Source organism: Nannobrachium achirus (assembly GCF_963921795.1).
Source record: "Nannobrachium achirus genome assembly, chromosome: 24".
Classification (NCBI taxonomy): domain Eukaryota; kingdom Metazoa; phylum Chordata; class Actinopteri; order Myctophiformes; family Myctophidae; genus Nannobrachium; species Nannobrachium achirus.
Genome location: NC_137831.1, coordinates 12,482,773 through 12,626,951, shown reverse-complemented (window position 1 = coordinate 12,626,951; position 144,179 = coordinate 12,482,773). Strand labels below are relative to the sequence as shown.

At 42.0% G+C, this 144,179-nt stretch overlaps 1 protein-coding gene across 1 annotated transcript; it reads right to left on the bottom strand.

Moving 5' to 3' along the window:
- Positions 1 to 49,637: 49,637 nt before the first annotated feature.
- Positions 49,638 to 123,316, bottom strand: LOC308280091 (oxysterol-binding protein-related protein 9-like; the record flags this gene model as incomplete). Its single annotated transcript, XM_080720353.1, has 3 exons — positions 49,638 to 51,159; positions 115,809 to 115,827; positions 123,217 to 123,316. 3 exons carry the CDS (start codon positions 123,314 to 123,316, stop codon positions 49,638 to 49,640), a joined length of 1,641 nt encoding a protein of 546 aa, XP_080576479.1.
- Positions 123,317 to 144,179: the final 20,863 nt, after the last annotated feature.

The window sequence follows — 144,179 nt, the reverse complement described above, 5'->3', positions numbered from 1 at the left end:
TACTGTATAACACGATCTTGAAAACTGTCTGAATTGTGCCATGGAATTGGCTGTGAACCTTCATGTTCTCCACGGGATGACCCCTACTGAATTTGGAAACCCAAGGATCTAGTGCCATCCTTGGGCCCGAATCAAATTGAGGGAATTTTCCATGACATTTGTTGAGCAGATTCATTAATGCTCCCTGAAGGATGAACCTTTAACCATTTGGTTAAATCCACAAACAGCACCCTCAGGCCAAGAGGTAGATATAGATCTACTACAGCAAGGGTCTTCAACGTTTTCAGGCCAAGGACCCCTTAGTTGAGAGAGAGATGAAGCAGGGACCCCCACTACATATCGTACAGTTGCAGATTAAAAATGTACATGGATTATTTCTTATACAATTTAGATTTGACAGCACTATCATCTGTGTAGGCTGGATTAATGTGTATTTTCATATATTTAACCACTTGAACTGTCACTAGTCTGCTCTTCTTTTCCCTCTACACCAAACCTCTTCTGCGAGGCGTTGTGAGCTTGTAGATCAGCTATTTTTGGCTAATGTTCCACTACGAATAGGGATGCTAGGGTTCAAGTGATCAAACATGATCACACAAAGACTTGGAGGACGCCCTGTAGTAACTCTGAGGACCCCCTAGTGGTCCCGGACCCCCTGTTGAAGACCTCTGTACTACAGCCATAATATAAATGTTTTTAAAATGGGCATGGTACGGGTAAATGCCGCAATTATGTGTTGCAATGTGCAGTACAATGTATTCAACGTCATTTTAAGCATTAGCTGTTGTTTACATACTGTGCGCACATACACACCACCATAGTCAGGTTGGGTGTAACTCGGCTGATAGTGGGCCTTTTAGACTCTTAGTTTTGCATCACGGTGTGATAGGATTTGATATAGCTTTTAAACGCTCCCCACCATAAGAAATGATTATCTTTATGTCAGCACCCTGGCAAACGTGCAGTATTGACATAACTGCACAGATGGTCGAATTAATGAAGGCATAAATTCAGCATCATTATTTAATTTGCACTCGTTAGCGCTGCGGCCAAGAAAGGAGAAGGTCAAACTCATTTCAACGAGGAGACAACATCCAAACAAAGGAGTTTGTGTGCCTTGTGGGCAGATCGGGCATTTTATTGCTCATTTAATGTGGGACTACATGTCACAGCTCTCTCTGTGTCTCTTTTCTCACACACACCGTGTACTCTGAGGGGGGCGTCGACGAGAGGGAGTGATCGATCGCTCAAAGCGAGAGCAGGAGACTTTTCATGCACCTTTCATCTCCGCACCGATCAAACTACAGCTTCATGATAGTAGTATAATAGGCATAGTTTTTTTTTCTATAAATAGCCCTTCTAAAAATAGCCCTTCTATAAATAGCCCATAGGCATAGTTTTGGTCTAAAAATAGCCTTTCTAAAAATAGACCATAGGCATAGTTTTGTTCTAAAAATAGCCCTTCTAAAAATAGCCCTTCTAAAAATAGCCCATAGGCATAGTTTTGGTCTAAAAATATCCCTTCTAAAAATAGCCCATAGGCATAGTTTTGTTCTAAAAATAGCCCTTCTATTAATATAGGATTATTAATAGTATTTCTAAAAATAATATTTGACATCTGTTAGTGTGTGTGTGTGTGTGGGGGTTAGATGGGGTGGGTGGTTGTGATTGACAGGTGACAGCTGGGGTTAGAGAGGGAGGGGGTGGTGTTGTGTGTGTGTAAGTGGTCCGTGGAAAGGTGTCAATTCTCACAGTTAAAGGTGTTACCAGGGACCCCTTCAACCTTTACAGAGATTCCATATTGTTTTCGTTGTTTGACAGCCCAATCATCAGTGTATTTTGGATTCATGTCAATGTGTGTTTTTCAGATATTTAACCACCATCAAGTCTTAATAAACTACTTAGGCTGCTATTTTGTCACCCCTACACCAAACCTTTTTGCAGAAAACAACCAATTTACAAGCTCACAACGTCTCGCAGCGCGACACATTATGTGCATGTAGATCTGCTATTTTTTTGGGACTATACAGTTCTCAGAATATGAACACTAGGGTTTCAGGCCTGGAACACATTTTGCTGTTTGGGAGGGGCTTACAGTACATGTACAGTATGTAGCAACATATTTGTTTTGTAGGCTAATTTCTGATTTAGCCCTATTCTATAGGTTAGGCCTAAATGGGTTAAACTTCAAGGACTCCTAGTTGGAAGAGATGTAGTAAGGACCACCACTACCTTTTCAGAAATTCCATATAGTTTCATTGTTTGACAGTCAGATGACAGATTGACAGATATTTAACCACTTGAGCCATCAAGTCTTAATAAACTACTTAGTTTGCTATTTTGTTCCCCTACACCATACCTCTTTGCCAAAATAACCAATTTACAAGCTCACATACATTATGTGCATGTAGATCTGCTATTTTTGGGACTATGCAGTTCTCAGAATATGTACACTAGGGTTTTTTAAACTCCAAGGACTCCTAGTTGAGAGAGATGTAGCAGGGACCCCTCATCCTTTTTTTTTTCTGAATTATGAGTGAGAAATACAATGAAAAGAATGCAAGCAACGATGTACCTACAGCGCTGGTATACGCAGTGCACATGTAGTAAGCATATGCAGACAGTGTATGCTTTATCGTCATAACATCTTGTGGATGAATCTACTAGTGAACCCTAATCTGGTAGTTATAGGTGGTACTGTATTAGGCAAAACATCATAAAGGGTAGAACTGGTACTGAACGTAAAAAACTCTGACATGAAATTCATGATCAATCCCTAACATTATACAGTGGTTATTACTAACAACACTCATAAGTTGAGTTATCACACTCTTACATACAATTCTTTTTCCCTAATTATATATTTCAATAGATGACACATCCTGAAATGGTACCTAAGTTACACAAAAAGTCACAATATTACTAACAATGTTACTAACAATGTGTTCAATAGACTAGTGTCAATAAACGAATAGTTTCAACCCTTAATCCTAAAACATCAGCACTCCAACATATTACAGCACAACAAAAGCTAAAACACATGCAACATGCAAAACATGAAACCAAAAAGTCACAATATTACTAACAATGTTACTAACAATGTGTTCAATAGACTAGTGTCAATGAACTAATAGTTTCAACCCTTAATCCTAAAACATCCAATAAGACAGCAGGTATATGGCTATATTATATTCAGTCTGAATAGTAGTTTGACTAATTGAATGAAAACATTTTGCATAGGAAAGAGTACACTGGTAACAGGGCCATAACAATTATAGATTTGCAAACTGTGTAAGGTCTATGACATTAAGAGGAAGATATCCATATTTTAGGATTGCATGCATCATATTGTATTGAAAATGTATAGATGTATTTATTTTTTTGAGTACAGGCTTATAGATGGGCTCTTTTGAGTCCCAAGGCAACCAGCTTGTAGATGTGTTGTTTTGATGGTAATAGCTTACAGATCTACTATTTTTTACTGGGGTGGTGATGTAAGAGTATTATTTCCATAAGAGGTTGCATAATCTACTGGTAATATTGTATGTTTTATCATTTGGCTCGGTAGGGCTATGTATGTTGAATTCAAGGCATTAGTTGCGTTGTCAGTAGTGCTATTCCATCTGTAAGATAATACATGTAATTCTCATTAACATTACAAAATGAGAGAGGAACCAAAGTTATAGATCTGCTATTTTCACTAGTTTGACTAGCTCAACTACTTATAGTTTTATTGCTGAGGTCCAATCTGGCTTTCAATATGTTAAATGATTCAAAAGATCTATCTAACCACATCTTGATCACAAAGTGTAACTTAGTAATACAGTAAAACTTAGTTGGGTTTGTCTGCCAAACCATTTGGTCCCCAGTCATGTTGGATCATTCATTAGGTGTTTTCACTGTATGTAGTGATATGGAACAGAACTGATAATGCACATGAAATTGTACTAATATTACAAAAATGATACAGTGTCAGCTTGTAGATCTAATATTTTGACTGTGATATATTCTCAGCATAAATATGATTGTATGATTGGTATAATCCCTAATCAAATTATAACACAAGCACTAAAGCCATCATAATGTTAAAATTGGTAAATGTTCATCCAGTTACTGTTTTATTCATACAGTCAATTCCCTTTAGGTCTATTAATTCTTACCAGGCTACTGACTATCTCCACATTCAGTATTGGTAAACGAGTTTTTTTTTTCTATTATTTTTATCTGATATTAACCCCAACTATGGTCTCTGCTACAACTATATCGACCCATCCCTTAAACATGTTACAATTATATCAACAAAGCGATGACCGATTAAAAATAACCTCATTTTAGTGTTTTAACCACTTGAACCATATTGGCAAAAATGACCGATCTACAAAGCTTTTAGCTATAATGCGACAGACCTGTTACAGGGTGGGGTCTGTGAGAAAATTAGTTTACTCTTTTTGCGTGAACAAATCTCAAAACAGCCTAAATATGGGGGTCTCACTGTGTATAACCTTATGATATGCATGGAACTAACCATGGTCAGTCAATTTACATTGTTTTCACTAAAACATCCCATTACATGAACATGTTAACATTTTTAAAGTTTGTGACATTAGTCCAATACACAGAAAACATTTATTTGTTTATTCGTATATTATCTATAGATGGGTTAAAATACTAGGTATTCCTAAAATTATACTAAATATTGCGTGAAATCTAAAGATTTAACTTGAATGACAGGCGGATAAAAGATTAGTTCCCATACCAAGAGTTGAACCGGGGGCTGCCGGGGTGAAAACCAGGAAATACTAATCGTTAGACCGTATGGGATGCAAATCGTACAAACTGTATAAGTGTACAGGCCAGACTACACAACACAACTATACAACATCAACATGCCTGCATAATATCAAATCAACTACTGTATATTCAGTACAAATATACATCACCAACAGAAATCAGCACCATACTCACTACACATTGCTAGCAGATCCACACAAAAACATAAAAAACACAACTTGTCCATTAACGTAGACACAAAATACACAATATGTTCTAATAATAAAGTGTTCAATAGACTAAATTGCGCAATGCACTATGGGACGTTGGAAAGCCGTGGATATAAAAAAGGAGAATGAGAAGTTTACTTCAGTCTCTTTTTCAAAAATGGATAATACCCATCAATTGGGGCTAGAAAAACAGGATTATGGCGAAGTAGCGACCAATGTATTGTATACCTTCGCTAAAGATGTAGAAGAATCCTTAGGCTTTAACGAGAAAGATGGAAAGCCCACAATCTTTCCCGGAATAATTTTTAAAGATGGAGAATATGTACCCACAGGCATAGATCCCTATTTTGATGGATTTATGCCAGGTCGAATTAAATGGATGAATGATACTAATGGAGGGAAAAATATCCCACCAGATGATCATTCAATGTACGCATCTGAAGCAGCTCTATGCGGCCTTCCACCACAACACGTGTCCAGCAGCAATTCAAACAATGATAGTGCTTTCAATTTTAAATCATCGCAGTTTGCGTGGTTAGGGGAACCGGCTAACATGGAGCACACAGGGGTAGCGGATAATCACCGCTGCGGAGCCTGCCACCTTCTGCTTTCAAAGTTTCTGCCAGGCGATAAACTTTTAAATCAGCATGCATTCTACAGCAGAGGAGAATGTCCGTATCTCAAAGCAAACTATACACCCGACCGGCTAAAGATTGCAATTGGTCAGGAGAGATTCCGTAGAGGATTTATTGCGCATCCAAACATAATCACAGCCCCCGATGCATGGAAACTACCCGAAATGAAATTAACAAACAGGATATATGTGACACTGGCTACACAGGAATGGTGTTACTTGTGCGGACGTTCAGCTGGTAATCATGTGCAAAACTGTTACCAAAAAATGACAGAACTCATACATAGCCTTAACAACGGGCTTCTCGAATTCAAATTATAGTTAAAGTTCTTACAACCGTGATTATACGGTGACATTGTGAATATGTATACATTGGAACCCTTGTGTATTTTAGCTTTTCTGTGTGAGCACTTGCTATGCAAGTGCAAGTGATGGTCCTCATACCTTTAATCATAATGAAAATAATGTTTTATTTGCTGAAAGCTATGTGTAATTAGTTGATGATTGAGTATAATCCTGACTAATAATGTAGAATTGGTTTGAATAGTATGAAAAGAGATCTTACAGCACATGGATGGTTCTACAGCCATGTGTACAGACTGCGTTCATAGCTACACAACCATGTCTTGATTGTACTTATTGTACTATTGTGTAAAGCTAATATTAGTATTAGTTCACCTATGAAAAGAAGAAAAATAAATAAATAAAACACTATATCAATATTATGAGTTTTCTTTCTTCCAAATGTACTTATGATCAGCTTAAAATGGGTATATTGCATATGCATATATGCATATTTGTTAAAATATTTACCACTAAACATTACTAGACATCACTGTGTAGTACAGTGGTAAACACAATTATACACAGGTATTATTTAATAACTGAGCATGAACATGAACACCATAGCTATTGAAAATGGTTCAAAATACATGTATATCATTTTGGCTTACATGTCAACAGGTCAAAGCTAATACAGTAAAACCAACAACCAACAAGTATATCAGTATATATTTTATTAGTAAACAGGAACAAGTATTTACAAGGCTATAATGATATACAATACAACTGACTGAATTCACACACAAAACATCACTATGGAGTACAAAGTGATAATAATTATTCAGTTCCAGCCTACGTCACTGGGGGTGTGGTCCTACAGAATGTATAAATGGTGACAACCATGACTGAGCATGTATAAAGCTCTCCAATTCTCTGATCCCTTTTCTTTTAAATTTCAAAGAAAACTAATTCTTACAAGTAAAATGGACTCTCATCGTTTGATTTACCAGGATAAGGATGATCTGATATGGGATTTGTCTAATGAACGTAAAATGCGATGCCATTTTTCGCCACCCACCCTTTTTCCATTTGTTGATCTGTATACATTGGAAGATGGGGAAACATTATGTTCAGATTTGCATCATGTGAGGGTTTATGCAACTGAATTTAAGAGGTTTGAGACTGCTATCAAGGATTTCACCGAGTATTTGCAATGGGGGAGATGGGTCAAAGATGACTACATCAAGCCCTCGGATATGGTGAAAGTAGATGAATCGATGCCTTCTCGTTTATCGGACGGAGAAGCCTTCCTTATCGATTGTTCACGATCATATTTATGGTTGTTGGTGAGATTCAAGTCAATGGGACCAACTTTTGAAAGACCAAAGACTGTAATGGACAAAGAAATGTATTTTCCAATCCGTTTAGCCTTTCATGCTGGTGATTTGTGGCTTCTGCAGGACGTGCTGAAATTAATCAATGGGTTTTTCAGAAAAGCAAAAGAGACTCGCAAGATGATGTTACTGGATGATCGCCTGAACGGTGTAAATCGTGTAGTATCAGGATTGTCTACAAACTACCTCTCTACAAAGAAACCCAAGCGTATATCCCTGAATAAACCACAACACTTACCGGAATATGACCATAAGCTCGGTTGGATTGATTCCATAAAATCATCTGAAAATTCCATAAAATCACCTGTGTTGGCTCAAGAACTAGAAACCGATGGAACAAAGTAATATGTCACACCAATATGTTGTGTTGATGTCATAATTATGTGATAATTATATTATCACATAATACGTGTTTATGTGTAACGTGTGTAAAGATCTATCACGTTTTCTTGTCAAAAATAAAAATATCAATATTCTATATATTCTACCATCCTACAGTACACACTATAGCCAATCGTTAGATGGCTCCCCTTACTTCTCCAGCATATCTAATAGGATAGTGTTCAGTACATCATTTCATCAAAACATGGTAACCTATTTGGCAATAACTTTATGGTTATGGTCCTATACAAATCTAGACATTTTGTAATTAACCCATATTGTAATTCTGAAGGTCACTAATATTGTACAATAGGTGCTAAATCAAAATAGTATGTCTATTAAAACAAATATTTATATGTTTTTTCAGATCTGCACATGGACTATTGTGGTAACCCTAGTGTTGAGAATGATGACAAGGGGGTCAGATAATATGTAGATGAGTTGAATTGAAGATATTACAGTGATACACAATTTTACTTTTTATTGATGCCTTACAATTTTCAAAATACGTATATGAATATGGAGAATGAATCTATGAGGAATATAATTATGAGGATGGTTAATCTCTAAATGCTTCTAAGTGCCAGGTCTGCTTACTGACCTGTGATTTTCCTATGCAAATGTCTAATAAAGTATCCCTATTCAATCAATCTATGGCTAAGCTAATATTAGTATTAGTTTATTGTTCATATAGGGAGTTTTGAATCAACATGCTGGGTAACAAGAAACGATAATAAAGACAAATCTCGTAATAAACCAACTTTGTTTGTCAATAGTGTTTTTATTTTTCAAAAATGCATGGGGTATAGGCAGTTTGGTAAAAATACATTTGGTAAAATATTCACACACTAAACATTACTATGTGGTACAGTGGTAACACAACTATACACATGGATCATTAAATACCGGTAATTGAACATGAAAATGAACACCTTAGCTATTGCAAATGTTGTAAAATATGTGTATATCATTTTTGGTTACATTAGAAGTGAGCTAAATTGACCCATCTAGTGAAACAAAAAGTAATTTCAAAAAACTATTACAGTAAAACCAACAACCAACAAGTATATTAGTATATTTTATGTAGACAAGTAAACATGAACAAGTATTTACAAGGATATAATGATATACAACTGACTGAATTCACACACAAAACATCACTATGGGTAACAAAGTGATAATAATAATTTACACAGAGTTCATTAAATAATTGAACATGATCACCATAGGTGATTCACCATATGTCTTCTTTTTTCTTCTCAGTAAAATATACATTATTGAGAGCTATAGTCCAGTACATGTTTCTACAGCTGATGAGTTACTCCAAAATGTAACAAGATTGTTCAGTAGTATCTTTGAGTTTCCACCCAACACATGATAAAAATGAACTGTCTCTTTGATCTTTTGTGGAATATCATCCACATCCATCAGATCGTGTATAAAGGCTTCACACATTCCTTGCACTCGGGATGGTATGACATCAAATCCCTGAGTTTCCAGCACACGCATGATCCCCGAAATAAATCGATCAGTCCACAGTCTTTCTATTAATTCATTAAAATGACTGTATACATAATATCTTGGTAATGGATACAGACATTGATGGTTTGTTTGACTGTGATGATCTATTTGACATCCCTCGCAGTTTTCTTTCATTTGGTCAATTATTACCACATCCAATAGCTTTGAGACACATACTTTTATAGTATCCAAAAGCATTATATTCCCCAGACAACGGTGCTGGTTTCGAGTTGAAAATGAATTAAATGGATATGGTGCGATGGAAGAAAGTGTAGGGTAATTCACAGGTGAAGACGGTGGTGAGAAGTGGGGTGCAGAATAGCCCACAGGTGATGGAGGAGGAGAAGTACCAGGGACTGGATAGTATTCTTCATCATCTGTGTCACTGCCAGACATGAAATCCGCCCTGGAATCATATTTTATAGCTTCCTCTGGAAGAGTAGTGGTAGAGTTGGGCTTGTCAACAAAATCTTCCATGGTTACTGGTGAAAAGCACCGTACGCAAAACACCCTTATATTGTGTAAGCAAGGCAATAGGGCGTGGTTGGTAGAGAGGGTGGAGCACCCTATAATTAGATAGCTAATTTGGTCAACCCATATTAACCCAGCATTAATGTGATCAAATGTAAATTTTGGAAAAATAAAAAATATACTAATATACTTGTTGGTTGTTGGTTTTACTGTAATAGTTTTTTGAAATTACTTTTTGTTTCACTAGATGGGTCAATTTAGCTCACTTCTAATGTAACCAAAAATGATATACACATATTTTACAACATTTGCAATAGCTAAGGTGTTCATTTTCATGTTCAATTACCGGTATTTAATGATCCATGTGTATAGTTGTGTTACCACTGTACCACATAGTAATGTTTAGTGTGTGAATATTTTACCAAATGTATTTTTACCAAACTGCCTATACCCCATGCATTTTTGAAAAATAAAAACACTATTGACAAACAAAGTTGGTTTATTACGAGATTTGTCTTTATTATCGTTTCTTGTTACCCAGCATGTTGATTCAAAACTCCCTATATGAACAATAAACTAATACTAATATTAGCTTAGCCATAGATTGATTGAATAGGGATACTTTATTAGACATTTGCATAGGAAAATCACAGGTCAGTAAGCAGACCTGGCACTTAGAAGCATTTAGAGATTAACCATCCTCATAATTATATTCCTCATAGATTCATTCTCCATATTCATATACGTATTTTGAAAATTGTAAGGCATCAATAAAAAGTAAAATTGTGTATCACTGTAATATCTTCAATTCAACTCATCTACATATTATCTGACCCCCTTGTCATCATTCTCAACACTAGGGTTACCACAATAGTCCATGTGCAGATCTGAAAAAACATATAAATATTTGTTTTAATAGACATACTATTTTGATTTAGCACCTATTGTACAATATTAGTGACCTTCAGAATTACAATATGGGTTAATTACAAAATGTCTAGATTTGTATAGGACCATAACCATAAAGTTATTGCCAAATAGGTTACCATGTTTTGATGAAATGATGTACTGAACACTATCCTATTAGATATGCTGGAGAAGTAAGGGGAGCCATCTAACGATTGGCTATAGTGTGTACTGTAGGATGGTAGAATATATAGAATATTGATATTTTTATTTTTGACAAGAAAACGTGATAGATCTTTACACACGTTACACATAAACACGTATTATGTGATAATATAATTATCACATAATTATGACATCAACACAACATATTGGTGTGACATATTACTTTGTTCCATCGGTTTCTAGTTCTTGAGCCAACACAGGTGATTTTATGGAATTTTCAGATGATTTTATGGAATCAATCCAACCGAGCTTATGGTCATATTCCGGTAAGTGTTGTGGTTTATTCAGGGATATACGCTTGGGTTTCTTTGTAGAGAGGTAGTTTGTAGACAATCCTGATACTACACGATTTACACCGTTCAGGCGATCATCCAGTAACATCATCTTGCGAGTCTCTTTTGCTTTTCTGAAAAACCCATTGATTAATTTCAGCACGTCCTGCAGAAGCCACAAATCACCAGCATGAAAGGCTAAACGGATTGGAAAATACATTTCTTTGTCCATTACAGTCTTTGGTCTTTCAAAAGTTGGTCCCATTGACTTGAATCTCACCAACAACCATAAATATGATCGTGAACAATCGATAAGGAAGGCTTCTCCGTCCGATAAACGAGAAGGCATCGATTCATCTACTTTCACCATATCCGAGGGCTTGATGTAGTCATCTTTGACCCATCTCCCCCATTGCAAATACTCGGTGAAATCCTTGATAGCAGTCTCAAACCTCTTAAATTCAGTTGCATAAACCCTCACATGATGCAAATCTGAACATAATGTTTCCCCATCTTCCAATGTATACAGATCAACAAATGGAAAAAGGGTGGGTGGCGAAAAATGGCATCGCATTTTACGTTCATTAGACAAATCCCATATCAGATCATCCTTATCCTGGTAAATCAAACGATGAGAGTCCATTTTACTTGTAAGAATTAGTTTTCTTTGAAATTTAAAAGAAAAGGGATCAGAGAATTGGAGAGCTTTATACATGCTCAGTCATGGTTGTCACCATTTATACATTCTGTAGGACCACACCCCCAGTGACGTAGGCTGGAACTGAATAATTATTATCACTTTGTACTCCATAGTGATGTTTTGTGTGTGAATTCAGTCAGTTGTATTGTATATCATTATAGCCTTGTAAATACTTGTTCCTGTTTACTAATAAAATATATACTGATATACTTGTTGGTTGTTGGTTTTACTGTATTAGCTTTGACCTGTTGACATGTAAGCCAAAATGATATACATGTATTTTGAACCATTTTCAATAGCTATGGTGTTCATGTTCATGCTCAGTTATTAAATAATACCTGTGTATAATTGTGTTTACCACTGTACTACACAGTGATGTCTAGTAATGTTTAGTGGTAAATATTTTAACAAATATGCATATATGCATATGCAATATACCCATTTTAAGCTGATCATAAGTACATTTGGAAGAAAGAAAACTCATAATATTGATATAGTGTTTTATTTATTTATTTTTCTTCTTTTCATAGGTGAACTAATACTAATATTAGCTTTACACAATAGTACAATAAGTACAATCAAGACATGGTTGTGTAGCTATGAACGCAGTCTGTACACATGGCTGTAGAACCATCCATGTGCTGTAAGATCTCTTTTCATACTATTCAAACCAATTCTACATTATTAGTCAGGATTATACTCAATCATCAACTAATTACACATAGCTTTCAGCAAATAAAACATTATTTTCATTATGATTAAAGGTATGAGGACCATCACTTGCACTTGCATAGCAAGTGCTCACACAGAAAAGCTAAAATACACAAGGGTTCCAATGTATACATATTCACAATGTCACCGTATAATCACGGTTGTAAGAACTTTAACTATAATTTGAATTCGAGAAGCCCGTTGTTAAGGCTATGTATGAGTTCTGTCATTTTTTGGTAACAGTTTTGCACATGATTACCAGCTGAACGTCCGCACAAGTAACACCATTCCTGTGTAGCCAGTGTCACATATATCCTGTTTGTTAATTTCATTTCGGGTAGTTTCCATGCATCGGGGGCTGTGATTATGTTTGGATGCGCAATAAATCCTCTACGGAATCTCTCCTGACCAATTGCAATCTTTAGCCGGTCGGGTGTATAGTTTGCTTTGAGATACGGACATTCTCCTCTGCTGTAGAATGCATGCTGATTTAAAAGTTTATCGCCTGGCAGAAACTTTGAAAGCAGAAGGTGGCAGGCTCCGCAGCGGTGATTATCCGCTACCCCTGTGTGCTCCATGTTAGCCGGTTCCCCTAACCACGCAAACTGCGATGATTTAAAATTGAAAGCACTATCATTGTTTGAATTGCTGCTGGACACGTGTTGTGGTGGAAGGCCGCATAGAGCTGCTTCAGATGCGTACATTGAATGATCATCTGGTGGGATATTTTTCCCTCCATTAGTATCATTCATCCATTTAATTCGACCTGGCATAAATCCATCAAAATAGGGATCTATGCCTGTGGGTACATATTCTCCATCTTTAAAAATTATTCCGGGAAAGATTGTGGGCTTTCCATCTTTCTCGTTAAAGCCTAAGGATTCTTCTACATCTTTAGCGAAGGTATACAATACATTGGTCGCTACTTCGCCATAATCCTGTTTTTCTAGCCCCAATTGATGGGTATTATCCATTTTTGAAAAAGAGACTGAAGTAAACTTCTCATTCTCCTTTTTTATATCCACGGCTTTCCAACGTCCCATAGTGCATTGCGCAATTTAGTCTATTGAACACTTTATTATTAGAACATATTGTGTATTTTGTGTCTACGTTAATGGACAAGTTGTGTTTTTTATGTTTTTGTGTGGATCTGCTAGCAATGTGTAGTGAGTATGGTGCTGATTTCTGTTGGTGATGTATATTTGTACTGAATATACAGTAGTTGATTTGATATTATGCAGGCATGTTGATGTTGTATAGTTGTGTTGTGTAGTCTGGCCTGTACACTTATACAGTTTGTACGATTTGCATCCCATACGGTCTAACGATTAGTATTTCCTGGTTTTCACCCCGGCAGCCCCCGGTTCAACTCTTGGTATGGGAACTAATCTTTTATCCGCCTGTCATTCAAGTTAAATCTTTAGATTTCACGCAATATTTAGTATAATTTTAGGAATACCTAGTATTTTAACCCATCTATAGATAATATACGAATAAACAAATAAATGTTTTCTGTGTATTGGACTAATGTCACAAACTTTAAAAATGTTAACATGTTCATGTAATGGGATGTTTTAGTGAAAACAATGTAAATTGACTGACCATGGTTAGTTCCATGCATATCATAAGGTTATACACAGTGAGACCCCCATATTTAGGCTGTTTTGAGATTTGTTCACGCAAAAAGAGTAAACTAATTTTCTCACAGACCCCACCCTGTAACAGGTCTGTCGCATTATAGCTAAAAGCTTTGTAGATCGGTCATTTTTGCCAATATGGTTCAAGTGGTTAAAACACTAAAATGAGGTTATTTTTAATCGGTCATCGCTTTGTTGATATAATTGTAACATGTTTAAGGGATGGGTCGATATAGTTGTAGCAGAGACCATAGTTGGGGTTAATATCAGATAAAAATAATAGAAAAAAAAACTCGTTTACCAATACTGAATGTGGAGATAGTCAGTAGCCTGGTAAGAATTAATAGACCTAAAGGGAATTGACTGTATGAATAAAACAGTAACTGGATGAACATTTACCAATTTTAACATTATGATGGCTTTAGTGCTTGTGTTATAATTTGATTAGGGATTATACCAATCATACAATCATATTTATGCTGAGAATATATCACAGTCAAAATATTAGATCTACAAGCTGACACTGTATCATTTTTGTAATATTAGTACAATTTCATGTGCATTATCAGTTCTGTTCCATATCACTACATACAGTGAAAACACCTAATGAATGATCCAACATGACTGGGGACCAAATGGTTTGGCAGACAAACCCAACTAAGTTTTACTGTATTACTAAGTTACACTTTGTGATCAAGATGTGGTTAGATAGATCTTTTGAATCATTTAACATATTGAAAGCCAGATTGGACCTCAGCAATAAAACTATAAGTAGTTGAGCAAGTCAAACTAGTGAAAATAGCAGATCTATAACTTTGGTTCCTCTCTCATTTTGTAATGTTAATGAGAATTACATGTATTATCTTACAGATGGAATAGCACTACTGACAACGCAACTAATGCCTTGAATTCAACATACATAGCCCTACCGAGCCAAATGATAAAACATACAATATTACCAGTAGATTATGCAACCTCTTATGGAAATAATACTCTTACATCACCACCCCAGTAAAAAATAGTAGATCTGTAAGCTATTACCATCAAAACAACACATCTACAAGCTGGTTGCCTTGGGACTCAAAAGAGCCCATCTATAAGCCTGTACTCAAAAAAATAAATACATCTATACATTTTCAATACAATATGATGCATGCAATCCTAAAATATGGATATCTTCCTCTTAATGTCATAGACCTTACACAGTTTGCAAATCTATAATTGTTATGGCCCTGTTACCAGTGTACTCTTTCCTATGCAAAATGTTTTCATTCAATTAGTCAAACTACTATTCAGACTGAATATAATATAGCCATATACCTGCTGTCTTATTGGATGTTTTAGGATTAAGGGTTGAAACTATTAGTTCATTGACACTAGTCTATTGAACACATTGTTAGTAACATTGTTAGTAATATTGTGACTTTTTGGTTTCATGTTTTGCATGTTGCATGTGTTTTAGCTTTTGTTGTGCTGTAATATGTTGGAGTGCTGATGTTTTAGGATTAAGGGTTGAAACTATTCGTTTATTGACACTAGTCTATTGAACACATTGTTAGTAACATTGTTAGTAATATTGTGACTTTTTGTGTAACTTAGGTACCATTTCAGGATGTGTCATCTATTGAAATATATAATTAGGGAAAAAGAATTGTATGTAAGAGTGTGATAACTCAACTTATGAGTGTTGTTAGTAATAACCACTGTATAATGTTAGGGATTGATCATGAATTTCATGTCAGAGTTTTTTACGTTCAGTACCAGTTCTACCCTTTATGATGTTTTGCCTAATACAGTACCACCTATAACTACCAGATTAGGGTTCACTAGTAGATTCATCCACAAGATGTTATGACGATAAAGCATACACTGTCTGCATATGCTTACTACATGTGCACTGCGTATACCAGCGCTGTAGGTACATCGTTGCTTGCATTCTTTTCATTGTATTTCTCACTCATAATTCAGAAAAAAAAAAGGATGAGGGGTCCCTGCTACATCTCTCTCAACTAGGAGTCCTTGGAGTTTAAAAAACCCTAGTGTACATATTCTGAGAACTGCATAGTCCCAAAAATAGCAGATCTACATGCACATAATGTATGTGAGCTTGTAAATTGGTTATTTTGGCAAAGAGGTATGGTGTAGGGGAACAAAATAGCAAACTAAGTAGTTTATTAAGACTTGATGGCTCAAGTGGTTAAATATCTGTCAATCTGTCATCTGACTGTCAAACAATGAAACTATATGGAATTTCTGAAAAGGTAGTGGTGGTCCTTACTACATCTCTTCCAACTAGGAGTCCTTGAAGTTTAACCCATTTAGGCCTAACCTATAGAATAGGGCTAAATCAGAAATTAGCCTACAAAACAAATATGTTGCTACATACTGTACATGTACTGTAAGCCCCTCCCAAACAGCAAAATGTGTTCCAGGCCTGAAACCCTAGTGTTCATATTCTGAGAACTGTATAGTCCCAAAAAAATAGCAGATCTACATGCACATAATGTGTCGCGCTGCGAGACGTTGTGAGCTTGTAAATTGGTTGTTTTCTGCAAAAAGGTTTGGTGTAGGGGTGACAAAATAGCAGCCTAAGTAGTTTATTAAGACTTGATGGTGGTTAAATATCTGAAAAACACACATTGACATGAATCCAAAATACACTGATGATTGGGCTGTCAAACAACGAAAACAATATGGAATCTCTGTAAAGGTTGAAGGGGTCCCTGGTAACACCTTTAACTGTGAGAATTGACACCTTTCCACGGACCACTTACACACACACAACACCACCCCCTCCCTCTCTAACCCCAGCTGTCACCTGTCAATCACAACCACCCACCCCATCTAACCCCCACACACACACACACACTAACAGATGTCAAATATTATTTTTAGAAATACTATTAATAATCCTATATTAATAGAAGGGCTATTTTTAGAACAAAACTATGCCTATGGGCTATTTTTAGAAGGGATATTTTTAGACCAAAACTATGCCTATGGGCTATTTTTAGAAGGGCTATTTTTAGAAGGGCTATTTTTAGAACAAAACTATGCCTATGGTCTATTTTTAGAAAGGCTATTTTTAGACCAAAACTATGCCTATGGGCTATTTATAGAAGGGCTATTTTTAGAAGGGCTATTTATAGAAAAAAAAACTGTGCCTGGGCTATTTTTAGAACAAAACTATGCCTGGGCTATTTTTAGAAAAAAAAAACTGTGCCTATTATACTACTCATGATCATTTGACACATTAAGCATTAAGCCTATAATTATTGAATTATTGAATTAACTATTGAAAAATAGCAGATATACAAGCTCACAGCGCGGCACCGAGTGCCGCGCTGCGAGCTTGTAGATCTGCTATTTTTTTTTTAATCGTGAAAATTTGTGCACATTTTTCAATAAAGCAAACTTTTGTAACTCAAATCTCTGCTTCTGGGGGCCCCTGGAACAACATATTTTGAGATGGGGTCTGCAGCCAAATAAATGTAATTTTGGGGGTCCTTGACATGAAAAACTTTGAGAACCACAGATTTAAAGGAAGGATTTAAATCAAGTCGGGTCAAAGATATTAAAAGACTTGCTCACAGCCTCGCTGTGAGCTTGTATATCTGCAATTTTTCAATAGTTAAAGCATAAAATAATGGTTAAAGTCGTTAAAATCTAGCCTGACTCAGGCGCGTTCCAGGTCTTTGGGAGTTAAGTGGCTCTCGGTGGCTTTCAACCCTGATGAAACCCACTTATTCACCGTGGGCGTATTATTCGCGCCCGCGCCTAGTTGCAACGATAAAAATCTGTGTTTTCGCTGAGTGCTCTCTCTCTCTCTCTTTCTTATTCTGTTTCATTTCATTTTCGTCCCTCATGCTGTCCGCCTTTATTCTTCATCACAAAAGACCTTGTCAGTGGAATTGTGTTGCTAGGGAACAGCTTGTGTCCAAGTTTGGGTCTTGTTCTAGCTATTGATATTCACAAACACTGCAACAAGAAATAAACTCAGGTCCCATTTCCAATATTTATGTTGTCAAAGTGTGAAACGATCTATTGTTTTATCACCAAACACAACAGCCGCTAAGTGGTGGCCTATTGAATAGGATCGCTAATGGATGCCCTTTTACTTTTAGTTATTTTGCAGGTGATTTTAATTGGCAGTCATGGTTAGTTTGACTCTGTAGCTATCTTCCCGACTGAACATTGGAGAAGGGAAGCTACCAGGGACGTGCTGGCTATTATGAAAAGTGGGACAACTCCCAAACGGCCGGTTCATTCCCGGCCGGTCCAGGCCGGCCATTAGGAAAAAAAAAAAATTAAATGTCAGCCTTCGTTCCATTTTGGGGGCTGGGCAGCCAACAAAGTAAATCATCACTGTCGGGCAGAAACCTCGCATCTCCAAGTTTCAAATTTGTAATTTTTTTCGCAAAGCAAAGCCCTGCTTCATCATACAAGGCCGTCGTACAAAAGTAATGAAAACAGCAGATCGCGGTGCGAGCCTGCGAGGCGTTGTGTGCTTGTAGATCGGCTGTTTTCACCAGTTTGAATCATTTTTAAAATGATAAATACAAAACAAACGGTTTCCACCCGACAACAACGAAATATAACTCATGTAATTGGCCCACTGGCTTGTCACTTGTCATGATCTGAAATGGCAAATCTTTGAGTAGCAGCAGCTAGCGCTATAGAGAGAGATCTCTCTCTATAGCACGCAATGAGGGCCTCTCCAACTCTTTTTCCCGGGCTGAATCAGGGGCCCAGCATGTCCCTGGAAGCTACAGTATTGATTGTTCCTCTCGGGCTTGTTATTCCGAAGCCCTCATGAATGGGGATGCCACGGTGTGGCGAGAGGAGAGGCAGTCCATCATTTTGGTTCTGAAGGATGGATGGGTTGATGGGGGGTCCGAGTGGACAGGTGGAGGGAGAGACAGGCAGACAGACAGAAAAACACAGCTGCACCACACAGCAAGACACGGACGCGGTTGGTGTTTCGACTTGGGAATAGGCCATGCTATCAGGTGATGATATTTACAGTAGATGATGGTATTTACTCTTGAAATGTAATAGACCCAGACCAGATCATAACACCAGAGGCAGCTCCACTAATCATGTTCAAACTAGATTTAAAGTTATACCATGTAACTTTTTTTATAAAACAAATCTTAAATGGTCCTAACTGTTAAATCGCTAAAGTTTTAGAACCCCCACTCCGTTATTTTCAGCTTCAAAAGCCTTCTCTTTATATGTTTTCTATGAGCCGTGAGGGGGGGAGAATTTCCTCGGCAAAATGACGTCATCATACTACCGGCCAATCACAGCGAGGGTTATACACTGCCGGCCAATCACAGCGCATCTTGGAGCGGGGTCGCTAGGGCGGCCATATTTGTAGTCTCCCATGTGTCTGTATACTCGGTTGCACAGGGAGCCATGGGTGAAGGAGTGTATCTCCGGAATGGCTGAACGCATAGCAACCAGGGACCCCTCAAAAGATAGATCTCGGCGAGGTGGAGGCAGACGCGGGGGTGTGAGAACCGAAAAACGGCCGAAAGACGCGGACGCGACCGAGGTTTGCTATAGAGCTACTGACCACAAGTTGAGCAACTTACACAGTATAGCTTTAATACTATAAAGGGCTCCAATTCGTTCTCCAGCTATACCACCAACATGTGGAACGCCCTTCCACAAGCCTTGAAGGAGTGCAAATCCCTAGCCTCCTTCAAAATTGATATGAAAAGTCACCTTCAGGCGGCTGCTACTCGAGACTTGTAAATAGACTAAGCCCCAATGTTTCCACCTCCCCCCCCCCCTTTCTCCCCTTTTTCTGCTTTTGTAATTGATGTTATCCTATGTAAAGTACTATGTTCTATCCGTCTGTCTTTCAATGTTATATGAGATACATAAAGTGGTTCCTGTGTAAATAAGCCGTAAAGCTTACTAGGATCTCCTTTTAGTTGACCTTGTACCAGTGATTTGTGCTGTCATGAAACTGTACTTTTTTTCTATTGCAAACTGCTAATAAACTCTTCAATCAATGAATCAATCAACCAGTAATGGCATGGTTTCACGTGGTTCATCCCGGACTGCATGTGGTCAGTCGATGCATGGCAGACATCTGTGATATACTGAGAGACAGCCACTGATGGCCGTGTCCGCGTCCATGGGGCTCTTGCTGCCGACTCCATAATTGGGCAAGCACGATTCGACTGCCATTCACTTCCTTATAGACAGCTTGGCTCTGAGAGAGTCTAGCCGATGACGGATGTCAAATTTGGACGAGCCGAGCCCCATTGTTTTCCATTGTATAAAAAAAGTAAAAGGTAAATATTTCAAGTATAGATTATGTGAACAAAAACCCTTTGCCTATAGTGACAGTTTTGGTTTGGTCCAGCGGTTTGTAAGATTATCTCCGGAGAGGCTCATCCCCCCCCCCCCCCCCCCCCTGTTCCATGGGAGGAAGAAAAAGAGATGAAATAACTAACAAAGGGACATTAAAAGCATGGCACAAATCCCTGACATGAGAATAAAAACATCAGCAGCCCTGTCCAGTTGTTTGCAGGATGCTGTCCCACGGTTCTCTCATAGTTTCCCCTCTGTTTGTTCTTTGTTTGTTGGTTCATTAGAGAAGGAAGGTGGTGCCAAATGTCCTTCATTAACAATGTCACTACATTTCACTTTCTGGGTATTCATCCAGCACTGCAGCTTTTTTTTACTTATTTCGTTGTCGTAGCACTTCTTGCCAATACCCATCACTATATTTTATTTGTTTGGAGGTTAGTTTTCTTCTTCACACCCTTTCAGTTTGGCTTTACTTTTCCGTTCTGTCGACTCCTCTATTGCTGCCTCGTCCACTTCGGCTGATGAAATAACCACCGGTGGTGGAAAAAAGTACTCAAATATTTTACCAAAGTCCCAAATTCAATATGTACTTGAGTAAAAGTACTAAAGTATTGTCATCAATACTTAAAGCACCAAAAGTTAAAAAGTACAAAATGTTAGCAAAATAGCAGATCTGCAAGCTCACAATGTGTAGCGATGCGACGTGTTGTGAGCTTGTAGATCGGCAAATAGCCTAGGTATAAAATATGGCTAAAGTGGTTAATGTATGTTTTATAATATTATAATTTAGATCTGCAAAGTAACCTGTAACTAAAGTTTTCAAATAAATGTGGTGGAGTAAAAGTACAATATTTGAATCCGAGATTATTGGAAATTGGAAATAAAGTAAAGTAAAAATATCTCAAAATTGTAACACATATTGCAATAACAAGGGCTATGAGCTTTTTCCGTCACTGCAAGGTAAGGAATCCGATGGGCCGCACAGAACCACACCAGACGGTGCCAAACTAAACTGAGCCATAAAAACTCCAAACAAATAGTAGACAACGGTCAGATGTTGCACAGAGGCTGTGGGAGTGCGGACAGCATCATCAAACCTCTACAACATCTCAAACTTGTGCTTCCTCTCTCCCTTGTGGATTCAAGGCAAGCCGAGCTGGTTTCCACAGCATATAAACAGAAAACAAACGAGAGGCGTTAGACAGAGAGAAAAAGGAGAGCAGACACAGAAGAGAAATGAGAGTTTAAAGACCTAGTGAAATGAAAAATGTGTTCAGAGCTTATCCGTGGTAATCACATGGGCATTCCTTATATAAAATAAAATAAAATAAACCATTTTTGTGTATTTGTATATCAAAAGTCCATAAAAGGCTAAATCTGAATTATTTCATGCTGCATGATGACAGACGGGGCTTCTTGAATATAAATGAACCGTTGATTTCATTGACCCGTTTGATTCCCATTGCTGCGCATTCCTCCAAACACAGCTGTTTTTAATTATAGAGCTACTCCGTTTTCAATGTCATTCAGGATGACGTCCAGACTGTGTATTAGTCATTGTAAACGTAATCAGCACACTAAAATATGTATCTTAAAACATTAAGGTTAGAATAATAAGCAAGGCCGCCTACCTCTGCCTGCCGTCTGCAGGCTAATGAAGCTATACAAAACAAAACATTACGCATCACGTAACCATCCCATCCCCTGAAGGGCTGGTCCCTACTGATTCGTTCAGAAAATCAAAGGGTTCCGTTTCAGACTGATAGTCTGATACTTCAAAATAAACTGCCCCAAAAAAGCCATTTCAACTCGACTTTAACTCATTGCATGCCAGGCCCGATAGTCCCGAGATTATTTTAATGTCTTTCCCTGCCAGGCCCGATAGTCCCGAGAATTTCCGCCATTTTGAAAAAAAAAATGTGGACCCCAAAAAATGTAGTAGGCATGGTAGAAATTGCGAAAATGCATGTTTAACCCCCATAGCAACCCCATCTATCAAACATGGCAGCCATCTTTGTTTACATTTTAGGAAAACATAATGGCTTGTATCTCATGAATGCCTGAACGGATTTCCATTCAGATTTTTTTGTTTGAAAGCTGTAAGCAATGTGGACACACGTGGTGCATTATCTAGGCATGGGTGTGCATGATCCGTGCACTATGAATTACATGGAAGTCTATGGAGACCAGAGGCACCATAGAGTACGAAGGTATTGTTAAATGGCGGGGAATGTGTTAAAGGAGGACTTCACCACTTTTCAACCTATATCTTAATGTTCATGATAAAATATCAAAAAAATAATTCTACTCTGTCTGGGTCTCATAGGAGAGCTGTGGGTGGGTCAAATCCTTCCACCGGTGACATCATCAACAGGAAATGCAAGCTAATAGAAACTGCAGGCTTTCTATTCCTGAAAAGTTGCAATGTTCAAGTGGAAGCCATTGTTCTCGTGATAATAAAAATCAAAATATTTTCTTTCAAAAATATTGTTTAAAAAAAATCTGTCAAACGATGATGTCACCGGTGGAAGGATTTGACAGCTCTCCTAAGAGACCCAGACTGAGTAGAAAAAAATTGTGCTATTTTATTATGAACATTAGTGAGGACCTATTATATGAAGACAGTTTGAAAAGTGGTGAAGTCCTCCTTGTGAAAAAATATAGAAAGTGCGTGAGAGAGAGTGACAAATAAACGAAACGTAGTGGAAGAATCTGGAGACAGATGAATCTGGAGACAGAAGAATCTGGAGACAGAAGAATCTGGAGACAGAAGGAATCTGGAGACGGAAGAATCTGGAGACAGAAGAAATCTGGAGACAGAAGAATCTGGAGACAGAAGAATCTGGAGACGGAAGAATCTGGAGACAGAAGAATCTGGAGACAGAAGAATCTGGAGACAGATGACAGAGAGTCAAAAGGGGAGAGAGAGGATGACAGAGAGTCAAAAGGGGAGAGAGAGGGAACAAACTGTAAGCTCTCACTCCGGGGACTGTTTAGTATCTGAGGCGTCTGGGTGTCTTTGAGCGGCAGCCCTGCGAGGAACTGTGCCAACGGCAGTGATCCCCTCTTAAAATGATGGGGAGAGTCTTTCTCTCTCCTAGGGATGGGACGATGTGAACATTTCATATCACGATTATTGTGACAAAAGAAATCGCGATTTGCGATATTATCGCGATAATCAAAATCCATTATCCTGTGGCGGAACATTTGCCAAAAATAGCCGATCTACATGCTCACTACATGTCGCAACGCGGCGCGTTGTGAGCTTGTAGATCGGCTATTTTTTGGCAAAGACATTTGATAGGGAGTGAAAAAAAGACTGTATCAAGTACGTATATTATAAGTACTTTTTAACCAATTAGCCAGTAGCTATGCCCCTCCCCTAAAAGCTTTTGTCCAATGCTAGCTTAGCAACCGGCAGCTTGCCAAGGCTGTTGCCAAGGCAAACCTTGGCAAGCAGGAAGTTATTCTAAGCTAGCATTGGACAAAAGCTTTTTGGGAGGGGCATAGCTACTGGCTAATTATAGAGGGTTTAAGTGGTACCGGATATGCAGCTCTGCAAATAAAAGGTGAATTGATCCCAGTGCAAGATGGAGAGTGTTTTTTATCACGATAAACGATAATATCGCTTATCGTCCCATCCCTTCTCTCTCCCTCTCTCTCCCTCCCATCCTCCCCTGGCCTCGTGCTTGTGAACTTTTGGTGTAAATGTTCCTTAAAAGCCTTCTGGGAGTCTTGCAGAGAGAAAAGTTGTCTCTCGCAGTGCCATTTAGCTTGGATCAACTAAAACGGTGCCTCAGCAGCGAGGTGTGGGAAGAGGGGTGAGATGGGAGGTGGGGAGGGGTGGCGTGCTAGGAAGAACATGAAGTATTTAAATCACTGTACAAGAAATGCATGCCAGGCCAACTGGGTACGTGCCAAGTCCAGCGAGCTGATGCTATCAGTGTCTGTTTATGATTGCGGGCATTGTGAAGTTGAATAATATTGCACAATTGCACGAGCTAAAGGTCAGAGGAGGGAGGCGGATGTGCTGGAGTCACGACATTATGGCGTCCGGCGTTAGCTTTCGGCGGTAAATTGCATGCTGGGGATTTAATCTATGAGTCTAATGTGATGGCTCCTGTTGTTTTTAGTTTGTTCTCGTTGTCTGTGAAGTAGACTGCTTAAAGGACCATTTCACCTCTGGGACATATGATGCATTTTGCATCATGATGCATTGTAGCATGCTACAAAGCATGCTTTGTAGCACCATATGATGCATTGTAGCATGCTATAAAGCATGATGCTTTGTAGCATGCTGAAATACTAAAATATCTAAAAACACAGATTGAACACAAAAAATAACTCAGGATTGTGTTGATCGTGTCCTAAACGACAATAAAATAAGATCTGGTTCTCCCAGAGGTGAATTGGTCCTTTAATAATAATGAAAATGAAAATATCCATAAAATAAAAACCCATTATTCTTGCTGAAAGGTTTATGAATACAATACAAAACTGCTTGTGTTTTGCACAACAGTTTGGGGAGATGGGGATAAGTCTCTTTCTCCCTTCCAATTCCTACTTTATATCTCAAATCCTTTTGTTGTGTTTTCTCACAATGGTGAATTACAGTATAATCTCGGAACACGAGATCTCCGTGCTAAAATGAACGCTCAGGACTTTGCTGTGTATCTCTGTGCCATACGCCCTGACTTGTCATGTATTATAATTTGTATTATGAGCTATTGTTAAACCTGGTGCTTTGGAACCCATCAGCTTTTGTGCTCGCTGCCTCTACAGCATTTGGGTAACAATGTATTAGATGGATTTACCAGGTTCTTTCTTCCATTTCTTAAAAGTAGCGGTTTTGAAAGGTTTCCGCCCCAACAGGGATGAATATTGCATAAACCAACACTTGATGGATTCTTTGTCGCATTCAAAGCACTGTGCTTTCATCTGGTCTAACGTTTGTTAGACATTATAAGCTCTGCAATGTCCTATAGCTCAATTATGATACGTGTTCTGTACATCCTCATGGCAATCCTATTGATTGATTGATTGATTGATTGATTGATTGATTGATTGATTGTTTGATTTAATATTGTATTAGACAAAATGTAGAACAGTACAAGTACTAGGAATGGGACGCTATGAACATTTCATATCACGATTATTGTGACAAAAGAAATCGCGTTTTACGATATTATCGCAATAATCAAAGTCCATTATTCTGGGGCGGAACATTTTTCCAAAAAATAGCAGATCTACAAGCTCACAACGCGTCGCAACGCAACGCGTTGTGAGCTTGTACGTATAATGTACGTATATTGGTACCTTTTACCAATTATAGAGGGTTTAAATGGTACCGGATATGCAGCTCGGCAAATAAAAGCTGAATTGATCCCAGTGCATGATGGAGGACGATATCACAATATATTAAATCTCCACAATATGATTATCCTGAGTGTTTTATATCACGATAATACTGCTTATCGTCCCATCCCTAACAAGTACAGTCAAACAAGAAATGTAGTAGAGCACAAATACAGTCAAAACACTCTGCCTAAAAGGAGCACTCCAAAAAAGCCCTTGTGGTCTTGTTTCCATTGGAGGTCGTTCAATTCATCAGCATATACCGATACAACATATATAGCCTGCATTGATCTTTGCTATTTAGAGTCTGCACCCGCGCCAATGCACTTTTATGAACCTCATTATTGCCTATGAAATGCATCCAGCTTGGAAGTATGACAATACAGTGACTGTTGCTTTCTTTAGATCTTACTGTATTTGAAGAGGTGGGTGTTAGGCATGTGCTATTTGTGTCTTTGCACTCACGCTAACGAACACACTCGTGAGGTGGAGTGACAAGTAAAAACAACAAACATTTGTGTTCATTTAAAAGATGAAAAACGCAACCAGTGAGTGTGTCGCGAGCACCTAGCCCTTCTATCATAAAAGGAAGTACATATATAGATTTGTTTTGGCGTGGTAGTTACTATAAATGACACTGCAGCTTTTGTTTTCTTTCATGCATAAAAATAAATGGATTCAACCTTTTCACAGCAGCATCAAACATTCTCAGGTGCAGTGCATGGGGAAATCAAGCAGAGGAGCACCCATGGGAAGATAGATAAGTAAATTTAACTGCAGTCGAGGCGGTGTTGACTTTGACAGCAAATTTTGATTTTGTTTTTGCCATACTTTTTTGAATAACATTTCATTGAGTTTTAGTCATATTTTAGTCGTCTGAAATCTTTTAGTTTTAGTCTATAGGTTATTTTTTGTTTGGTTTTCTATTTAGTTTTCATTATTCTCATAGTTTTAGTTGACGAAATCAACAGTATGGTGAGCCCATACCAAGGGGTGTCACACCAAATTCTGGGCCCTGGGTATAAGGATTCACTGCGGGCCCCCCATATGTTCTTATGCATTATTTTGTGCTTTAACTATTGAAAAATAGCAGATATACAAGCTCACAGCGTGGCACCGAGCGCAACTATTTTTTAATTTTTTAAATATGTTTCTATGTCAGTGGTGCTCAAACCTTTTCCTGTCAAGGACCCCCAAAATGATATATATTTGGCCACGGACGCCCATCTCAAGATATTTAGTTCCAGGTACCCCCCAGAAGAAAAATTTGAGTTACAAATGTTCTCCACCTTCGGCCCTAGTATCTCAGTTCCACTTTGCCCCCCTCTTGGGACGCCCCATACCGAACATTTAAACATCGCTGTCGGGTGGAAACTTGTGTGTCCAAAACCTTTACTTTTCAGGAATCGGAACAAAACATTTCTGAAATAGTGTCAATCCGACTGGCTCCATGCCAGGCAAGGTGTTCCCTCGCGTCATCTGCGACATGTGCAGCGAGTTTGAGGTTATTATGAGTTAGACGGTTTAGTCGGGGCGTTAGGGAGGTAACATGGCCATTTCGCGCTATATTAGTCTAAAAGCGCCACATTTTGCACAGATGTAGCTCAGGGCTTGCTCTAATGATTTAGCTAGGGCGCCCGAGTCGGCGAGCTTCAGGGTCGCCACAGCGGCCAAATCAAGTTGGGCTCCCATCAACTTTCTATACAGGAGGAAAATACCCAGAAAAACCTTTTTTTTTCTGGGTAGGATGCGAGGGGTCTAACTAGAGGTTTGTCATGATGCTGAATCCATTGCAAGCATTTGTTTTGCACAAAAAACATTCCTTAGGCTATAAATGGCCCCAGAAAACGATGGTTTAGTGATGAAAATTGATGAGTCATCACTTTTCACCGTTTTGTGGGCGTTTTCTTGGGCCATTTATAGCCCAAGGAATGTTTTTTTGTGCAAAACAAATGCTTGCAATGGATTCAGCATCATGACAAACCCCTAGTTAGACCCCTCACATCCTACTTAAAGCAGATTTCTTTTCTGGGTATTTTCCTCCTGTATAGAAAGTTGATGGGAGCCCAACTTGATTTGGCCGCTATCCGACTCGGGTGCCCTAGCTAAATCATTAGAGCATGCCCTGGGCTACATCTGTGTAAAATGTGGCGCTTTTAGACTAATATAGCGTGAAATATCCCTAACGCCCCCGACTAGTTCTTGATATACAGGGACTACAGATGCACGTACAGATGGATAGTGCGAAATTGTGCACATTTATAGCAGGATTCACCTACAGTATATGTACAAAAGTTGATGTTACTAAGAGATGTACAGAAGATAACACATTTTCAGAAGCATGGGATTTTTCCGCCTCCACACTCACAAGTTTCACTTCCACGAGTTTCACTTTTGTTTATGGCCCGAAGGTGCTTCTGTTTAATCGTGTCACGCACATCGTGGACGCACAGAACCTTGCTATAGACAGCTTGGCCTTCGGCCACGCCATAAAAATGTTTTTATTTTTAGAAAGACCTTTATTGAGTAGCTATACTGCACCATACCACGCTAAACACCCCCAACAGTCAGCCTACTGGTCTTCATCAGAGCAGGGGAAAAAGATAAAGTGGATATCAAACGGCACAGGTCGATTTTATTGTTTCGTTATACCGTAGGTGCTGCTGGCCACAAAGTGAAGGCTTGTGTCTGTGTTTGCTTTGTGTTCCCCCCTCAAAGAGCATGTTATACTCTATTCATTAAATCTGCTGCATTGGTATCACGACTAGACATAACAGAAAGCGCACTGATTTGCCCAAGGATTACTTACCATTGCAAGCTTTCATGCTCAGTTGCACCTCTGATGTGTTTGGGCTTTACTCAACCTTTTGTATGTTTTTTTTTTTTTTTCAATGAACCTTCAGAGCAATAACCCTGCAAGGCACAGCGTTGCTTTTTGGCCAAAAAAATAAATCATTTTTTTAAAAATGTTAGAATTAGTTTTCCTGTTCTTTTTTCACATTAACATCACCATTAAATCCTATTGTTTAGTATTACAATGCCATTGGCCACGATATTTGCATATAAATACCCCCCACAGAGGCTGACATTCACACCTCCCAGAGAAGTTGAAATTCCAGCGTCTGGACGAACAACATCTCACTTTTTAACAGAAGCTATTCCTCACTAAAACATAAGTAAAATGCCTGTAATATTTTTTTTCGTGATCATTAGTTTGTCTAGAACACATGCATATGTTAATATTGTGAAAAATATCCCCAAAATGCAAATTAGAGCATGATTTATGATTTATGGCTATAAAACCTTACCTTACTTAATTTTTTAACATTACATTTTCCTGTGATTAGGACTCCTACAACACCATCAGATTTTTTTATTTTTTGGCCAGTAGAAATTAATTCGGGTCTTGCAGGGATAAATATGAACATAAAATAGAGGTGGCGGCTGTGGCTTGCCACTGTGTACGCCATTTACGTTATTATGATCAAAAGGCCGTATTGTGATTACTTATGGAACGGCTTTGCTCGTATGATTTATTACAGACGGGGAAAAAACAAAGTTCATGTTGGAAAAGTAATTTCATTTTTCATTATATGAGCCATTGCAGAAGCATACCAAAAAGTCCCACTCTTTAGAGGGATGCACCACACTTTTAGACTCGCCAGTCTTTCATGTGTGAGAACCAAACAGTGAGTGACCCACTCACTGTTTGGGTCTCGACTAGAATAAAAATCCCATTTTCTTCTCCTACATTTAAAGAAAAAAGAAAATCCTATAAGCAGTATTTACATATATATATATATATATATATATGTATATATATATATATATGTATATATATATGTTACAGTATGTTTGGGTAACTCAGGACGGTAAGAGTAAGAGCGCTTGTTTTGTCGTTCACCACACACTAATCACCACCAGATGGCGACGACAGCCCATAGACAGCCATTCACTAGTGCAGGCGCTGACGTCACTCGTTTGCGACTCTCTTTCTTTATTTACTAGCCTAGCTGGGCGGTGTTTAGCCATTAGCTTAGCCATTAGCTTAGCCATTAGCTTACTATGAGCGTTTATCGTGGGCTTGCCCAGGCCTTACGGCCAGGGCATAAATATAACGATTGCATTCACCGCGGCCACTCGCGCCTGCGGCTCTCGGGGGCGAAGAGCAGGACCAAGGTCCGCTGGCCTTCGCGCCGCTTGCAATGTCGTGGACAATCGAGCGGCTCCGCCTGGAGGACGTTGTTGTGGGCGACCGCTTGTTCCGCCCCGTGCTGCACGGCGAGTGCTCCGTTTCTCGACCGTACTGTTTCTCTAACAAACCGTGACATATATATATATATATATAAGCAGTTTTTCTTTTCATAATAAAAAAGAGAAAATTACTCTTTAAAACCAATAAACAAACAATCTAAGAAAGTCCATAAATAAATCATAAAAATTAGTTAGAATTAGTGAGAATAGACAATCTGCAATTTCACAACGCTGCTCGAAGTGGCACGTTGTGCACTTGTAGATCTGCTATTTTCACTAGTTTAGTAGTTTGGGTCCCAGGCAAATGTCTAATCTCTCCTTTGGGTCTCGACCTGAAAGGTTTGGAAACCACCTGTGTAATTGCACATGGAGGACGCACAAGCAGCCATTTATCTGGTGTTAAGTGGACTGACTGTGTGACATTGTGTTGCAGTGTTGGGCCGGACACTTCTTATTGTTGTGGAGCCACGCGCAAGGTGATAACCTGGTGATCTCACATTGGATTATTCATTTAAAGGCGTTCTAGGCTTGGCTCCTGTCAACACTATTAGGTCTATAATATAAGTGATTCCCAACCTGGCCATGCGGATACTGAAAGTTGCCCTCAAATAATTGTCATAATGTAACATGAATATAACATTTTTTGAAGTGAGCGGTGCTATGACGTCAGGATATATGATCAGTGCTGTGACATCAGCACTGTGTACCTACCTATGTCTATATTGGTACCCAGCATCGACCAGGTTATTGTGGGGGTAGAATAGACACAAAGTATGTTGAAGACCGTCTATAACATCATCAGCCCATCTATGATGTCAGCCATCTACAGTATGATGTCAACACGGACATCAGTATTGTGAGCTGCTATTTGCTATTTATTAGTTAATTTAATTAAGCGTCAAGCCTGCGAAGCTTGACCAATGTGACCCACGGTGTACAACTACAGAGCCCCGCTCTCTCAATGCCACTCCAGGGCTCCGTATGCCAGTGGTTCGCAACCTTTTCAGGCCGCAGCGCCCAAAATAATCCGATTTTGACTGGGGAATCCCACCCTGACGAGCACTAAGAGTTGAGGCATTACATTTTGTGTAACAAGGTTCTATTCACAATTTCTGCCCCTAATATTTGACAATTTGGCCAATGTTTAATTTGTCATTATATTTTTCATTTGTCAAGTATTAAAAAAATGTCACTGTAGAAATGTGCAGATACCGTCTATACACTTACACTTTATGGTTTGGGACCCCCCAAAATCATTTGGGGACCCTCTTGGGGGTCCCGACCCACAGGTTGAGAACCACTGCCATATACAACAAACATTGATCGATTTGTGCCAAGATGTAGACAGTGGGGAAGGCACTGGAAATGGGACTTGAAACGGCTGAATGACATTTCTATTTGGGCCCTTGTTCTTGCAGGGGCAAGATTGTACATGATTATGTGCTGTGCTGTTGTTGCACTGGGGTCTGCAAAGATAGTAAGTACAAGACTGTCTGACAGGCATAACCTTTGTCTCCCAGCAACAGGCCGGAGAATCCACCTGAGAGCACACAATTTAATCGTTACAACTATACATAGCTAGCCGAGTAAAACCTTTGTCACCATCATAATCATGCTGCTTATGAATAAAATGTGTGTGGCTTGTGATAGTCGCTGGTATCAGTGGTGTAAAGTAACTAAGTGGATTTACTTTAGTACTGTACTTACTTTTATTTCCAGTTTTCAGTACTTTTACTTCACATCTCGTATCCAAATATTGTACTTTTACTCCACTATTTGAAAAGTGAGCAGATATAAATGATTATATTATAAAACATACATTAATAATCCACTTTAAGCCTATTTTATAGCTAGGCTATTGAAAATAGACAATCTACAACGCTGCACGTTGTGAACTTGTAGGTCCGCTATTTTCGAACATTTTGCACTTTTATCTTTGGCACTTTAAGTTTTTTTTTTTTTCTCTTGTCCCATGCTGTCCTTTCCAAGTAGCCTACTCTTAAATCTTTCTCAGAAACAAGACCTGAAAATCAGGTCGGAGACGGAGAGTAAAGTGAACATTTGTAACTAAAATCTTTGCTTCTGGGGGGTCCCTGATACATACTATTTTGAGATGGGGGTTGGTGGCCAAATACATATCATTTTAGGGGTCCTTGACATGAAAACGTTTGAGAACCACTGATCATAGAAACATGCGTATTTCAAAAACCTTAGAAGGATTTATAAGACATTTATAGAATCGGGTCAAAAGATGTGCATGCATTTTTCATAAAAAATGGCAGATCTACAAGCTCGCAAGTGCCATGCTGTGAGCTTGCATATCTGCTATTTTTGAATAGCTGAAGCATAAAATAATGTTTCAAATGTAACATGTTTTAATGTGCAGAATGAATGTATGTAGAACAGAACAGATAAGGCACTAGGATAAATCAAGCCTGGCTGTTAGTCTTGTCTGGAGTAGGCTAGCTGCACAGAATAAATCTCCATGGTAAGTTGTGTGCAACTTGCTTTCATGTAACCGAATCACAATTCTGAAAACTAACTTAAAGGTTTTGTGAACCTTCTATCTGTAGACATGCAGCCTACTCATTCTCAAGAACTACAAGAGTTCCTCAAAAGAGCATCATAAAACAGCCATTAACCACCCACCCGGCCCTTTTCTACAAACTCTCCCACGTGCATTACTATTCATCCACTTCTGCATAATGTTTGCCTATCCTGCTATGCCCAGATTCAGAACATTATGCTATTCACACACGCACACACACACACACACACACACACACACACACACACACACACACACACACACACACACACACACACACACACACACGGTTGCATGTGCCGAAAGGCAGGAATACATGGGCTCTGTCTCTAGATTTGTGAGCCACTAAACAACCAATTACCACTTAGTTGTAATGACAACATTTCCTACGCTGCTAAACCAAGTATTTGAGGTAGGATATCTGAGTTATTAGTATGAAAACGTCCAGCTCATGTCTGTCCGTCCGTCACGCTAATACACAACTTTTCTTTACCTCGTTACCCTCGTTACTTATCGACTTCAGTTCCTCCCTCCCATTCCATCCATGAAGGCAGGTCACAAACAGTTGTAAGTAACACATTTGGTGTTACGCTAACTCACATGGGTCTGTGGCGCGTCACTGATTGGCTGTGGTTTTCACAGGCTTTAACACGCTGTTTAACCAACCGCTGCTCGGTCGCTTCCCGGCTTTAGGGTGTCTTACTTGTTAGGTTTTAACACAGGTAGCAGTGCCATGTGAATCAGAATTGGTAAAACAACGGCATATTAGTCTCTCAAAAGTTATATAATGTAAGTGATATGAAGATTTCTGAGGTCAATTTATGAATCAGGCCAAATCTGTGGTGGGCCTTTTCGATATCAGCAGATTCAGGTCTACACATCGTACCTCATGCAATGCTATGCAACGCTGTTATGCTTCAGTCACTTTTATTGGCCGAGTACTGTGTATTCATGTCAGTACTGCCCAGGCTCAGTGGCATGGAGTAGAGGTCAGCACCATGGAGAGCACTGGCCAGACTAGAGAACTGGCCAGACTAGAGAATCCATTCCAGAACCATGGACAGCACCACCTCTGAGTCCCAGTGAAAACTAAATAAGAAAAAGAGGTTGCACATCATGTCAACATTGGGGTTTCTCAGAGGAGTGCTAGACCTAAATTCCAAAAAGGTAGCACATCCAAAACTTTAAATCAGTGGAGGACAAAGTACTCACATTTCCACTTTTTTATTGGCACACACCAAGCCCCCAGAACGGCTTGTAAATATTGAAGCAGCCTCCCTACTGGCCAAAGCTGGAACAGCAGGGTGGGGGAACTATACATGCACGAGCATAAGAGCGCTGTGGATGTGCCAATTTCCCCCACAATGCACCTGGATTCACCCACAATGCACCGGAATTCAGCTACTTCTGCATGCTTTTGTTTTCTTTGAGAGTCTTACTTTTTTATGTTTTGTCTAAAAATAGAAAAAAAAATGAATGATGTTTATGTTGCAATGATTTTTTCTCTTCAATGTCTCGCGTTGCCATGGTTACCATAGACTTCCATGTAATTGTGCAATTGTGTAAAAAGTGCACGCCCATGCCTAGATGATGCACCACGTGTGTAGATGCTGTTCACAGCTTTCAAACAAAAAAATCCGCTTGGAAATCCGTTCAGGCATTCATGATTTATGGGCCATTATGTTTTCTTCAGATGTAAACAAACATGGCTGCCATGTTTGAAAGAATGGGTTGGTATGGGGGTTAAACATGCAATTTCGCAATCGCGATCATGCCTAATATATTTCTGGAGGTCCAAAAAAAAAAAATTAAAACGGCCCAAACTCGGGAAACTCGGGGTTGGCACAGCGTTGGTATCAATACAAACTCGGGAAACTCGGGGTTGGCACCAGATGTGTTAAAATAAGGGTAGGCAAAATAAGCCATAGGCTTCAAGCCTACACCTTTTTGGTCGAAAAAAAGAATTATGAAAAGAAAAGAAAATGAATGAATATAATGTATATTTTCCTTTTGACCAAATAAAAACTACTACTACTACTACTACTTCAAAACGCCACTGAGCACTTGGATTGAAATGAGTAGCTGGGGGCGGGGCTATCCGCTCGCTATTATATATATACTCTATGGCACACACCAACAAGAACGCTTACACATTTCGGCTATGAGCCTTCATCAGTGCTTCCCAGTCAATGTTGAGGTACTCGAGTAACAGCTGGAACAGCACAGACACTAGTAGCTTGGAATTTTGGGGACGGACAGACGGACGGACGGACAGACAGACAGACACGCTATGCGCTGTGCTTATTTTAAACACCTTGTGATATAAATGTGAAGTACTAGCAGTCTCATGGCAACTAGGCAAAGACGAGTTTTATTATAGAAAATGAGCAATGTTTACCTCCAGATATTGAAACCATATAGTATAGCCTATAGCGTATGCGCTAGAAAAGTGTAAATGGAATGCATATCCAGGTTTTTCAACGCACCTACAGTAATAATGACGACATTTCTGCACTTAGTCCGTTACCTTCACTGTTCACCCATATATAACCTACGCCCCCAAATTCCAAGAGGGTCGTCGCCGGCACATTCTCCCAAGTGAAACCCCGCGGCCCTTTGTGCCCATCATGCACATCATGTATGCAAGAAGAAGCCCAGGGGCGGATGGCTGCTATCAGGGGCGTCACACCAAATTTTGGGCCCTGGGTACAAGGATTCACTGCGGGCCCCCCATGAATGTTAACTATTGAAAAATAGCAGATATACAAGCTCACAGCGCGGCACCGAGTGCCGCGCTGCAAGCTTGTAGATCTGCTATTTTTGAAAAATTGTGAAAAAGTGTGCAAGAAACCCATGTTTCCATGTCAGTGATGCTCAAACTTTTTCATGTGAAGGACCCCCCAAAAAAATTACATGAATTTGGCCACGGACCCCCATCTCAAAATATTTAGTTCCAGGGACCCCCCGGAAGCAAAATTGGAGTTACAAATGTCCGCTTAAAAAATACATATTCAAAGATTTGCACACATTTTTACGACTTTTCAAAAATAGCAGATCTACAAGCTCGCAGCACGGCCACGCTGTGAGCTTGTATATCTGCTATTTTTCAATAGCTAAAGTTACTAGGGCCCCTCCACCTTGGGCCCTGGTAACTCAGTCCCACTTTCCTACCCCGTGTGACGCCCCTGGCTGCTATCATTGCCCCCTCAGAGGCTCTCCAGTCCACCCACAGGACAAAATGTCACCACCAGAGACAGAGAGGCCTGTGTGTTCTCCCTGCTGATCTGATCTGAGCGCTTCTCGACGGCTGGTCGGTGCCCCGCAAGTCAGCGTGACGAGCAAAACATCACCGGGGTATTGAAGTGCTCACTATGTCGCATGCCAGGCTGTAATGAGCTCCGTTTGCCCGCGGACCTCCATTTCTTTCTTTCTTTCTCTCTCTCCCGTTCTCTGCGCGAGGATTTAGCATATTATTAATAAGTAACAGATAACGGATACATTTAGTATGATAATGAGATCCTGATGGCTGTGGGCTCAAACGAGCCGCTCCACATAAACATTCCTTTTTAATGTGATGACCCCAGATAGGCATGATCAAGATGATAATTCAATTAACCCGCAATGCAAAGTACAAGCTGGATCTTTTTTTTAAGCGTAAGTGATTTTGGGGGAAGGGGGGGGGGGGGGGGTTATGGTTGGCTGGGGTCAATTTGGCTTTCAAATCGATTTTAAAATGACTTGCACAACTGCAATTCACCACTCAATGAGGTTTATTTTATGTCTTCATAGTCTTGTAGAAATATGACTGCGGCCTGTGTATTAGAGAAGCAGACTGACGATGTAGCTGAGGAGCAGCTCCAACTTGAGTACCTCAACTATGGTTTTCACTGGGAAGCTCTGATGAAGAATCTTAGACGAAACGTGTAAGCGTGAGCAAGGCACTGATCCTGAAATTGCAAATAGATAGATAGATAGATAGATAGATAGATAGATAGATAGATAGATACTGTAGATCAGTGGTTTTCAACCAGTGGTCCTTGAAGGGGTTCCCGGTTGGCAACCAAATGGACCCTTATAGATCTTTAACTCTTGAGAGCGTAAAATGAAACCAAATGGACCCGTAAGGGTCCATTTGGTTTCATTTTATGCTCTCAAGAGTACAATTATTGTTAAACATCTGCTTACTTACAAATACATATCAGTAATACATAAATTACTTAATTTACTAGAAGTCTACATAATCAGAGAATGTAGAAGAATTGTTATTTTGATTGACCTGTTACATCAATACAGCGTGGAATTGTGGAAAGTCCAAAGTCTTGGGTCTGAGAGGCTAAACGTCTTCAAATGGTGGTCCGTGGTTCAAATGCTGAATAAATAATGGACCTTGATATGAAGAAGATTGAAAAACACTACTAGATAGATAGATAGATGCTGATATACTGTATACTGTATGCGACCAACGCATGTCTGCCTTCCTGGTATTTCCACAGCTGCTGTGAGATGATCACATGCATGCCACCTTTCACACATCCATGTGTCACCGCTAAACAAGCGTTTGGTCACTGTTTGTGATGAAGATGAGCTGTCCTCCCTTCCATACTGCCATCTTCCATGGCTGTTTGCGTCGAAACCATTTCTCCTTATGGAATCTTGGCCGGCGTGGAACTAAAATAGAACCCAGCGTCCCAAGTCATTATCATCATCCATTATGGATGTCAGGCAGATGTGTTTGATGGGTGGCTATGGGAACAATGTGTGGGAGAGATCAGGGGCGTCACAAGGGGGGGGAAAGTGGGTCTGAGTTACTAGGGCCCAAGGTGGAGGGGCCTTAATTATTTTATACCTTAGCTATTTTTAAAAGTCGTGAAAATGTGTGGATATTTGAATTATGTATTTTCGAAGCGCACATTTGTAACTCACATTTTGCTTCTGGTGGGTCCCTGACTCCCTGGAACAAAATATTTTGAGATGGGGGTCCGTGGCCAAATACATGTAATTGTAGGGGTCCTTCACATGAAAAGGTTTGAGCACCACTGACATAGAAACATAGGTTTTTCAAAAAACCTTAGAAGGATTTGACATTGCACATACAACATTTGCACAAATGTTCAAAAAATTTCAAAAATAGCAGATCTACAAGCTCGCAGCACGGAACTCGGTGCCATGCTGTGAGCTTGTATATCTGCTATTTTTCAATAGTTAAAGCACAAGATAATGCGTAATAATGTGTTGCAGTCTAAACGGGTTAAACCCCTCCCCCCTATGAAGAAGATTCATGGGGGGCCCGCAGTGAATCCTTGTACCCAGGGCCCAGAATTTGGTGTTACACCCCTAGAGAGATGGAGGGCGAGAACGGGGAAAAACACTGTCTGAAAAGAGCAAAAGAAGAAAGATTTCAAGAGAAAGACAAACAGAGGTGTCACACCAAATTTTGGGCCCAGGGTACAAGGATCCACTCACATTGCATGCTTTAACTATTGAAAAATAGCAGATATCGTAGATCTGCTATTTTTGAAAAATCGTGAAGATTTGCGCAATCTTTGAATATTTCAAATCCTTCTAAGGTTTTTTGATCAAACCTTTTCATGTGAAGGAAGGAGCCCCAAAATGATATGTATTTGCCGCGGACCCCCATCTCAAAATATTTAGTTCCAGGGACCCCCCAGAAGCAAAATTTGGGTTACAAATGTTCGCTTAAAAAATACATAATATATTCAAAGATTTGCACACATTTTCACAACTTTTCAAAAATAGCAGATCTACAAGCTCGCAGCGCGGCACTCGGTGCCACGCTGTGAGCTTGTATATCTGCTATTTTTGAAAAGTTTAAGTATAAACTGGGCCCAAGTAACTCACTCCCACTTTCCCCCCCTTGTGACGCCCCTGGTGGGAGAGATGGAGGGCGAGAACGGGGAAAAACACAGTCTGACTCTAAAGAGCAAAAGAAGAAAGATTTCAAGAGAAAGACAAAGTCAGAGAGAGAGAGAGAGAGAGAGAGAGAGAGAGAGAGAGAGAGAGATGGACAGCAAGATGGGTGAGGAAGAAGGAAGAGTGAGAGAGAAAGACAGACAGAGTGCAAAGGGGGTAAGAGGTGGTGGACAGATGGCACGGCCACACCGCGGTTTCGACAGCTCCATTACTCGGGGAAGAAATGATCTTGACATTTGTCAGACAGCACAAATTGAAACATCATTCCGTTCCAGCCTTCATTCTAAATGGGCGGGCAGGAGGGCCTACCGTTGCCAAAGCAATGTCATTTATTTCTGCAGAGGCCCTCAGTGAGCTAACAGTCATCTTTTTTTTCTTTTTTTTCTCGATTAAACCTTGTGCAGCATACAGTGGATTGGCGGGGTAGTTATTAACAGTTTTCTGCCACCTTTTTATCATTATTTGGTCACACACATGCATGCACACACACATGTGCACGCACGCGCACACACACACATCTTGGGGTGTGTCATTGGACAGGAGTTCCTCCCAACATTCCTCTGGGTGCGCACAGATTTATTGTTGTTCAATATGTTATTTAGTTGTTATTTGGTATTGGGTAACTGTGTGTTGGGAGATTAGGGTGTTAATAAGATATTGTCTTATGTTATCTTATTATTTTATCAGTTACTGTTTGTTATATGTGTTCATGGTTAGAGAAGATTAGGGGAAGTGACAAGAGACCTAAGACCTCCTACAGTGCCTATAGTACGCTAGTACCTAGTACGCCGTCTACGTGTTGTGAGCTTGGAGGTCGGCTATTGTTGGTACTTGATACCACACTAAACTAATGGATTTCTACACAGAGAGGGCAATTCTTTCAACAACAAGATGCTGCATCCAAGTTCAGGAGAGTTTGGACAAGGCAATTCTCTTGAACGCTGCCTTCAGGAATGGCATGGAAAGGGGGCATTTGCATTTCTTTCACCATTGTGAAAACTGCATTCATGGTCTGGAGAGGGCACTTTTTATAGATGGGTAAAAGGGCAGGGGCTCAAGCCCCCTTTGATGTCTATGTGTGCACGTGCCTGCAGAGAGGCACTGCCAACCCTGTTATTTTTTTTTTCTAGCAGTCACCACCTCAGCTTAGCCACTAAAAAAATTGAATAGCTGACAATTCCAAGAGCTAAGGACCACTGCCGCTTCCCGCCAACCAGCATGGCCAGTTGTATGCGCCACCGCCATCATAGGGGCCGCTGACAGCCACCAATTTCCTGCCGTGTCGTCAACAGCGGTATGCCAACTAGAGGAGGTGCCAAGCTACCCCAACGACAATGGACATGGGCCTCCAGACGCCCATCTCCTCCAAGTCCAGATGGTGGCTCAAATCAACGGCTGTCCAGACAGCGAAGACAGCCATTCATATTGCACTGGCAATTGAAGGGCCAGCAGCACTACAAATATTGACGGACCTTCAGACAAGTTCAATGGATGAGCTGCACCTCTCTCATGGTCGGTTTCGAGCAGCAATCTGGCCTTCCCACATTCCAGGATGAAGCAACAGAAAGAACTGCCTGCCAGGAGTAGGAGAGAGAAAGAGAGCTTAGGAACTTAAGGTGTTGACCTTTGCATGCTGACATGTCCTGTATTCTCGCGTCCTGTAGGCCTTTATGCAAGGAATGTTTGTCTGTCCAACCCATGGACACTGGCCTGATTTTGACTGCCACTGCCCGCGTAAGACGAGCATATGGGTGGAGGATGAAGTAGTCAATGGAGAGACAGTAAGAGCCGGTGTCTCCAGCCTGGTATGGCTACTACAGATGTGGAGAATGGGGGTTCCATGTGTAACTGCCCAGCCCCGCAGCACCATGAGCTTTCCTCCATACAGGACGGCAGCGGTTACAGGGCAGAGAAGGAACACTGTCCGTATTCATCTGCGGAAGCAGAAATTATGGGAGATGGCGGCAGCCGGCATGGATCATCAAACCCTCCAACAGGCAACAGCTAGCAGTCCTTGCTGAATCTCGGGGTGTGCCATTTGGCGAGAGCCTGCACACAGTCACACATGTTTATCGTTTCATTGTCGTTACCTGTGTTATTACTTGTGCCAGCAGAGTGCAAAAATACTGCGTTCTGTGTATCTGTGAGTCTTCCCAGTGTAATCCCACTGACTGTCCCGTACGGGCGGTAGCCAATCAGAGAGGGGCCATCCAAGCCATAGCAAATGGGGGACCAGCATTCTTGGTGACATCACCATCAACAAGTGCGCCTGATTTAAATAAGACGCAAGTTGGCACCTTGACAGAGGGACTAGTGGAGAAGAGAGTCATTTTATGTTTGGTTGATGTCAGGTGTTGCATGCTGAAAATAGCAGATCTTCAAGCTCACAACGTGTCGCACTGCGACGCGTTGTGAGCTTGTAGATCTGCTATTTTCAGCATGCAACCAAGTGTAAAATCAGCCATTACAATGTCACCAAGGCCTGCCAAAATACATTTTAGTTGACTAAATCAACTGTAGATTTAGTCGCCTAAAATCTTATGATATTTAGTCCACTAAAATTAGACTAAAACTAAAACTTTTCAGGTGACTAAATTATGACTAAAACTAAATTACATTTTATTCAAAAGACTATGACTAAAACTAAATCAAAATTTAAACAACACTGCCGAACAGCACTGGTCGCAGTACTTGCACGCTCTGCTGGTGCACAAGTAGGCTATACATGGCCATGAGTGCACAAGGCGCAAGGTGGCACCTCGACAGAGTGCAGTCTACTTTAGTTTGTGTCGTTGCCCGACAGGGCAACACACGGTAGTCCTGGGGAAACTATTTATTCTAGATAAACTTTATTTGTGAATGTGTTTTTACCTTGAATCAATAGGCAGATAAAAACACAAATAAAAACGTTTGGCTCGAGGATTGGTCGAGCTTCACATGACAGTTAGCTTGCTGCAGAATGTAGTCACGTCGGCAACCACACTTGATGATGCAATTTCCAATTGCATCTTTCTAGTTATTATTCGGTATTAGGATTGTCTCAGGGGATTTAATGTACTCTGTTCCGATATTGGCGTATAATTTATGGTATACGTGTAAATGGTTAGAAACCGTGGGTGATGCGTTAGGGGAAGTGATCGCCTCCCTCTTGTCTCGCTCCATTAGTGAGATTGTTTGGAGCCAATGTGTGTGTTCGAGCCACAAGAGTTTCTCGTCGAAAGCAGTTGTCATGGCATTTCCTGGGAATCAGCAACCTACCACCATCATTACATTGTTTTATGTTCGGCTGCTAGGGACACATCTTTATAATTGTGTTAACAAAACTTCCACCTGTTGCATAACAAAGGTCCACCCGTGCGTCATTCCTGCATTATGCAACCACAACATCAACAACAACACCACAGATACATTTCCGTTGGCATATTCCAACCGGGTCTTGCGTTTTCATCGGTGTACCAAGTAGTGTATGCTCCTGTCCGTGTACACTAATTGATAGCACAGATATTCCCTTCTGTGTTTCGTCGCCCACACATTAGTGAGACAGAGGGGAGTTTAAACACTACTTAGCATCTTTTCCAGACACAAATCACACTTTGTCTCTGTGGAGTTATACCGCGTGGATATTGGTACTGCTGGCTGTCGCAGTCCGTTTGTTTTATTGTCTCACTGAGCCGTGCCCTGGCACCACGGCAAAAAAAAGAAAAAAGACATTACGACAAGCCGTTGTCGAAGACAAGAGGCTGTCATCTATATGGGCAAACGAGAGCAATAGATTGGGGCTAAAAACAACGATGCGGTATACTCCTGAAAATACTCTAGTCCAGGGGTCTTCAACGTTTTCAGGCCAAGGACCCCTTAGTTGAGAGAGAGAGATGAAGCAGGGACCCCGCAACCTTTTCATTGATTCCATATAGTTTCATTGTTTGACAGCACAAGTATCAGTGTATGTTGGATTCATGTCAATTTGTGTTTTCTGATATTTAACCACTTGACCCTTCAATCTGTAATTAATCTGCTCTTTTCCCCCTCTACACCAAAGCTCTTTGCTGCGAGGCGTTGTGAGCTTGTAGATCGGCTATTTTTGGCTAAACTTCTCAGAATATGGACACTAGGTTCAAGTGGTTAATATAAAAAAGGAGAAAACAAAAGTTTCTATCATACAAAGATTTGGAGGACCCCCTAGGTGTACCGGAACCCCTGTTGAAGACCCCTGCTCTAGTCTCTCGTTGTGTCTGTTTTGCTTGCAAGCCATATGGTTACAAAATACTTTAGCATCTGAGGGAGTGCCGATGGCCGGGTGGCACACACATATATTATTGTTATTCATTGTGTTATTTAGTTGTTATTTTTTAATGGAGCATGGGTTCAGGGGATTACGGTGTTATGTATTATGTCACAGTTATTTCATCAGTTTGTGTTTCATGTTAAATTTTTAGTTTAATGGTACAGTATAACACAACGTTAATGTGTGATAGGACAACTTGGCACCTTTACTCCATCTCGCTTGTGTATCGGCCTCTCGTTTGAAAGTGTCTGTGGCATATTTTAGCTCGTAATGATACGACTTGTTTTAACTTTAATACCCAGCGACCAGACTTGCAATTTCTACTGCAGCGAATAGTTTAGCTCCTTTCGGAACCTCTCCCTCCGCTATATAGCTCTGGGATGAACCATATGCCCAAATTGGTAAGTTCCGGAGAAGGTCCGCCGTCATGAACATTTCTTACCTTTTGCGCACGTTGTATCCAAAAAGTAAAGGTCGGCTTTTCCTCTCTCAGATGTTAACTTTTTTAGCGTGGAAGAACATACAAGCGATGGGGTTGAAACAAGAGTTTAAATCGCTGTTTATGTCAACCTGTGGCCAGTTTTTCCTATTGCAGTTTTACAGAAGCAGGAATGCGCATGCGTGACTGGACACTCATCTGTGTACTAGAAATGTTTCGCCACCAAGCGGTCGGGGCGAGAAAAGTGATTGAACCTTTTTAATCACTTGACAACAAGGCGGGTGAACATTCTGCAAAAATAGCTCATGTATCTAAGCCTAAGCTCACAGGCACCACGCAAGTTGGGAACGATGCATGTTGGAAATACATGCCGCCACATTTGAGAAATACTCCTTTACCTTGATGTAGTCATTTTACATTTTCTCACACACCACCACCGTAATATTGAGGAAATGGTACACAAATGGTACACATAATGGTCGTGGAGCCGTGGACAGACAGATAGAGAAGTTTTTTTCTGTTCCCAGTAAATGTTTTGTTGAATTTTTGTTATTTGACGAACAATTAAGCCTATGCAGTAGGGTTTAAGTGGTTGGGTGAGGCAGTTGACCTCTAAACTGCTTCAGCAAGGCTTCTGTGCAGTGATCAAGACGGTGGTTTAAAGATACTAAACTAACAGGGCCAGGCTGAGAAAAGAAGAAGCTGGCTCAGCAAAAAGGGGCAGAGGAGAAGGAGAACCTTTAGTAACTTAAGTTATAGAAATAAATAAATTAAAGAGGTGCCTCTGGATCAGAGCATCGGCCATACAGTGCTCCTAAAATGTAAATGCACAGCTTTATTCAAGGCTGGTGCAAAAATGAGAGGGCAGTTTAACGTCGACATGCTTTCATGCAAATGTGCCGGTCCACTCAATCACATGAGCATCCTTGGAGATATTATGTTGAATGTGCACATTAAGCATATGCCAATGCTGTGTAGACTATAATTCCAGACATAATGTATTGATTCCCATCTCGTCCAGACATATCCTGATTCATCATATGCCATTACTGTCAGCTGTATATACAGTATAGGAATGTGTATCCTTGCCTTACGTGGTTGGACTCTATTAAAGAAACTTAAATTACAGGGCATGGCATGCATATGTGTATACAGTATATATATATTGTCACTGTCGAGTGGAAACTTCGTATCTCCAAGTTTCAAATTTGTACGTTCTTTCGTAAAGTAAAGCCCTGCTTCATCATAGAAGGCGGTCGCACAAAAGTAGTGAAAACAGCTGATCTACAAGCGCACAACGCCTCGCGTTGTGAGGCGTTGTATGCTTGTAGATCAGCTGTTTTCACTAGCTTAAATCATTTTTAAAATGATAAATGCAAAACGAACGGTTTTGGACATACAAGGTTTTCACCCGACGACGATGATATAATGTATATATATATGTATAAATGCACAAATTGCACTTGAGATGTTTGAATGACATTGAAGCTTTAGCATGCAAAGTTCATTGGGTATTCCTTGAGCATCGATGCCCTCATACCGCGCATTTCAAGTGGTGTCATATTTTACATGTGTCAAATATTCATGAAATACAGAGGTTAACGTTTTTTTCTTTTAAGGCCCATGCATTGAATCATGATCAGTCAAGGTTAAACGGAGGCCCCTCTTCAAAAATATTCCATAGAATAACAATCTATGCAAGTGTATCGCTAAGCACAACATACATTCCCACAACGGCACAGGCATCAAAAACAGCAGATGGTGGGGGGTGTGGGGGGGGGGGGGGGGGGGTTTGCCCCCCAGGGTATTTTTGTTATTCTACAGTGTACTGTACTGTACGGTACTGTATGTAACCTCATTAGTCTAGATTCCTGCAGATGACAATTTGCAGGAAAGGCAGGAAATATCCACCAGAAAAGCACAAGTATTCCTTTTCTTTTTTTTTTACCATCATTATCATGGTAGACTGAAGAAAGCTTTGAAACAATAATAATACAAAAATGGCAGCGTTAAAACATATCCCGAGTAGACCTCCACAAACAGAGCTCTTTGCCTCTAGGCCTGGGGGAGTCAGAGTAATCTGTCTGATAATGGTAGCCGTGATAGTTTTCTTTCTTGCTTTTTTTTCTTTGCCCAAATTGCTAGGGAAAAAAAGGAACAACACCTGGAGGAAAACGGGGCACATTTAATACATTTTGCTTTATTTTTCTGTTCTTCTGTTTTTTCTTTTTTCTTTTCTTTTTTTCATGTTTGCTCCTTTTTTGTTTTGTTCTTTTCCTGCATGTTTCCAGTCTGTTCACCTTCACTTATATTTAGATTTTGTTGAGATGTCTGTGTGTGTGTGTGTGTGTGTGTGTGTGTGGGTGGGTGGTGTGCATAATGGACGCACGCATCCGTCATAGTTAACTGAACTCACTACACCTCTATGTCTGTGTGTGCGTTGTCATGTGTTGGTCGCTGAGCGTGTGTGGGCGTGCACGCGTGTGTGCGTGCGTGCATGAGGATCTGGTGCCAAAACACAAGCGCACAGCTTGCAACTCTAACCTAAAAGCTAATGATGTCACCACCTGCATGTGTACACAGACCTGTATGTGTAGCCCATAGAAGCACTTCCATATCGTCACTGTCGGGCAGAAACCTCGTATCTACAAGTTTCAAATTTGTACCTTTTTTCCCGTAAACGTAAAGCCCTGCTTCATCATACAAGACCGTTCACACAAATCTAGTGAAAATAGCAGATCTACAAGGCCAAAACGCCATGCGAGGCATTGTGTGCTTGTAGATCAGCTATTGTCACTAGTTTAAATCATTTTTAAAATGATGATAAATGCAAAACGAACGGTTTTGGACACCCGCCAACAGCGATATGAACAGAGACATCATCTCCATCATATTGTATTCTGTGGGAAGGATATAGGTCTGCCGTATTGCATTAACAAACATATTAAATAACACCGTTGTCCTTAACTTTTTCTCTGCCATTTTAAACATAGCTGTAGTAAGCAGCTGCCAAATTGTCCTTACCTTTTAACGTGGGCACGCGCACGCATCGTGCACAATCTGTGCGCGACTCATCTAGTAGACGTGTAGACTTGGTGACAAGCTTTCGAATACAAAAAACCCCATTGAAAAAGACATATCCGTTGCCACGCTGTATCTCTGCTTATCAGCCAGTGTTTACATGAAAAAGCATTGAAAAAAGCCAACTGTGCGCTATGGTAACACGTGGACACGTTCGCGCACAAAACGCACGATATGTGCGGGGATCATAATCCAGGCGTGTAGAGACTGGATCAAAGTTTCCAAACGCAAAAATCAGATTGAAAAACGAGCGTTCCATCGCCCAGTAGCTTCCACTTCTGTTACACAGTAAACCAATGGAGGCGGGACTATGGCCCAGGCTCAGACTGGATACGGAAAGCTGGATCCGGTCCAGACCGGAAATGACCGGATACAGTTAGGGGGGCGGGCCTAAAGAGCCAGAATCAGCGAAAATCTGCGCTAATACTTTTAATCCTTTCATAATGATTAAAGCTAATTAAACTATGCGGGCTCTACGGGCATGGCAGCGCGGTACAGCGGGAAATCTACGGGCTCTACGGGGATCGCGAGGTATGAGTTAACAGTTTGGAAAAGTATTCGGGAGCTTCCCTACTGGCAGCACGCACAAAACTGGTCCAGCAGCTTGCAGGATTAGCCCCCACTGGAGGAGATAAGAAACAGTCAGCAATGAGCATTTGACTTGAAATTGAATTTTGACAGGACATAATTCTGTATTACTTGACATTAGGGCATTAACGACGAAGTTGAGTTGAAGTCTACTTTATCGTTTGATGACGTCATTAAATTGATCGGGGGCGGGGGAGGTGTGCGAACGGGGGACAAAACCCCCAAATGACTTCATAGAATAGCCCAAAGTGATCCTTTGTCCCTTAACTGTTCTGCTGCTGTAGACGGCGCTCACCGTCATTGGAAGGGTTAATACCATGGCGCCGTTGACGGTGAGGACTGTGAATCTTACTGTATATACAGTAAAGATATTATTACTTACTTAATGTCGCTCCGGTCCCGCCCGCATCGGTAATGTCGGCGATTTGTTTACAACGCACGTTGGGCGTGCACGCGAAGTGAAGCTCCTCAATGTTAAGTCAATGGAGAGGCCCATAAAGAAACTTCATTTAAACAAAATAGCCATTTTGAGACATTTTGCAGCAGATCTAAATGTAAACAAGGCACAAGGCAAGGGCGCAGCCATCTTCCTCTTCTTGTCCCACACTGTCATGTGACTAGATGACGTAATCGTTGCCGTCAAGTGATAATCCAAAAAAACAAAAACAACCCCCTTCCAGCCCTTCAAAATAATAGCGGCGGCCTATGGAGGAAACGGCGTGGCACCGAGGCACCAAGCAACTTTCAGATTAAGAGGCACTAATTGTGTTAATAAGGCTTTTGTTTACATGTTAATATTATAGATACCACTGCAGCCAGCATCATTAAATAATAATAATGCTGCCGCAGTGTGTCAAGTCCCCTTTCAGATATTCCCTCAACCTGTTTAAAAGTAGAGAGCTTTACAGTCTGTAAGGGTATTTTTTTGTGAGACAAAAAAATACTTTAAACACTTTGGCAGTTCATTTCAATCCTGCCTGTTCATAACATTAGCTAATGAATCAATGGGGGGAAGAAAAAAAAAGGATTTTGAAAAGCATGCTTTTGTATTATAAATGTGACAAGAGAGTAGGCAGGAGACGTTAGAGCAGCTTCAAGCAATGTTCCTGGGGATCTGTTTTCCCTCCAAGGAAGTGTTCTCGTTTTATAGCAATGCTTAAAACTTTAGAATGAACATTTTTCCCTCTACTTATTTTGGTAGTTGAAGCTTTCTCTTTTAAAAGGAGCTTCATACGACCTCAAAAAAGCAGAGTGCAGGGACGTGCTGGGCCCCTGATTCAGCCCGGGAAAAAGAGTTGGAGAGGCCCTCATCTATAGTTGGAGATCTCTCGCTATAGCGGTGCTGCTACTCAAAGATTTGCCATTTCAGATCATGACAAGTGACAAGCCAGTGGGCCAATTACATGAGTTATATTTCATCGTTGTCGGGTGGAAACCTTGTATGTCCAAAGCCGTTTGTTTTGTATTTATCATTTAAAAATGATAAATGCAGTTGCTGTTTTCACTACTTTTGTGCGACGGCCTTGTTTGATGAAGCAGGGCTTTGCTTTGCGAAAAAAATCACACATTTGAAACTTGGAGATAAAAGGTTTCTGCCCGACAGTGACGATTTACTTTGTTGACCGCCCAGCCCCCAAAATGGAATGAAGGCCGACATTTTATTATTTTTTTTTCCTAATGGCCGGCCTGGACCGGCCGGAAATGAACCGGCCGTTCGGGAGTTGTCCCGCTTTTCCCAACGGCCAGCACATCCCTGGCAGAGTGCATCACTTTGTGAAACAGGCTGAACGAACCAAGCCCTCTCCCATCCTCCAGGTACCTAAAACATAATTCCACTAGTGCCCTCCCTGTGTCATGGAAAGCCGAAGCAGTTTACAAGGCATAGTTGATGTGTGCATTCCTTTGACAAGGTGTTATTTTAGGGTGACCACAGACGTCCCGGTTTACCCGGGACAGTCCCGTTTTCAAGTTGCGTGTCCCGGTGTCCCGACAAATATCTCTAAAACACTAATATGTCCCGGTTTTCAACATTTACTGCAAAATTGTGCCGGTTTTTGACATAATTAAAATAATAGTAGCTGTTTTCAGTGGTTGCACAGACATTCATCATGTTCTTTTCATGAAAACATGCTCACCTAACCAATCAGAAACAAATGAACAAATTCATTGCTTTTCTGAATTCAACACTGAACCATCACTGCTTGTTTGCAACCATGTGGTGCATGTGTGCACGTGCACGAACGTTAGAGAATGGGCACGCTCGTGCGCGGAAACGTGCACATTGCTTTCAGGGTCCCGGTTTTAGGCAACAGTGTTTCGCGTCCCGGTTTGAGTGGCTGAAAATATGGTCACCCTATGTTATTTAGATTTGACAAAATTACTTTGCAATGCAATGTCACAGTTTATTTTCAAAGCTAAGCGCATTGTGGTGACCTCTTCTGTGACACTCACACGGCGAGCAATGTCGATGTGGTTATGATTATGATTATGGAATATATATTATGATAATAATAATAATAAGTATGTGTACAGTAACTCACTTTAACTATGTTTTCACAAATCTCAAAGTGCTACAGGGTTTAAAAAACTTTAATTGACATAAAAACAGAAAAGGCAAAAAAAAAAAACATAATAGAGTCAAGTGTGTGCAGCGCTGCCCACTGCATAGATCGTTATGCATGTCGTGCAGTCTTCCCTAGTGCCTCTGCAAAGCTAGTCTCTTCACCAGAGCCTCGTTGTAGACCCAGGACTCTCCGACCTTGTGGAACAGCCTTGTTTCCCACTGCTGCTCGTTCTGCATCCTCTCCTGGGCGTCGGCTCTCTGCTTCTCCTCCAGTCGCTGTTTGGCTTCGGTCGCCGCGTCGGTGAACTTCAGCTTGAGGTTCAGCGTCACGTCCTTCCACAGGCAGCGAGACTCGTATTCCTGCTGGTGCTCCACCTTCCTGACCTTCTTCTTAACGATTTCCATCTTCTTGGTGTCTATGAACAAGGAGCTCTCCCCAGATGCCCATGTGGCGTACATCTCTCCGTTCCACTCTCCCTTGATGGAGCAGAAAGGCTTCTTATCATTCGGTGCAAAGATTTCCGCGGTGACGCGATGTTTCTTGCTACCGAGGAAAGGCTTGGTGTGGAACACAATGTTGGTACTGTAGCCGGACTTGGAACAGGAGATTTTACATTCCCCGCCCAGCTCCAGCCACGGCACCAACAGGATTGACCTGCCATAACCATTAGGGAAGGTGAGGACATAGTGTTCGTCATGGTCAAGACATGAAACACAGCCTTGGCCTATATTGTGGACTCCTATAGATGTCCCCAGGAACTTTGACTTAGTCCAGATGTGAGCATTGAACTGGATCTTCTTACTGTAACACTCCGTATAGAACGCAGAAACAGGTGGGTGGTGAGAGACCTGTTCTGCTGCGAAACACACGCTGTTGGGTGAAGAAGACCATGGGAGTGGACCGTCTGACGCTGTCTCCGTGGGCTGGGCGGGTTTCTCCACCTCACGGGGCAGATCCCAGTGGCAGTAGAAGACCTCCCCCAGGATGGGGTTGTAGGGCTTCTTGGCGACCGAGCTCTTTCTCCCCGCGTGGAACGCCGACAGATACCATTTCACCACCCGCACCATGCGCTCCCGGGGCCCCGGCTGCTCGGCGATGCTGATGAACAAGTTGGGGTGCGCAAAGAAGTCGGCGTACATTTCCAACAACGACCGCCTCTCCAGGATGAAGGTCGGCAAGGCCACCTTGGAGAGGTCCATGTCCAGCCGCACCTGAGACAGGAGATGAGTGATGACACTCGTGTGCACCTCCACCGCCTCGTCCTCGCCGACGTCGTCGTTGTCGAGGCCGTCGAACGGATCACATTTCACGTTGGTCACGTCCGTGCTGCGCGTGGATGACGCGAGCGATTCATTGGAGTTGGGTCGCTTCAGCGCGTCTCCCTTATCAGACCAGGCAGCTGGCGGGCCCGAGGGATCTATGAAGTGCTTGAGAGAAGTGTTGCTCGACGCGCCGGCATCATAAAACGTATCCTCACCGGAGGAGGAGAAATCCGGCACAGAGCGGGAGGGGAGGGGGAGGGGCATATGGGCAGTGGAGGCGATGCCACTGCCGAGGCCCGCTGGCCCGTTCCCTCTGGTGCTTGGCGTTCGGGTCCGCAGGCTTCCCATCACCGTGACGAGAGGGGGCCCAGTGAAGGGCTGAAGGGTGGCTCTACGCACCTGAGAAGCGTCTGTGTGTTCGTGTGATATAGGCGTCGCAGCCCTTACTTCATGGTGTCGGGCCGGAACGCTGTAAGAGTGTTCAGGCGAGTTTACGAAGACTCAAGTTTAGACTGTCTCTGAGGGTTTTCCTAACCCAATTATATGGTTGTGCCGTGATGTAGATGTGATGTCATGATGAAGATGTCCATATTTGCACACTGCCTGTACGGCAATCTATCTATGCCTGAAATGTGCAGACAATGACTTTTTTACTGCAATAATGTGTGAAAGCCTGTCCCTCTTCATAAAAATATACTTGATATGATTAAAAATGCTACTTAAATCAACTTGATAAAATGTAATGGCTGCATAATAGGCCTTGTCATAGAGCATGATGGCTCACACTCACAGAATAATATTTATTTTTACAGTGTTTTCCAGAGAGTATCAGTCTCTCTCTCTCTCTCTCTCTCTCTCTCTCTCTCTCTCTCTCAGCCCTCTCTCTCTCTCTCTCTCTCTCTCTCTCTCTCTCGCCGTAATTGCTATACTATTTGAGCTAATTACTAAATGTGAGAATGCATCATTTCAGCACAGTTCCAAACAGCGCACAGCCCAATGCCACGGCAACAAGAAAAATGCGAGAAATATTGGGTTGTTTATGATGATGTGTCTGGTTTCCGTGGAAACAACATTAGGAGCCGGCAACTCGGAAATGCACTGGAACGGGCACAATACATTTTCAGCATCACCAAAGCCATTATAATTGCTTCAACACACAGCCTATGATTCTTCTGGTTTCCCTTGGAAAAGAGAAATGTACGACGCTCCTATGAAGATACAGTATAATCGCGTAAGAATACACATCAACCATGACAAAAGGAAGCCACTCTACAGTATGTCAATTTGGTTGGCACACGAAGCGAATATGTCTTTCTTTGGAAACCTAATTTTAATTGCCAGAATTAAAATGTAAAATCATTTTTGGATGTGATGTTACACTTGTGAATTCTAAAGTAATGGCACTGGGTGAATGATAAATCCCAAGAAGAAAGTTAGAAAATGTAATTCTGCATTCAGAGGAAGCTTGACATCATGGCACAGACATCGTTCAGAGACAGAGCGCGTGTGTGTGTGTGTGTGTGTGTGTGTGTGTGTGTGTGTGTGTGTGTGTGTGTGTGTGTGTGTGTGTGTGTGTGTGTGTGTGTGTGTGTGTGTGTGTGTGTGTGTGTGTGTGTGTGTGTGTGTGTGTGTGTGTGTGCGCGCGCGCCAGGGACGTGCTGGCCATTGGGAAAAGCGGGACGACTCCCGAGCGGCCGGTTCATTCCCGGCCGGTCCAGGCCGGCCATTAGGAAAAAAAATAAAAAATGTCGGCCTTCGTTCCATTTTGGGGGCTGGGTGGCCAACAAAGTAAATCGTCACTGTCGGGCAGAAACCTCGTATCTCCAACTTTCAAATGTGTACAAGCACACAACGCCTCGCGGTGCGAGGCGTTGTGTGCTTGTAGATTGGCTGTTTTCAGTAGTTTAATGGTTTTGGACATACAAGGTTTCCACCCGACAACGACGAAATATTATATAACTCATGTAATTGGCTCACTGGCTTGTCACTTGTCATGATCTGAAATGGCAAATCTTTGAGTAGCAGCAGCGCTATAGAGAGATCTCTCTCTATAGCGCGCAATGAGGGCCTCTCCAACTCTTTTTCCCGGGCTGAATCAGGGGCCCAGCACGTCCCTGGTGCGCGCACGTGTGTGTGCCCCCCAAAGAACTGATGCAGCATTTTCTAAACATCAGATGCAGAAACTTGGCACCCGCAGTAGGTGCTTTTTCTATCTTTATTACAATTCCAGGCTTTTTAAGGAGCAATGCTAATGAATACAGTTCAAAAGCATGTTTCACTAACTTCAGTCCCATATGCAGTAATTAGCTTGTCAGTGGTCACTACCTCTTCCATGTAGTCCACCTGCTGTGTGTCAGCATGATATCTTGGCCAAGAAAACGACTAACTTTTCACGGTGACTTACCAAAGTAGGCGTCCCAGTAGACCGAGGCTTTCGCAAGACTTCCAAACAGTTGCGCTTAACTCCACAACACTTTGTGGAAAGGTTTGTCATGGACCAAAACAAATAAGAGAAGTACCTGTGAGGGATACAGGGAAAAGTGAGGGGTTTTATTTAAGTGGGCTAGCTAAGCCTACAATAGGTCCAATGGTCTCTTATAATGAATGGTACGTTTGCCCCCCCATGAACAGTACATTAGCAAGGCACAACCTCTGGTCTCAATTTGATCATTTCCGACTTGTGCATTCAAATGTAAAAGGTTTGTGGATATTATCAGAGGGCATGATATGCAAGTCTCTCAAAATGTGTTAACTTGTGCGTGCGTGCGTGCGCGCGCGCGTGTGTGTGTGTACTGTATGTGTCATAGTGAGATGGAACAAGCGGTGCCTCCTTTCCGGGGACTGCCCATAAGGTGAACTACAAAACGAGAGCTTTGGTCCCAATCTCACCGGTACCTCAAACACTGTAACATATATGGCATATATACAGTATATGGGAGGTGGGGGGTTTTGAGGGTCAACCAGTGTGTCGCCGGCTCCAAACCGATTCCGGTGACACCCCAAAGGACCCCTTTGGAGATATATTTGGAGGAGAAAAAAAAGGAAAGAAAGTGGCCGCGGCCTGGGGAGGATGACTGCCAATTAGTGTTGGCCCATGTGTGACGGCTCCAGGGCCACTGCCAGGGTTACTGTGTGTGTGTGTGTGTGTGTGTGTGTGTGTGTGTGTGTGTGTGTGTGTGTGTGTGTGTGTGTGTGTGTGTGTGTGTGTGTGTGTGTGTGTGTGTGTGTGTGTGTGTGTGTGTGTGTGTGTGTGTGTGTGTGTGTGTGTGTGTGCAGGGGTGTCGCACCAAATTCTGGGCCCTGGGTACAAGGATTCACTGCGGGGCCCCTGTGCTTTAACTATTGAAAAATAGCAGATATACAAGCTCACAGCGCGGCACCGAGTGCCGCGCTGCGAGCTTGTAGATCCGCTATTTTTTTTTTTAAATCATGAAAATCTTTGAATATTTCAAATCCTTCTGAGGTTTTTTGAAAAAACCTATGTTTCTATGTCTGTGGAGCTCAAACCTTTTCATGTGAAGGACCCCCAAAATGATATGTATTTGGCCACGGACCCCCATCTCAAAATATTGAGTTCCAGGGACCCCCCAGAAGCAAAATTTGAGTTACAAAATGTTCATTCAATACATATTCAAAGATTTGCACACATTTTCACGACTTTTCAAAAATAGCAGATCTACAAGCTCGCACTGTGAGCTTGTATATCTGCTATTTTTCAATAGCTCAAGTATAAAATAATTGAGGCCCTTCCACCACCTTGGGCCCTAGTAACTCAGTCCCACTTTCTAACCCCTTGTGACGCCCCTGTGTTTGTGTGTGTGTGTGTGTGTGTGTGTGTGTGTGTGTGTGTGTGTGTGTGTGTTTTTCAGTTGTTGGGGCCTGGTTGGTTGGAGCTGCTGGAGCTGGAGGCAATCAGGGAATTGGAGGCAGCTGGCCACTGTCTTCAGGGTGCATAAAAACCTTCGAGAGAGTGTTTTCTGCTGGTGATTCAGTCAGAGTGTATCAAAGGGTGCGTTCGTAAATGCGCACCGGGTGTGGTAGAGCGCTCGTTTTATGGTTAGATGTCACAGTTATTGTCCACGACATTGCAAGCGGCGCGAAGGCCAGCGGACCTTGGTCCTGCTCTTCGCGCCCGAGCGAGTTACGAAGCCGTGGTGAATGCAATCGTTATATTTATAACGATTGCGCCCGCGCAGTCCAAGTGACCACAGCCGAGCGCTCCAGACCTCCGCTCCAGCCAATCACAGCCTTCTAATTTATGTAACCCCGTCTCCTACGGTAGGATTACTCGCCACCCGGTGCGCATTTCCGAACGCACCCTTTGATACACTCGGACTGAAACACCAGAGGAAAACACCATCCCAAAAACCTTCATGGTGAGCGTCTCTCTCTCCTTCCTGGCTCAAATCTGTTAATTTTGGAACTCCTTGTATTTCCGTAAAGTCATTTATTTTGTGTCCCTTCAAGTTAACCCAGAAGCACGGTTCCCTATCAGCGTTTTAGTTGGAACACACAATTTTGTCTCCTTAAAAAAATGAATGGCATTTTTTTAAAGATTTTCAGGATAAATAAAGAACCAAAACAAAACAAAACAAAACTGTGATATTTCTTAATCATTTCACCCAAAACGTTAATAAGTTAAATAGGATTAAACCTTGATTTAGGACAAAGAAAAATGCCCATGTTGTCCTAAGTAACACTAGCATACAGTAATAGCTATCTCCATAAAATGGGCGGAAACAGCGTGATCCTTTTCAATTTTAGGTGTTTTTACCAGAGGTGCACCAGTGTTATGAGTAGCTGCAAAAATATAATTTTCCTCAAAAGAATTACTTAGGCCTTCAGTTTATTAAGGTAACAATGTAGATACTTTCAATTTAAATGAAATGATTCAAGAACTTTGATTGTTTCTCTAAATAAAATGATTTGAGAACTTACAGTATGGGAACATTGGTCCGGTGCTTAAAGGTCCATGAAACACAAAATCACTTTTTCTATAAATATATATTACTAGACCTTACCCGTTTGAAGATATGTGCTCCAATATATGTGCAGAGTGTGGGTTATGGAGAAAGTAACTGTAACTGGTGCGTGCGTGAGAATATGTGGGGGCATCATAATGTAAGGAGCAGCCCATGGAGGACTCGGAGTGTATCTTTTTTGATGGATACAAATAATTTAACAGCTAAATTAGGTGAATAGAAGTATGAGGATGTATGCGCTTGCTCTACATAATTTTGCCATACCCGTCGGAAGATAAGACACACATCAAATGCACCCGGTGCATGAGTGACCCGTGCATGCAGGCAAACCACATGAGAGAGAGAGAGAGAGAGAGAGAGAGAGAGAGAGACACTGCAACATTCCTAACTGTGAGATTGGTGGGTGTGGGGTTACAGATCCCATGGCCTGGAGGAACGGACCGTTGCCCTGACAACAGGCTGAAGTTGAGTTGAACAGAAGTGGTATAAAAACGCTAATTAATAGCTTGAATTTGGTGAAAATGGAAATCGGGCTCCGTCAGCCTCTGTATAATGCTAATGGCCAATGAAAAATGTGAAAATTGGGATCAGTTGCTGAAGAGATAAAGGTGGAAATGCATTTGTGACTGACCTACTGACTGACTGACTGACTGACTGACTGACTGACTGACTGACTGACCTCTCTCTAAAATTATATAATGGATATCAATGAGTCACTTGTGATAGGGAGCAGTGATATGGTTCAATTTGCCCATAGGCTTGGGGATTCAAAGCTTTCTGCTGTCTCTGTAGCTATTTCTGTGTACTTCCACTTTCTAGGTCAAAAAGAAATCTTTGGCGCCACTCATTAAATATTAGCTATCACTGTTCTATGGTGTAATGTGACGTAGGCATATCTAATTAATATTAACGTTTGTTTTACAGAGTCGTATCAAGGGGGGGCGTGGTTTCACTGTATGCTTGTTTCAGCCAGAGAGAAGAGCAGGCTCTGTCAACAGACAGTTACACTGTGTGGTGCCTGTGTTATTTTCTGTGTAGTGTAGCCTGTGTGTGTGTGTGTGTGTGTGTGTGTGTGTGTGTGTGTGTGTGTGTGTGTGTGTGTGTGTGTGTGTGTGTGTGTGTGTGTGTGTGTGTGTGTGTGTGTGTGTGTGTGTGTGTGTGTGTGTGTGTGTGTGTGTGTGTGTGTGTGTGAAAAATAGCAGATCTACAAGCTCACAACGCTATCGGCTATGTATGTAGCCCCACGACGCGTTGTGAGCTTGTAGATCTGCTAGTTTTCGTGTGTGTGGACGTTGTGTGGTGTGTGCGCGCGCGCACTGTCATGTCACGACACACACACACACACACACACACACACACACACACACACACTACACAGCAAATAGCTATAACGCTAGCCTAGCGTCCATTCTTCACTGGTTCCGTGGTCCAGAGCTGGAGAAAGTGTGTCCATGGATAAAAGCTCAGACCGCTTGTTTGTAAAATACCTGCACATTTTAATTCGTTACAGAACATGGAGTTGCCGAATCTTTATACGTTTTACACCTCCAATGGCTGGTTTTAAAAAATGTTTCCGAAATGGAAAAGCAACAAGTGCCCACTGCTGACAGCTTCGGTCTGTCTCTCTCTGAGAAGACGCATTACTCCGCCCCCTCCCCCCACAACGGCAGATAAACACGCCTACATTTTAGAAATCTTTTCATGTTCTGAAATCCCATAAAACAAATTAGAGGCGGGGTTTCTTATCCCTTTAAAGGGATAGTTCACTCCCCCAAAGACACAAAGAGTCTTCCCTATGGAGACACAAATAAACTGCTTGTTTTCCCCCTATGGAGACACAAAGAGTCTCCTCAAATTATTGGCTTAGGAATGCAACAAAAACAAACAAAGAATATCCATGAGTTCAAGTCTCCATGGGATGAGTAATAGAAAAGTAATCTTTTAAGTGCTTAACCACACCCCTGACAGCCTTATTCTATTTCTTCTTCACTATTACGTTTCCAACCTTGTTTTCTTTCTCCAAATACAGAGCAGCCGTAGGAGTTGGAAGTTGCAGGTGCACACTAGTGTACATTTCATAATGATGTCATTAGGCAGAGCAGGCACCACAGACAGCAGGGCTGGAGACAGACTGGGAGACACGGGGAGTCTCAGGTACGTTTGTTCATTTAGAACTGGAACGCAAATCTGTGTCACGTTAGACTTGAACCGCTTTAACCATTATTTTATGCTTTAAAGAGGTGGTGCCATGATTCCCCGGCTTCCCCCCCTCTAAAACATGATTATCAGGTATTATGATTATACTAGGAGGAAGATTCTTTTCTAAAAAAGTATACAGAAAGTGTTAAAATTGGGTTTTTATGTGGCCACACCCCCAGTTCATTAAGTATGCATGGATGTCATGGTGGGTGGTGACCCAGCTGAAGTTAGCCACACCCCACAGTGTTGGTGTAATTAGGAGAGGAGTTGATTCTGTGATGTAATAAGTATGTGTGTTTTTTAACTGACACTTTTGACCTCAAGGTGGCAGCCTCCAAGAGAAAACAAACAAATACCAAGAGAATACATAATTGCTCATAAAAACCACACCAGGGGGTCTAATGAAGTACTTTCAAGCTCCTAGACACATGAAAAACTGAAAAAGTACAAAATTATGGCACCACCTCTTTAAACGGCCGCTGACATTTAAAAAAAGGTGAATAAAACGGCTCTTTTAAATAAAACAGCTTTTCTAATAATGTTATGATGTCATTGTGGGAAGGCAATAAGCCAATCAAATTAATTTACTGTACTTACTGTACTAATGGTCATCCGTTGTTGGGGGGCGAGGGGCAGATGAGTAATCCTGGCTATGCGAGGGGTCGGAGTGTAACGTGCATTTCATTATGTATCTGCGACACAGAAAGCTGGCCAAAGTGGAAATGCAAATTCATATAACAAAAAATTAAACTAGCAGTTGGAGGCATAAACATTATAAAGATTCCGCAACTTCATGGTATATTTACCAAATAAATAAATAAAATGACAAGTCGTCTAGAAACAAGTTGTCAGAGATTAGTATTGAGGGTCTAACGTTCTCTTCCCGAGCGTCTTTGAGCGGTCCTGCCATCCTTTCCAGTAGAAGCACAGAGCGATCTGTGTGTGTGTGTGTGTGTGTGTGTGTGTGTGTGTGTGTGTGTGTGTGTGTGTGTGTGTGTGTGTGTGTGTGTGTGTGTGTGTGTGTGTGTGTGTGTGTGTGTGTGTGCGTGCGCGTGTGCGCGTGTGTGTGTGTGTGTTGACAGAAAATGGTTGAATGTTGTCGTTGTCTGAGAGAGATTACAATCTAACAATCTGCACTCAATTTATCATTGCCCTCAAGTCATCCATGTTGAGCTTAATCCATTGGACAATTTCATGCTTTATTCTCAGGAGTCGAAGCTTGATGTGGTTTTGCCTTAAGCCAATGTCCGTTTGTTCGCTCTCCATGTTATCTCGTTGCCACTCGGTTCACGGTCATTCACACTTATTTGCAAACAAAGAGATGCCATTTCCCTCGCTGTTGTTGTTGTTGTTGTTGTTATTTTACCATTCAGAATATCTTTTGGTCTAAAGCTATGAATAGGAGATCAGAAGCCTGTTGTGTCTGACATAATCTCTTATGTTCAAAGTGTACATACTCATTTCCGATGCAGAAAGGCTTAAAAACAACACATTAACATTGATAAAACTAGAACTGAACTCTGTCGAGGTACCAACTTGCGCCAACAGAGCGCTCCATGATGTGCGCTCACCACTGGCATCACCGATGCCAATGTCATCACCGATGCCAATGTCATCACCACTGGCATCACCAGGAATGCTGGTCCCTCATTGGCTGTTAATTGATGACGTTGCCAGAAATGCTGGTCCCTGATTGGGCTAAGGGCTTAAACACGGGCAGACACCGACATGCATACATACGCAGCCAAATGCAGTACATGCGCACGTAAGTTATGTAAGTAATGTAAGTAATAACAACAAAAAGAAGGACAGTCTTTGAACAAGCACTTGGCAGCAGTGGGGTCTATGCTGGATGTGGCCTGTACTGTATCAGCTCTGTACTCTCACTGTCTCACTGTAAACTCATCAGTGCAGTTTTGGGAAACTGCACCTCATATTGTGCAAACAGTTGTGGATCAAGCAATGCCACATACAGCAGTCTTTTGTGATCCTCAAACGGGTTGGCCGTCTCTGTAATGGGTCAGTGCATCCCCTGTTTTCCCTATGGATGTGCATGGCGGTTCACCCAAGGCCCTCACAGTTGTGTCAAACACGCTGTCAAATCTCTCTAGCTCTCTCTCTAAGTCGTCAGACGAGCCCTCCATCGGCGTCTCCTGTCATCTCGATTGTCCATACATCTGGCCAGCCCCATTGTGCTTATTGCACCAGCATCTTTAGTACATCCATGTAGGTAGGTGTGGGACGTCCTCTTGATCGATGCCGGTGTGTTGGTTCCCACAGTACAAGATTTTTGTCTGGGAGTTCTCGTGTCGGTGGCAGTGGCCGGCTAGTCTCATCCTCCTGACTACTATCTTCTCTGATACACTTGGTAGTGCCCCTACAGACGCTTATTGGTAATGTGCTCATCCTGCCCTGGTTGATGTTCAGTACCACAGCTGGCCTTCAATGTTTTGTTGAAAATACAAAAAAGGGGACGTTGGCAAATTAAGAAACCCCACCGAAAGAAGGTACCTGAGATATAATGCGAGACCTGCTGCACAATGTACAGAATCGGTGTCAAGGTTGCCAGGGTGGCCTAGTATGTCCTGACACAGTTCAACACGTTTTGCCCTAGCTTTCACAGGCTGTTCCAATTCATCTTTAATTTACCATCTCATGTAGCTAACCCGTGACACTCTTCATCCAACAATTGTGTCTGCTTAGGCACCTGGGCCTGTACGCCTGTATTAATTCCAGGAACAGTCACAACAGCTCTATCATACCACAGAGACACAGTTTATCATTTTTGTTTGTATAGTTCTGAATATTCAGCATCATGATTTGAAGCCTCCGCTTCTTTGCTATGGACTTGAAAGTCCATAGCAATTGTGAAGAATTGTTTCTTGTCTCCTTTTCTCATAAAACTGTACAGTAAATCCATTTGTATGTCTTCACCACAGCCATAATTCATAGCATGTTTTTTTTACAGAAATGGTAGTATTAGTACTTCTCTACCCATACCTGTCTGTCTGTCTGTCTGTCTGTCTGTCTGTCTGTCTGCCGGAATACATTAACAATTAATACATACTGTAGATAGAGAAATTAGATAGATAGCTCACTTTACACAGAGTGTGATTTAAAAATGTCCACAACTAGTTAAGATTTCCTTTTTTTTTTTTTCTTTTTTTTTTACATCATGAACTTCATCATCACTCACGCGTTCTCTTCCAGAACACGTATAAAGTTGTAAAATATGCCTGTCATTTATTTGTATATTTAGGTTATGTGTCATATCTACCATGTGCAACTTCAAAGCCTACAAGCCAAACAAAAATGTAATTGTCAACGAAAAAACACAATTAAATCGTTAATCGCAATTATTTGAGCGACAATTAATCGTCATGTAAAATGTCATATCGTGACAGCCCTAGGTATCCCACACATCCCACTCGGGGGGGGGGGGGGGGGGGAAAGAAACCATGCACAGTTTAGAAGCCAGGGCATAGATCAAGGCTTCGCCCCAATCAGGAATAAATCTCCATGGGAGCTTTTTATGCTAATCCACCACTATGTACATATTTAACATGTCGCCTGCCCGTATATGAGATGGATGATCTTCAAAGACGGGGGAAGCGTGGCACAGACGGTGCATAATACTGTATATATAGGCTATTATCGTCGAAAACCTTGTATGTCCAAAACCATTCGTTTTGCATTTATCATTTTAAAAATGATTCAAACTAGTGAAAACAGCTGATCTACAAGCACACAACGCCTCGCAGTGCGAGGTGTTGTGTGCTTGTAGATCTGCTGTTTTCACTACTTTTGTGCGACAGCCTTGTCTGATGAAGCAGGGCTTTACTTTGTGGAAAAACGTACAAATTTGAAACTTGGAGATACAAGGTTTCTGCCCGACAGTGACGATATATATATATATATATATATATATATATCCCCCCTCCCCCTGCACACATGGACGCGTTCAAATGTACGCACCACTCCCCAAAGTCTAGTGCTGGGTCGCCTTTTCCGAACGCTGCTCAGAATGACTCACACAGCTGGAGAGACTAAAAATAGAATAAGTCTTCTCTTCTTGGCTCGCTTGTGTCTCCCCCCCCCCCCCCTCTCTCTCTTTATCTGTAGCTGCCCCTCCCCCCTCTCTCTATCTCTCTCTTTCGTCGTCGGCGTCATTCACACTCGCTCTCTCCCTCTCTTGCTTACGTGTCTCCCCCCTTCACGCACACCCCCCTACCCCCGCCCATCCCACCCACCCCATTCCCTTCTCTCTCTCTCTCTTGCCTCTGCATTCTTTTTTTTCCCAGAGCAAACAACCTAAACTGGGTAAATTACAGCATGAATCATCAATGTTTGTCTGTGTGGGGGTAGGGGGGGATTAAGAGAGAAGCATACAGAGAGAGAGAGAGAGGGCTATGATGCAGCAGCACGGCTGGGAACCGATGAACTGGGGATATAGGCCATAGCAGGATGATGATATCAAAGCTTAAATCAGACAAAGAGAAATTATATTGCCTCCATCCACGTCCATAATTCAAAAAACTCGGGCACACATGCACACGCATGCACGCACGCACGCACATTTTAACCATTCATTTATGTCCACATAATGGAGAATCATACAGGGACACAAATATTATTGGTGCAGCAAGAATACATTCACAAAGTCATGGCATACATTTTCATGATGCAATGAATGAATGAATGAATGAATGATACAATGGGCATGTCACTCTATGATACAATGGGCATGTCACTCTAATGTAAGGTTAGGGTAGACTATAGGTAATAGCGTCTCCGCCACATGTGGCGGCTGTCAATTATGGCAGACAGCACAATACTTAGCAAGCTTTTTTTGCCTCCTTTTTGGGCTTCCCAAGTTGTTGAAACCCTCTAACGACCAGTCTATGGGTACATCCTAGGCTGCCAAATATAAAAATAAATAGTCTGCACCTTTAACCCGCCAGCTCTGGTATTTAGCAGAGGTTGGTATTTAATGACCTTAGCTATGAAAGCTTCCTCTGGGCTAAGGTCAAAGGCTTGCCATCTCTAATACAAACACCTCCCTGGACTCTTCGTCAACCACAACAACACCTGGTGTATTAGCAGTCAAAGATGTAAATATGTCTGGGTTGTCACAGAGATGGAACATGGATGAAATAACACGGGAGTGTTTGCAAATTCTCACTGTACTGTAGGTGCATGATATTTTGATATGTCCTTAAAGTGGAGAAAATCTAACGTAACAAAGATGCGTTCCTGTTCTTAATGCGTTAATAAACCTAAACTCATATGGGATAAAGAATATTCAGACAGTGTGGCAGACTTGTCACATGCTTAGTTTGGCAAACGATGCTTTGGCAGGGAGCGTCACCACAAGTCCCATCCAACAAGCCACGATTAGCGCTTGTACAGCTTGTAAAGGCAATACAAGGATTACATTTACTAAGATATTTCAATCTTGTTGGATGTACCCGCTTAATAACATGCGTTTTTTATGAACTAGGCCAATTGGTTCCCAAACTGGGGGTTGTCAATCCTGATGATTTGCTCAATGTACAACATTGTTTTCTCACTCAACAGTAAACCAGTAAACTAATCGGGAGATAAGCGACCGTCAGGTCGCAGCGTAGCCTCGGAAATCCAGGATTATTTTGATGTTTTGATGCTCTACTGTACCCTAGAGTGCACCGCCATCTTTTGGTCAGTGTGCCATGCTATACCCTAGACTAGAGTGCATCACCATCTTCTGTCTAGAATAATTATTTAACTGCTTTTAGTGGAACGCCCCCTCAGCCCTTCAAATAAATAAACTGCCTGTGTTTTCTACTTCCTGTGTAAAGGGTCTATAAGGGTCCATTTGCCATTTACCAACACTACATCATTTAGCCGGGGACCACCTGGAGCCCCCTCAAGGACCTCAAGGGTTGAGAACCACTGACGGACACACATGGACAAGCCGGAGTCACGCGGTAAGAATAGACTAGTGCAGGGGTTCCCAAACTTTTTTGTCTCAGGGCACCCCATAAATATTTTTTTAATCCAAGGCACCCCCTACATTATACTTTTCACTCCCAGCACCTTATATTTATAGCATATCGTCGTTGTCGGGTGGAAACCTTGTATGTCCAAAACCGTTAGTTTTGTATTTTTCATCTAAAAAATGTTCTAAACTAGTGAAAACAGCAGATCTAGAAGCACACAACGCCTCGCATTGCGAGGCGTTGTGTGCTTGTAGATCGGCTGTTTTCACTAGTTTTGTGCGACGGTCTTGTATGATGAAGCAGGGCTTTGCTTTAACAAAAGATGTACACATTTGAAACTCTGCCCAACAGTGACGATATTTTGGTGATTATGTTGCAAGGAAAACTTTGAGATAATAGCCATTTCGGTTAGAACTGACAGAAAATAACTTTGTACTTCAAGTTTAAAATGACACTAAATATTAAATAGTGTCCAAATAAATTCCATATATCATCAAATTATCTCGCGGCACCCCTGGACTGCCGTTGCGGCACCCCAGGGTGCCCCGTCACCCACTTTGAAAATCCCTGGACTAGTGTGCGGAGGCACCCGTACAAGACTGTAGATCTAAATCTGAAGTGGCTTCCTTTTTGTTTTTGTTTCATGTCACAGCGTCAGCTCACGTTGACCTTTTTGAAACGCAGTCGGCACCTGGCTCGCTCAGCTGTAAACAAACTGTACGAGTGAGAGAATTCGTCTTGCAGGGTCAACAGGTTGAGGGGGGCTTATGTTCCAACATACTATTAATATACACATACATCTCCAAGGACACGCAGGCAGGAGCGAAATGTAAAATGTCAAGCTTACATAAATGCACTTGTTTTGTGCACCACAGCCGCCACTGCATTCAGTGTCGTATAATGAAATGATTTCCTTAGTTCAGCACAATTTCAGGTTTGTGTTCCACACACATTTCACAAGTAAATTATTAGACAATAGATTATTGTCATTGCCGATTCCCCAATGCTGATACAGTCCATGTCACTGCCAACTGGGTGTCGCTCTCCATTCCGGCATGTCGCCACTCCGAAATTGACTTCTTATTGTCGGAGTGGCGACACTTCCATAGGGGTTAAGTTTAGGGTAAGGGTTAGAGATAGGGTTAGTGTCGGAATGGAGACATGTCGGAAAGGAGACATGTCGGAGTGGCGGGGTGTAACCCTGCCAACCCCTGCTGTTGGTCGATTGGTATGTGATCATTTTGTATTTATTAGTCTATTTCCCAGGTAGAGAAACAATTGGGATTATGATTGTAAATATAAGTGTATATGGATGTCAGGCCCTGATGACAGGGCTTTCACTGCCCTGTCACAGGCCCTATCATGATAGCAAGGAAGCACGTACCATTCCTGTCAGTGTCACAGGGATGTCATGGACCTGGCATCCTTGTCACACAGTGCTATGAGAGTATCATTGTATCATGACAGTATCATTCACTGGTCACACTCTCGTCTTAGTGCATACAGTGTGTTTTAACCCTGAAAACATGATCGTGGTTGATGTTGCCGTCTCTGATCCTAAAGCTAATGTTTAAAAGGCCACACTATCAACCCCCCTCCCAAGCTATAGCGTCTGATCTTGCACTATTAACTCTAATTCTTCTAGCAGATGTTGTGAAGCCTTCCTCCCTTCTCCAATTCTTCAACCCATATAGTGCAGCTACATTTTTGAATTAATGTAACAGCTTGCACTTGTCCACCCTTGACCAGCAGCCCTAAACGGCAAAAACCTAAATGTCCTCCCTTACAGCATTTTTTTTATCTTTTATGAACAACACGGACACAATATCTGGTCTGATATATCTCCCGAAGCACATGACCTCCTGTAAACCCGGTGGTAGGCTACTGTACCTGTTCCATTATCATTATCATCGGTTTTAGAGAAAACAATAGATCCCAAACTAAATCCTCTTCCTACCATCTGGATATTACAGTATGTCTGTCCTGCCGTTTTTCCCTGTTCTGTTTTCTGGGATTACTGACTTCTGCTTGACTCTGGCACATGGCTTACTGGGTTAAATCATGGCACATTTCTATAGCACGTTACAATGTGTGTGTAACATGGTACCTATGCAAGGCAATGGACCTTCTCATTGGTAGCAGTTAGGGCGAGTCAGTCTCGCTCAAGCCTTGGGCAGGGTTCCCCAATTAGTTTTCCCCAAGGGCCGAATTATGTTTAGGGTACCAAGCCGAGGGCCACAACATTGCAGTGGGCGACGGTGGCGTTCCCACCAAGGTTATTATAGTAAACGAAAACTAACTAAAAAACGAAAACTAGAATGAAAAAACATTTTAGTTAACTGAAATAAAAATAAAAACTAAGCTTTTTAAAAAAACGAAAACTAACTGAAACGATATTGTGTGTTTACAAAACTAACTAAAATAAAATAGAATTATAGAGAAAATCTCCTTAGTTTTCGTCTTTTGTCTTTTGTGGAAATAAAAAATAAAAAACACCAGATGGTGAGGTCAAAGAGAGAAGTTGTATGTCTCAACATTCCTGCCACTCTCAACAATATGATGTTTTGTTGATTTTCTTTATTAGACAATACTTTTTCCGGAGCTTTTTTAATCTCACCCCTGACAAATACCTTAAAAGACTAAAACTAACACTAAAACTAATAAAAACTAAACTAAAACTAAGCATTTTCAAAAAATAAAAACGAAACGAAACTAGCAACCTCACTTTAAAAACGAATTAAAACTAAACTGTAATTGAAAACAAAACCTCAAAACTAATAAAAATAAAAACTAATGGAAAAATCCAAAACTATTATAACCTTGGTTCCCACTACTCCAGCGACAGTTTTTGTTGTTCGTCGGGTGAAAATCTTGTATGTCCAAAACCGTTCGTTTTGAATTTATCATTTTAAAAATGATTTAAACTACTACTTTTGTGCGACGACCTTGTATGATTTACGAAAGAACGTACAAATTTGGAGATAGGAGATTTCCACCCGACAACGACAATATACTTGTGTTGTTGCTGCTCTTATACCACCATTATTACTGGGGTTGGTGTGGGGTAGACAGTAGCCCCCCACGGGCCGCAAATGGCCCGCGGGCCGCCTATTGGGGAACCCTGCTATAAGGACACTTTAAATATCACTTGCAGCTAACCAATTGTCTCCACTAGGGAGTAGACATGCTGGTCAGATATCCTAAACGTGGTGTCTCCTGCTCAGTATCCTGGTGTCAGTATCCTGTTGTCAGTATAGTGGTGTCAGTATCCTGATGTCAGTATCCTGGTTGGTATCTTGGTTTGGTGTACATTTATCCTAAATAATACACATACTGTAAGAATGTGCCACATCTGGGGCACCCGCTGACCTACTGGTCCAGGCGCATACCACGTAGGCATTGCCACATAGGCATGGATGCCTGGCGGCGTTGCCGGTTCGATTCCCGATCCGGGCGACCTTTGCCACATGTCACTCCCCACCTCTCCTCCCATTTCCTGTCAGTCTACTGTCCTATCCAATAAGGGCAAAAGCCCAAAAAACTAATCTTAAAAAAATTATAATAATAATGTGCCACATCTTACTATGCTTAAAGCATTTAAGAGCTTAATCGCATCAAAATAATCAAAGTAGGCCTAAAGGGTTTACTTAACTTATCCCACTCTTTCCCAAAGAATTGTCTTAATCACATTAAAATCACATTATTGGTGTGCTCGTAACCGTGCCCATTATTGTCAATAAGTCCCAGCAGGACAACTATTTCATTCAGCGGGGCAGTTCCTCGTAGACAGTAACGTTAATGTATTTATTAAATTATAGACTAGATCAAATGCTATTTCCTCTTTGTCTTCGTGAATAAATATGTCTATGGGTGTATGATTAACAAACATTGGCATCAGCATCAGTGTGCTGGATTGGGTTGAGCCCCTGGGGACGACAAATGCATGGGTTACTTATAATCTACTGTAACATATAAATACAATCCGTCCCAAAATACCCTTTTAAGTCATGTTGTCCTGCACTGCTAATGCCTGATGGTTGTGTATCGCGTCGCACTGTGAAATTTGTCAAACCACAAGCTCACAACACGCCTCACCGCAACATGTAGTCAGCTTGTAGATCGGCTATTTTCAGTCCACAACACTGGCACACAGTAAGTATAAATCACCATTAAGTGTAAAACAGAGACGTAGACAGCAGGGCTATAGGAAGCGAGCAGCGAGCACTATCCTCTAAGTACTCTTATGTCCAGCGGGTGTTCACACTGTGACCCCCAACATTCCTCCCCCATTAACATAAATCAATGGTAATTAGGCACACAGGGAAGTAGACACGGAGACGAAGTGGTGAGCTCAGCGGCTCAGGAGGTAGAGGAGCTAGGCCGCCTGGGAATTGGAAGGTTCCCAGTTCGATCCTCGGCTCCCCCCTGGGTTAGTGTTGAAGTGTCCCGGGGCAAGAAGCTTAACCCCCGAACTGCTCCCGATGAGTAGTTTGGTACCTTGCGTGGGTTCCTCCCAGTGGTGTAAATTAACTAAGTAAGTTACTTAACCATTCAGGCCTAGGATTATTGAATGCTTTAACCAGTGAAAAACAGCAGATATACAAGCTCACAGCGCGGCACCGAGTGGCGCGCTGCGAAGCAACGAATGAACTGCAAACGCAATTAATGCTGTTTCACTGATGAAATGCGCAAAAAGTGCCAGTGACCAACAATGAGAAGCAGAGCGTTCTGTCAGCAAAGCTGGTACTCTTCTGTGTCTATTTAGGCATTTACAAATAAAAGTTCTTCTGCTTCAAGCCCATATCAACACTGCAAAGTAGCCTACAAGACAGTCTGTGCGAGGTGAGAGCTCTTCTGCTAACTAAATTGACAGAATCTTTTGTAAAACCTTGTAAAGCAGAACAGCGGTTTGAATAATGGGCTACCTCTCTTTTATTTAGTTACAAAGCTGAACGTTCATACTTACAGGAGTCAAAAGGCATATACTTTATCAGTGGATCTCTCTAGCCTATTAATAGATTTGTAAAGGGTCCAATTGGAACCCCCTCAAAAATGAATACATAACTAATAATAACATAATTGAGCTGTAAACTAGTAATATAAATTATTTTGAAAAAAAAGAAAAAAGAAAAAAAAAAAAAAATATATATATATATATATATATATATATATATGTATATATATATATATATATATATATATATATATATATATATATGCTGGGTAGAGTGTCCTCTTTTGGGATTTTCAGAATATTAGCCTCTTTCCTATATTATTTGGCAAGTTGGCCAATGTTTGACCAGTTTTTATAGCATCATTTGTTGATAACTTTTGATGCAGTAATCGCATCAAAATCACTTCACTGTCATCTACTGCCACGTTACTTAGAAATGTAGTTAAGATATGTAGCTAAGATACTTATACTATGCCCATCACTGCCAGTCTGGTATGGTTGAACCAGAGTCAGAGGTTTTGAGCCCCCCAACAGCATCACTCTCAGGATCCTTCACTTGAAAAGGTTTGAGGACCACTGACATAGTAGTCTCTCAAGAACAGACAAACTGAGCTCCAGTTAAGTGAAAAGGACCTTTTCTTTGACGATGGCTGGCCAGATTGCTGACACAGAAACATAGGTTTTTCAAAAACCTTAGGATTCAAAAGACACTTATAGAATCGGGTCAAAATTCTAATTTTCACGATTTTTCAAAAATAGCAGATCTACAAGCTCGCAGCGCGGCACTCGGTGCCGCGCTGTGAGCTTGTATATCTGCTATTTTTCAATAGTTAAAGCATAAAATAATGATACACAAAATGTGTACCCGTTCTAAATGGGTTGCACTTACAGTAATTAAGTGCAGTACTTCTACAGTAGTAGTAGTGTAGTACATCTCGGATCCAAATGTTGTACTTTTACTCATACTTTTATGTACTACAATTGTTTGAAAACTTTAGTTACTAGTTGCTTTGCAGGTATACATTATAATATTATAAAAGATACATTAACCTCTTTAGCCCTATTTTAAACCTAGGCTATTTGAAAATAGTTGTGAGCTTTAGATCTGCCATTTTCAAACATCTGTTCTACTATGATATTTAATGCTTCTATATAACTGGTCTGTGTTGTACAGTGAAAAAGTATTATAAATATGCATACTACTATAATTATTTACTATTTTGTTTATAATATTTATTATTGGATCAGAGCAGAAATTAGTAACATATTCATTCAGAATTTCTGGGTGCATGTGTGCACATGCGTGTATATGCTAATGCACGTTTGCATGTGGCCAAACATGTTTATTATGATGTGTTAATGTACCAAATAGAAATCATTAAAATGCATCATTAAAAAAGGGGGGAACACTGGTCACTGCTACTTTTTTTGCAGCACAGAATCTGTGCCCAACATGGTTCCCAAGAGATTATGACTGACAAAACAGTAACACATTATATACTGTAGTCCTACTGTAGGCCTACAGTGATACATTATTGTCCACAAAAGCCAGACTAATGTTAAACAGATCAAATAAATTAACATTAGACAATTAGAACAATCCGAAATGTATTATCATACTAAATTATTTGCTATTTCACATAACTGAAAAATTGACTATTCTATGCTTCTATTGATCTGTTTAGCAGTCTATGATAATGTGTAACAGCAATGGTGATTTTCAGTTTGCTGGGTGATCAAGACCGCCTTGGAAAACGTTGTTCACACACAATTTAATTATTTTTGATTAATTTAAGAGCAGAGCCATCACTCCAAGATGGCCCGGCTTCATCGGGATTCGGGAATCGTGCTTGCATTTAGTTATATAGTTATATAGTTTAATTTCTATAAATGTATTTGTGAATTCATTTTCTAAGCCAACATGACTCTAGCGACATCAAGAACTACAAATAGGTGTTGCTCCTTTCCTGTCTTTTGAAAATGCTTGAACTAGAAGTTGTTTGTAACCATCTCTCTCTCTCTCTCTCTCCATTTCTCACAGAATAACCCTGTGGATCCTAACCAGTCAGGATTCAAACCTGCCCTGCATTGAAACAACATTCTGGCAGTCACACGTGGCACTCAACACTCCCTCCTCAAGCTATATAGAAGGACATATATATTTCATAGATCTAAGAATTTCAACAACAATGTTGCATTTCAACCAGGTGATGGTCCATCACATGGATTATATAAATCCATGCCATGTCATGTATTTTGGATTCATGACAATGTGTGCTTTCAGATATTTAACCACTTGAACCGTCAATACTATAATGAACCTGACCTTTCACTCTGTACTTTGTCTGCTCTTTTCCCCTCTACACCAAACTCTCAAGTTCTCAGAATATGGACACTAGGGTTCGAGTGGTTAATATAAAAAAAGGAGGAAAAAGGTTTCTATCACACAAAGATTTGGAGGACCCCCTGTTGTAACTCTGAGGACCCCCTAGGGGTCCCGGACACTTGAGCTACACTAATGGATAACAGCGCATACTCTGCGTGCTGTTTAGTCCCACACTTGAAAAGCCACTTCCTTTTTCACTTATGATGGCTGCCACAGGCATGGCTGTCAGTCATTTGATTTAGAGCAGAGGCTTGGCAGTGCACATTATCCGTCCCGAAGACAGTTAGGACTGGGCGTGTGCGTCAGTGCGTGCTAAGGAGATGCTTGACTCGCCACAGAATCATGACCGTGCCAGGTATAAAGACTTGGGAGCAGGGGCGTCACAACGCGGGGGAAAGTGGGACTGAGTTACTATAGGGCCCAAGGTGGAGGGATCTTAATTATTGTATTTAGCTACTGAAAAATAGCAGATATACAAGCTCACAGCGCGGCACCGAGTGCCGCGCTGCGAGCTTGTAGATCTGCTACTTTTGAAAAGTCGTGTGCAAATCTTTGAATATGGGCCTATGTATTTTTTTAGCGAACAATTTGTAACTCAAATTTTGCTTCTGGGGGGTCCCTGGAACTAAATATTTTTAGATGGGGGTCTGTGGTCTAATACATATCATTTGCTATATCTGCTATTTTTCAATAGTTAAAGCACAAAAGAAAGTGTAATAATACGTTCATGAGTCTAAATGGGTTAAACCTCCTCCCCCTATGAAGAACATTCATGGGGGGCCCGCAGTGAATCCTTGTACCCAGGGCCCATGCAGAGTTTGGTGCGACACCCCTGTTTGAGAGAGTTATGTCTCCTTAAGGGGTCTTGAGGGAAATATTAGCAAACTGCCTCCCCCGATGTTTCTCTGAACGATGGCACAATGTGCTTTGTCTTGTTTGTCGGGGCTGTTGTTTGGGGACACGACAAGCGGACAGATTTCAGATAACGTGCACGCTTGTTGCCTCGCCTCATTTTTTTCCCCATCGCGTCTCCATTTACATTCTAGGCATCTATAGTAGCCGACAGCCTTCTCTCTGGTGTGTGTGGCTTACTATGCATAGATATACAGTAAGCGGCTCAAATGAGGTTTTTTTAAAAAAAAAGACAAAGGTTAAATAAGGTTACATTCCTCCGCTGACTGCACAACAAGCAGCCAACGGTGAGCGGCGAAGCCACGACGTATCAAACATTATATTCCATGTCACAGTGCTTAATCATTATGCTGCGAGTGAAGGATGATGGGAATTACATAACCGCACATATAAAGAGAATGTGCCCACGGAATGACAAACACGCGCACACGCGCGCGCACTCACATACACATACCAAGACACGCACGCACAAACACACGCGCAATTTATCAGCTAGACAGCATGTGCGGCATACTTGAAACCTGTCCATCACCAGCCACCCGAGCGCCCCACCTACGCTTGCAGAGAGGCTGTCGTTATCGGCTCTCTTCCACCCCCTCCCCCCTCCCTCTCTCTCTCTCTCTCTCTCTCTCTCTCTCTCTCTCAGGCAGGTGCAGAGAATGTTGGAGAGGCAGAGGCTGAAATTTCTAAAAGGGCCTTTTGGTCGAAATATCAAAAATAGCAGACCTCCAAGCTCCCAACGCGTGGCAGCGCGACGCGTTGTGAGCTTGAAGGTCGGCTATTTTCGGTGCGTGGATGCAACACTGAACTAAGCATAATCAAGTAAATTCTGGAGATGTGATGTATGGCATGGATTTCAACACAGAGAGGGCAATTCTTTCAACATAAGATGCTGCATTCAAGTTCAGGAGAGTTTGGACAAGGCAATTCTCTTGAACGCTGCCTTCAGGCATGGCATGGAAAGAGGGCATTTGCATTTCTTTCACCACAGTAAAAACTGCATCCATGGTCTGGAGAGGGCACTTTTTACAGATAAGGGTAAAATGGCAGGGGCTCAAGCCCCCTTTGATGCCTATGTGTGCACGTGCCTGCTCTCTCTCCCTCTCCCTCTCTCTCTCTCTCTCTCTCTCTCTCCTAGTTGGCTCGCAAGAACAGGGCGCGGGGAGTCATTTGCTAATTGGTTTGTGCAGTGGGAGCGCGGCCGCCCGCCTCTTTCTCCTCAATACCCCAGGGTTCCCTCCTCTCTTTAGATGATTCCCCTGTCTCCCTGCTCCTTGCCGGCTCCAGCCAAGCGTTCAATTGACGCCGGTTGTTATTTTGCTGTGCTGCGCAAAGCCTCATCTATAACTGCAATTGCATGACGGTGTCGCGCGGCGAAAAACAGCAGACCCACAAGACCGCGGCGTGCCACGGACGTGGCTCGCCGTGAGCTTGCAGGTCTGCTGTTTACTGTCAATATTCCAGGATGACCTCCCACTTGGGTAATGACGCCCCCTGGCGATCATTCAGAGAAACTACTTCAGCTCCCGTACTAACGTAGGTAGGAAGGGCCTGTCACTCAAACCGGAGTGACCCGCCTCCAGGCTATATAAGCCCCCGGAGGCGGAAGTAACATCCTCTTTTCACTCTCTGCGATATCACATTCAGATAAGTTGAAACTCAGCCTTTGTATTTTATTCTTCGCGCATTAGCCTAAAGCGGTGGCATTGGAGTCGCCCACCGGCGAGTGTAGAATTATACCCGTACTTAAGAATAATTATTCTTGTCCCGTCCTAAACCGACGGTTTTCTTTTCTATAACAAAGAAGTTTACCGCTTGTTCAGGCTTCTGCCCGAACCAAGCGTGGCCTAGCTTTAGCCGTTAGCTTGTTAGCTCGTCAGCTTCCTTTGTTAACGTTAGCTACAATGCTTCGCTATGAACCCTCTTGCTTTCTGCCGAGGGAATGTATGTTTGTTCTGCTGTTAGCTTGTTAAGGCCTCTGCCTGAACCAAGCGTGGCCTAGCATTAGCCGTTAGCTCGTTGCTCGACAGCTTCCTTGTTAACGTTAGCTACTTGTTTCGCTATGGTCCCTCTTGCCTTTCTGCCGAGGGAATGTATGTTTCTGCCTGAACCAAGTTTGGCCTAGCTTTAGCCGTTAGCTTGTTGCTCGACAGCTTCCTTGTTAACGTTAACTACACTGCTTCGCTATGGTACATCGGTTCCACCTGGCTAGGGCAGGCCTCGGAGCCTGCGCTCCACCAGGAGGGCTTAACGCTCTGGATCCTACAGCCCAGGCTGTCCGCCCCAGGCGGCCCGCACCGATAGTCAAGGTGCGGCGCTGCTGTCCGGGGCACCGCTTGTTCAGCAGCGCGCCTTGGTCAAGATGGCGCCAAGCGACGTGAGACACCGCCTGCCGTGCAGCCGACCGCAGCTAGCTCCACTGTCACTGGAGCTGGCGGGTCTGGCGGAGTTACCGCGAGGAAGGTGACTAAGAAGTCTAACAATATCCCTCCGGTGACCTTTTCTCCTACGGGCGCGGTGCCTAAAGAGTAGCGTTGTGATGTGACCGTCGGGGACGTCCCCTTCGACGTGAACTTTAACAAAGCAGTCCGATCCTTCAGGCGAGAATCGGACCTGAGCTCCAGTCAGAGCTAGGGTTTCGTACTCAGGATACTCTGAGGACGAGAAGGAGGAGGACATGGCGGAGGAGGATGGCTCTCGCCCTGTCTTTACAGTGAAAGGTAAGGCCCCTGCGGCGCCAGCACTTCAACTGCCCCTCCACCCGCCAGTCAGGCGGGTGGAGCGGGTGGAGCGATGGCAGAGGACGTTGGTTTTCTGCAACGGAGATGTTGGATTCACTAAAGCGCTACAATCCTCATGGAAGTTACACAAGCACAATCTTTTCTGGGTTCTGTCAGACCCCAGTATAGAGTGTTGGGCACGACGTTTATTTTCTGTACCCCGCGTCGGGGAAATGAAAATGAGAATGTCGATGTATATGCCTCCTGTGTCCCAGATAGATCTGTTGAAAGAACAAAGTCTGTTTCTGTCCAACTCTATTGCACTAGCACAGATGACTCCATCTTGCATGACTCCTGTAAAAGTGTTGAAAGTCCTGTCAGGACTTTTAATCAATCAGGGGTTTTATCAGCAACCAGTATTGTTAATGTCAAACATTTATATGGTTCCTCTTACACGCGAGGGGAATATCCCTCGCGTGAACAATGCAATGAATTTAACGATGAGTCACTAATTCTGTCGGCCTACTATGAGCCCTCGTCACGGGACAAGCATGAAGGCCATAGCGCAGGTATTAAACGTAAAAGTTCCTCCCCTGTCAGGGGAGAATGCTTTAGTTGCGGACATTGTAGAGGGGGATTGTGTTGGGGCAGGGGTCCGTGGTGTCACCCGGTTCCCTTCCCCCCAAACGAGGACGTTTATTTTCCCCGCGTCGGGGAAATAAAAATGAGAATGTCAATGAATATGCCTCTTGTGTCCCAGATAAATCTGTTGAAAGAACAAAGTCTGTTTCTGTCCAACTCTATTGCGCAGACGACTCCATCTTGCATGCCTCCTGTAAAATTGATGTAGTCCTGTCAGGACTCCTTTGTCAATCACAGGTTTTTTGTCAGCAACCAGTAATGTTATGTCAAACATTTAGATGGTTCCCTTTACACGCGAGGAGAATATCCCTCGCGTGGTTAATGCAATGAATTAACAATGAGTCACAAAATTCTGCCGGCCTACTAATGAGCCCTCGTCAAGGGACAAACATAAAGGCCTTAGGACAGGGGCTAAGATAAATGCATGCCTCCTGTAGTATTGATGAAGTCCTGTCAGGACTCGTTAATCAATCACAGGTTTTTATCAGCAACCAGTAATGTTAATGTCAAACAATTATGTGGTTCCTCATGCGCGCGAGTGGAATATCCCTCGCGTCGACAATATGACTCCTTTATGCATGCCTCCTGTAAGAATGATGGAGTCCCGTCAGGACTCCTTAATCAATCACAGGTTTTTTATCAGCAACCAGTAATGTTAACGTCAAACAATTATGTGGTTCCTCATGCGCGCGAGTGGGCTTTCCCTCGCGTGAGCGATGCTATGAATTTAACTTTGAGTCAGAAATTCTGTCGGCCTACTATGAGCCCGGGTCAAGGGACAAGCATAAAGGCCTTAGAGCAGGTATTAAACGTAAAAGTTCCTCTCCTGTCAGGGGAGAATGCTTTAGTTGTGGGCGAGTCTGTTTATCAGTCGAATCGCTTTGTTCTTCCTGTCTCTCTATCGAGCGAAGTGCGAACGCTTCCGGTGACACCGGATACGGATTCGCTCGCTCCCCGCTTCCGGTCCCGCCGCAAAATAGCTCCGCTAGTCAAGCGGTACAACCAGAAGGTGTTTCCGCCATGCGGCCTATTGAACCCTTGCGCTCCGCATCCGGTCGTTCCGGATACGGATACGCAGGTCTCCCGCTTCCGGTCCAGTCGCCAAATAGCTCCGCCGTCACGGAAGCACAGTGGTGGGGTTTCTCTCTCAAAACACGCTAGCACGCTGCGCGTGCCAGTGGAGGTTGTGCGTAAAAGTTCCTCTCCTGTCAGGGGAGAATGCTTTAGTTGTGGGCGAGTCTGTTTATCAGTCGAATCGCTTTGCTCCTCCTGTTGCTCTATCGAGCGAAAACCGAACGCTTCCGGTTCACCGGATACGGATTCGCTAGCTCCCCGCTTCCGGTCCGGCCGCAAAAGCTCCGCTAGTCAAGCGGTACAATCAGAAGGTGTTCCCGCCTTGCGGCCTATTGAACCCCTGCGCTCCGCATCCGGGTGTTCCGGATACGGATACGCAGGTTCCCCACTTCCGGTCCGGCCGCCAAAAAGCTCCGCCGTCACGGAAGCACAGTGGTGGGGTTTCTCTCGCTCAAAACACGCTAGCACGCTGCGCGCGCCAGTGGAAGTTATGCAACCCGAGCCATTGGGTATTTCGAACGATAACCAGGGGTTACAGGTTACAGTTCGCAGACATACCCCCGCTTTCGAGCAGGGTTATTCATACCAGGGCGCGTGGTTTAAAAGCAAATCTTTTGAGAGAAGAGATCAGCTCCTTGCTAAGCAAGGGTGCTATAGTGGAGCTGGACAGGACCCAATCCCGCATGGGATGTTGGAGCCGTTATTTCCTGGTGCCCAAAAGGGGGGGGGGCTACGTCCCATCCTGGACCTAAAGGCACTAAACGTGTACCTGAAGAAATACGTTTTCAGGATGCTAACTGTACCCACCATGTTACGGTCGGTCAGGCAAGGGGATTTCCACTGTTCAGTGGATCTGAAGGATGCTTATCAGCACGTCCAGATTTATCCCCCACACAGGAAATTCCTACGGTTCGCCTTCGAGGGTCGCCTGTACGAGTATACAGTACTCCCTTTCGGTCTGTCACTGAGCCCGAGGGTTTTCGTGAAAGTGACCGAAGCAGCCATCGCCCCGCTGAGACAGCAGGGCGTCAGGTTGGCGACGTACTTCGACGATTGGATGATTTCAGCGAGCTCCGCCCACGAAGTGGCGCGTCACACACAAGTGGTTTTGGCTCACCTGAAGGCCTTAGGTTTCATAGTCAACCACGGCAAGAGCATGCTGACTCCAGCAAGTCGTCTTACATTCATTGGGGTCCTTCTGGACTCATCCGACATGTCGGCCCGTCTCTCAGAGGAGAGGGTGGACAGGTTTCGGGAATGTCTCGACTCCTTTTCAAGTGGGCCAGGAGGTCACTTACAGGAGTTGCATGGTACTGACGGGAATGATGGCTTCCGCAGTACATCTGTTGCGTTTGGGCAGGTTTCATATGAGACCTTTTCAAAGATGGATGTTATCCCTCGGGATCCCGCCCTCCTTGAAGTACAAGAAGGTTACGGTTTCCCCTTCCTGCGCGATCGCCCTGTCTCCGTGGCTGGTGGAGGGGTTCCTCACCAGCGGAGTCTCGATTGGCGAGGTGGTTTCCCGCAAGTCGATCACGACAGACGCCAGTCTTAGTGGATGGGGAGCCACTTTCGAGGGGCGCACAGCGCAGGGGCTTTGGCCTCTGGAGATGAGGGGTCGTCACATCAACTATTTGGAGTTGATGGCTATACTCCTGGCGCTCAAGCATTTCGAGCCTTGGATTTTGCATTGTCACGTCCTGGTCAGGACAGACAATACGACGGCCATGTTTTATGTCAACAAACAGGGGGGCCTGTCGTCGTTGCCACTGGACCGTCTGGCTCGAGAATTGACGGTTTGGTGCTTGTCGCGCCTCAAGTCGATCAGGGCCTTACACGTCCCAGGTCTCCTCAACAGCGGAGCAGATCTCCTGTCCAGGGGAGGTCCTCGCTACGAGGACTGGTCTCTCCACCCCAGGGTGGCGAGCCAGATTTTTCGCAAGTTCGGTCAGCCAGTGGCGGACCTGTTTGCGTCAGCGGAGAATACGAAGTGTCCGTTGTTCTTCGCGGTGAAGGGCAGTCCTCCCTTGGGGTTGGACGCCTTAGCGCACACGTGGCCGAGAGGTCTACTGTACGCGTTTCCCCCCTTCGACTTAATCCGACCCACTCTGGAGAGAGTCAGGAGGTTCGGTCTGGAGATGCTCCTGGTGGCTCCCTACAAGGGCACGTGGAGATCGGCGATCGCCCCTCTCCTTTGCGAACCGGGTTGGCAGCTGCCTCAGGGCAGGGACCTGTTGAGTCAGGCCAGGGGGGAGATCTTCCACCAAGACCTGCAGGTCCTAGACCTGTGGGTTTGGCACGTGAAAGGTTAAACCTGCTGGCAGCCGGTTTTTCTTCTGAAGTGGTTGCTACCATTCAGAGTGCTAAGGCGCCCTCTACGAGGGCGTCTTATGATGGAAGGTGGAATGCCTTTGAGGACTGGTGTGAGTCGCGTGTTCCACCTGTGGTGGCTCATGTGGCGTCAGCCCAGGAAATTCTGGAATTTATGCAGAACCGCTTGAAAAGTGGTCTGGCATTTTCTACCCTTAGGGGGTATTTGGCGGCTATTAATGCCTGTCACCTGGGGGTGGCGGGCAAGGCACCTTCTAAAGTCCCGGAGGTCATCAAGTTCATGCAAGGAGTTGAACGTTTGAGGCCGGTGACTAGGTCTTTGTTCCCAGTTTGGGATCTGCAGGTGGTTCTAGGGGGCCTATGTCGGGCTCCCTTTGAGCCGCTTGTAGGGATGCCTTTGAAACTTTTGAGTTTCAAGACGGCTCTTTTGCTGGCTTTGGCCACGGCTAAAAGAGTTGGTGACCTGCAAGCTCTCTCGGTGTCTGCGGAGTGCATGCAGTTTATGAACAATGATCTCAAGGTGTTGCTCAAGCCTCATCTTAAGTTTGTTCCTAAGAACATGGTGGTTCCTAAGGAGCCTGTTGTTCTTCTGGCTTTTCATCCTCCTCCGTTTGTCTCGGTGGAGGATGAACGGCTGAATTGCCTTTGTCCTGTCAGGGCATTGAAGGCCTACTGTGACAGGACTGCTGGTTCTAGAGCTTCTTCTCAGCTCTTCGTGGAAATGGGCAATGTTCTTGTCAGAAAGCCGGTGTCTAGACCCACTCTTTCGAGGTGGATTGTGGATGCTATTAGGCTGGCTTACTCTAGTGCGGGTGTGGAAGTGCCGGCGGCACTTAAAGCCCATAGCACTAGAGGTGTGGCTACTTCGTGGGCACTGGCAAAGGGAGTCTCCGTTCAGGAGATTTGTGTTTCGGCGAATTGGTCTTCGCCTTCTACCTTTGCAGCCTACTATCACCTGGATATCGAATCCTCTTCGCTAGCGCATTCGGTTCTGGGTGCAGTTGCCTCCTCTACGTCATAGAGGAGTCGGATCTTCCCCTCCCACAGGTGGGCATGTAGCCACCTGGGGTATTTTGGGGGGGACCCTGTGTTTTCCTTATATAGTGTGTCTTACTTATAAGGCGGACTTGTCCTTTTCATTTAGTTGAATGAGGCGGACTTCGGTCTATCAGGGTCTCTCCTTATTTTCTCATGCCTTCACACCCAGGTCCGGTGGGCCTGGGACCTTCTGGGTGATGGGTCACGCCCGTTTGGGCTGTGCTCACCCGTATGAGGGGTGTGTGGGGGTATGAGAGTAGGTTGTGGCTTAGAGGGGAGTTTAAGAATCCCAAGTGGGAGGTCATCCTGGAATATTGACAGTAAACGGTAGGTTCCGTACGGAACCATTGTTTACTTAGATATGGAAGGATGACCTCCCACGTAATGCCCCTCTGTTTCACTGAATGTGGCAGAGAGTGGTATTAAGAGGATGTTACTTCCGCCTCCGGGGGCTTATATAGCCTGGAGGCGGGTCACTCCGGTTTGAGTGACAGGCCCTTCCTACCTACGTTAGTACGGGAGCTGAAGTAGTTTCTCTGAATGATCGCCAGGGGGCGTCATTACCCAAGTGGGAGGTCATCCTTCCATATCTAAGTAAACAATGGTTCCGTACGGAACCTACCGTTTTCCGGCGCGCTGCACCGCCGTACGACTGAGCATGCATCAGACAGGTTTGCGGCGCTGCAGCCTGACATTATAGACCTCAGATCTGAGATGTGTGTGAGAGAAAGGGAAAATAACCAGAAGGTGTAGAAGGGAAGCGGTAAATTGCCTCAGTTTTACCTTATGAATACGAGTAAATTGCTTTCACCAACTCTCCCCGCCGCGAGGATAAATAATAAATGTGAGGCCACTATCGCTTAAAGCCGCAGCGATGGAGGGGAAGGCTTCACACCCGACAGTCTCTCTGAGGAGTTCCCGGCAACGTCTTGATCTTGACAACTTGGAATTGACAGGGAAAGAAAAAGTTTTGTGCTTGAATTAATTAGTTCAGACGATTTTGTCGTGGGCGAGAGACGATGTGGGGCTGTTGGCCCGTGAGGGTAGCGAGCTCATATGAAAGGTATATTATCTCCCTTGTTGTACTGTCAGCCCTTGCGGGTCGTTCTTTTAGAATTAAGGACTGCAAAAGTGTGACTTTGGTTGTCCTTGTGCAAGGGAAAAAGTCTCTTTTTGTGCAGTTTTGTGGCATTTTGTAAGCTGCTAAAACTTTCATGGGAAAAACGTATGCTATTTAGGTTAAGCACCAGGGTTTTCTGCTAGGCAATTTTGGGGCTGGCCACCTTTGGCCGGCAGGATTATATTTTATCGGCTATAATATTATAATTAGCGTCACATGCGTGTTTGCAGATACCGCATTTGTGCACCCAACTGATAGTTACACCTTGTTACGTTAGCGCTGCACTTCTTTCCACTTTATCACAGATGCAATCTGTTCCTATTTTTATAGTTACTTAAATAAATCTATAAATTATATCTATAGTCATGCAGAGGTGTCGCTTGCCAAAAAATAACTGAATAGTTAGTGATTGGGCACGAGTCACACAGGGCTACTGACAAAATAAGATATGTTTACATCTGATCTCATTCAACCTTATTATGTAAACCTACAACCTTTGTTTTGTTAATGTTTTGTCATGATGGCGCAAGGAAGGTTGACTTGCCTGCAATCAACGTGGCACCAACTTTCACCACTTAATCCATGGCTGTGACAGACAGCCACTGTGCTTGCTTGTACAATATTCACACGATCCATAGGAGCAATACCGCGGGAAGTAGGGGTCCCCCAAGTGCCGCCCCCGCCCTCGACAATGGGTTTGTATAGGATATCAAATATCTAAATACTGAATCATGCAACTTAAAAAAAGGGTCCCGGGTGTTCCCAAAAGCCTGATTAGACAATACAATTACCACAAGTTTGTTTTTGTTTTTTTCTTTTTTGAGAAATAATATCCCTATAAATGCTTAATGTCATGCCAAGACCTCCTGTTTTGGGACAGTCAACCTTTATTTTGCATTCTCTCAATATTTGGTCTGCAGAAAAAAATAAGATGAAATTGACATGGTAAGAAAGCCACTTGAGTGGCTATGTAATAGCGTGCGTGCGTGCGTGCGTGCGTGCGTGCGTGCGTGCATGCGTGCGTTCGTGCGTGTGTCTGTCTCTGTACAGTATATAGTACATACAGTACTGTATGGAAGTTTTTTTACCCAGTAGCATGGACTGCTACAGTATAGCTTTCTGGAAAACCTGTAAATGCCTCCGGACAAAACAAAACAAAAAACAAACAAACAAACCAAAAAGCACCTAGAGTTGATTCTTTTAAAGTAGCCTAAAGACATTTCCACCCAACTTCATGCAGCTGTATACCGGGTGCACAGTGGATTTATTCTCAACTTTTGCATGCTGTTTATTCCCCTTGCTCATCCTGTATGAAGACACAAGCAAACCACAGGTGGGCACATCTGCCTAGGGGGGGGTTAGAGCTTGAAGAACAAAATCAAACCCAAGTTTGAAGTGAGCGGTGGTGCCTGCACGTGTGTGGGGGTGGGGGTGTGTGTGCGTGCGTGCGTGCGTGCATGTGTGTGTGTGTGTGTGTGTGTGTGTTGCTCACAGAGGTGTGTGTGTGTGTGTGCGTGCGTGTGTGCGTTGCTCACCCAGCTGGAGTGTGTGTGTGTGTGTGTGTGGGGGGGGGGGGGGGGGGGGGGGGGGTGTGTGTGTGCGTGTGCGTGAGAGAGAGAGAGAGTGTGAGCCATACTTGCTCACTCAGGCCCCAACTGGTTGCAGTTGATGCTCAGGGTAAGCTAGACTCAACAGCACCTCTCTGGTCACCCAGAGGTAATGAGGCTACATACACCTCAGGCTACAGACAGACAGACAGACAGACAGACAGACAGACAGACAGACACAACACGGATACACACACGGCCACGCTATGGAGACGGTGTGACCACCGCTCAAAAATAGTGTTTCAGGAGTGTGCAGGGGAGTGACACCAAATTCTGGGCCCTGGGTACAAGGATTCACTGCGGGCCCCGCGCAATTATTTAGTACTTTAACTATTGAATAATAGCAGATATACAAGCTCACTTGGTGCCGTGCTGCGAGCTTGTAGATCTGCAATTTTTTTTAATCGTGAAAATGTGTGCAAGTCTTTGAATATTTCAAATCCTTCTGAGTTTCTATGTCAGTGATACTCACACTTTTTCATGTGACAGACCAACAAAATGATATGTATTTGGCCACAGACCCCCATCTCAAAATATTTAGTTCCAGGGACCCCCAGGAGCAAAATTTGAGTTACAAATTTTCGCTTAAAAAATACATAATATTCAAAGATTTGCACTCATTTTCACGACTTTTAAAAAATAGCAGATGTACAAGTTCACTCTGTGCCGTGCTGCGAGCTTGTAGAGCTTGTATATCTGCTATTTTTCAATAGCTAAAGTATAACATAATTAAGGCCCCTCCACCTTGGCCCTAGTAACTCAGTTCCACTTCCCGCCCCCCCTTGTGACGCCCCTGGGAGTGTGTGTTGGTGTATGTATGTGTGTGTCTGTGTGTGGTGGGGGTGTATGTGCAAGGTCTGTTTAAGGTCTGTTTGACAAGGTCTGTTTGTCCCCACATCAGATCATCAGCCATTACTCAAGCCCGATGGCAGGCACTTAGGCCTAGCCACTTTAAAGGTAGGATAATGATATTGTGTGGGGGTCAAAGAAATCTCGCCAGCTCTTTAATAAACAGAAAATAAATGTTCACGTTCAGGAGGTGGGTTGCAAATTTACAACCAACCCGGAGAAGAGTGCCCATTTATCAGCTCCAATTTTACATTGTTCCAAATGCATTTTTTGTGTAATCACTTCCAATTTTTCCTGGAAAGAGCTGGAGAAACAGGGCGACCCCTGAACAAACACACTATAAAGCTATGATTACTAACAGAATAGTTACTTAAGTTAACACTTTGATCACCACTCCTGATTCCCGAGCGCGGCGTGGCTGCAGATCACCGCTCCAATAGATGGGTCAAATGCTGAGAACAAAACAAAACAAAAACATAATTATTATTATTTTAACAAAGGAATATATCACTTACTATATCTTTATCCCTGTGTTACACATTAAATTGTGAAAATAGCTGTTCTATAAGCTCACAATTCATCGCAACGCCACATGTTCAACTAATTTCACAGAATGTTATATTTTTGTGGAATGTTCACCTATTGGTTCATATGGTTAAGAGTAAAGCATTGTACCTTTTTTGTGCAAAGTGCATGTTTTTTTTGTTTTTTTTTTACTTTAATGAGGGCGACAGAGTATAGCTCATTTGAGGCAGCCAGCTGTTCAGTCCTTGAGTTGAGAAAACCCACTGATCAGCATGGCACTTAAGTTGTCAGTCAATCTATCACCCGCTCGATCAGTTTGTCAATAACACAATGCTCTCAATCAATGGCCATTGGCCAAACTGCCCCCCAGCCAAAAAAAACTACAAGTGACAAAAAAATAAATCAATATTGGTGTGTGGTCTCCCTGTCTAATCTTTAGCTATTGATACTGTAATAAGCTTGCCTTTTGGTTTGTGACCAACGCTGCTCAAATGGTTGCAAAGTCGCAGGCTGGCTGTGCATGTCCTTATTGTCCTAATGTGGTGACGGTCCACTGCACCTCATTTTGGCCAAATGGAAGTAGCGATCTTTAGAAATACTTCAGTCTCGACAAACTGCGCTTCACAAGATCCATCATGCGTCGCCGTCTGTCTGTGACCGTCACTTGACTGTCTGGCCCGTTGTTGGGTGACAGACAGCGGTTGGAGGTGCATTTGCCTTGGGGCCATCACTCTCTCTCTCTCTCTCTCTCTCTCTCTCTCTCTCTCTCTCTCTCTCTCTCTGGTATAGGCTAGCTAGCATGTGTCGTGCACTGACTCCTTTACACCCTTCAGGGCTTTGTCACGTTGGTACATCACAGGCATCCCATGATGCATCACAGAAAACCACAATGTAGAAATTCTCAAGAGTAAAAGTCCTGTGAAAGAAGATAGCAGGGGTGCTACTGGTATCCCTCAAACCACCGGTGCTCATGAAAGGGAATACAATGAGCAAAAAGAGGAAAAGAATTGCCACATCAGAGGCTCAAAAATCCAGGTCCAGGCACTCAGGTGGATTTAACAATAAAATGCCTTTATTAAATGGGCTAGAACATTATTAAAAAACACCAACGCGTTTCGGAAAACGCCGCCTTCAGGGTGTCAACACCCTGAAGGCGTTTGTGTGCGTTTTGTGCCTCTGTGGCACATTTTTTCCTCTTTTTGCTCATTAAAAGTCCTGTATTCGAAAAGTTACTTACTGAGTAAAGCCTAAAGGTACAAAAGCATTGGCATCAAAATATACTAAAAATAAAAAAGTTAAAGTAGGCCTACTCACTATGCAGAATGTCACGTTTCACGTTTTCTTTTCTTTTCTTTCAAAAGGTGTAAAATATTTCTAAAGTCTTTCAAAAATAGCTGATATACAGTACATCTTGATGCAACACACTGTTAGGTAGTAGATCAGCTATTTTCAAATAGGTGAAGTACATATAAAATAATCACACCCAGTGTGAAGTAAGCGGTGCAAACAAACAAGCAGACAAAGCCAGATGTAGGAGCGCCTAGCACCGCTCAATAGGGATTAATATTGTTACAAAATAATTTAATAACATTTTCAAATAATTGTAGCCGAGTAAAATGTACAACATTTGACTCTGAGCTGTAGTGGAGAAGAAGTTTAAATGATTGGAAAATTGACATAAGTCCTGTAGAGTAAAACTAACTAAAAGTAGCCTTTAACCCATGACGAATCTGCCATTGCAAAAACTGTAAAAGCAATCCGTCACATGCACCGACAGCTGCTGACAGCGCGTTTGATTTGCGTACTCTCTGGGAGTTACAGACCCGCGAGGGTCCATTTGGTTCCTGTCACGGCTGACTTAACTCAGCACATACAGTATATGACATCAATTATCTGAACAATCAGTAGCCCACTCATTGCTAGGGTTGTGGCTGTTACGCTCTGCGGTGAGCAGAGTCAGAGCTCATTTAGTTGGCACATCAGATACAGGCACGCACACACACACACACACACACACACACACACACACACACACACACACACACACACACACACACACACACACACACACACACACACACACACACACACACACACACACACACACACACACACACACATGAGCTAATTATACCTGTCTTCTATAGCAGGGGTTTTCAAAGTGGGTGACGGCAGTCCAGGGGACGGCAGTCCAGGGGTGCCGCGAGATCATTTGATAATATTTGGAATTTATTTGAACACTTGAAAAAATATTTAGTATCATTTTAAACTTGAAGTACAAAGTATTTTAGTAGTAGGCCTTTGCTCTTTTGGACAGTCCAGTGTTGGACAGGTCGACTCCACAACATGACTAGATCTCCCGAAATGCATTCTTTTTTTTTTTTAAACAATATGTTTATTTTTGTTTTTCATTTTTTAAAGAGACATACAAAACAACATATACAGGACAATACTATGCTACATACAGATGAGACAAGCAAAAAAAAGAAAATACAACAACATACAGAGAAAGAAAAAAAAAAAACCTGACACTAACACAACACATAAGAGTATTAAAGAATTATTATATAAAGAGCACATATACTATTTACACTATTTACACCCAGAGTCCTATGCCGTATGGCCGGACAAATGACTGCAGAGGAAATGCAGCTACCCCATATCTGGTTCCTCCATTAAATAAGATAGATCATTGCCCTTGACATACTGGATAAAGTTTCCCCATATTTTCTCAAAAATCTCTTGTTTGTTTTTGAGAGTGTATGTGATTCTCTCTAATGGAAGGCACAAAGACAGTTCCTTAAACCACTGAGCGATGCTAGGTTTCCCTGTCTTTTTCCATGAAAGGGCGATAACCCTTTTGGCTTGTAGGAACCCAAGGTCCAGAAATTTTATCTCGTTGTTTTTTATCCTATGGCCGATCGGGTAAAGGCCTAATAAGAAGAGTTTTGGATCTAGCTCAATGTTAATAAGTAGTATCCGTTGTAGCTCCTTTCTAACCTCCTCCCAAAACTCCTTAATTCTTGGACATGCCCACAAACAATGGAACAGAGTGCCTTTATCATCGTTACATCTGATACAAGTGTCCGGGATATTAGAATTAAATTTGTTCATTTTTACTGGTGTGATGTACACCCTCATCAACCAATTATATCCCGAAATGCATTCTAATCAAGTGCGAAGGGTTTAGACACCACCATGCCGGCGCGCGTGACAGCATGTTTATAATAGTGGGGAGGCATTAGGTCAGTCCATTTTTACGAGCAGGGAAGACCGTTTGTTTGATCGGCCGTGTATTATCTAAGGGCTGCGTGTGGCCCCTGCGATCGATGCAGGTGTCAAAAGGATTGCATTCGTTCGAACGGTGTGTTTTCACTAAATAATGTACCATCTGCTCGATAAATGTTGCATCACTCTCACATGATCCCACACGGTTCACACAGCGGTGTTGTGGTTGTACTGCTCGTGGGAGTTAATCGACTATGTAGCCTACTGGCCCAAGGTTATTCAATTTGTTTTGAATTTTTCATTACTTTTTTTCCTCCATGTTTTAAATTTCAGTTTTGTTTTCATTACTTTTTTAACCCGTTTAGGCTTATTGAATGCTTTAACCAGTGAAAAATAGCAGAAGCTCACAGCGCGTGCGAGCTATTTTTGAAAAAAGTCGTGAAAATGTGTGCAAATCTTTGAATATATGTAGTTTTAAAGCGAACGTTTGTAACTCAAATTTTGCTTCTGGGGGGTCCCTGGAACTAAATATTTTGAGATGGGCGTCCGTGGCCAAATACATATCATTTTGGGGGTCCTTCACGTGAAAAGGTTTGAGAACCGCTGACATAGTCTCTCAAGGACAGACTAACTGAGCTCCATTTAAGTGAAAAGGACCTTTTCTTTGACGATGGCCGGCCAGATTGCTGACATAGAAACATAGGTTTTGCAAAAAACTAACTAAGTTATCTTTTTCAAAAATAGCAGATCTACAAGCTCGCAGCGCGGCACTCGGTGCCGCGCTGTGAGCTTGTATATAATGATACACAATAATGTGTACCCGTTCTAAATAGGTTAAGTGGATTTGCAATTTTCTTCTATTCGTTCGTTCCATAGCCATACTTCTATTTCTATTCTATTCTATTTTACCATCTATTGTGGAGATGACAGTCAACTACAGTTATGTGAAAGTGACAGTAACACAAAAAAAGAATACTCTTTTATTTGACTTGCCAGCATTCAAATGATTGTCATTTAGTACTGGATTCATGAGTGGGACAAAACATAGTGTTCTTGGGTACCCAATTCTCTAAAAGCCTTGAGAAAGCAGCGGCAGTAAACTGCTTGTGTAATAATCTCTCTGTCTCCCATGTTGTGATAGAAATACTGTATAAAAGAAGCATCCAGGAAGATGTTCATTAGTATGAGTGACTTCACTTTCCATTACTACCCTTCCTCTCCATCCAAGGGAGATGCATTGAATAGCGTGAAAAATTAACATATCGGTATTCTTAAGCCATGGGCTTTGCCTCAAACAACTTCGGTTGAGTAACAGTTTGTTGAATGGTAATAATTATTCTGCCTGCTCGCACACAGGCACAGGCACGCATTCACCCACACACATATCCACGAGCGCGTGCGCACGTTTCTATTGCTATTCTTGTGAGGACGGCATTGAAAATAGACGGAAAAGTCCTGGAAAATAGCAGATCTACAATTGAGTATACCTGAGACGAATAACAGTCTAAATCCATATTTTAACATTTTGAATATAGATATTTTTTTGATTTACCAGATTGTAAACCACAAACTGGAAGTTTTTAATCTGTTAAATTCTTAATGCACTCCCCCCTCATTTTGTTGAATTAAATTATTTTACTTAACTCATATATATTAGGAATTATAAGACATAATACTTATGGAAAGTGGAAAAACAGTAAATCTCCAACAGTTTGTGGAACAACAGTATAAGTCCGTACAAGCAATATTCAGCAGACAAAGGGAGTAGATAACATTAAAATAGACTATTAAACAAAATGAGGGGGGAGTGCATTAACAATTTAACAGATTAAAAATGACTAGTTTGTGGTTTACAGTCTGGTAAATCAAAAGAAATATATATTAAAAAAAATCAAATATGGACTTAGACTTTTATTCGTCTCAGGTACTCAATTAATCATTTTGCAACTTACCACGGAATGCCTGGGTCAGACTTCGCTCTGGTCTGGAGTAGCTAAGACCGAACACTATCTGCAGATGATTGGAGTGTCTGCCACTGAGGTCACACCAATTCGTGGCCATCTGGCCAGTGATGTATATCGGAGCAGTTACCCATATATGGAGACCCCTGCATGATAGTCAACAATGTGATGTCAGAACAAGCCCATATATGGGCATTACCAAATATGGGCATTCCCAGATTATGCGCTTAATATTGATGACATCGGGACATGGATCTCCATATATGGGCATAAAACGGACAAGGACGTAATTCATTTGCAAGTGTGACTCGTGATGACATCAGCGATCTCCATATATGGGCATAAAAGGGACATCAAGCCAGAGCGTGATGTCAGAGCGGCAAACCCATTCGTGGTTAAGAGTGGTTCCCCTGACATCACAGTGACATGATGTCAGAGCAATAGACCCATAGAACCACAGACAAACCCATAGAACCACAGTGTCAGGCGTGACGTACAGACAGACAGAGATACGCAGACAAGATTTTCATAGTAAACTTTCATAGTAAACATAGTAAACAATTATTCTGTGGTCTGACAACATTTGAATACATAATACTGTTTATACACCCACTTCCTGTTTATTGGCCTACTTCCTGTGAACAGGAAGATCAGGAAAATGGTCCTCACAACATCTATATCTAATTCTGCTGTACTTATGGGAACGTTTGGCCCTCACAAGTATAGTAATACAAGTACACACACACACACACACACACACACACACACACACACACACACACACACACACACACACACACACACACACACACACACACACACACACACACACACACACACACTCCTACTCTCCTAGCACTTCCGTGAACGCGGAGACACACACAGGCATGCACACAAATGTGCACACAGACCGCCGCATTCAGACAGCCACTCTCTTCCAGGCAATTTGACTCGGACAAAAGCGGCATTTAACCAGTAATCCCTGTCTTCACTTTACTCTTGTCCCACATGAGGCACTTTCTTCTCCGTCCAAAGCATCCCCTTTACATCACACTGTGTTTACAACAAACATCAGCCGTACCGCAGCTGTGGAAACACACACGCTATTAGTCTCTTTTAATCCATTCAGAACGGGTACACATTATTCATCATTATTTTATGCTTTAACTATTGAAAAATAGCAGATATACAAGCTCACAGCGCGGCACCGAGTGCCGCGCTGCGAGCTTGTAGATCTGCTATTTTTTTTTTCAATCGTGAAAATTTGAATTTTGACCCGATTCTATAAGTGTCTTTTGAATCCTTCTAAGATTTTTTGAAAAATGTTTCTATGTCAGCAATCTGCCAGCCATCGTCAAAGAAAAGCTCCTTTTCACTTAACTGGAGCTCAGTTAGTCTGTTCTTGTGAGACTACTATGTCAGTGGTTCTCAAACTTTTTCATGAGAAGGACCCCCAAAATGACATGTATTTGGCCACGGACCCCCATCTCAAAATATTTCTTTCTAGGGACCACCCAGAAGCAAAATTTGAGTTAGACGTTCGCTTTAAAAATACATATATTCAAAGATTTTCACACATTTTCACGACTTTTCAAAAATAGCAGATCTACAAGCTCGCAGCGCGGCACTCGGTGCCGCGCTGTGAGCTTGTATATCTGCTATTTTTCACTGGTTAAAGCATTCAATAATTCTAGTACTAAATGGGTTAAGCCCCCGAAAGTGACAAAACTTGACTTAACTTCTCCACCGAAAGACCCATCCAGCGGTTTTGATAAAAGGCCGTTTACCCTGTGTTCTACAACGCCGGATAATTCTTTCAATGTCTCCCAAACGGAAACGGCGATATCCAAAGTACTGCACCCAGTATAACTACACAATATGACAATAGACCCTGCAATATATCATATTTTCCCGATACCCTTTACAAACTATGCGCTCTTATCACCTCAGGCAAACTTTGCGTTGCAATGCCAGGTTTACTTTGCACCGACAATGGAGCTCGTCCTTATCCAACCTCGGGCGTAGCTGCACGATAAGCCTGCCCTCGGTTGACGCCAGGTGATGATTTGTTTCTCACATAGCCTTATTTATTCACAAAGACAAGCAGATAATAGCGTTTGATCGGCCCCGCTGGGATCTCCTGACAGCGCAGGATTGAAGCTGCCTTGTCATTATGCATCCCTTGCTGGAACAGTCGAAGGTCACCGGTTGTTTTCCACTGTGTTTGGTTCCATATTTTTCTATGCACATATAGAAGTTGCACAATGGATATTGTGTTTTGTTTTGTTTTTTTCTTTACCACATATTCTACACAAGTAGCCTTAGGTATCGTTGGTTCCTGAGCTGTAGACTGTGGAGCTGTGGAGATGTGGACCATTATAGGTCTCCTGTTTCTGTAGCGTGAGGCAGCTTGATGTGCACCCCCTGGACCTGACACTATGTCACAGGGACTTGCCCTTAATCCACCTCTTGATGCAGAGTGTCAAGTAAAGGCATTGGGTATGATATTTAGTCTTTGGTACAGTATGACTCGGCCGGGGATTAAACCCCAAGCTCCCAGTCTCAGGGCAGACAGTCCAACCACAAGGCCACAGTCAGCGTGACACGCTGTGAGCTTGCACATCGGCTGTTTTCATTGAAGATATTTGTAGTAAGAAGTATAAAGTGTTTAAGTAAACCACATTGCTGCTAAATGGTTTTACCCATACAGTACTTGGCTTTTCTTAAACATGTGCCATTTTTTTTACGTGGCGCACGTCACACCAACGTGTCACTGCTTGTACTTGAGTGACAAATAAACGCTCTTGAATTTCGAATCTCCCGCTTAACCACCTGCAGCCTATTAGCGTCCCTATTCTCGGGATGTCATAGCCTACTCATAACAGGCGAACATTCTGCGTGAATAGCTGATTTATAAGTTGAAATCTCGCTCCTACTACGTGTCATCATTTCGACAACGGAGCGTCGGGAGGGTTAGCGACTCACCCCACGGAGGTTAGGGTTAGAGTAAGGTTTGGGTTTGGGTGTCGAAAAGATGACATGTAGTTACAGCGAAGCGCTCTCGACTTATAAGCTCACATCACAAGGTTGAGAGCTTGTAGATGGACTTTTTCCCTTAATGAGGGAAAAGGGGAGAGAGTAAAGAGTCTACCCCTGGAAAGTCAAACAAAGTTAAGGGTTTAAAATATGGTTTTACTCTCCAGTGTCTAATGAGCCGAGATTGCTACAGTATGTGGATCGACTTTGTTTGCTGGCCAAGTGTCATCCATGTTTGGCATGGTGAGTTCCGTATGTAGCGAGGTCGCTGCCGGTGGAGCTTTAGCTGTGCTAATTGGTCGCCTGTCATATGACGCCTGGTGAGGGTACAGCCAGGGGTGTCATAAGGGGGGGTGAGTGGGACTGAGTAACTAGGGCCCAAGTTGGAGGGGCCTTAATTATCTCATACTTTATACTTGTACTTTTAGCTATTGAAAAACAGCAGATCTACAAGCTCACAGCGCGGCACCGAGTGCCGTGCTGCGAGCTTGTAGATCTGCTATTTTTGAAAAGTTGTGAAAATGCGTGCAAATCTTATGTGTTTTTTAAGCGAACATTTGAAACAAAAAACCTTAGAAGGATTTGAAATATTCAAAGACTTATTGCACACATTTTGACGATTTTTCAATAGTCTAAATGGGTTCAGCCCAGATCTTTGTGCGACACCCCTGCTGGTGAGGATACAGCTTTAGCTTCTCAGAGATTGGCCAACGCAGCCAGTTTAGAGTGTTTCCCTTCATGTCCTTTGACCACTCAGGGCAAATACAAGCTATGTCCAGTACAGTACGTGATAAATATGTGACTATTATTAGTTCAGTCTGCACTAATGGCAGCAAAGAGCGTAACGTTGTTTTAATAACTAATTGTGTGTGTGTGTGCGTGCGTGCGTGCGTGCGTGCGTGCGTGCGTGTGTGTGTGTGTGTTCCTGACATAGGTCACCTTTGGGGACAAAGTCTTGCACAAGCCAGGTGATTGGGGATAATCACCTGGCTGGGACAAAAAGGTGTCCCCAATTATTATTGTTTTACTGCAGTAAAAGTCACAAGGTTAGGGTTACACCGGTTATTGTTACGTCAAGCAAAAGTGGAATCAATGTACGCCAACGGAATTGTCCCCCAAAGAGTGATGCAAGTGCCTGTCTGCGTCTGTCTGTGTGTGTGGGTGGGTGTATTTCAAAACTTCACACGTCCTGTCATTGGCAAGACAGTAGATATCCTGTGGATTGGCAGAACATTGAGCTTGTTGATCAGCATTTTTTGCTATTTTTATGACCTTCTCTGACCTCTGCCTGGAAGTTTAAAACTACCTATGAAGGTGGATTCTGCTTCTCAAAGGAATGGAGAGGATTGATTGATTGATTGATTCATTCATTCATTCATTCATTGATGGGATACTGTATTAGTCAGAAATGCGAACAGCACGTGAATACGTTCATCGGAATACATAAAAGCTAAAAGGATAACATAAAAAAAAAGTCCTGGGATTGCTTTCCATTGTGGTCCTATCAATTCATCAACAAAGCATGCAAATATGACACAGTAATGCATATCATCAACAATTACAAACACTAAAAGGGATGGGGAAAATTGGAGAAGCAGTTGTGGTGTTGTCTGTATTTCTGTATGTCTGTCTGTCTGTCTGTCTGTCTGTCTGTCTGTCTGTGTTTGTGTTTATTCTATAGTCTAAAGACCTGTGGAGCTGTCCCTCCTAGTTTGAGACCTTATATCCTATGTTATTCCAGACGGTAGCAGAGTGAGAGAGTCCATTACCGGGGTGACTAGGATGTTTCCTGATCCCCTGGGTTTGCACCCTATAGTCCTCGGGGTGTAGAGTTCAGTTCAGGTGATGTGCTGTGCTATTTTAACCCATTTGGGCTTGAAAAATACCTAAAATAAGGTTTTCTGAAAAAACGCATGTTCCTATGATCAGTGGTGCTCAAACCTTTTAATGTCAAGAACCCCTAGAAACACCTGTATGTGTTTGACCCCCCAGAGGCAAAGATGTACAAAAGTTTGCTTTAAAAATATATATAGTTAAAGTGTTAGTTCGCGGCGTTCGCCTATTTTTGACATAAAGCTGTGTGAAATACTTGCCATTAAAACAGTGGTTAAAAATGTATTAATTGATTACCAGAGTCCTGTGGTCAGAGTTCTGGTCAGTTTCTAATCAATATTAAGTAGTTCCAATGGGGTGGGGGCCATTTGGCGTGGCCCAATCATTGAAAATAGATTAATCCACAAAACTAGCGTCATTTGTATTGTTGGCCTATTTCTACCATATAGAGCAAGGTTTCATTCTGATCAGCTGACTGCAAAGCACCTTGTTTTGGGGAAATATGTTGCAGCGGCATAGTGATACTGGACACAAAAAATAGTACCATGTGACAGAGGGGTCAAAGTTGAACGAAAGTTGGTCTATTAGGTAGAAATAGGTCAACAATACAAATGACAAAAGTTTTGTGGATTCATCTATTTTTAATGATTGGGCCATGAGCCCCTGCCAAATCACCGGAACTACTTTATATTCATCTAAAACTGACCAGAACTCTGACCACAGGACTCTGTGGTCAGATTTGTAACCACTATTGTAACCACTATACTAATTTGTAACCACTATTTTAATGGCAAGTATTTCACACAGCTTTATGTAAAAAATAGGTGAACTAACACTTTAAAGATTTGCACACATTTTCAAGATCTTTCAAAAAATAGTAGATCTACAAGCTTGCCAATTCTGCGATGCGTTTTGAGCTTGTAGATCTGCTATTTTTGCTTATTTTGTATGAGATACTAGAATAACAAAGTAGGACGTAACAATATGCAATGTGGCCCTCTGGAGTGAAGGTGGAAATATAGTGGCCCTCGCCATCATCAGAGTTGCCCACCCCTGCTTTATGTCCTTAGACCACTCCCCTCACACAGGGCAAATAAGAGCTATGTACAGTAGTATGTGATAAATATGTGACTATTATTAGTTCAGTCTGCGGTAATGGCAGCAAAGAGAGCAACGTCGTTTTAATAACTAAATACTGTGTCTATGTATGGGAGAGCACGAGCACCCATTTAGGCTTGAAAAATACCTAAAAATTACGTTTTTCTGAAAAACGCATGTTCCTATGATCAGTGGTGCTCAAACCTTTTAATGTCAAGAACCCCTAGAAACATATATGTACCCCCTAAACATTTTTCAGTCTATTAGACGTCTATTATATGTCTAAAGGCTCGTCTAAAATACGTCTAATATACGTCTAGATTTGAAAGTTTTTTTACATTTTCAAGATCTTTCAAAAATAGCAGATCTATAAGCTTTAAAGCGACACTCGGTGCCGCGCTGTGAGCTTGTATATATATTCTTTTTTCTTTTTTTTATAAAGCATTTATAAAATGTAGGTAAAGTGGTGAAAATCCAATGTAACAAAGATGCGTTCGCGTTCGCATTCTTTTAATGGGTTAATCACCCTCTGTATAAGAGCCTGTGTTTTGAGCCTTTGCAAAGAGTGATACAGCCAGTCAGGATAACTTCAAACATTTTCTTGTCAAGGACCCCAACCAGCATTGGCCGTGGACCCCCAATTGGAAAGATTTTGTTGTGCCAGGATCCCTCATAACAGAAGATTTATGTATAAAGTAAAAAATGGGCAGGTTAATACCTTTTATAGATTCAATGTTTGTAAAACACACAGATAGGCCTACACTTTCACTTATAAAAACGCTGATCTACAGTACAAGGGTCTGTAGATCGCGCCACATCGCCTATTGTTTCAACTTGGGGTTTCTACCCGAGAGCGACGACGAGTGTGATTTTAGTGTGACGTGTGGCGGAAAACGACCGCACAGGATCTTGAGACGTCAAGTGAATGCACATCAAGTCGTGATCTCATTGGACTTGACATTGGTGATCTGAGGTGTCCAAGGTTCCTTGAACGTAATAAGTGTGTTTGTGGGACGGCATCGGATGGAATGTCACGTCAAGTTTGCGGCAGCAAGGCTCGGCCAACTTGCGTGATTGATTATTAACAGTTTCCATGCCACAGAGGTAGATTGACGAGAATCATTAATTAGGCAGCCAGGCCACAGACGAAGACGAGAATAGGCTATTTTTGTTATAAAACAACTCAAAATACATTATTTTTGCCTATTTGCCAAACAAGGGCTTCATACTAAACACTTTGCCTCCCTCCAGTGGGCGGCCCATGTCGGCCTGCTTTGTTGTGACGATAGGTTAGAATGCATTATACATAAAAACACACTTTCCTCCTCACCCGTAAGTCGGATTTTCATTCTGAAAAAAGATCTGAGCAGCTGGTGGCAACGCGGTTCCGATCGTTACCATCACATGCACAGAGCGCGTGTGCGGAGCACAGAGCGCGTGTGCCGACGCAAAAGTAGGTTTTTGCTCATTTTGTTAGCATGGTTGTATGAGTGTAACTATGGTGGAATTTAGCGTCACCCAGGGTACTGAAAAGAATGGACAGAACGGATAGATGTGTAAACAGTGTTTTCTTGTGGTCGTAAAAAAATACTGAAATGGTTTGGCTTGGAAGCTGTTAAAGAGGTGGTGCCATAGTTTTGTACTTCTGTTTTATATAGGGCTGTCAAATAAAAGTATATTCTATTCTATTCTATTCTATTCTATTCTATTCTCAGTCAGGGCAGCTGGACCATCAGCGGTAATATGGATAAAAAGGGTTAAGTAGGAGACACATAATGTAATTTGCAGTCTTTCCAAGTAATAAGCGGTTTAAAGTGTGTATTAATCAATATATCCATATCCAGTTATCATTAACTGTAGGTCAGCTGTTGAAATCACCGTGGGAACATAATACTGTACTGTGATGTTTGTGTTATACACAAGTGTGAATAAACGCACCCAAGTCATAATTATGTTCTCTCTCTCTCTCTCTCTCTCTCTCTCTCTCTCTCTCTCTCTCTCTCTCTCTCTCTCTCTCTCTCTCTCTCTCTCTCTCTCTCCTCTTCTCTCTGTCAAGTTATTTCAGGCTGGGTTCAGTGAAAATTATTCATGACCAAGGACTGGCTGTATACCTCACCATGGAAACTAGAGACAGCTGGAAATTAGATAGCAATTTCAGACAGAAACGAGACATAATGTCTTTCACAAACACAGCGCGGATATTAGAGAACCACTTGACCTCAGGTCAAGATTGCCTTAGATTCCTACCGGCTAATTGTTCATTAAAAAAAGAACAAAGAAGAAAAGAGAAAAGGTTGTGTTTTTTTAACCAGTATACCCATTTTCTACCAGCTCAGGTCAGAGTTTGACGTCATACAGTCTCAATGGATAATGACTATGTTTGACCTTACCTAAACTTCATGGGTAGGGCTGGCTCCACTCAGCTCTTGCACCACAGATATAAAAAGCTAGATACCTCGTCCACCCGCTGCGGTTGATTGGTGCGACCCGTCCAACTTGATAGGCACAAAAGAGGAAGTGTCGAGGGCAGGCTGCCACTCAAAAAAAAACTACTGGCCAATCACAACGCGTCTTTTCCGGGACTTTTCCATTCAAACCTGCCTCTGATTTGCCTACCGACCTTGTTGTCTGTTGCGCACACAGACGAATTCCAAGCCTGTCAATCAAAAATCCCCACCAAGGCGAGACAGGTACCAGAGAGCCGGAAGAGGCGTCTACCTTTTTATGTCTGTGTCTTGCACGCTTGTGCAGCAATGCATCGTGGGTATGATAGCCTAATGTTCGTTAAGAGGATTGGGGGAAAAAAGTCTATCCGCATACATTTCTTTTCAGACAGCCATGAGGCGACAGCCCCATGCAAGCAGAGAGAAAATGACCTTGCAATGACCTTGCGAGCCACAGTCTGCCGGCTCCAATCTGTTTCAGGAGGGAAGTGCATCTGTGGAATAAAGTGGAGGAGATACAATCTCACCTCCCCTCAATAACTACTTTTTGGAGTACTGTATGCTGTCAAGTTCAGGTCCCCCACCTGCTCCAGTGGAGCTGCTCCGAGCCGCGACTCCCTCCCTTCTAACCACTCCCCCGAGGCCGTTGATAAGAAGCGAGTGTGTGTCCTCAGTGAAACAAAGTATAGCCTAAGCGTATGGCCTTAGTAAAACAAAGCCTGTGTCCTCCTTGAATAGGCTATGTGCACAGCAGCCGTTTTGGAGAGAAGTTGTGGGTCTCTTCTCACTTGCTTCACAGGTGTTACCAATGATACTAATGAAGGCCAAGCTGGTCAAACAGAGTCAGGGGGTGCTGATATTGTGCATGTTGGCTCACTGGAAACACTCCGCTACACCAGTGGGTCTCAAAGTGGGGATCCCAGTGGTCCAAGGATTTCCATGGTTCCTTGGGGGTGCCAAATGACCCCATAAAAGGTGTGAAATAAAAAGGTTTGAGAACCACTGTGCTGCATGAAATGGAACAGAGCCTTCATTAGTATAGTATAGTAGAAAAGAGACCCAACTTCCCTCCAACATGGGTGCCATGTGCCATTCTCACTGCAACACGTTGAGTTGCGCGGTGATCGGCTTCTGTGGACTCAGTGCTGTTCGAGTTGCATAGTGAAAGTTTGTCCATCCTCATCAACATGCGACGTGACAGGAAAGCCCAGAGTGCTGCATGGTCAGATGTGAACTTGTCACACATTTAAAGGTGTATTCAGTGATAATGAAAGTGGCCGGGGGTCATCTTGTCCCTTACTGGCTTTACAGCGTGGAAATGTTTCGTTTTTTATAGTTATAATGTTCTCGTTTTGATCATTAGACCTAATCACTGAATACCGCTAGGCCTACGTCTCCAGCTTCAGGATATGTATGATACTGATTTACTACGAGACTGTGACATTTTATGAGTTCAGTAGTTTACAATCTAGGCATTTAGCAAACGTTCTTAATTTAGAGCGACTGTGGTTCTCAAATCTTTTATTTTGACCATAACTAAACATCATAACATAACTATGGCCATACTCTACCCTGATTGGTCGATAGAGATGCAACGTTCGCGAACGAATCGAATCTTTTGAACGGCTCTTTGAAGTGAACGATAGGATCCGGTTCACGGAGTAGGGAGCCGTTCATTTGGCTGAATTGGCTCGCGACGCGGTGCGGCGGCGATGCGCGGTGCGGTGCGGCAATGTGCAGCTATCTAGGAAGCAAATTAAGACACTACAGTTTGATTTGATCATAGCTTAGAGAATTATTAAGCGATTTCTATAATTAAAACGTCTACATATTGCTTGGGAAGTCCACTTCCATGACAAATTACTGTATTATGTCCCTGTAAATATTTAAATGTTTGCTATTTTAAAATAGCCGATGTACAAGCTCACTTTGTGCCAGGCCTAGCCAGTTGGTAAATCCTGGCTATATAGGCTACGGAGGAGCGAGTTCATTGTTGCCTGCTTGGTTTTTTTAAGGTGTTGCATGAATAACATTAGTCAATTAAGGTAGCTTAATTTACACACACATGTTTTATAAAAAAAAAGGGTAAATACAAAATTGTGATCTCAACTGTCAGCAGAGGAATGTGGTGCCAGACCGTGCCACCTTGTGGATTCATGTTTCAACGAAAATATTTTAAATATGCAATGAGCCAAAAGAGCCAGTCTTTTGAACGGCTCTTTTAAGTGAGCCAGAGCCATGGCTCTGGCTCACTTCAAAGAGCCATAAATTGCATCTCTATTGGTCGAGGACTGGCTGGCCACCTCTGATACCCGAATCTAGCTATGCTCGTAACATGGGCCATGGTGGAAGTCCGTATATGGTCAGCACACATTCTAGTGGGGAGAATGAATGGAAAATGTACCAATTATATTTTTATTTGAATGAAATACAATCACTGAATATACCTTTAATGCAACGGTGAGAGAATGCATCAGCTTGTGATGGTGATGCAAAAGTGGCTGGCAGAAGTGAGAAGTACTTCTGCAACCACAGTCACTTGACCGGCTCTGTCACAGAGACATGAAAGTACATCAGCTATCAACGGCCATTACAGTCACCATCAGTGGATCGATTGCTCTCATGCGCTACAATATACTACCGGTAAGTGATCTCTCGACACCCTTTGTGCACACAACACTTAATCTCGCGCGCCTACCTTTAACAAAAGCAGCACTGCATGCGTTACGTCCCCATTCGACCAATAGTGGGTACATTTGGGCCAGAGGGCTTGCTGTAAGGAAGAAGAAGTCGTCCTGGATCCAACAAGGTCACGTACTATGTCGGAGGGGAGGGAGGGAGGGAGGGCTGCTGACTCCCCACACAGCAAGCCAGTTCACCCGCTGCTGCATAATATAGTCTCCTTCACAATGAGGCGAGGGGGGAGTGAGGGGTGGTGGTGGAGGGGGGGTGCATTGTATCTTTACACCGTCTGGCTTGCGGAACACGTCTTTGGAGCGGCGCTGCGTGTTAACACCACAGAGTGTCAGGAGTGTCCCAACCCAGCATTCCCTTTATCCTCGAACCACCCCCCATGCCCTCCCTCGCCCTGATTTTTTTAAAGAAAGCTAAACACCACGCAGAAAAGAGCAAAATTGTCCTCAACCACTCCAGTGCCGTGGTTTGAATCCAAAAGGAGACGACAACAAAAAAGGAGCAGCGGGTTGTTTATCTTCGACGACAGGTTGTATCGCTCCCGACAGGTAATTATGATACGCGATACGCCGTTATCAAGCGCAGGCCAAAAGAAAAAAGGGGCCCTGTTTTCTCCTAACCTGACAATTCAGTGTCCTTGTCATGTGCTCCAGAGAACAGAATTACAATGCTACGAGTCCCCAGGCTGCTGTCCTACAAGAAGGGGAGAGAGAGCAAGGACGTGCTGGCCATTGGGAAAAGCGAGACAACTCCCGAACGGCCGGTTCATTCCCGGCCGGTCCAGGCCGGCCATTAGCAAAACATTTTAAATAAAATGTCGGCCTTCGTTCCATTTTGGGGGACTGGGCAGCCAACAAAGTAAATCGTCACTGTCGGGCAGAAACTTCGTATCTCCAAGTTTCAAATTTATATATATTTTTTTTGTAAAGCAAAGCCCTGCTTTACCATACAAGGCTGTTGCACAAAAGTAGTGAAAACAGCAGATCTACAAGCACACAAAGCCTCGCGGTGTGAGGCGTTGTGTGCTTGTAGATCGGCTGTTTTCACTAGTTTAACCCATTTAGACCGGGAACGCAAAATGCGTTTTTACCTTTCAGGCCGGGAACGCAAAATGCTGTTTACCCTTTCAGACCGGGAACGCAAAATGCGTTTCCAGTAGTTTTTACCCTCTTCTGGTCTCGTGGCCAATGAAATGCATCAGGAGGCGATGACGTATGCTTCCATGACTACCGCAAAGCATTCTGGGATTTTTATTTTTGGCTTTGCATAACTTTATTTGTCGGAGAATCCCAGTGCGCACAAGAACAGCTTCTCATAGCGGCGAAATGAAAGACGCGTTGAGCGAAGGCAAACCGGACCCGCTGGAATTGGCATTGTTATTGTTACGTGATATGTTTGAAAACGACGACGATGATGAAGTGTTTCATGGATTTCATGAGGACTGGATTACTTTTCACGGACGCACTTTGACACGGCTAGTTTCAGAGACCTACTCTTTGCTAGCACAGAGTCAACCCCAAACTCCAGTCCAGAACAACAGATTCGCAGCTATCTGGAGGTAATAACACTTATAAAATGATTATGATGATATGGTTCATTCATTCACATACACAGGCGCACACACACGCGCGCGCGCACATATAATAATAATGACAAATGTCGCTCGCCAGATTTACCGTTATATGGAGCTAAAAACAAGAATTGACAAGTGTCAATATAAAATCTGTTCAAAGTCAGGGACTTTGAATAGTCTATCCATAATGAGTGGGGCGTGAACACAGCAATATTAAGAAAGCGAAGAGAAGTAATGTTGCATAGTTGTGGTGGAACAAAAATAATTGAAATATTCAATATAAAGGCTGGTGGATTGTTGTTTCTTGTCAAAGTGGTGGCCTATGGTGTAAGACCTATGGTGTAAGGTCTCAAATATTTGCTAATTATGTTTCTATGTGCTACATTGGCTGAGAAATGTATTTTTTTATTAGACGTTTTATAAGATTTATTACAATTTTTGAGTTTGCAGAGTAATTTCCCATGAAAGCCAAAGGTGTAAGCTATCAAACAGTTTTGAAATTTTGTTTCTAGCTGCTACAGAGGCTGAGAAATAAATGTTTTAGTAGACGTTGACACCTCTGTGAAGTTTTCCATAAAATCTCAGGTTTTAGGGGTATTTTTCCAATCGGCCATAGGTTTTTAAGGCTTTTTTCCAGGCGGACTTAGGTCTAAATGGGTTAAATCATTTTTTAAATGGTTTTGGACATACAAGGTTTCCACCCGACAACGACGAAATATAACTCATGTACGGTAATTGGCCCACTGGCTTGTCACTTGTCATGATCTGAAATGGCAAATCTTTGAGTACCAGCAGCGCTAGAGAGAGAGAGATCTCTCTCTATAGCGCACAATGAGGGCCTCTCCAACTCTTTTTCCCGGGCTGAATCAGGGGCCCAGCACGTCCCTGAGAGAGAGCCAGGACTGCAGGGACTCTGCGAAATACTGTAGCTAAAGTCCCCAGGGGACCCCGATGTTTTATTTGTGGTTTTGACATGGTGAAATTATTTCTTTGTTCAATTTTTAATCTGTTTCAACTCAAAACAATCCCCGAAAATAGCATTTAATTGTACCGAAAGTAAGCCGCATAGAGCTATAAGCCTGGTTCAAAGTGGCCTTAGTTCCGTGCATGTTTGTGCAATTCTCTGTACTTGCCTGCCAGGCTGTGTTCGACTCTTTTTCACTTGATTGGCTGGGTCAACTTGGCATTAAATCAGTTGTTTATTTGCCCCAAAAAACCTTTAATTAAAGCTGCTATTGATTTGCAATCCGTTTTTTTTTACTTCGGGGTAGCATCTAACAAACAGAGAAATTACTTCCACAGCCTTGGGCTTTTCAGCCCAATCAGACAGCTTTGTCACTTTTCTTTGTCATTTGGCAAATCACTCCAGTGAATATCCTCTTTCATGATCAATAATGACATGGTTGTTATTCTCATATTATTTTCTTTATTTTCAGATGCGGCTCACAGTCGACGGTTACTCTGCGAGGCTGTGTAATTAAACCACTGTTGAATCTCGCTCAATAATCCCTCTGCAGAAAATCTCTTCAAAACGACAAGAACTAAGGCTAGAACAGACTTTGGTAGCACAAAAAAAGAAAAACAAGTCATTACGGCCTCATAGTGTGAGCGGAGCACTTTGTGACAGATTAATACCATTCTCTGCAAATCTCGAGCGTTCAAACCCAAAACGCAGACGGGAGTCTGGGACACAAAATCAATATTTCCCTGTCACTAATATGATATGCCCAGGGCCGCCATTTCCGTGGCCACTCATAGCTTTAAGTGGGTTGCTGTTGGAGCTCATCTTAACTGGTATTTACAGTGGGCTTCGGTAAATGCCCCAGTCTTGATTTGTAAAGTTTAAAGGCTCTTCCCCTCAAGAGCGTGCACGTTCAAACATTCATCTGCGCTTTTCATCTCATACATGCCAGAGTTCATCTTTTGCTTTCTCTAAAAGAAAATGACCCAATATGTTAAAATACCGATAGTCAAGCTGATGAAGGCCGGTATCCCATTAGCCATACAAATAGGCCTAAACGTTCTAAAAGTAAGAATAAATGATAATTATTTTTTATTTATAATGCACTTTACATCGTTGCAAATCACGAAGTGCTACAGGATTTAAAAACAATAGTCATTCATTTTGTTTTAGTCGTCTGAAATTATTTAGTTTTAGTCGACTAAATCTACAGCTGATTTGGTCGCCAAAAAATGTATTTTGGCGGGCCTTGATGGTGATTTTACACTTGGTTGCATGCTGAAAATAGCCAATCTACAAGTTCACAACGCACCACGGCGCGAGTCTGCACGACGCGAGTCTGCATGACGCGTTATGAGCTTGTAGATCTGCTATTTTCATAGAGCAATACCCGAGTGCAACCAAACATAAAATTACTTGTCTTTTAGTTCCACTGGATCTCTTCTCCACTAGTCCCTCCCTAAAATATTTGTCCAGTTTTTATTTGTTGATAAAATTGACAATGTATTTAATCTTAGTTCTAGTCATCATAGCTTAGTTTTTGTTCAGTTTTTATTTAGTTTTTGTCAGTGGACCAACATGTTGGTCAGTGGACCAACATTTCTCGTCATAGTTTTTAGTCAACGAAATCAACACTACAGTATCATGGTGAATTGATTTGTCGTTGGGGCAAGGAGAAGGAGGTTTGTGTTGGATGAGCGAAGGTTTCGAGTGAGGGTTGTGGTTTGAGACGTTCTTTGAGGTATGGGAGCATTGCCGTGGATGCACCGATGAGTCAGAAGGGAGATCTTGTATATTCTGTCCTGAAGATGATGGGGAGCCAATGAAGTTAACTCATTCGTAGTTTACGGCCGTAGAGCCCGGAGATTTCTCTATGTCTTTCACTGCCGGCTTCTCCTACCTGTTAACATGGGCGCTCATCCAGTTCCCATCGTGCGTGATCGGACACTGCTATGCATCGTGTGTTCGCGTATTCCTTCAGCTTCTCAAATCCGTTGAAATTTTTTCAATTGATCAATCCGTTCTCCATCTGTAAGCCGCGGAGTTTATACAGAAAGCTAACGGGCCAAAATAGACGACGGACCATCCGCTTCCGGTTCACAGCCTCAATGATAAGTGGTCCGCTCAATAATGTGTCCGTGTAGAAACCGATCACGGAGCATTAGTTCCGGCCTATTTTAGTTCCGCTTCGATAAAAAAAATGTTTTTAATTAAAGCTTATTAAATCTCCGGGTTCTACGGGCATGGCAGAGAAGGGGTACAAAGGGGTATTTTTTGGGCAGAGGTTGAGTTAATGGAGGGGTGGGTGTGATGTGGTCAAATGTTCACACTCGTCAGGATCCTAGCATCGCTTTTTCAAATGTATTGAAGGGATTCCGATGAGTAGTAGTGCTTTGCAGTAAGCTTGGTGGAGACGAAGGCATGGACCGTTTTTAGTTTTTTTTTTGTTTCAGCATCTGTCAGGGAGAGTGTGGGCCGGGCAGAGATTGGCAATGTTCCTGAGGTGTAAAAAGGAGGTCATCCACCATAGGAACACAAAGTATCTCTATTAACAAAGGTGTATTTGTCACTCTTTTTTTTGCATTTTTTTGCATTAACATTATCCCACCTCTACCAAAGAGCACCTTGCTGGATTTTACTCACCTACACTGTAAAGAAAAAAGTTGTGTTGTCAACCCACAGACTTACATACCGGTAACCTTTTAAAATGGAGTCATTTAGCACATGCTCATTTTTACAGCGGTTTACAGGGGTGTGTTTGTCCAACAACAACAGGGCAAGTGTCCAAGGACTTAACATAGACGGGGTGCAAACTAACTCAGAGAACAAGAAAGTGAGCAAACACAGCAATCATTTATCGAAATAATTGAGCAGAGAGTATAGTAAGTGAGTGTAGCCTGTTCAGTACATTGACTCATTAGCCCTACCATCCAGCACTATCTTCTTTAATGGTTACCTGTTATTTTCTTCTCTCACATTATTGCTAGTGGTGAGGGTAGTAACTATAGTAAAAACATCACTAGAAAATACTGTTTCTGAAGAAACTGTGGGTTCGAGTAGCATGGTAAGTAGGCTACAGTATGAAGATGGTGATGTATAGGCACACCTGATATCACAGGGGGTTAATGGAATAATACATAAATAATAAATAGTGAAGATAACATGGAGCTCACTACTGGACATACAGTATGTGCTCATCATTATATTGTCCAATCAGAAAAGGGAAAATTCCAGACCTCTCCATTCTGCGTTTTTTCTCCATTCTATGTAATGGAGAAATCAAATACTTATTTTCCCCACATGGACATATAGTGGGAGAAATATGTAACAAAAATAGGCTAATGTGTTCACTTCCGGCAGAAAGCGTGAAAGTTTGCACCTAGGGGTATTTTTGTGTGCTGAATTCAAAAATTGACGGTCCCAAGCACTTTTCCCATGGGATCTGGTGGCTCTAATTCACTTACCATACTAGGGAAAAAAAGACCCCCCAAAAAATCTTCTTTATCTAGGGGGTTTTCATGATTCTGAATCCATTGCAAGCATTTGTTTTGCACGAAAAACATTCCTTGGGCTCAACATGGACCCTACAAACCTGTGATGACTCATCACTAAATCATAGTTTGTGGGGTCCATTTCTAGCCCAAGGAATGTTTTTTGTGCAAAGCAAATGCTTGCAATGGATTCAGAATCATGAAAACCCCCTAGATAGACCCCTCACATGCTACTTAAAGAAGATTTTTGGGGGGTCTTTTTTCCCTGTATGGTAAGTGAATTAGAGAAAAGTGAATTTGAGAAAAGTGCTTGGGACCGTAAATTTTTGAATTCAGCGCACAAAAATACCCCTAGGTGCAAATTTTCACGCTTTCTGCCGGAAGTGAACACCTTTTTCACATATTTCTCCCACTACGCACAAAGTCAATATGTGACTTTTTGTGTGAGTCACGGCTTGCTCCGCTCAAAAAGAAATAGCTGGTGGTGATTCATTCTACACCAGGGATCTTCAACGTTTTCAGGCCAAGGACCCCTTAGCTGAGAGAGAGATGAAGCAGGGACCCCCTCTACATAATTGTATAAATGTGTGATGCAGATTTTCATCAATTTCATAGGTTGTTTCTTTTGGATTTGTGTTTTTAGTTACAGTAACTTGACCTTTCCCTCTGTACTTGGTCTGCTCTTTTTTCCCTCTACACCAAACCTATTTGCCGATCTACAAGCTCACCTCGCAGCGCGAGGCGTTGAGAGCTTGTAGATCTGCTATTTTTGGCTAAAGTTCTCCTCAGAATAGGGATGTGAGGGTTGAAATTGTTCATTTAAAATAATGATCCTATCACAAAGATTTGGGGGCCCCCCTGTAGTAACTCTGAGGACCCCTAGGGGTCCCAGACTCCCTGTTGAAGACCCCTGTTCTACACAGAGCTAACTGGGAAAATTATTTGGTAAATAATGCTGGCCTCAATTGGCGTCACACTCCCGGCAAGTGGTGCCTCTTCATTTTACATTTACAATCCAGAGTTCTGGCTGACACTCTGCACCTGAGCCATTTACAGCAAGTGGGAGCAAAGAACAAGCTTCAATTCATAGATCATCCATATTGTAAGAAATCAATACCGAGGAAGCCAAGGGCGTCTGCGGTGCTCCAAAAATGATTCAGTGGTCACTGAATATCGGATACGAGGAAATGGAAGCCTAGGAATTGGGCGGGTAGTATAGGACTTCTTAAAAACGAAAATATCGAGCAACAATACTGCCCTACAAAGGCAGAGTGCAGTAACTACGCTTTGGACAGACCAACTTATTTGGGTGAAATTTTGCTACTACTACGTGTCATCATTTCGACAACGGAGCGTCGGGAGGGTTAGCGACTAGGGTTAGCGACTAGGGTATAGGGTTAGGTTTGGGTGTCGAAAATATGACACATAGTAACAGCGAAATGCTCCCCTTATTTGTGTATCCCAAATGTCAAAGTAGCCTTCATGATATTGGATTATAAACAATATTACCTCAAGAACAGATATATAAAAATGTGATAACAATAAATTTACCCACATTCGTTCCGGATGGGGACCCGTTTCGAAACGGGTCCCCATCCAGAATCAATGGGGGTAAATTTACTCAAATCAAATTTTTGTCTTAGGAATGTGACAAAAACTAAAAAATATTATTGAACTCTAGTCTCCATGGCATGAGTAATCAATAGAGAAAAAAAAAGTCATTTGGGGGGTGAACTACTCCTTTAACACCACAAAACAACACTATTTGGGATATTAAAAACTGTTTCTAACGCCCATATTGTTAAGGTTATTTTAATTCAATGGTTAATTGGAAATGTTATTAATTAATGCATTATTGATTTTGTTTTCCTGTAATAATTCACCGTTTGTCAGCCTTCTGATTGGTCCCTGAGACTCCCTGACTGGCCAACCAGAAAAAATCATTCACTTTTTGCTATCGGGGGTGGAGTTTGTGCAGTGGAGAAGGTTGCTTCAGGCTTTCAACAACGGTCCGCTCTGCGGAGCACGGCGTGCGTGCAGTACGGCGCCGCGAGCTGATAGCGATTTCGCTCAAAATAATGAATAAGCTTCAACAGACTAGTTCACATGGACCTTATCAATGTAACTAAGAGTTACGATTGGGTACATATATTTTAAATGGGCAGAATTACGAAAGCCAGCCTATTATGTGAGTAGAACTATAATCTGGCTGTCATTTTCCTACCCAAGATGCACTGCGCTTTCTCTTTCTATAATATCTCCTGTCTGATCCAGAGGATTAAACTAATTAAAACATATATTTTCGGGGGAAAACTACTGTTTTGCTATGTAATTACTGTACTTTTTTCTTCCCTTTTTATTAATATCACCTAGATGTGTTTTTTTTGGTACTTTATATAGCTGTAATGAGGCTATGAAAAATCTTTTTTTCCCATTCATTTCCAATGTAAAAACAATCTGCCATGATGATTCTGTCCCACTGGGATTAAACTAATTAAAACATATATTTCCGTGGGAAACCCCCTATTTTGCAATGTAACTACTGTACCTTTGTCTTCCCTTTTTATTAATATCACCTAGATGTTTTTCCTTTGGTACTTTAAATTGCAATAATGAGGCAATGAAAATACCCTCTCCCCCCATTCACTGCCACTATAAAAACAATCTGCCCAGGGTCAATTGAACCACCATAGTAACAGGGCAGAATGGGGCGGGATTTGCAAATGAGAGAATTATATCTGCTCTCCTCCCTACAGATACACACACACACACACACACACACACACACACACACACACACACACACACACACACACACACACACACACACACACACACACACTACTCAATGGAAATCCTTTTGACATGCATTTATTAATATACATTTGTGTCAATAAAGAAATTAAATCAAAACTCACCTTGTCGTCTTTTTTGACGACATAGGGTTAGTTAGGTTCATGGTTTTGACAGTATTATTGGTTCATGTTTTTGATAGTATTATTACAAAGTTGATTTAACCCTCTAAGGCCCACGGTTGTAATATTACAACGTTTGTATTTTATCCAAAAAAAGGTTTAAATCATTTTATTTTAGCTCCCCCTACCACCTAAACACCACCATTGGATTCTATTGTTTAGTATTACAATGCCATTGGCCACAATATTTGCATATAAATACCCCCCACAGGGGCTGACATTCACACCCGCCACACCCGCTGAAATTCCAGAGTTTTGACGAACAACATCTCACTTTTTCATGGAAGCTATACCTCAAAAAAACATAAGTAAAATGCCTGTACTATTCTTGTTGGTGATCATTAGAATGTCTAGATAGAACATGTACATATGTTATTATTTTGAAAAATATCCCCCATATGTAAATTAGAGCATGATTTATGATTTTTGATTTATGGCTATAAAATCTTACAAAAACATTTTTTTGAAAAAAACATTACATTTTCCTCTTAATAGGACTCCTACAACACCATCTGATTTTTTTCAATTTTTTATTTCAAGTATTTCTTAATGCGGGCCTTAGAGGGTTAAAGTTGATTTTTTCCTTTGTTGTGTAGCTCGAAAAAAAGCCACTTTAGTATGACAATTTTATTAATATTAAGTGGTTTGTGATGATCGGGTCCAATATTTAGTTCAGTGTTCAGTTACAAGAGGGGGTGGGGCCGTTGGGCTCATAGAGTTATATTTAAAGGGTGGGGCTAAAAGAAGCAGGAAGGAAAACAATATGACAGTGCAACCACATGTGGATGTATCAGCATGTCTGTGTGTTTGGAGCTGGGTTTCACTCAGTGTTTCTACCATAACCAGCTGACATTAATAACTACAAGATGGACTGTGGCTGGTCAACTAACACTAGCATGGAGGAGGAGAGAGTGTGGGAGACATTTCAACAGGTTTCTGTGAGTATGGACGCTATCTGATAATTCAGCCCTAGAATGGCTGTGATGATATCACCTACATTTCACAATGTCACCGACACAGGAGGGCATAGGAGTGATCTATGGCTTTATACTACATAATGAATACATTAAATGAATGTAATATCACAGCCACTCTAGGATTACAGTAGGACCTTTAACAGTGTTGTGGTGTTTTGAATAGTGTGCTTCAGGACCTGCTACCACAGCTGTGCAGTAGAGGTGATCAGGACTTCTGCATACCAGAGGATCCAGGTACAGTCAGTCAGTCAGTCAGTCAGTACTGGGTTCTCCAGCTCAGCCCTCATCTTGTTGGGAAACTGGTTGCAGGCAGCAGTCTGTCCAAAGTTTTCAGTTCAGAGGACAATACTTTCATTGAGGATTAAAAATCCAAGCATTCAGGACAAAAACAAATGTGGTTTGTGAAGCTAAATGTTTAAAATGTTCTTTTGGACTGGATGGGTCCTTCATGTCATGTCAGAATCAAGAAATGAAAGCAGAGTGGTTCACTACTTCTTTCTCTCTTGCATCTGTGATGCTGCCTTAATGATATGTAAATCAGTCAGTTACATTAGACGTTATTGTTACTATTGGTTGGTTGAAATGTCACTGATAGGCTTGTCACAAGTATGATATAATCGCCATCATAATCATTTCCATGTTGCAAAAAATATACATTAGCTACTGTATGTACCGGTATATCTGATCTATAAGCTCACAAAGCATCACAATGCGACACGTTGTGAGCTTGTAGATCGGCTATATCCGCTACTTTTTAATTAAATATGGCCTATTTTGGCCGTAGCATATTATTTATTTTGAAAAGATAAACAGAAACATCATTTATATATTCCTTCCAATGTTCAAAGGACAAATTCAATTAAATTGTTTTGCAATTATTTGTATGATCATCAAGCGAAATTTCATGATGATGACACTGATCTACCATCTGATCCTTATACCAGTAAGACACCCGCACACACTCACATAATCTGCTGGTTTTCATACTAGTAAGACGCCTCAGGGCAATTCTTGGCCAATTGGCCAGTGATGTACATCGGACCAGTTACCCATATATGGAGACCCCTGCATGATAGTCAACAATGTTATGTCAAAACATGCCCATATCTGGGCATTACCAAATATGGGCATTCCCAGATATGTCCTTAATATTGATGACAATGGGACAAGGTTCTCCATATATGGGCATAAAACATATGTTAATTAGTAAAGCCAAGCAGGGCCATGGTGAGTTATGGCCTGGGTTTGATGCCTGGGGATCTCCATATATGGGCATAAGGGGGTACCATAACAGGGCATCATCTGGGAATGCCCATACTGTATATGGACATTTTATTTATTGTATCCTTTATCAATATATATCCATATACATTTATGGACTTAATATTAACGTTTTCGGGGAAGGTAGGGTGTAAATCAGAGTAAAGCAGGCTCTTGGACCAGTTAGGGCCAGGGATTGATGACATCAGAAATCTCCATACATATGGGCATAAAAGGGATTTTATTTCTGGGAATGCCAATATATGGACTTTTTATTTTTATTTTATCCTTTATTATCAATAATAATATGTATCCATATTCAATATTGACGTTTTCGGGGACAGGTATGGTGTAAATGTATGATACTACTTAGTAAGGGGCCTCGGGTCAGATACTACGTCACAATTTGAGATCGTTCGGTGGTTCGATTTCTTGGCCATCTGGCCGGTGATGTATATCGATGACAGAGATCAGAGATCTTCATATATGGGCATAAAAGGGATTCTGGGGAATAATCATAAGGATTTTTACATAGGTGATGTAAAAGTTTTTTTGCCAGACCCATGAAATGGGTAGGCCTACATAAGCAAATGTCGGTCTGTCCGGGTTTTCTATATAAAGGGTATATATGATGATGACATGATGACATGCCTACAAAAGGTATGATGTCATAAATGATGATGACAGACAGGGGGTCTGGCACAACCAGGTTGACCTGGTCTAGTTTTTTTACATAGGGGATGACTGGAAGCAAGGATGGAAGGCTCGTCTGAGGATGACCTAGAGAGAGAGAGAGAGAGAGAGAGAGATGTCACCTGTGATATCACCTGTGATGTCACTGTGATGTGTCAAGGGAACCAACCCATAGACTGTAAAAATATGTTCACACCAGGGCAGGAATTTCAGGGAGGCCATGGAGGCAATGCCCGTCGTTGCCCCTCAATTTGGCCTTGTGCCCCTCCAAAAAATGGCATGCCCTGAGGCCACAGTGGCCTTAAATTAATGCTCCAGCTGACTGAACCACTTTCTCCTCTGTCTCTGTCTTGCCAACGTGCAGACACCAGTATCCCTTTCTTGTCATGTAGACACCAGTGTCTTTTTTTGAGTCCCCATTTTTAAGTATTTTTGATTGGTGCAGGGCTGAGCATAGATCAGATTTAATGTATTTATTTCACAGCAGATAGTCAACATATTAAATTTAAAATGTATATATTCATGACCTTCCTGCCCTGGCATTTGGCCTTTGTGCCCTCTAATAATGGACAACAACAAAAGGCCAAGTGGTCTTGCCCCTAAAATGATGAAATTCCAGGCCTGGTACACACACTGACACACACAGACAGACACACAGAGACACGCTGTGACATTTCTCATGGTAAACTGCAACGGTCGCAATTAGTTAATTGTAACTCAACAGTTTTTCTCTCTCCACTCCTCTGCCACTCAGGTTGAAGAGTGCATCGCTGCATGTCTGGCTGACATCTCACAGAGGATGTTTTCTTCTCACCACCTCAAGCTGAACCCAGACAAGACTGAGCTTCTCTTCTTCCCAGGTAAGTCCTGCCCCATGCGGGATCTCACTGTTTGCATCTGGTGACTTTGGTTCCAACAGCCAAGAGCCTTGGTGTTGTCCTGGACAGTCATTCATTCATTCAGAGCCTTGGTGTTGTCTTGGGCAGTCAGCTCTCACTCAAGGCACACGTCGCAGAGGCCACTCGGTCATGTAGGTTTACACTCTATATCAAGGGTCCCCTAACTTTCAGCTGTGACCCTCAAATAATCGCATTTGAACTGGGGCCCCCACCACCCTGACAAGCATTACATTTAGTTTGACTCATTTCCACAGATAAATATTGTGAAAATAGCCGATCTACAAGCTCACTTGTATTATTCCATTTGATAACTAGAGAGCCTTGTCCTGCTCTTCCCACCTAATTAACTATACTATAAAAACTGGTCAAACATTGGTCAAATTGTCAAATAATATAAGAAAGAGACAAACATTTTGAAAATAGACGATCTACAAGCTCGCAACCCCTTGCAGCGTCATAAGCTTGTCGATCTGCTATTTTCACAATATTTAATATCTGTGGAACCGAGTCAAACTAAATGTAATTCCTCAACTCCTACAATTCCAAGTGCTTGTCAGGGTGGGGGATCCCCAGTTCAAATATGATTATTTGGGGGGTCGCGGTTCAGAACCACTAGCTGGACTAACAAACTAGCCTGGAGAAGAAGAGAGAGTGTCCCTTCCACATTGTGCTCGATTGATGTTAGTGACTGACATAGATATGACGACCATGCAGATGTACATGTATGCTGGTCATTCTTGTGTTTTTGTTACTTAGGCTTGTTTTTCTTGACCACAATGTTAAAATTGTAATTGAGATGGCATGTTATTTAGACTGATGCTAGGTTCATTGTTTACCTGCTATCCCATAGTTTCAGTGTACAGATCAAACCTTCTGATGGATTTCATAGACTTGTTTGACAGCACTGTCATCGTTGTTGTGTAGGATTCATGTTCATGTGTATTTTTCAGACATTTAGCATGACCTTTGGCTACTTGTATTGGTTCTGACATTTGTTTTCCCCTCTTCACCAACATGTTGTGAGCTTGTAAATTGGCTAGTTTTGGCGAATGTTCCCACCAGAATAGGGATGCTATTGGGTTCAGGTGGTTAATGTAAAAACAAAAACAAGGTCCCGGACCCCCTGTCGAAGACCCATGGTTTAGCACTACACTGTCTCTACTGTGATCCTAGTTTACTGACACATGACTACGCTGTCTCTATGTGATCCGAGTTTACTGAGACACTACACTTCTGTGTGTATGTATGTGTTTACTTTGCTTAATGTAAGTCGCTCTGGAAAAGAGTATCTGCTAAACGCATGTCCAGGTTTTCATCTATTGTTTGATTGTGTTGTTATTTATCAGTGGCGTAGCGTTAGGTCCCCAGTGCAGGCTATGTAGGACAGATTTAGCTCTTGAGCGGTGCTCCTGGAAGGAGCTAAGCTTCAACATCTGGCTTTGTCCGGGCTCTGAATCGTGGCCTACATCTTGGCACAAAGCGCTCAAAGTTTGTTGTACGCCCAGCTTTGCCGGACGCTTGATGAAATGAACTCCTGAATGGCACCGCTCACTTCACACTGTGCGCGTGTGCGTGTGCAGCTCAAACTTTGCACGCACACTCCCAGTAGGTCAAGGAAGAACCTCTGCCCCAACTTGAGCATACTTTTGTTATCAGACTATTTTACTAACACAAAGTAAAACCATGGCTGTGAGCAGGCCAGGAATTTCATGGAGGCCATGAAGGTTATGGCCGCCATTGCCCTCAGCTTGGCCTTGTGCCCCTCAAACCAATGGGAGCGTGTCGCTATTTCTACAAGTCATCTTTTCGACAACCAAACCTAATCCTAACCCTAACTCGAACCTCCATGAGGTGAGTGGCGATACATGACCTGAGGCCTGACTGTAGTTTCTTTCTTGTCAATATGTAGACAGTTAACCGGTGTCTCTTTTTTGTCATGTAGACAACAGTGTTTTTTGTTGAGATTCTGAAATCTTAACTCCCCCGAGTCCCCTTCTTTAAACCAATCCAGTGACTTCGATTGGTGCAGGGCTGAGCATGGATCAGATTGTAAATATCATTTATCTATTTCATTGCAGATTAGGTTAACCCTAACCCTTAAATTCAACAAATTCTTTCAATGGACTAAAATCTTGTTTTATTTGATGTCCTTCCTGCCCTGGCATTTGGTCTTTGTGCCCTCAAAAAAATGGACAACACCAAAGGCCAAGTGGCCTTGCCCCTAAAATGGTGAAATTCCAGGCCTGGCTCTGAGTGTTCTACGGTATGCTGTATAGCAAATGGCAGCAGGTCACTGATTATAATTGAATGTGAGTTGTTAACTTCTTTCAACACAGGCGTTAGTTACAATCTGAATCACTCACAAAGGGCCATTCTCCTCCCATTAAGATTTGAGGCCACAAAGGGCCATTCTCCCATTAAGATTTGAGGCCGATAAAATGTGTCCTCGGAAGGATTATAAATATAACTGTCTATAGCTATAAGATCTGATCATTATTCTACTGTTGAAATGGATAGATTATAAATATAACCAGTTTGTGACCTATGGCCTTTGTGTTTGACCATCAGGGTGGATCCACTGTTGAGGGAGTGGATCTTACGCTGAGAACTCCACCTTCTCTACGAGACCACACCATGTTAGAGGGTATGAATTTAACCCACACACCAACCATACAAATATACCCTAACATCACAAGAATCAAAGGACCATTCACACTATAACTATGGTTCACCATGTGAACTGCCCTTAACACCACAAAACAACACTATTTGGGACATTAAAAACAGGTTCTATACGCCCATATTGTTAAGGTTATTTTAATTCAATGGTTAATTGGAAATGTTATTAATTAATGTATTATTGATTTTGTTTTGCTGTAATAATTATTTCTGCTCTCCTCCCAACAGATACACACACACACACACACACACACACACACACACACACACACACACACACACACACACACACACACACACACTACTCAATGGAAATCCTTTTGACAGGCGTTTATTAATATACATTTGTGTCAATAAAGAAATTAAATCAAAACCCACCGTGTCGTGTTTTTTGACGACATAGGGTTAGTTAGGTTCATGTTTTTGACAGTATTATTGGTTCATGTTTTTGATAGTATTATTACAGTTTGTTGTCATAGGATATGTTGTGTCGTATGATATGAGTTATTTTACTATATAGTATATGTGTGTGACATCATCATCATACCCGGAAGTTATGCGGGAACACCTATTGAGTGGCAAAAAACTACTTTCTAGCCTTGACAGCCCATACATCCAAACAGAAAGGTCCTATCTGATTGCATTAAATGATGTTAAACTCACTTTGCCACTCAATTTGCCATTTACTTTATGCATGCGTATAGCCTTTATTAATGTTTGTATTGAAAATGGTAAATTATGACGTGAGATTTTTATGTTGTAACAACAAAGACATGGAATAGAAGTGGTTGGAATCTATTTTATGTAGGTTTCAAGTCAAACAGGCAGAATGCTGTCTAGAATCAGTTAAAAAAACAAGATGCTGTCTAAAATATGTAAAAAAAAAACTGAATGCAGTTGATAACTATGTGGCTCAGCTCATAATTGTTCATTAATGTGATATGCTGCATGCCATGACTGATATTTTTTTCAGTTAAACATTTATGTTTGGGTGTAGTACGACACCGTCTGAAACCTTATAGCCATTAATTATTTTAATGTAAAGACCAACATGTATGTAAAAACCCAAGAGCTAATCTGTTTGATTAGAAAATGTTTCTATTTTGCATAACTTATCATTACTTATATATAAATGGTGGGTTTATATACAGCACCTTTCTCCAATGAGCTTTATGATGGAAAAAACAGAACACACAATTAAATATGCAAATATGTGTTTTGACCTGCCGTCTCTTGCTTCGACTTTAAATATGACCTAAAATATTGTTTTAGTATGAAAGACCTGGTGGTGGAAAGGTAAAGCACAGGACTCGTGAGCAGAAGGTTGGGGGTTTGAATCCAGGCAATAGTAGTTTGAATTTTTTGTCCATAAGACGAGTCGGATGGATTTAGCCCGCCTCCCTCAGGTGGTAGAGGGGAGGGGTTTAAAATTTAAATAAAATTAAAAAAAAAAAAATTTTTGTTTCCTTTTCCCTTTCCCTGCCTTCTTTTGTGTTCGCTCGCCTTCTTCTCTGCCTTCTTTCGTCTGCGCCCATCTTGAGGCGTTGAGGCTTTCGGAATCTCGTTAGTGTCGGATATCTTCCATTCTGATATTTACCATCTTTCGGGGGATTGTTAGTTTTTCCATTTAGCATTTTTTCGGGTTTGTGCTTTGGACGTTTCCCATCTTTTGGGGTTTCACTTTGGACGATTTTCCTCTTTTGCCATCTTTTGGGTTTTTCGCTTGCACCTTCCACCATCTTTCGGGTTTTTGCCTGGCTTGAACCACCTTTGGACTTTTCCTTCACCATTGGTGAGGTTTGAACTCTCTCTCTTTGAACTCTGAGGCGATGATCTTAACCACTGCACTACCACTGTGGTTCTTACTTACTCTGTTCTCTTGCAAGCTTTTAAGTGAAAGATTAGAGGTAAAGGTACAAGAAGCAGGTAAAACTTTGAAAATCCCTATACCGGGGTTGAACCAGGGACCTCCTGCTCATTAGCACTACATCAGTTCCACTACACTACCATGGCTTATTTACAGCTTGCTCTCTTGCACAATTTCAAGTGAAGATTAGTTAAAGGTATAGGTTAAAACTGAGCATGACCCTTGCTAGTCTTGAACTAGTAACCTTCTGGCCACAAGGTTATTGCCTTAACCACTACTCCATGAGGGTTTGCACTGATTCTGTCCTCTTGCACATTTTCCTTTTATGCTTGTGGTAATGCCGGTTCAAACTTGAAAAATATACCTAGTGGTTTTGAACCCAAAGGTAAAATGAAATGAAAGACCCCTGTAGGGATTGAACCAACAACCTCTTGGTATCAAGACCCATTCCAGAACCACTACCCCATCAAGGTTTACACTTTACAATGCTCTTTTATGTTTTTAACTAAAAGAACTAGATAAAAGATGAAGAAAATTCCTTGCCGGGTTCGAACCCATGACCTTCTACATAGAAGAGCAGCAACTTAACCACTAGGCTGTTGCATTTTACAGATTCTTTTCCATTTTGCAGTATGTAATGAAAGATTAAGTTACTAGAGCCAGGCAAAACATGGGAAATGTTCAAATCCAGGTAAAAAGAGGAAATCAATAAACAACAACAAATGGTTATGCTTGTGGTAATGCCGGTTCAAACTTGAAAAATACACCTAGTTGTGTTGAACCCAAAGGTAATACTGAATGAAAGACCACTGCAAGGATTGAACCAACAACCTCCTGATATTAAGGCCCCATTCATAACCACTACTCCATCAAGGTTAATGCGTTAAACTCTTGCATGTCTTTTCCTAAAAGATTAGATAAAGGTGCACAAGTAATGTAAGAGATGGCCGATATCTATGCTGTGTTTGAACCAAGAACTTTAAAGTTTTGTAAATTCTGTCTTTACCACTGCACCAACTGTAGTTTGTACTTATATTGTTCTCTTGTGTGTTCTTCGGTGTAAGATTAGATCAATATAATTGATCCAGGTGAAAGTTGGAGCATATTCTTCACTGGTCTTGAACTCTGAACCGCTGTACCATTGAAGTCAATACTTCATTGGGTCTATGTGTATATTTTTGTAAAAGGTCGTGTTATGAGAGCCAGGTATAACTTGGGAAATTGTTCTTGCTTAGTTTCAAACCAAGAACATACTGATTGCAAGCCCTGTATCTTAACCTGTATCTTAATACTGGACCATAATACGTATTTTCACAGGTTTTAGCCTACATAGCCACTCAAATATTTAGATATCGTTTTCTGTCCGTTCCTAATTCTAAGCCATTTCAGACGCAATACCAATATACCCTTTGTTGGCAATAGGGTGCTGACTTTGGTCTAAAATTGGAACAATACAGAAGAGTTAGCATGGTACTATGATGAGAACCATGTGAAGTCAATTCAATTCAGGACAATTTTAGTACCACTTTACCTCATGGTTCCAACTCATATATACAGTGTCAATAGCGCGGCGGTGGCGCGAATGACGAACAGGGTGACGCGAGGCTATATTCTATTGACACTGTTTATATGAGTTGAAACCATGACGTAAAGTGGTACTAAAATTGGCCTGAATTGAATTGACTCCACATGGTTCTCATCGTAGTACCATGCTATTTTTTTCTGTATTGTTCCAATTTTAGACCAAGGTCAGCGCCCTGTTGCCAACAAAGGGTATATTGGTATATATTGGAACACAGAAGGCCGGCTACAGACCTAAAGGCACAAAAACGAGTGCGTGTCGTGTGGGGGAGGCGGGGGGCAGGCACAGCGCAATGCATTCCGGATGGGAGTCGAGTGGTTTGAAGTCGAGTGCGAGTCGTGTGGTGTTGTGTGGTTGCGTCCAACTTGCTCACGACTCGCACTAGACTTCAAACCACTCGACTTCCATCCGCAATGCATTGCGCTGTGCCTGCCCCCCGCCTCCCCCACACGACACGCACTCAACTTGTGCGTTCCAGTCTGAGTGCAGCGTAAGAGAACAATATATGTACAAACTACAGTTGGTGCAGTGGTAAAGGCAGAATTTACAACACTTTAAAGTTCTTGGTTCAAACACAGCATAGATATCGGCCACATTACTTGTGCACCTTTATCTAATCTTTTAGTAAAAGACATGCGAGAGTTTAAAGTATTAACCTTGATGGAGTAGTGGTTATGAATGGGGCCTTGATATCTGGAGGTTGTTGGTTCAATCCTTGCAGTGGTCTTTCATTCAGTATTACCTTTGGGTTCAAAACAACTAGGTGTATTTTTCAAGTTTGAACCGGCATTACCACAAGCATAACCATTTGTTGTTGTTTATTGATTTCCTCTTTTTACCTGGATTTGAACATTTCCCATGTTTTGCCTGGCTCTAGTAACTTAATCTTTCATTACATACTGCAAAAGGGGAAAATAATCTGTAAAATGCATCAGCCTGGTGTTTAAGTTGCTGCTCTTCTATGTAGCAGGTCATGGGTTTGAAACCAGCAAGGAATTTTCTTCATCTTTTATCTGGTTCTTTTAGTGAAAAACATAAAAGAGCATTGTGAAGTGTAAACCCTGATGGGGTAGTGGTTATGGAATGGTCCTTGATACCGGCAGCTTGTTAGTTCAATCCCTGCAGGAGTTTTATAATTTTGTATTACCTTTGGGTTCAAAACCACTAGGTGTATTTTTCAAGTTTGAACCGGCATTACCACAAGCATAACCATTTGTTGTTGTTTATTGATTTCCTCTTTTTACCTGGATTTGAACATTTCCCATGTTTTGCCTGGCTCTAGTAACTTAATCTTTCATTACATACTGCAAAATGGGAAAATAATCTGTAAAATGCATCAGCCTGGTGGTTAAGTTGCTGCTCTTCTATGTAGAAGGTCATGGGTTCGAAACCTGCAAGGAATTTTCTTCATCTTTTATCTAGTTCTTTTAGTGAAAAACATAAAAGAGCATTGCAAAGTGCAAACCTTGGTGGGGTAGTGGTTCTGGAATGGGTCTTGATACCAGGAGGTTGTTGGTTCAATCCCTACAGGGGTCTTTCATTTCGTTATACCTTTGGGTTCAAAACCACTAGGTGTATTTTTCAAGTTTGAACCGGCATTACCACAAGCATAAAAAGAAAATGTGCAAGAGGACAGAACCAGTGCAAACCCTCATGGAGTAGTGGTTAAGGCAATAACCTTGTGGCCAGAAGGTTACTAGTTCAAGACTAGCAAGGGTCATGCTCAGTTTTAACCTATACCTTTAACTAATCTTCACTTGAAATAGTGCAAGAGAGCAAGCTGTAATTAAGCCATGGTAGTGTAGTGGAACTGATGTAGTGCTAATGACCAGGAGGTCCCTGGTTCAAACCCGGTATAGGGATTTTCAAAGTTTTACCTGCTTCTTGTACCTTTACCTCTAATCTTTCACTTAAAAGCTTGCAAGAGAACAGAGTAAGTAAGAACCACAGTGGTAGTGCAGTGGTTAAGATCATCGCCTCAGAGTTCAAAGAGAGAGTTCAAACCTCACCAATGGTGAAGGAAAAGTCCAAAGGTGGTTCAAGCCAGGCAAAACCCCGAAAGATGGTGGAAGGTGCAAGTGAAAAACCCGAAAGATGGCAAAAGAGGAAAATCGTCCAAAGTGAAACCCCGAAAGATGGAGAATGTCCAAAGCACAAAGCACAAACCCGAAAAAATGCCAAATGGAAAAACTAACAATCCCCCGAAAGATGGTAAATATCAGAATGGAAGATATCCGACACTAACGAGATTCCGAAAGCCTCAACGCCTCAAGATGGGCGCAGACGAAAGAAGGCAGAGAAGAAGGCGAGCGAACACGAAAGTAGGCAGGGAAGGGGAAAAGGAAACAAAAAAAATATTTTTCGGAATTTTATTTAAATTTTAAGCCCCTCCCCTCTACCACCTGAGGGAGGCGGGCTAAATCCATCCGACTCGTCTTATGGACAAAAAATTCAAACTACTATTGCCTGGATTCAAACCCCCAACCTTCTGCTCACGAGTCCTGTGCTTTACCTTTCTACCACCAGGTCTTTCATACTAAAACAATATTTTAAGTCATATTTAAAGTCGAAGCAAGAGACGGCAGGTCAAAACACATATTTGCATATTTAATTGTGTGTTCTGTTTTTTCCATCATAAAGCTCATTGGAGAAAGGTGCTGTATATAAACGCACCATTTATATATAAGTAATGATAAGTTATGCAAAATAGAAACATTTTCTAATCAAACAGATTAGCTCTTGGGTTTTTACATACATGTTGGTCTTTACATTAAAATAATTAATGGCTATAAGGTTTGAGACGGTGTCGTACTACACCCAAACGTAAATGTTTAACTGAAAAAAATATCAGTCATGGCATGCAGCATATCACATTAATGAACAATTATGAGCTGAGCCACATAGTTATCAACTGCATTCAGTTTTTTTTTTTACATATTTTAGACAGCATCTTGTTTTTTTAACTGATTCTAGACAGCATTCTGCCTGTTTGACTTGAAACCTACATAAATAGATTCCAACCACTTCTATTCCATGTCTTTGTTACAACGTAAAAATCTCACGTCATAATTTACCATTTTCAATACAAACATTAATAAAGGCTATACGCATGCATAAAGTAAATGGCAAATTGAGTGGCAAAGTGAGTTTAACATCATTTAATGCAATCAGATAGGACCTTTCTGTTTGGATGTATGGGCTGTCAAGGCTAGAAAGTAGTTTTTTGCCACTCAATAGGTGTTCCCGCATAACTTCCGGGTATGATGATGATGTCACACAGATATACTATATTGTAAAATAACTCATATCATACGACACAACATATCCTATGACAACAAACTGTAATAATACTATCAAAAACATGAACCAATAATACTGTCAAAAACATGAACCTAACTAACCCTATGTCGTCAAAAAACACGACACGGTGGGTTTTGATTTAATTTATTTATTGACACAAATTTATATTAATAAACGCCTGTCAAAAGGATTTCCATTGAGTAGTGTGTGTGTGTGTGTGTGTGTGTGTGTGTGTGTGTGTGTGTGTGTGTGTGTGTGTGTGTGTGTGTGTGTGTGTGTGTGTGTGCGCGCGCGCACGCGCGTGTGCGTGTGTGTATCTGTTGGGAGGAGAGCAGAAATAATTATTACAGCAAAACAAAATCAATAATACATTAATTAATAACATTTCCAATTAACCATTAAATTAAAATAACCTTAACAATATGGGCGTATAGAACCTGTTTTTAATGTCCCAAATAGTGTTGTTTTGTGGTGTTAAGGGCAGTTCACATGGTGAACCATAGTTATAGTGTGAATGGTCCTTTGATTCTTGTGATGTTAGGGTATATTTGTATGGTTGGTGTGTGGGTTAAATTCATACCCTCTAACATGGTGTGGTCTCGTAGAGAAGGTGGAGTTCTCAGCGTAAGATCCACTCCCTCAACAGTGGATCCACCCTGATGGTCAAACACAAAGGCCATAGGTCACAAACTGGTTATATTTATAATCTATCCATTTCAACAGTAGAATAATGATAAGATCTTATAGCTATAGACAGTTATATTTATAATCCTTCCGAGGACACATTTTATCGGCCTCAAATCTTAATGGGAGAATGGCCCTTTGTGGCCTCAAATCTTAATGGGAGGAGAATGGCCCTTTGTGAGTGATTCAGATTGTAACTAACGCCTGTGTTGAAAGAAGTTAACAACTCACATTCAATTATAATCAGTGACCTGCTGCCATTTGCTATACAGCATACCGTAGAACACTCAGAGCCAGGCCTGGAATTTCACCATTTTAGGGGCAAGGCCACTTGGCCTTTGGTGTTGTCCATTTTTTTTGAGGGCACAAAGACCAAATGCCAGGGCAGGAAGGACATCAAATAAAACAAGATTTTAGTCCATTGAAGGAATTTGTTGAATTTAAGGGTTAGGGTTAACCTAATCTGCAATGAAATAGATAAATGATATTTACAATCTGATCCATGCTCAGCCCTGCACCAATCGAAGTCACTGGATTGGTTTAAAGATGGGGACTCGGGGGAGTTAAGATTTCAGAATCTCAACAAAAAACGCTGTTGTCTACATGACAAAAAAGAGACACCGGTTAACTGTCTACATATTGACAAGAAAGAAACTACAGTCAGGCCTCAGGTCATGTATCGCCACTCACCTCATGGAGGTTCGAGTTAGGGTTAGGATTAGGTTTGGTTGTCGAAAAGATGACTTGTAGAAATAGCGACACGCTCCCATTGGTTTGAGGGGCACAAGGCCAAGCTGAGGGCAATGGCGGCCATAACCTTCATGGCCTCCATGAAATTCCTGGCCTGCTCACAGCCATGGTTTTACTTTGTGTTAGTAAAAAAGTCTGATAACAACAAAAGTATGCTCAAGTTGGGGCAGAGGTTCTTCCTTGACCTACTGGGAGTGTGCGTGCAAAGTTTGAGCTGCACACTCACACGCGCACAGTGTGAAGTGAGCGGTGCCATTCAGGAGTTCATTTCATCAAGCGTCCGGCAAAGCTGGGCGTACAACAAACTTTGAGCGCTTTGTGCCAAGATGTAGGCCACGATTCAGAGCCCGGACAAAGCCAGATGTTGAAGCTTAGCTCCTTCCAGGAGCACCGCTCAAGAGCTAAATCTGTCCTACTGTACATAGCCTGCACTGGGGCCCTAACGCTACGCCACTGATAAATAACAACACAATCAAACAATAGATGAAAACCTGGACATGCGTTTAGCAGATACTCTTATCCAGAGCGACTTACATTAAGCAAAGTAAACACATACATACACACATAGAAGTGTAGTGTCTCAGTAAACTCGGATCACATAGAGACAGCGTAGTCATGTGTCAGTAAACTAGGATCACAGTAGAGACAGTGTAGTGCTAAACCATGGGTCTTCAACAGGGGGTCCGGGACCTTGTTTTTGTTTTTACATTAACCACCTGAACCCAATAGCATCCCTATTCTGGTGGGAACATTCGCCAAAACTAGCCAATTTACAAGCTCAACATGTTGGTGAAGAGGGGAAAACAAATGTCAGAACCAATACAAGTAGCCAAAGGTCATGCTAAATGTCTGGAAAAATACACATGAACATGAATCCTACACAACAACGATGACAGTGCTGTCAAACAAGTCTATGAAATCCATCAGAAGGTTTGATCTGTACACTGAAACTATGGGATAGCAGGTAAACAATGAACCTAAAATCAGTCTAAATAACTTGCCATCTCAATTACAATTTTAACATTGTGGTCAAGAAAAACAAGCCTAAGTAACAAAAACACAAGAATGACCAGCATACATGTACATCTGCATGGTCGTCTGAATGAATGAATGACTGTCCAGGACAACACCAAGGCTCTTGGCTGTTGGAACCAAAGTCACCAGAGATGCAAACAGTGAGATCCCGCATGGGGCAGGACTTACCTGGGAAGAAGAGAAGCTCAGTCTTGTCTGGGTTCAGCTTGAGGTGGTGAGAAGAAAACATCCTCTGTGAGATGTCAGCCAGACATGCAGCGATGCACTCTTCAACCTGAGTGGCAAAGGAGTGGAGAGAGAAAAACTGTTGAGTTACAATTAACTAATTGCGACCGTTGCAGTTTACCATGAGAAATGTCACAGCTTGTCTCTGTGTGTCTGTTTGTGTGTGTCAGTGTGTGTACCAGGCCTGGAATTTCATCATTTTAGGGGCAAGACCACTTGGCCTTTTGTTGTTGTCCATTATTAGAGGGCACACAGGCCAAATGCCAGGGCAGGAAGGCCATGAATATATACATTGAAAGAATTAATTGAATTCATGGGTTAAGGGTGATTTTAAATTTAATATGTTGACTATCTGCTGTGAAATAAATACATTAAATCTGATCTATGCTCAGCCCTGCACCAATCAAAAATACTTAAAAATGGGGACTCAAAAAAAGACACTGGTGTCTACATGACAAGAAAGAGACACTGGTGTCTGCATGTTGGCAAGACAGAGACAGAGGAGAAAGTGGTTCAGTCTGCTGGGGCATTAACACCTTCTAAGCCACGGGGAGCCCCTTAATGTTAAAACCGTACTATATCGCACATCCCCCCAGGGACTCTCAGCCACGTCGTACATTCCCGGACTTTGTCTTTAAAACCGGAATAAAAGCTTTTGATCCGAAAATCGGCGATCGTCTAACCTTCCCTAGTCACCACTCGTGCACTGATAGCTCATGCAGACCGTGCATGAAGCAGAGGTGACGTCAGCGCCTCTCCTTCTCCAAGGCTACTCCCAGCCATCCGTTTGCTGTCTGCACACTCGAGCTCCTACAGCAGCCATGCTTGGGGCTATGCTAGCGAAACTTTTCAGTTCTGTTCTTCAGTCACACATGGACTATTTGCGGGGACATTTACGTGAAAGGATCGCGCACGCGAAACGCACGGGGACATCGACGATCGGCCAAAACCCCCATTCTATCCCAACGGAAATCGAGAAAATCATGGTGAGTTACTGGCCTGGGAAAAAAAAAAAAAGAAAAAACAGCGGCGCTGTTCAAGATGGAGGGGCTGCGGGGTCATGTTTATAAACATAATATTATGTCTCAGATCACAATACAATAATAGAAATTTCACGGCTAATCTACCAACCACCATTCTATTTCGGACCTCAAGGTGTTAAAGGAGTAGTTCACCCCCAAAATGACTTTTTTTCTATTGATTAGTCATGCCATGGAGACTAGAGTTCAATAATATTTTTTGTTTTTTGTCGCATTCCTAAGACAAAAATGTGATAACAATACATTTACCCCCATTCGTTCCGGATGGTGACCCGTTTCGAAACGGGTCACCATCCGGAATCAATGGGGGTAAATTTACTCGAATCAAATTTTTGTCTTAGGAATGTGACAAAAATCAAAAAATATTATTGAACTCTAGTCTCCATGGCGTGACTAATCAATAGAAAAAAAGTCATTTTGGGGGTGAACTACTCCTTTAAGGCCACTGTGGCCTCAGGGCATGCCATTTTTTGGAGGGGCACAAGGCCAAATTGAGGGGCAACGACGGCCATTACCTTCATAGCCTCCCTGAAATTCCTGCCCTGGTGTGAACACATTTTTACAGTCTATGGGTTGGTTCCCTTGACACATCACTGTGACATCACAGGTGATATCACAGGTGACATCTCTCTCTCTCTCTCTCTCTAGGTCATCCTCAGACGAGCCTTCCATCCTTGCTTCCAGTCATCCCCTATGTAAAAAAGAAAATACTTTTACATCACATATGTAAAAGTCCTTTTGATTATTCCCCAGAATCCCTTTTATGCGCATATATGAAGATCTCTGATCTCTGTCATCGATATACATCACTGGCCAGATGGCCAAGAAATCAAACCACCAAACTATCTCAAATTGTGACGTAGTATCTGACCCGAGGCCCCTTACTAAGTAGTATCATACATTTACACCATACCTGTCCCCGAAAACGTCAATATTGAATATGGATACATATTATTATTTGATAATAAAGGATAAAATAAAAATAAAAAGTCCATATATTGGCATTCCCAGAAATAAAATCCCTTTTATGCCCATACTGTATATGGAGATTTCTGATGTCATCAATCCCTGGCCCTAACTGGTCCAAGAGCCTGCTTTACTCTGATTTACACCCTACCTTCCCCGAAAACGTTAATATTAAGTCCATAAATGTATATATATTGATAAAGGATAAAATAAATAAAATGTCCATATACAGTATGGGCATTCCCAGATGATGCCCTGTTAGGGTACCCCCTTATGCCCATATATGGAGATCCCCAGGCATCAAACCCAGGCCCTAACTCACCATGGCCCTGCTTGGCTTTACTAATTAACATATGTTTTGCCCATATATGGAGATCCTTGTCCCATTGTCATCAATATTAAGGACATATCTGGGAATGCCCATATTTGGTAATGCCCAGATATGGGCATGTTTTGACATAACATTGTTGACTATCATGCAGGGGTCTCCATATATGGGTAACTGGTCCCATGTACATCACAATTGGCCAAGAATTGGCCAAGAATTGATGTCGCCCTGAGGCGTCTTACTAGTATGAAAACCAGCAGATTATGTGAGTGTGTGCGGGTGTCTTACTGGTATAAGGATCAGATGGTAGATCAGTGTCACCATCGTCATGAAATTTCGCTTGATGATCATACAAATAATTGCAAAACAATTTAATTTAATTTGTCCTTTGAACATTGGAAGAATATATAAATGATGTTTCTGTTTATCTTTTCAAAATAAATAATATGCTACGGCCAAAATAGGCCTTATTTAATTAAAAAGTAGCGGATATAGCCGATCAACAAGCTCACAACGTGACGCATTGTGATGCTTTGTGAGCTTATAGATCAGATATACCGGTACATACAGTACTAGCTACTGTATATTTTTTGCAACATGGAAATGATTATGATGGCGATTATATCATACTTGTGACAAGCCTATCAGTGACATTTCAACCAACCAATAGTAACAATAACGTCTAATGTAACTGACTGATTTACATATCATTAAGGCAGCATCACAGATGCAAGAGAGAAAGAAGTAGTGAATCACTCTGCTTTCATTTCTTAATGATTCTGACATGACATGAAGGACCCATCCAGTCCAAAAGAACATTTTAAACATGTAGCTTCACAAACCACATTTGTTTTTGTCCTGAATGTTTGGATTTTTATTCCTCAATGAAAGTATTGTCCTCTGAACTGAAAACTTTAGACAGACTGCTGCCTGCAACCAGTTTCCCAACAAGATGAGGGCTGAGCTGGAGAACCCAGTACTGACTGACTGACTGACTGACTGACTGTACCTGGATCCTCTGGTATGCAGTGAGAAGTCCTGATCACCTCTACTGCACAGCTTTGGTAGCAGGTCCTGAAGCTATACTCAAACTTCTAGGGCTGAATTATCAGATAGCGTCCATACTCACAGAAACCTGTTGAAATGTCTCCCACACTCTCTCCTCCTCCATGCTAGTGTTAGTTGACCAGCCACAGTCCATCTTGTAGTTATTAATGTCAGCTGGTTATGGTAGAAACACTGAGTGAAACCCAGCTCCAAACACACAGACATGCTGATACATCCACATGTGGTTGCAGTGTCATATTGTTTTCCTTCCTGCTTCTTTTAGCCCCACCCTTTATAACTCTATGAGCCCCACGGCCCCACCCCCTCTTGTAACTGAACACTGAACTAAATATTGGACCCGATCATCACAAGCCACTATTAACTAGTTCACAGCCAAATCGCCTTCCATCGCCATTTTGAGGAGGGTGAGGCAGCCAGATCACCAAACGTCGCCTTGGGGATCATTTTCTGATCATTTTGGTATTTTTTTGACATTTTTTGAGCTATAAATGACCTTTCTAGCTTAATTTTAGTCTAAAGTTACATATTCGAAGGAAGTGACATCATCGATGACGTAACCCGGAAGTCGTTCGGCCATAACATAGAATGGGCCTTTTTACAGCATTGAATGTTGACGTTTTTCTTATCAAACTTTACCATATTTAGACCGATTTTCATTCGGAAAAAAATGGCTGGACTGACAGATTGGTCACTCAAGAGCAAAAACGAGTGTAAATGGCGTGCGCACGACGTTCGGATCGTGTTTTATAGCTCCCGTTCGGCGGACCGGGAGACATAATGGCCGCCAATGGGCGCCGCCATTATGGGTCTACTGCTGTCCACTCGCTAGTCCAGACTCTAGGAGATTATCGTTGGGCACACTCTAGTGGATAGTACTAGTACTACATTCTACAACAATATGATCCCTGTTGGGTTAGATTAAAGCTAACTTGGAAATTAATAAAATTCCTGGCAGTATAGGCGCACAAGCCTATTGTAAATGGCTGGGAGAGAGTTTTTAATAAAATTGTCATACTAAAGTGGCTTTTTTTTTTTTTTTTTTTTCGAGCTACACAACAAAGGAGAAAATCAACTTTGTTATTGCTCTTTATCTGTCCCAGCAACACACTCTCGCGGGATCTATCTAAGATCGGGGTTTGAAGTTTGAACATGGCACCTCTGAGCAGAAGAACTAATCATTAGACCACTATACCACCTCTCAGGCACTCCTGTCTCTTATTTAATATTTACTTTTTTTTTCAAAGCTAGAATAATAGAAATAGGAGAAAAAAAAACACTTCAAAACAATAAGAGAGCTGTGCCCTGAGTTTCTGACAGGTAGTAAGGGGAGACATGGTAGGTGAAAACAGGTAACCAAATCTAAATTTAAAAAAATGAGATTTTTTACTATTTTGCTTCCTAAACATGCCTTCTTTCAAACAAATGCAAAATTAACGTTTAAAATACACATATAGATGTTCATTTCATATGTGAAGCTGCCGAGTTAACAGCATTTGTTTTCATACATATTTTATAAAATATAGATATATAGACAATAAAAAATAAATAAAAGATTAATCAAAGAAACATGGCCCCCTGACGTATTAGGAGGGCAGTATGAGTCACCAGAACCGAGGACAGGTGTTTTTGATGAATCTAACATGATTAAAATGGAGTTTGAAGTTACAATTGGTTTGTATAGGATGGGGGTGTGTCCGATCTTTAAAGGCTGTTTTCTCAAATGTGTTTTTCCTCATACTTAGGTACATAAATCTCCACTTCAGTTGCACCCACATACACCAAACCTTCCAGTTGTATTCTTATCTATATCCTGAAGATATTTACAGAGGGGTTTGTTGATATATCATTCATAGCCTGATTTACATCACATTTTATCACTAAAAACATGGCAAAATGTTTTTTTTTTTTATGATTGTTGACACTATTTTATGATTTATGGAGTGATAAAAATAGATAAATCCCCTCTGTAATTTGTTTGTCAAAAACAATAGTTTTGAACCTGGCATTATCCAATCTTCAGATTTATGTACCTGAAAAGTATGCAAATTGGGCATTATTAGCGCATATAATGCCTCATTTGCATATCTAAACATATCATTTCAGAAAACTTGTAATACAAAAATTCTTAGTCTTGATGTAAGTAATCAACTGGAAAAGTTTCATTGTTGTAGCTATTAGTTATTTATTTTACCCTAATCACCTGTAGTGTCTCGCCGTAAATGTGTCTCAGGCTGGATTAATGGGCCGGTGGGGCCGTTGCCAGGGGCCCTTGGCTCTCAGGGGCCCTTGGGGGAACTGGGCCGTGTGGTCATTGACAATTTACTGTAATGTATACGTTAATTAAAAATCAAATGTGTGGGCCCCTCCTCTGTTGTCTACATGTGCTTTTTTGGCCCACAGATGATCATCATGGCTTAAAATCCGAGCTGGGTGCATTTTTTTAACTGTGTTATCGTGTGCAGGTAACGTACTCAGTGTTGTGCTCGTGCACCGATAACACCGAAAACGCTGTGTATCGTGACAACCCTATTTTAAATTAAGAATCTCAAACCACTTTCACCCCTGAGTATCTCTCTCCCCGTTTCTTGTCAGTCTACTGTACACCTATCAAAAAAGACCGAAAAAGCCCCAAAAGTAGGCTATCTTAAAAAAAAAAAAAATTGTTGTTGTTGATGCTGTGTTTTTGTCATTTAGACAATCTCTGTGGAGACATGTGATAGATACCAGTTTCATTGGATTTCATAATTTCAGTACCACAGTTTCATTGTATAGTCAGAGCAGACACCTGACAAGACTATGGATATTAAACATTGATGTCTGACCTTATTGTCCTTCCGAGGAAATAGTTGGGCCCATTATTTTCTATTGTGGCCCCCTTTGAAAAAGGTTTAGACACCCCTGATAGTTTCAATTATGTTCTAACATAGCCCCCTTTGAAAAAGTTTGGACACCCTTGATATAGTCAGTACCATAGTTTCATTGTATAGTCAGCACCATAGCTACATCGTATAGTCAGCACCATAGTTTCAAGTGCAATCAACCCCATTACATAGAAGAATACACAAAATACATCAAAGTTGAATGTCAAAATAAATACAAAACATGCAATAAAGTCCATACATAATTAGGCCTACATAGAATACACCAAATAATACATAAATAGAATACACCAAATAATACATCAAATTTTATTGTCAAAATAAATACAACATGTTTGAAGAAGAGGTGCGCGCACGACTCCAACCCGTTTCAACAATATTATGCTTCTTACCGGGTGCACGGTCGGGAAACGTAACTTTACAAGAACAGTCTCAAAAGAGAACACCAGCACTCCGGAATAGTCCTTAAAGGCTCTTTTTTTATTTCATAATAAGGTCGGCAGGTAATGCTGCAAAGCAGCCAGCAAACAACAAACGCGTTTCGGCGTTACGCCTTCATCAGCGTTGTATACTGGGCCAAGGGAAGTGTCACATTTTATAGTGTCCTAGGAGCAACAACTTCCTTCGTCCGAGTAGCCAACAAATCCCCACCAACATTGTAAAATAACAAGGCAAAGGCAATTCATAGCTCACAAGAAAAACGTCTACTACACATAAGAAAGAAAAAATTCTAATAAGTCTAATTAAATACATTGAGTCTGAGTCTGTTCTAATATAGGGGTCTACATAATTAATTCAATATTCACACTTAGGTAGGGATCGTAACAGAGAGAGGCATGATGTGGTACTCGTAAATACACTTAATCAAGGCCAAACAAAACTATATACACACTAGAGATACAAAAGTTCAGGAAAAAACGGTAGTATTTCATATGTCGAAACCTAGTCCCATCGATTACTGCTGTGCTGTCTGGGGTAAACTAAATAATTAAAAATTCAAGAAGAAGTCATTCCACAAACTATAAGTATTACAACGAAAGAACAAAGAAGTCAGATTATAAGGGATAAAGAATGCTATAATAGCAAAAAACAGTACATTTTTTGAAGGGAAGACAGGTAAAGACATACCGAAACTTGAAAACATAAGGTTAGGCTTTTTACGTGTTTAAAAGTTAAAAGGTAAGTCTTAAAATCACTTTCTTCTCAATACTCCATTTAAGTCCATCCTCTCACAAGGTTGTCAAAAGCTACATTCTTAGACAAAGGGACAAAAATAGCCAAACTAGAATAAACGTTTAAGAGTCCTCGTCACAATATCTATAGAAAAAACAATTCAAGTTTAACCAGCCTGTAGGGCAAAATAGAAAACTCATAGTATATCGTCATTATTATTATTAGGCTGCAAGACATACAAATATCTATAAAAGGCCATAATGAAGTCTACTCCTTGGGTCTTCATTCTTCTTAGCTTTTCCATAATAAGTAAGGCAATAAGCCTGGATATTTGAGAGCTCACAAAGTTTCATATATACAAACGATTATATCTTCACCAGACGAACCAGGCAATAAATACAAAACATGCAATCAACCCCATAAATGATATAAAATACATAAAATACATACATCAAAGTTGAATGTTAAAATAAATACAAAACATACACACATTGCACCGGTACCGACTTTCTCTTCTGAGGTCTTTCCTGGCAAAAACCCAGCACGGCCTTGTTGGGTGCTCCTTTTTTGGGTGTATGGGGGATATAGTCAAGGCCTTCTCCAGTGTTGGCAAGTTAGCATTGACCAGCCTCGGCCTGCCACCTGTAAATTATAGAAATACACAATTACCATTACTATAAAATATACATTTTATGGGTGTGGTATGGCATTGGTCCGAAATCTCATTGTTCCTACATCCCATTAGTCAGAATTAGGTGTTAGCTGTTTTCTAAAATTCTACGAATCGACAAGTCGTTTTAAGCCCCCGGAATCGACGCCATTTATTTGAGTCGAGGAGTCGAAAATATATTATTTTTACATCACCAGTTACTACTAGCTACAGGCTACCTCGCCACCTCGGACATACATCAAAGTTGAATGTTAAAATAAATACAAAACATACACACATTGCACCGGTACCGACTTTCTCTTCTGAGGTCTTTCCTGGCAAAAACCCAGCACGGCCTTGTTGGCCTAGCCGCAAATTGCAACACTAGATTTTCTGAGACATAATGTTTCACTCTGCACAGCCTCACTAACCAAGGCTAGCAGCTAGCTAGCTTAGTGGTTAGTGTCTTGGTTAACATCAAACTGCTTCATAAACGTCACGACAACAATAAAGTGTTGCACTAAAGTATGTTTAAAACATTAACACTATATATATATATATATATATATATATATATATATATATATATATATATATATATATATATATATATATACACACACATACATACTGGTTGATAAACCACTGGTTGATTTTAATGGACTCAAACAAGCAAACAAGGTATGTTGTGATATGACATGGTTAGCATTAAAAGGCCCAGTGTTTTCACAACAACACTAAACTTGACCAAATTCTTTGCCTCAAGATCACAGTCTGGACTCTAATAGATGAATGCCTCATTAGCACTTAGGCAATGTATTATGGGAATAATCAACACAAAATTAGTGTTTTTCATACCAGTAGTAGTTGTTCACAACTAGTTGTCAGCAACCAAACACTGCCTAGAAGGAAGTGAAGGACAGGTTAGAGGTTACAGAACAGGATGTAGTTCCTGAATATATAGTGTATGCCCTCTGGTGGTAACAATATACAACTACACGTCCAATTCACACATTTCCATAGCCTATGACTCATTGACAATATATGACAATAGACTGCTTCATCTCTCACATAGCCAACTTCATAGAGTTCTAGAGGCATCAACACACACACACGCACACACACACACACACACGCAGGCGCACGCACGCACGCACGCACGCACGCACGCACGCACGCTCAGATATAAACTATATCAAAACTGTATCCTGTTTAAAACATATGGGTATACCTGCATAACATCTTGTAAAAGCAGTGAAGCTTGTTCTTTTGGCCTCCCACAGCAATACTCAAACCTTTTCATGTCGGTCAAGGACCGCCAAAAACAAAATGATATGTATTTGCCCCCCCACCTCCCGCCCCCATCAAAAAATATTTGTACCAGGGACCACCAGAAGAGATGATTTGTGTAAAGAAAAAATATTTTTGAAATGCAATGCAATGCGTTTTCTCCATTTAGCTAAAGGGACCACTTGAGACAAAGATCCAATCCATCTCTAGTGATTGGTTTAGGGTCAGATGGTCACAATGTCAGACTCAAACTCCAGCTGTGTCTGAAATCAGGCTACAAAACATACTGCCTCTGTGGAGGATGACACAGTCAGGTGGTTGCTCTGTACGCTGCTTTGCTCTCTTTGGTATTTTATCCCCAGGTATAAAAGGCACAGTGCTCAGAGTCGCAAATCCGACCACTGCCTTGGGGAGGAGGGCATTTTCTTTATTAATTAATTGCCTTCAATTGCCTCAACATACAGTATCAAGATGGGTGTCTTTGCGTGATGTCGCTGTGGCCTCGTTAACCGCCTCCAGCATGCGTGCGTTCTGTTACTACAGTGGAACTTGCTTAACAACAAGCACATGAACATGTCCGATTCCCCGAGTCTGTTTAACTGCGGGGCTTACAGCAACTGAAGCATTCATAATGTACATGAATTCAAATCAAGGACCACATACAGCACCACTGCACAGCATGGGGCTCACACACAGGGGTGTCGCACCACATTCTGGGCCCTGGGTACAAGGATTCATTGCGTGCCCCCCATGAATGTTCTTCATAGGGGGAGGGGGGTTAAAACCATTTAGACTGGGAACGCATTATTACGCATTATTTTGTGCTTTAAGTATTGAAACATAGCAGATATACAATGTCAGTTGATGTCAGTTGACCAAAACAACACGTCACCAGAGAGAAACAAGAAAACAGGTCTATGTAAACAAGCCCAAAATAAGGGCTTACAGTATAATAAGAAGTTGAAGATGTACATGCACGCACGCACACACGCACACTGGTGTTGTAATATGAAACCGCTGGCGTTGTCGGGTCACACGTGGCATGTCACTGTCACTGTCCATCGGTGGTGGTGCTGAACCATTCACCAATCGATTCAAGCAGAGTGATGTGCGCCGTCCTTGGTTTGTCCATTGAATCGCGACTGCCAAGCGGCAACCTGTTTCCTTTTCTGTGTCCTTCAGAACAAGCTTCACCTGGCTCAATAAGTGCACATTTTTTCGTAATATCATAAGGGCCCCTTGAGAGTGCCTTGTGTATTTGGATCAGTGGTTTGGAAACTTGCACAATACCGTGGTTAATAGTGTGCATGCTTATTTAATTATAATAATAGTCCTATGCCCAGGGGTGTGCGATGAGGGATTGATTGTAGGAGTCTCAGAAGTAATGTTGGAGAACACAGACTGGTGCCCGTTAGGCAGAATAGTCACCATTGATGTCCAGTTGTGCAATACCCGTTGTATCCGTCTGTCTGTCTGGCACTCCTTTATGCCCATACATGGTGTTTCGTGTCCAGGCCAATCTGTGATGTCATCTCCAAATTTGGGGACTGTAGTGATGTCAGTCAGTGATGTCAGTTGGGCTTTGTTGATATCAGTTGGGCATTGTTACCATGGTGGCGACACTGTTTAAGTGATGTCAGCATGCAGACAGACGGTCAGACTGTGGACGGACAGACATTCGCTAAATTAATAGTTAGATAATAATGGGACACACTGACACCTGAAAGAAACACAACCAAAATTAATGCTATTACCTTCAGCAGTGTTTACCTGTCAAAACGTCTGTTGTGAAAAGGATGTACCGTATTGCTCCGCCGGAAGGGCTCACATTAGAACAGTGGTTCTCAAACTTTTTCATGTCCAGGACCCCCAAATTGAGTCTTATTAGCCCTGCGGTCCCCCATTTGAAAAGATGCCAGGGACTCCCATAAGAGAAGATTGTTACGGCTCTAGCAGTGATTCCCAACCAAGGACCCCCAGTTTGACATGCATTATGCTATGGACGTCACTCGGGATGGAACCAGGAACCTTACATTCCAAAGCTTCCGCTGTACCTCCTGAGCCACAGCCGCCCCCACACACAAGCCCCCCTTGCGTGTTAGTGTGATAGGTGGGTGTGATAGCATGTTGTCACCCGAAATGAAGCTAAAGTAAGCGAAACGTCTGGAAATGTAAAGCTAATTGAGCAAGAGGTGGAGAGATGGGCTTGGCATCCCGGAGAGAGAAAAACAAATCTTCTTCATTGGTCAATGACAGGGCTGTGTGTGCACATGCGTGCGTGCGTGCGTGCGTGCGTGCGTGCGTGCGTGCGTGCGTGCGTGCGTGCGTGCAGTTGGCTGGAGTCATGCACCAACACTCTTTCAAAGGAGGTACCTCTCTCTCTCTCTCTCTCTTCTCTAGCGGTGGAGGAAGTACTTGGATTTTTTCTTTTCCTCTTTTTCTTTACTTTTGTAAAAGTGCCACAATGTAAAAATACTATCTTACAAATAAAGGGCCTATATTAGAACATTTACTTTAGGGCAGACTTGGTTCATATAATAATTAAAATCTACAAAGTAACCTACTACTTTAGTACGTGGTTACCTTCCACCGCTGCATCCCTCCCTCCTTCAATTACTGCCCTGCCCCTTCCCTGTCCTCTCTCTCCCACACAAGCATCCACATATCTATCTATCTGTCTGTATTTATCCAATTATCCATCTCTCTCTCTCTCTCTCTCTCTCTCTCTCTCTCTCTCTCTCTCTCTCTCTCTCTCTCTCTCTCTCTCTCTCTCTCTCTCTCTCTCTCTCTCTCTCTCTCTCTCTCTCTCTCTCTCTCTCTCTCTCTCTTTTTGCTGCAGCCAAGGTGAGTTCAGCCCTTCACAGCCCAGCGGGCTGCTAACATTTCCTGCCCATTAGGATGGCTAGCCACACACTCACGCACACGCGCACACGGCCACACGCACGCACACGCGCACACACACAGATGCACACAGGAACTTCTAAACACTCGCCCGCCCACATATAGCCACATCCGGCACGTAAATGCACATAGACATGCAGGTATATTTTCCATGCACACACCGTCACATTCACATACAGTACCCACATTGTGTTGTGTGCACGCACGCACGCGCACACACACACACACACACACACACACACACACACACACACACACACACACACACACACACACACACACACACACACACACACACACACACACACACACACACACACACACACACACACACACAGCAAGAAGAATGTGTGTGGCCCAGTGGAGGTTTTATGGTACACGACTCTCATCCTGCCACATGTCTTCCTCCATTCCGGTTAACGTCACCATGATCAGAGGCTCCCAGACAGCCTCTACTGTGCGCGCACGCGCGTGTGTGTGTGTGCGTGTGTGTGTGTTGTGCTAGTATTACTATTCCACAGAGGTGCCACACCAAATTCTGGGCCCTGTGTACAAGGATTCACTGCAGGCTTGCAACTATTGAAAAATAGCAAATATACAAGCTGGCAGCGCGGCACTACGAGCTCGTGAAAAAGTCTTTGAATATTTCAAATCCTTCTAAGGTTTTTTTGAAAAACCTACTGTATGTTTCTATGTCAGTGGTGCTCAAACGTTTTCATGTGAAGGACCCCCAAAATGATATGCATTTGGCCGCGGACGCCCATCTCATAATATTTAATTCCAGGGACCCCCCAGAAGCAAAATATGAGTTACAAATGTTTGCTTAAAAAATACATACATTCAAAGATTTGCACACATTTTCATGACTTTTCAAAAATAGCAGATCTACAAACTTGCAGAGTGCCATGCTGTGAGCTTGTAGATCTGCTATTTTTCAATAGCTAAAGTATAACATTATTCCAGGCCCCTCCACCCTGGGCCCTAGTAACTCAGTCCCACTTTTCCCCCCCTTGTGACGCCCCTGCGTGCGTGCGTGCGTGCGTGCCTGCGTGCGTGCGTGCGTGCGTGCGTGCGTGCGTGCGTGCGTGCGTGCATGTGTGTGTTGTGCTAGTATTACTATTCTATGCCGAGGTTGACAGATGCCCACACAAGTATAGTAGGTTTGAATTGTGAGAGGACAGTTGTTCTTGCTCCTCACAAGAGCTGTAGCTAGGCTTCAAGGTTCAGGCCTGTACAAAGGTTAGGCATTAAATATTGGGTTAGGGATAGAGTTATGCGCCAGCAGGGGTAAAAAGTACTAAATGTCTTTTTTTACTACTAAGTAAAATAATCAATTCTGCAATGTACAAATACTCTGTTACAAGTAGAAGTCCACCTTTCAAAATGAGTAAAGGTACAAAAGTATCAGCATCAAATTTTACTTCCATTTAGGCCTAGAATTATTGAATGCTTTAACCAGTGAAAAATAGCAGATATACAAGCTCACAGCGCGGGCACCAAGTGCCGCGCTGCGAGCTTGTAGATCTGCTATTTTTGAAAAAGTCGTGAAAATGTGTGCAAATCTTTGAATATATTTATTTTCAAAGCGAACGTTTGTAACTCAAATTTTGCTTCTAGGTGGTCCCTGGAACTAAATATTTTGAGATGCGGGTCCGTGGCCAAATAAATATCATTTTGGTGGTCCTTCACATGAAAAGGTTTGAGAACCACTGACATAGTAGTCTCTCAAGAACAGACTAACTGAGCTCCATTTAAGTGAAAAGGACCCTTTCTTTGATGATGGCTGGCCAGATTGCTGACATAGAAACATAGGTTTTTCAAAATATCTAGAATCAAGTCAAAATTCTAATTTTCACGATCTTTCAAAAATAGCAGATCTACAAGCACGCAGCGCGGCACTCAGTGCCACGCTGTGACCTTGTAGATATTTTTCAATAGTTAAAGCATAACATAATGATACACAATAATGTGTACCCGTTCTGAATGGGTTAAGTACCAAAAGTAAAAGTGCTCATTGTGCCCAGCAGCGCCACAAGTTCAAAATGTATTAAAGATCTTTTGAAATAGCCGATCTACAAGCTCACAATGTGTCTCATCGCCTTCTCTCCCCCGAAATCTATATAGGGCTGAAGTGGTAGAGTGTTTTGTAACAATGATAAAAAGTAAGAGTACAATATATTCCTCAGAGATGCAGTGCAGTAGAATTAAAAGTATTGGACAGTGGAAATACCCCAGGAAATAAAATGTCCTCAAAATTGTACTTAAGTACAGTGCTTGAGTAAAAGTACTTTGCTGTGAACTGGATGCAATCTTACCTGGTGGGGAGGGAACAGGTGGTGGAGATTAACGGTACCCTGTCCCCCCCCCTCCCAGTAAGCTGTGGAGTTCCCCAAGGTAGCATACTGGGACCTCTGTTGTTCCTAATATACGTGAACGACATGGCATCTGCTTGCGACTGCAACCTGTTCCTGTTCGCGGATGACTCGGCTCTCCTAGTCTCGGGCAAGGACCACTTGCAGGTTGAAAAGACACTTAACTCTGAACTGAGTAAGATCTGCACATGGCTTAACGACAACAAATTATCAATTCACCTGGGCAAAACCGAGTCCATCCTCTTTGGATCAAATCATAACCTCAAAAAGGTAGAGAACTTCACAATCAAAGTGGGTGACAAGGTCATAACACGAAAAAACGAAATCTCCTACTTAGGATGTATCCTTGAAGCTAATCTTTCCAGCGAAAAGATGACTTCAAAAGTAATACAAAAAATCAACCAACGAACTCGTTTCCTACAGAGGATCGCCCCAATGGTCAACTTCAACACACTGAAGACCATAGCTGGTGCAATAATCCAGCCCCTCTTTGACTATGGAGTCCACGTATGGTATCGTGACGCCCCACAAGCCCTAAAAACTAAACTCCAAACAGCCCAAAATAAACTAATTAGGGTCCTGCTTAACCTTCCCAATCAGACTCACCTCACCGCTACTCACCAGTTAAGAGTGGGGTGGCTCAGAGTAGATGACAGAGTACAGCAACTTGCAATGGGCCTGGTGTACAAGATACACTACACCACTATGATACCCAAGTACCTGTCAAAATACTTTAAAAACGTTAAGGATGTCCATAATTACAACACCAGAGGCAGTGCCACAGATCACGTTCAACCCAGAGTCAACTCAAAGAAAGGGTCGAACTCGTTCTTCTGCTACACCACAAAAATGTGGAATGCCTTACCGAAGGCCATAAAGGAGTGTGGATCACTAGCATCCTTTAAAATTGCCCTAAAAAACCACTTACAGGCAGCAGCCGTTCACAACTGGTAAAAACCTAGCCCAACCCTACCCTCCCTGCCCCTTCCTTGTATATACTGTACATACTGATTGTTTAGACTTACTGTTACCTGCCCCTTCCTTGTATATATTGTATATACTGTACTTACTGATTGTATAGACCTACTGTTTTCTTTTTTTCTTTACATATCTACTGCATAGTACTGTGTTCTATTTGTCTGTCATTCAATGTTATATGAGATACTTTAATGGTTTCCTGTTGAAATAAGCTTAGTCTTTTCATGGATCTCCTTTTAGTAGACCTTGTACCAGTGAACTGTACCGTCATGAATCTGTACATTTTCCTATGCAAACTTCTAATAAAGCCTTCAATCAATCAATCAAAAGCTACTTTCCACACTGTTGCAAACCAAAAACACCAGAGCTACAGTACAACAGGGTTCCCGATTAGGCGGCCCGCGGGCCATTTGCGGCCCGCGGGGGGCTACTGTCTGGCCCGCACCAACCCCAGTAATAATGGTGGTATAAGAGCAGCAACAACACTAGTATATCGTCGTTGTCGGTTGGAAATCTCGTATCTCCAAATTTGTACGTTCTTTCGCAAATCATACAAGGCCGTCGTACAAAAGTAGTGAAAACAGCAGATCTACAAGCACACAACGCCTTGTGCTTGTAGATCGGCTGTTTTCACTAGTTAAAATATTTTTTAAAATGATAAATGCAAAACGAACGGTTTTGGACATACAAGATTTTCACCCGACAACGACGATATCTGAACTGTCGCTGGGAGTAGCGGGAACGCCACTGTCGCCCCCTGTGGCCCTCGGCTTGGTACCCTAGACATAATTCGGCCCTTGGGGAAAACTAATTGGGGAACCCTGCAGTACAAGCTGATAACGCAACACAGTGCAACGCATTGTGAGCTTGTAGATCGCCTTAAGATCCTGTCACCTTTCAAGTGTGAAAGTGTATCCGTTGGGGCCCATGTTTACTTCACACACACCTGGTTCAGTGGCTAATCCATCTTTAAAGTGCCAGTTTAAGAAAAAATAAATCTTCTCTTTTGCTTTGTTTTGTTTTGAAAACACAGAGATAAACCGAGTCCCAATTAGAGTGCAGAATTTAAGCTGATAAACACTGTGTGCACTGTGCAGAATCTTCTCTCCCAGAAGGTCTTCCCGTGATCATTATCATTATCATGTCTGTCCAAAACTAGTTATGGACACGCACCTTAATCTCCTCAGTCTCTATTCGCTAGTCTGTTTAGTATGCAATCTGAGTTCTCAGACAACAAATGTAACTAAACTTTCTTAAAAGAATCCAGGGGGTAGCAAAAACATTGAGGCGATGGAAGAAATAGCTAAAATGGACGATCTACAAGCTCACACATCGCAATGTGATGCGTTCATTGCGCTGTGAACGTTGGAACTGTTTTTCTTGTTGTTGTTTGTTTGTGTTTTTTTGTCTGTAAGTGTCCATCTAAAATAATAAATATAATAATAAATGAATCCTGGAGGAAATATGAATGAAAGACCACAGTTTTGAGGTTAAAGGCAAAGGCTAGGGGATGGCAATTGCCATAGAATAAACCATTCCACTGAAGTGCTGAAGAGTATTATGAAAGATGTTTTTTTCTTCCACAGAGCTGTTAAAACGGAGCCAGTGGGGAGTGCAGAGTTAAAGGTGACGGTGAGATGGGAGAATAGCAGGAGGAAAGTGCATGAAGAGGAGGAGGAAGAGTGTGTTTGATGGAGTGTGGAGAAAAGTACAGTATGAAAGAACATTGGACATTGTGTGTGTGGGGGGGTGGGGGAATTCTGGCTTGCCTCTCGTGCAATTAGACCAGGGATCTTCAACGTTTTCAGGCCAAGGACCCCTTAGTTGAGAGAGAGATGAAGCAGGGACCCCCACAACCTTTTCATGGATTCTATATGTAGTTTCATCGTTTGACAACACGATCATCAGTGTATTTTGGATTCATGTCAATTTGTGTTTTCAGATATTTAACCACTTGAGCCATCATTACTTGCTCTTTTTCCCCCTCTACAACAAACCTCTTTGCCGAAAATAGCCGATCTACAAGCTCACAACACCTCGCAGCGCGAGGCGTTGTGAGCTTGTATATCTGCTATTTTTGGCTACAGTTCTCAGAATATGGACACTAGGGTTCAAGTTGTTAATATAAGAAGGACCCCCGGTAGTAACTCTGAGGACCCCCTAGGGGTCCCTGTTGAAGACCCCTGAATTAGACGAAAAACGCTGCTACAGCAATTATCTTCACAGCAGTGAGCTGCGTGCATGTGCACATATTATTCACCTCTATTCCATTCATTGTTAGTGCGATGAAAGGTGCAGGTGCAAAATTCAGTGCAGGTGCGAAATTACAAAATTACAATTAGAGTTCTCAAATTCTGCCCGAACCCGACCTAACCCGACATTTTCGGGCTGGGTAGGGCCTAAAATGTATGCTAATTAGTCGAGCCGGGCCTCGGGCTCAATGAAAAAAGAAAATATATTTGGTATTATTCTATATCTAAAATTAACTCTCAGTATTCTGCTGTGCATGCGTGTGCGTGCATTAGGGGTGTAACGATACATTTTAATAGCGATTCAATACATATCACAATACATGGTTGACGATACGATACATGGACGATATTGGTTCATTCATGGCAATACGATACGATTCGATTCAATGATTTTAAATCGATATAGTAACTAATAAGCAAAGAAATTAAATCTGTGTGAAAGATGCTGATAGTGCAGGTTTTTAAGGGAAACGTATAATTATGGACATAAATAAGTAAACACTGTGATTATCTGCCAAATACATGGACATTGTATATTGACAAACCTGCACCTTGACATGAACCCAGAGATTACACACATTTATCGATAGACCAGTGTAGCTATATGGAAAGGAAAAGTAATTAAGCCCCTCTTTTTCATTTTTTCTTCTTAAAAATTCTAAATACAATGCACAAGTAGGTAGTATCGATACAATCGATTCTTTGCACTGCCAATTCGATACGATACAAAATCAAACGATACGATTCGATTTTAGCCGTTTTCATTTCGATCTACTTCGATTTTTTAAGTTAAAAACGATATTTCGATGCAGTTACTATATCGTTACACCCCTAGCGTGCGTGCATGTGTTCGTGGGTGCGTGTGTCAGTCTCTGTGTGTGTCACTGTGTCTAGCTCTACCCGTGGGTATGCTTATGTCACACCAGACTAAGCTGCGCCTCTCAGCAGTGGAT